Source organism: Scleropages formosus, chromosome 18 (assembly GCF_900964775.1).
Source record: "Scleropages formosus chromosome 18, fSclFor1.1, whole genome shotgun sequence".
Taxonomy (NCBI): domain Eukaryota; kingdom Metazoa; phylum Chordata; class Actinopteri; order Osteoglossiformes; family Osteoglossidae; genus Scleropages; species Scleropages formosus.
In genome coordinates this window covers 20102784-20228930 of record NC_041823.1, presented here as the reverse complement: position 1 = coordinate 20228930, position 126147 = coordinate 20102784, and the positions used below count along the sequence as shown (strand labels likewise).

The 126147-nt window shown below is 48.4% G+C and overlaps 4 protein-coding genes across 13 annotated transcripts; 1 reads left to right on the top strand and 3 right to left on the bottom strand.

Moving 5' to 3' along the window:
• Positions 1 to 12445: 12445 nt before the first annotated feature.
• Positions 12446 to 29147, bottom strand: gsk3ab (glycogen synthase kinase 3 alpha b). Of its 6 annotated transcripts, none has more exons than XM_018732031.2 (11): positions 29075 to 29147; positions 27865 to 28081; positions 24171 to 24358; positions 23904 to 23987; positions 23130 to 23240; positions 20565 to 20695; positions 19910 to 20114; positions 17217 to 17312; positions 16820 to 17006; positions 16290 to 16367; positions 12446 to 15716 (listed from the first exon to the last, which is right to left on the bottom strand). In XM_018732031.2, exons 2-11 carry the CDS (start codon positions 28037 to 28039, stop codon positions 15646 to 15648), a joined length of 1326 nt encoding a protein of 441 aa, XP_018587547.1. In that variant the 5' UTR covers positions 28040 to 28081; positions 29075 to 29147; the 3' UTR covers positions 12446 to 15645. The 6 variants fall into 6 exon arrangements, with proteins under 6 accessions (XP_018587547.1, XP_018587548.1, XP_018587552.1 ...); XM_018732032.2 differs by lacking the exon at positions 29075 to 29147 and adding an exon at positions 28761 to 28842; XM_018732036.2 differs by lacking the exon at positions 29075 to 29147 and adding an exon at positions 15913 to 15954 and having other exon boundaries at positions 12446 to 15713; positions 27865 to 28289.
• A 97-nt stretch (positions 29148 to 29244) lies between these two features.
• On the top strand, positions 29245 to 36545 carry znf526 (zinc finger protein 526). Of its 3 annotated transcripts, none has more exons than XM_029260142.1 (8): positions 29245 to 29318; positions 31101 to 31725; positions 32268 to 32440; positions 32615 to 32716; positions 32871 to 33709; positions 33914 to 34040; positions 34136 to 35821; positions 35980 to 36545. In XM_029260142.1, the coding sequence occupies exons 2-8, from the start codon at positions 31404 to 31406 to the stop codon at positions 36151 to 36153; spliced, it is 3423 nt and encodes a 1140-aa protein (XP_029115975.1). In that variant the 5' UTR covers positions 29245 to 29318; positions 31101 to 31403; the 3' UTR covers positions 36154 to 36545. The 3 variants fall into 3 exon arrangements, with proteins under 3 accessions (XP_029115975.1, XP_029115976.1, XP_029115974.1); XM_029260143.1 differs by having other exon boundaries at positions 29301 to 29374; positions 34139 to 35821; XM_029260141.1 differs by having other exon boundaries at positions 29301 to 29374.
• Positions 36546 to 39631: 3086 nt separating this feature from the next.
• Positions 39632 to 75994, bottom strand: cicb (capicua transcriptional repressor b). 3 transcript variants are annotated; one of them, XM_029260135.1, is made up of 21 exons: positions 75601 to 75994; positions 65505 to 69465; positions 51060 to 51209; positions 50626 to 50827; positions 50257 to 50368; positions 49893 to 50075; positions 49481 to 49613; positions 49148 to 49341; positions 48909 to 49047; positions 48699 to 48796; positions 47568 to 48588; positions 46976 to 47115; positions 46621 to 46781; positions 46329 to 46516; positions 45751 to 46230; positions 45295 to 45620; positions 44654 to 44811; positions 42795 to 42946; positions 40890 to 41024; positions 40554 to 40685; positions 39632 to 40339 (listed from the first exon to the last, which is right to left on the bottom strand). In XM_029260135.1, the coding sequence occupies exons 2-21, from the start codon at positions 69298 to 69300 to the stop codon at positions 40044 to 40046; spliced, it is 8196 nt and encodes a 2731-aa protein (XP_029115968.1). In that variant the 5' UTR covers positions 69301 to 69465; positions 75601 to 75994; the 3' UTR covers positions 39632 to 40043. The 3 variants fall into 3 exon arrangements, with proteins under 3 accessions (XP_029115968.1, XP_018587538.2, XP_029115969.1); XM_018732022.2 differs by having other exon boundaries at positions 45295 to 45617; XM_029260136.1 differs by having other exon boundaries at positions 49148 to 49338.
• An 11573-nt stretch (positions 75995 to 87567) lies between these two features.
• erfl3 (Ets2 repressor factor like 3) lies at positions 87568 to 118624 on the bottom strand. Its single transcript, XM_029260167.1, has 5 exons — positions 117941 to 118624; positions 94614 to 94848; positions 90512 to 90627; positions 89397 to 90436; positions 87568 to 89183 (listed from the first exon to the last, which is right to left on the bottom strand). Exons 1-5 carry the CDS (start codon positions 117960 to 117962, stop codon positions 88611 to 88613), a joined length of 1986 nt encoding a protein of 661 aa, XP_029116000.1. The 5' UTR covers positions 117963 to 118624; the 3' UTR covers positions 87568 to 88610.
• Positions 118625 to 126147: the final 7523 nt, after the last annotated feature.

Sequence of the window (126147 nt, the reverse complement as noted above, 5' to 3'; positions counted from 1 at the left end):
TTCTAGTGAGGAACATTGTACTTGTATTTCAGTCCACAACACCATAAAATAAATACTAGATTTTTGAAGAAATATACAAATATTGCAATAAAAGAAAGTTGAGATGATACATTCATTCTAAAATTGTTGGTTGGCCTACATTTAATTTTGTTCGTAGCGCCCAGTTGAAAAAGAATGTTTGTATTTCTGCTACATGATATGTACAAGTACACACACACCCTCTGAAACTGCTTGTCCCATATGGGGTCGCGGGGAGCCAGAGCCTAACCGGGCAACACGGGGTTAAAGGCTGGAGGGGGAGGGGACGCACCCAGGATGGGACGCCAGTCCATCACAAAGCACTCCAAGCAGGACTTGAACCCCAGACCCACCAGAGAGCGGGCCCCAGCCAACCCCACCACGCCTCTCTGATCTATATAAATATTGGCACTTAAATAGATTTCTATACAATATCCAGACAAGCTTTCCATGTTACCGTATGTAGTTTAGTAAAAGTGCTTGTCCAGATGGCTTCCACGGTTCTTAGTACGACGGGCATCTGTCAGCTGTAGCTATCTAACTGTACATAAACATGCTGAATATAGAGAGCAGGATTTATTCACCATCCAGTTTCAAATTTATGTGTACAGTATTTTGATTGCTTTCAACCATCTCAAAACATATGCAGTATTTTGTTTTCAGCTAATAAAGATCCACTTTCATTAGCCACTCTCATAGTTCAGGGTTGTGTTGGTTCGAAGCCTATTGTGCTGAGGACAGAGCGTGAGGCACAGTGCACTCTGGATGGGGCGCCAGCCCATCACAGGGCAATGACACACACAAAGGAAACCCATGCAAACATGGGAAGAACATGAACACGCCACACAGAGTCTGATTCGAATCTAATTTCGAACTTGCGTTCGCTCCTACGGCCCAGGAGGTGTGAGGTGCAACCATGCCACCTGTTTGTAAAGATGATTGTATGAAATATAAAATTGTGCATAATAACTTGAGAGTTACACTAAAAGCTGGATGCACGCACACTGACCGAAACCACTTGGTCCAAGTGGGGTTGCGGCAAACTGGAGCCTAACCCGGAAACGCGGGGCTCAAGGCTGGAAGGGGAGGGGACACACCCAGGACGGGACACCAGTCCATCACAAGGCAACCCAGGCAAGACTGGAACCCCAGACCCCCTGGAGAGCAGGATCCGGCCAAACCCGCTGCGCTAAAATCTGGCTCTAAAAATATTTTTCTGTTTCTATGTCATTAGAAAAGGCCAAGGTTGCTGGTCACATCTTAAACTGTTTTGTACAAGAGTATTTCTCAGTAGCAGTAACTCTTTCAAGACTGATCATTAGTGGAATGTTTGAAGCCTTGGCTACTAAGCAGAATCCTAACCAGAACATTTCCCATCATAGCCATTAACTGGAACATTTATCATAATAGCCTTCTTCAGCAAAAATGTATTAACCATCAAAGCCACATGAGAACTTGTGGCAGCCAGCCACAAGGTTTGTTCTCCCTATGTTCAGACAATTCTGTCTTCAAGCAAAATGCAATAAATAAGTTTTTTTATCTTCATACAATAGTTTTGTAGGATGTCTGTCAAATTATCTTTTTATTAAATTGCATATTGTTTGATCTAAGAATGCATTGTTTCATTTAATATAATTGTTTTATTTGTGCACATAGTAATGGTATGAAAAATAAAGGCTTTTGAGAAGTTAATGCTTTTAAAAATAGAGTATCAATTTTTTATTTCTATCAGTGCATGTCTATCCTGTCTGTGTGTTAGAAAATAAAAGAACATAACCTTTAAAACTTTTTTAATAGCTACCACAAGGCTTGACCTAATAAATCCAAATTACCATTAAATCACAGCCACACTTTTTTTCTTTGCAATAGAAAATGTTTCACTGACACCTTCAGCATACCTTCTTTTTAAAAAAAAAAAGGCCACAAACTTGAAAAAAATCCGCCTACCTTAACGTTTTCCTCAGTCGTTCACATCATTGTGGTCAAGAAAAGAAGTTAAACGGTTGATATGCGAATGATTTCATGGAAGACCAGCAGTGAGGTTGTAATAAGCACTGTGACAAAAAAAAATTCACAAGAGAAGACGTCCGAGTCTTCCTTAAAACACTGCTTTCGGCCGTTTTACCTGGTTACTATATTTCAAATGTCCTTTTAAAGTTTTGAGACAGTCAACCATATCACCGATCAATAAAGATGCTCGTTTGTAGGTTATCTATTTTCTCAGAATATACTGATGAAATATGTGTTATTGCTTTTCCTGGACCATTGCACAAGGGTCCTATGTGACCGTATCAAACCATTAGTATCAGACCATCCCTCCTTGAGATCAGGTTACGTGACTTCTGCTGAAACGACACAATCCGCGCAACCTCTGTTCAACCTTACGACGGCGTAATCTCCGTGGAATTGCCCCCACGAGCCAGCGCAGACCGAAACATCAACACCATTGATCCAACAGCTGTCAATAACTATGGATTTGAATGTAGTCCTTCGCAAGAACCGAGGAAATAACTGCAGAGGTGGAAGAGCGGTAATAAAAACATTAGGTGCGCCCAGTCGAACGTGAAAGGACGACAGCTGATGTTCTTGCGGTGCTCTTCTAAAGCGATGGTCTCACAGGGAATTCAAAGCTGAAGCTTAAAAAACTAGATTCACACTATCCTATCACGTCCAGACCTGTGTAGGACATTCAGTATTTTCTCAGTACACTTGGTAAACTGCGTTATTGTGTTACTTCCTTTCACTCGTGGGACCGTCCCTCACCCCCTTTACCCTCAACGCGTGTCCCGTTATCTTCCCATGTTCTCCATTGTCACCTGTCTGGCATGTGACAACGCCTTGTCTTGTCTCATCAGCATGGAACGCAGGTGAGAGGGAAAGCTCAGGAAGGCCTGCCAATCAGTCTGAGAGCGGAAGCACAAGCAGGACTTGAGGGCTTCCACGCATGATGGAGCAAGGGTAGGCTGTCTGGGAGTGATCAACTCCCCTGGGGGATGGGGACCAGAGAAGATACAAGCATACAAGATAGAGTCAGAGCCAAGTGGTGCAGGCATGAGGCTGTTCACGTGAGTGCGTTCAGTCAGTCTCAGCATCGCGGTGGTGCTTTGGCATCTCCGGTGTTCCTTCTCCTGTGGTGTAACTTATGGTGGGATTGTGGTAGTCATGACTATCAGTGTGGAGAGAGAGTGGAGGGTGGAAGAGTGAAGAGAGACAATAGGTCAGCAGGGAGATGAAATAGTGGATGGAAAAATGAGAGAAAGAAACACACAAACACACACACACACATATACACACACATTGTCTGAACCGCTTGTCCCATTCGGGGTCGCGGGGAGCCGGAGTCTAACCCGGCAACACAGGGCGCAAGGCCGGAGGGGGAGAGGACACACCCAGGACGGGACGCCAGTCCATCACAAGGCACCCCAAGCAGCATTCGCACCCCAGACCCATCACAGAATGGCAACCAGCGAAACCTGCAGCGCCACTACACCCCCCCATAATTATTTACCCATCTGAGTAATTTTACTGGAGCAGTTTAGAGTATTGACAGGTACTACAGCCAAAGATGACGATCTGGATCTGCGACCTTAGGGTCCAAAGGCAGCAGCTCTAATCACTACGCTATCAGCTGTCCCTATATCCCCTATAATATATGTCCCTATAATAAGACAAATTATCTATTGTGTTTTGATGAACATTGCCTCCAGTGAGCAGAGAGTGTTTTTGACTGTCACAAAATAAGATGGTAGAGTGTATATCGAACTGTAGTTGATAATACCAGCAGAGACAGGAGACGCTCAGAGATGCTCTAAGCGCAGCTACTATAAGACTCCCACATGACGAGACGAGATACTGTGCAAATGCATTAAGCGGAATTATCTAAAATACTTTAACCTATTTAATAATCAATTTTTTTATTTTTTGCTTTTGTCATGTTGATGATGGCAGTTGGCAGTGGAGACAGATTTTTTTTGGAGAAATATGTTTTGTACGTTTATTCCCGAAATGAACCATCTACACAATCACTTAAATATTTTGAAATGATTTTTTTTTTTTTAAATAAATTTCATTTTATGAAGGTGTTGCGAAACCTTATCTGTGCACACAATGCTTACAAGACATTTCTGGGGTTATTGAAGAAGGAGAGTACGCAGTGACATATAGAATGGTAGGGCATAACTAACATGATACATGTTTCATCTCTAAAAATTCTGTTTCTGGATTTTTCATATCATGGCTGTTTAAAATCAATGGAAAATCTGAATATGTACTAATACTACCCCTAAATGCCAGAGCTATCATTGCTTTTCCAAGTTTGTGGGTAAATTGCTTATATTTCTCACTATTTTACCATAATAAGAACAACATTCTGATTATACCCACCTTTAGATGACAGATGGACTAACAGTTTTTTCCAAAAGCTCCTCAACAGTGCAAAAATTAAAAGTTTTAATTACATTCCAGTATGAGCTTCTACTTCAATTCCGAAATTAAAGTTAGATATGAGAGCCAATGGCCAAAATAATTTTTTTTTTTTTTTTTTGCTTCTGAACAAGAAGTGGTAAAGTGCTCTAGACGCTATGCAAAGGCTTACAAAATAACCTTCTGGAAAATTAAATGATGTGAAAAACGAGCAAGTTATGGCCTATATATCGTACAGGATTTAATGTGTTTGGAAATGGTGTTACAAGCTCGTATATATCATGCGTGCTGAAGCTCCAGTTCCACATTGCTGTTCTCATCAGGAGCCTTTCATTATTTTCATAGCTGCCACAGATCAGACGGTGTGGTCAATGATGTGATCCATGGCCCTGAAGGAGCAGCGCTGCCTCCCGTGTTGTCCTTAAATGAGAAGAACCTGGTCAACGCTATCACGGCGCCTCTAGGGACTATGGGTGTGGTAGCGGTAAATGTTCAGCCAAGGTACGTGTCCATCGCGGAGATCCTGCTCCTGCCCAGTGATGCCACAACATGCGTACATGCGATGCTCTTTCTGCCCCAAGGTTGAGGGAGCGCATTAGTCGAGGCCGTAGACTAACAGAACGCAGATCGATGCTGTCCGCCCGGTCTATTGTACTTCGTATGATTAATTTGCCGCCTGTTTAATAAATCATTTTCATTGTCAATTTATTTTAGAATGCATTATGTGTTCTTGGAATAAATTTTAATCGCATGTTTAGCAGCTGCCCAGACCGAGATGAGGGCAAGTCTCAGGGTTACCCGACGCAAGATTTACCTTGACGGCGAATATAAAACAGGGAGCTCAGAAATGGGAAAAACAGAATAAAAAAAAGGAGACTGTGTTTACCTTTTACGCAGGTATTGCGGCTGAAACCGTTTAAAAATCGTAGCAATTTGGTTGGGATTATTTACTGTCAGTGGCTGGAGAGTTTTCAAACTGAAGCGCGGTTCTCAGACTGTGGCGGGACGGAGGCGATGTGGGTTCGATCCGCGCTCAGTCGGTGTGGAGTTTGCATGTTCTCCCCGTGTCTGCTCTGGTTTCCTCCCACAGTCCAAAGACAAGCTGTGCCGGTTCCCCCGTAGCGTGTGAGTGACAGAGAGAGTGTGTTCCAGTGATGTATGGATGAGTGATCCAGTGTAGGTAGTGTATCTAGCAGTGCAAGTCTTTGGGTGCTCTGGTTTCCTCCCACACTCCAAAGACATGCTGTTCAGGTTCACCCATAGTGTATGAGTGAAAGAGAGAGTGTGTTCCACTGATGTATGGATGAGTGACCCAGTGTAAGTAGTGTGTCTAGCAGTGTAAGGCACCTTGTTGAATATGGTGTGTGGGCTGATGACACTACATAGAGTTCATTGGAAGTCGCTTTGGAGAAAAGCGTCTGATAGATAAATAAATGTAACAGTTTCCACACACAAGGTGAGATCCACAGCATATTATGAGAGCGTGAAAAGGCCAGAACTTCAATGGACCGAACCCCTGAATCCAGCTTTGTGCGTTAGAGAGCAGAGTTTACATGTTCCATCCACGTTCGTGTTGGCTTCCATCCACAATCCAGAGACTGGTTTCTGGTGGACTGGGGACTCTATAGTGACCTTACAGTGTGACTGCACATCTGATACCCTGGTGTACTCCACCTTGTGCCTTATTCTTCCTGGGAGTGGCTCTGGGTCACGGCAACCCGGAAAAAGTGACGTCGCAAAACAAGCTGCAAAAAGAGAACTAATAAGTGGGAGTAATTACTGAGGGTGGTGTTTATTACTTTATAGAAATCCATGCTGTGTTGCCAAAAGTGAAGTCTTCTAATGATCTAATTATGCATATGTTTAGAGTGCCAGTCTGACAGTTACACGGAATTGCGTGACCTGCTCCACCACCCCCACGATTGTTCTGCATCCATCCACTTCATCAGCATCGCCTCCAGCCAATTCCTCACTGTTAGAAAGGGTGAGATTGGCTCTAATGCCACTGGGAGCGCCTGAGGATTCCTTTCAAGGCCACAGTTAATGCAAGCTGCTAGGGATCTGGCCCATCTCCAAAAGTGTTTTTATCATTTGCAAGGGCAATCCTTTTAGGATTTAAAATGTTAGACTGATGAAACACTTAAGACTTATAACAAACAACCATTTACTTTTCTCATTCAAGAAACAGAACATTTCGAGGGATTAATGGGAGGCAATTGTGAGCACATGGAATTCGTCTGTAAAACCCACATTCGGTAATCACCAGAGGCACATGCTGTATTTCTGTTTTTTTTAGAATAATTCCGGAGAATGTTATCATCAAATTAATAGCTTCATCACTTTTTATGGTCTCACAGCACTTCTTACGTTTATTCATTTAGCAGATGCTTTTCTCCAAAGCAGCTTCCAATGAGCTCTATGTGGTGTTATCAGCCCACACACCTTACTCACCAAGGTGACTTACACTGCTAGATACACTACTTACACTGGGCCACTCATGCATACATCAGTGGAACACACTCTCTATGTCACTCACACACTATGAGGAACCTGAACAGCATGTCTTTTGAGTGTGGGAGGAAACCAGAGCACCAGAGGAAACCCACGCAGACACAGGGAGAACATGCAAACTCCACACAGACTTAGCAGGGGTCGAACCCACATCCTCTTGCACCACCCAGGTATCGTAAAACAGCAGCGCTAGGCACTGTGCCACGGTGAACAAGGCTTCTGCGCTTTGGCTCCTGGTACTGATGCTGTTGTGCATGATGATTTCCTTCTGGGAAGGAAAGGGGAAACCTAGTTGCTTGTGGCCCCCAGGAGGTTTGTTTTCTCTAACATCAGCTCTCCGATCTTTCTCTGCTCTCCTCTGAAGTGGCCTAACCTTTTTAAACTGTTCCTCTTGAGCTTTGTATCAGCATCATGCTCTTTGTATAACCCTGCTGCTGATGTTAGATACTCTGAGACAACCAGCTTGGAAGGGTGCTGTACGAAAATACACCGGACTGAAATTAACCAACCGACTCAGTTGTGCACCTGTGTGGTCATGTTGTGGGGGGGGGGTCAGTGGTGAAGGCATCAGACCCACTGCTATTCTAGATGCAGGCTGGAACCTGCTGAAATGCCACCAGTGCTTCCAGGGACGGGACCAACACTGCAACATGTTGTGCGGCTGAGAAAGAGAGCAGACGGGGGGGGCTTTTGTTATGAGTCCAAGACCTTGGCTAAGCTTCCATAACACACCTCTGAAAAGGACTGCCAAACAAACTGGATAAACAGAAACAGAAGGTGGGGGGTTGGGGTAGAAGACCAGGACACAAAGGGACATGGAGAGTAGACTGAGATTAACAGCCGCATCCTTCTGCCTCCCTGCCTCCCTCTGTGTGCAACGGTTGCCGAAGCTGGAAACGGGCGACACACTGTGCCTTTCGTAGGAATTTATGTCTTATTATAAGCTCAACCTGGGGGTGCGGTGGCGCAGTGGGTTGGACCTCGTCCTGTTCTCCGGTGGGTCTGGGGTTCGAGTCCTGCTTGGGGTGCTTTGCAATGGACTAGTGTCCCATCCTGGGTGCGTCCCCTCCCCCTCCAGCCTTTAACCCCGTGTTGCCCGGTTAGGCTCCGGCTCCCCGCGACCCTGTATGGGACAAGCGGTTCAGATGATGTGTGTATAAGTCCAATCTTTCACAGTAAGCGTGCAAACAGTCGCGTCAACGAGGCGATGAAGACTGCGGAATAAGAGAGGGACAGAAGGCGAGGGACCGACGATGATGGAGGAGAAAAAGGCGGCTGAAAGCGAACAGCCTCGTTCTTTGTCTCTTATTCTACAGCCTCCCTACAAGAACGACCACCGTCTACCGCCCTCGACAGCCTGATCCACGCAGCATCGGATCCTCCGGAGCCCTGTCCAGAGATGACCGCTTACACCTGAAGCAGAAAGAAGAGCGCGGTTTTCAGCGGGATGAAGTTCAGCGATGCAGAAAGAACAGCGGGAGACAGCGGGCCCACGGTCGAAGCGATGACAAAGCTGCGATTCTTCTTAATCACTGTCTGAACATATCACGAGTCAAGGCTACCTGCATGCTAAACCCCCCCGTCGTCTTTAGGAACGGCGCACAAATTCAGGAAATCTGAATGTGCACGATCATACGAGAAGCCAATTAATGACCCAAACTCCAGCAGAAAGCAGAATTCTTATTAAACTTTAGAACTGCATTTTAATTTATTCGAGAAGGCAAAACCGTTTAAATATATCATTCGCAAGCCGGCTGTCCCGAAAACATATGCACGGCTTTCGGAAGTACGATAAGGTCTTATCTAGCAATAGCAATATTTGCTGGATATTTTTTAACACTCGGACCTCTCAAGCATTTAAAATATCACTACATGTAAATGCGGGCAGGCTGGTGATGGGGGAACTAAGCAACCGAACGTGACAGTTCAAGGTTAAGGCTGCACGGGATGCTGTTTATTTAACCTGACACGCGAGTGTGCTTCGTGAGCCCGGCGGGCACGAAGTCAATTAACGGATACAAACGTGACCGTCTCGGATCTGCAGCCAAGCGGCCCGACAAGTGCTCTTAAATTCAGCAAAACTACCCACAGTGTTAAAGCACCTTATTTAGAATAGTCACCCCAAGTCTCCCTTAACTTTTGATGGCGGCGGGGGAAAAAAAATGAACAAGAAAGATTTTTCTAGATCCCATAAACTGCAGCGATAAATGATAGATGCACTCTGGATTCCAAGTGGCCCTGTGACATTTTTTAGCATCACTTACAAGTCATTGAAGTTGGTTTTTTTTTTTTTTTTTTTTTAAAGAATGAGTTTGGATGAATTTTTCGATTTTTTTTCCCCCCTCCTAGGATTACAGCACCTGTAGGAAAACAGACCTGAAGTTATTTCCCTCTCTTCACATCCCACATCTCTTAAATTCAATTAAAGTAGCTTTCAGAATTTCAATCAGGCGTGACGAGAACTAATACGTGTGACATTTGCGTGCACGCGGTTCCTTTAACAACCGTATTCAATATCCTCCTTTCACTCCGAACCATTTGTGAGACATGTTGACCTTGTACAGAGGGATAGCGTTTGAGCAAGAAACAGTCCCTTCGAATCACACGGATCGTAATACATCTTCCACCACCTTTACATATTTTCAATATGATCGGCAAAGTGCAGCAGATGAAAAATTCAATGGAGATGTGGCACAAAGCGGCATCGGGAATGAGGCTTTAAAGAGTCTCGGAGACAACGGGTGACTGATCCATCGGGAGGTCAACAAGCGATCTGTGAGGACAGGGGTGACTGACCAAAGTCTCAGAAGCCGTTCTGGAACCCCTGCGTTGACCGGCAACTCAAGACGGTCAAGGTTTTCTAGGAGGACAGCCGGCGTCAATGGATCGTTGGTGAAGTCAACCTACAGGCCGAAACAAAAGTCATTCTGTTGATGTAATGCGCTCATTTTATTTTATGGAGATATACATCACTTTGGAGAGCATTTGCTACACGAATAAATACACACACACACACACACACACACACACACACACTGCCCGAAACCGCCTGTCCTAAGTAGGGTCGCGGTGAGCCGGAGCCTAACCCGGCAACACAGGACGCAAGACTGGAGGGGGAGGGGACGCACCCAGGAGGGGACGCCAGTCCATTGCAAGGCACCCCAAGCGGGACTCGAACCCCAGACCCGCCGGAGAGCAGGACCCAGCCAAACCCGTTGCACCACCCAATAAATATAATAATGTAAATGTAAGCCCATATGCATGCGCACACGTGCTACACGAGCTCCCGAGCTTCATAGAAAAGACACTTCTCTGCCAGCACTACTCTATAATTCAGCACCAGAGAAGATATTCAATCAGCTGTTCCACCTAATGATTCAGAAGCCCTCGGGACTTTAGAATTATTACACAGTCCTCTGGGAAATTTGCTTTGAATTTTCTAAAATCATACTCCTATTCACATTAACAACCATCCAGTTCTCCGGGATGGACTATAAACGGTGACGGAGAAACCGAAGGCATGGATTCCTATAAAAATTTCTGCTCTTAGTCTCCTACCAACGTCCGACACACTGTCTGTCGCACGCTGTATTAACGCAGGTTTCAAATTAACAACATATCGTATTTATGAGAAAAAAATTGCAGTCTTTTGAATTTTACAAAAAGTCAAGGATGTAGTTTTTTTTTTTTTTTTTTTTGCCAAAATATAAAACATCTTACATTTATTGGTGGTTGTTATGTAGTATACTGACATTCTATATGTCTTTGCGCTGTAGATAATGGAGACGCATTTATATTGTTTTATACAAAATTTAACAGCCACGTAAGTCCAATATGAACGCATAGCAAATTTCTGCGTGAAATTGATATAAAACCAGCTGTCACCTTTGTGTTAATTGAAGGCATACTTATTATATTAATGGTAAATCAGCATAACAATTAAAGTGGACAACCTTTTAAATAAAATGTTACATGTTCAGGAAACCATATAAGGGCAGAAAACACAAATCAAGCACGCAATGACAAGGAAAGAATAAAACATGTAACATTTCCCCGTGGATTGAGCGTTCTTTAAGATATCCAGTACAATCTATGACAAATATACTGTATACATTTGCTGCTTAGCTTTCAAACACAACTGGTCCTGGAGGTCCATTCTTAATTCACATAAAGTCATTTTGATCCCAAAGTCACGATAAGTAATAATACAGGCATCCCTCAAATCATTTACATGTTATGTGCTATGGAAACCTTAGATAAAGCTGTGATATTTTGTAATACTATAAGTATTTTATTATCCTACAGCTATTTCATTCATTTTTGCTAACCACTTCTGGAGAAGGTCACAGAAGTCCAGAGTCTATCCTGGAATCACTGAGTAAGGTTAGGTGGGTACACCCAGGATGGGACGCCAGCCCATCAAAGTGCAGCACGTCCATATACACAGTCACTCACCCATTGACACATTAAGCACAATTTTAGTCACCACTTCACCTTAACTGCTTGTCTTTGGACTGCGGGAGGAAACCAGAGCACCCAGTAGAAACCCACAGAAACACGAGGAGAACGTGAACTACACGCAGACTAAGCTGGGGTCACACCTTTTCCCAAACTGCCAGTTTTTCACTGGTTCAGTTCTTCTTGTTACAGACCACAAAAACTCACAAAAACTATGGAAGAAAGCTGAAATAAAGTGGTCTCAGTTTGTTCTGGTATATTTTACCCACAAAAATTAATGGGATGTGTAAAAACAGGTTGTATTGTGCAAACTGAAATTTTAGAAGAGAGATACGAGGCACAATTACTAAAAAAAAAAATTTAGAAAAGAAAAAAGAATTTAGGTTCGAAAACATCTAACAGCCTTTCAGAACATACCTTTCAGTAACAATTTGGTTATATTAACTTTTTTAGTATAACTGCTTTTGTTGCAAGTGCTTTTTTTAAGAGGAAATCCAGCTTCCTACGGCAGAAACGCGTACACATGTAGCTTGGAGGAAATTTACTTATTTCCTGACACTTATTTCCTGACAAATGAATAGTTTTCATGGAATTAACCCACTTATTGTGAAATCAGACTATTTGTATTACCTGAAGAAACCATGGAGGACATGTGCATTTAAAATTCCTGAAACCACGGTTCCATTTCAGGTGGTGTGTTGTGAGCAAAGCTCCATTTAAAGGGTCAAATTACATTATAAAGTCACACCTGTCTTGGTCAAAAAGTGTACAGCACTTGGATAAAGTCATCTTGCAATCAAAATGCTGCATTTCACAAAAGAGCAAAACATCTAATTGAATTAAGAGAAATCATTCATACTGAATACGCATAAACTGTGAGAGCAAAACTATATTTTTCCCAGGACTAAAGTGTAAACAGTCATGAAGTGTTGATTTATTTGAAGTAAACACTACCACAAAGTCCAAATACAAAGATTGTAATGGTGCATATGCCCCCAGACTTGTTTAACTGTCAATTACAACACTCACAATGGCATAGGCCTATAGCAGCTTCATCACTTTATTAATGATTTTATTTTATACCAACAAACAAAAACACAGTTTCTCTCCCTCCCTCCCCTTCACCCCTACCCACAATAATACCGCTCACCAGCACCATTGTCCATCTTGGGCAGGGCCAAAAAAAAAAAAAAAAGAAAAAAAGTGAAAAAATGAAAAACAACCCATGGCACAAATGCAAAAAGAAAAGTTTTAATTTGAGGGAGGCTACGATCCTGTCAATCACTGACCAAGAACGAAACCTACTCCCAGATTCGAAGGCCAGTGACATGAACTCGTCTGGTCAAACTCCCCTTTTAATCACACCTGTGCACAGAAGAAAGCAGTAGATACAGGCTTGTACAGCTGCAGACATAGACTTGGAGAACAGTTGAAAGGAAAGGGAGACTTGAGAGCACACAAGTGGGGTGGGCTACAATATTATCCATGGCTTAACTGCTACCATTCCCTCTAGTGACATCAACACTTGGATACACTTATTCTGCCACTGTGCCCACAAAGAACCTGCCAAGGTCGAACACATGCACCATCAGCGTATGCTCTTAAAAGTCTTGTCAAATTCCCTTCACATTTTACCTATGTATGGCTCCATTCAGTGACTATGGTGGATGTACCTATAAGATCCAGATCTTTATCACCCATAATCTGGAATTTTGGAACAAGTACTGTACCTTGGAACTTTTTCAATAGCTGCCAGGCAAGTACTTTAATTCCCTAACTAGAAATCTCCCCTCCCAAAACTAGAACCCACACAGATAGTTACACAATAAATAAAAGCAACAAAATAACATTTAAGGGAAGAAAATGACACAACCAGAAAGATGAAGGGAGAGAGAGAAAAAAAACAAACAAAAAAAACAGTACAATTTGTTTTGTTTCCCCCCAAATAAGGGCTTGAAATAAAACTATTTACAGACTGTGAGACAATGAGAGATTGAGTCTGGCCAGTTAAGCCAGCTCTACTCTTCTAGAGAAAAGGAAAATACAAGAACAACAATATAATAACAATAACAAAAAATAAAGGTAGTTTATATTTACAGGTTAGCAGTAAGAGAAAAGCAGAGGGGAGGGTGGGAACAAGGAGTGGCTCCAGAAGTCAGGTCTACGTTTTCATTGTGTTTGCAGTCTGATCCAGCTGTGGCTCTTGTGAAGCAGCATATCTGGGTAGGAATTGGAGGGCAGGGAGGTGTTCTGGCTAAGGTTAAGGAGGAGGTCTGTGGAATCCTTGCTCATAGTAACTGCAACAAGCACTATGGGTATAATTAGTTAGCCGAAATACGGTTAAGAGCTATTAAAAATGTGTTGGTGTACCAGCGGATGCACTCAACTCCGAATACGAGACAAAAGTCTGTACCACTGGAGGTATGCCAGCCATCACACTCCATGTATACAGCCATCTGCCCCGCATACACCTGACACATCAAGGTACGCAGTATAATATCAGGATATTCTTAAGGAAAAGTATGAGCTGGGCTACAACTGGCCATTTTGGTGGCTTGGGAAAGGCAGTTCTCTTCCCTTTACCTCAACAATGTATGCTGTGCCTAAATGGTCCCAGTGAGCATCTCAATGGCCTAGGCTGATGCTGCATGTTGTGGTACTCCATCTGCTGTGCTTGGAGCTCATATGCTCCTGCTACTCATATCATCGTAGATATGGTAGATTATGAGCTCCCAGTCACAAGTAAACACAGCCAGTATAATAAAACTGCATCCCAGGCTGCCATCAGCAGCAGGATGACATCAATAAAGCCCTAACACTGCAGGACAGCTAAGAAGTGACAAAAAAAAATCTCTGCGCTAACATGTCTACAGGCGACCATATAAACCACGTAGCCCTTACTCTTGTTATTGTGTCAGACAAGTTCTCCCCGCTCCCCTTGCCACCATCAAATATAGATAGAGGTGCATGCACTCCAGGAACATTTTTCACTTTGAAGGAAAACAACAGTTGTAGGGGTATGTATTTACTCTCATTAAAAGGTCCCTTCCAAAATCAAGAATGGTAAGACTTGCACAAAACATTATTAAACTGGAGTTTTACAGAACAGGCAACAACCACAACTCCCCACTTGGGACACCGAGTGCCACTGCTGCTATACAATTGAAATCCCTGTTTTTCATACCTATTGTAAAATCTCTAAAAATCCAACCACATCCTGTCAAATATAAAAATAAATAGGTAAGTAAATGAAGTTTGTCAGTTTTATATAATTCCATAAAAAGTATAAAACCACACTTATTTCCCCCATTCTGAAGCATAACTAAACACACATTGCCTGATTATTTAATGCAACCCAAAGATAGATTCTTGATGGATATTCAAACTGAAACAACATCTAGCGCTTTGACGACAGTCTGCACCAAAGCGACAGAACCCCACCTTCTCCGGTGGAGGGTGTCAGACTGAAAGAGAGCTTCATGACCCCTCAAAACAGACACGGGTACAAAACCGAAGGAATCGATAGTCTAGATCTGTCAGCGCAGACTGGAGATTGATTGATGCCAAGGATGACCACTGGATGTCAGTGTTGGCCCAGAACAAAGTCTTCCAAAGAACGCAAGTCTTGGGATACCACACAATGGGATTGTCATTTGTCGAAACACATGACCAACTGCCAAACTAATGTTTTATCATACTCATAAAAACTAAGTTTGAAGTTCAAATAAATAAAATTTATTTAAAAAAATAACATAAAAATTTTTAAACAACCTCCCCTTTATAACCCCAGCTATGCATTCAATGACAACTGCCATGACAAGAAGGACTTGTCAGTGAGATGCAGTCACTGAACAGGTCTGGCTCCAACAGGACATGAGACACATGCTGCACAAAAAAACAAGAGACTTCCTGGGGGGTCAAGCCTGGAGGTAGCTTATACTGACCTGACCTAACCAATTCTCTAGCCTACTGCACAACTAGCATGAACCTATATGTTAGAACTGTCTTCTTTTTTTTTTTTTGTTTTTTTTTACTTAAAGGGTAGGGGTTGTAGGGGACATACAGAAGGACTCAGTTTGCACATGGGTGCCCGTTTGTGTGAGAGATGTAGCATGTGTGGCGGGTGTGTGTGCAATATCAGCTTACAAGTTTGGAGCCATTAAGATGGGGTAGGTAGGAGAAAGTGGGGAAGGTGGGAATGGGAGGTGAGCTGACAGACAAACAGAAGGAGTGTGTTCAGGTGCTGTTGCTGAGAGGTCCAGGTGCTGGGCTGGACTGGACTGGACTGTCAGACACACTGCCCTCTGCTGGAGAGATGGAGGATGAGAAGAAAAAGCAACTGGCATCAGAATCTCCAATTCCATATTACACCATTAAAGTAAAGAATCTGTACAAGTTTAACACCCTGTGATGCTGTCCACAACAAAGCCCCATATTGCTCATGATCATTATTCAGTGTTTTACTTTGAGTTTCCCTTACATTAAGAATAACATCAGTTTCACCTTTGTGTTTTCATCCCATGGAACTGTTTGCAAGATTCACATCTAAAAAGCATACAAGAGTAAAGAAATTTTGGTATTTTGTTTCATGTGTAAAAAGTACTGGGCAATATAAAGTCTCAGCTGCACATAATGAAATTTAACAAAACCACAGAAAAATAAGCATGGCATTTTTACAAATGACCATATAAAAATTCATGTACACAGAGGCATTTTTTAATTGTGTAGTTAAAATATTGAAAAAGATCTATTTTTGCTGACACTACAGACTGGGGTGCAATAGCAGTGCCACTGCTTGCAAGGTTTGATCATTGACAAAGAAAAACCAATCATGAATGGTGCTAATGTGAAAGCAGCGCATTGCAGTCCATTGAGCATACCGTGAGAAGCGGGCGCTGTTTGTGCGCGGGCGTGAGGAGGAATAAGCGTGGAGTTCAGCTGCGGCTGGATCGACAGTTCTGCGCAGCAGTGGGGAGAGATAGGCTTGTTAACATCCACACTGACAGCAGCCTGCAGAGCGTTTGTACTGACCACAGCAGAATGGAGAATTGGGAAAATGGGAATTACTCCCACTTCAGGCCTCACTTTTAAAAACTAAACTACTTTTTAAAGCTTGTTAGAAAAGGGAAAAAAAAACCTTCAAAGGTCAAGGATCAAGATGCACTGTTAGCTCTTGTCAGTTACAGTTCCAGTTCTCTCTGATTAAACATGCTGAAACTTCTCATGCTAATGCATGTTGCTGTCCATTTCCAACATGCTGTAGTAGAGAGTTACCGCATTGAAGTTAAGGGCAAAGAGTGGGAAGATGCCTTATAAAAGGGCACTGACGTCAGCTTCCACAACAGATATGTTGCCACATAGAGGACTACACTGGCATCAATAGCAAGCTGGAGGTGGCTGCGGAACTGACCCACAGGGCTGAAGTTAAAGAGCAGAGGCAGTTCTCGGCCACTGGGCAGGCGGGCATTGGGCTGGCGCAGCTCATCGAAGAAAGCGTGGGCACAGGCCTCCAGCGGAGATAGGCGTGTCACCGGCGTGTACTCCAACAGCCGAGAGCAGAGTGCAATGGCCTCTGGGGGGGTTCGTGGCTTGAACACCTGGCATCCAAAAGGGATATGGTGAGTACATATAGTACCTCTATTAACACCATAAATGTGGCCCACAGCTCGCATTGTGCATATGGACACTAAACACTAGGTGTATACACTGATTATCATTAACACCTTTCTGCTGTCATTACAGAGTTAGAAATGCATGAAAACTGGAAAGAGAACAGCAGAGATAGATTATCAAAGGAACAATTGTACCTTTGTCCAAGGGTGCGCTTTGATCTGTGGGAATTTGAATTCTGTATAATTGGGATTCATTTCTCGGATCTGTTCCCTTGTGGGGGTCCCCAAAACCTGAAGTAAAAAAATATTCACAGAAACCATTACCATACAACAGACTGTAGCACGAAAAAAGTACTATACCATGACTGACAAGCAAGTTACCACTTTTTTTCCCCCAAAGTGAAATCATAAAATCTTTTTGTGAGTTATTGGAAATGTGACAATGCAGTTATTCTGCTAAAGGCAGCATAACCAGAGGCGAGTAGTCAAAATGGTACTCAAATACTGTTACCTTCCAAAAATACCCAAATAAAGTACTCAGCAAAAAAAATTTGTTTTGAACCACTAGGCATTTTAACAGCTTACAGTTTAACTCATGAAAAAAATTTTCTGCATGTTTTCAATAAATTTAATTTGTTGTTCCAACAAAATGAGATATTGTCAATTAGACTAATACAAAATAGACTACACTCTGCACTAGGAAGCACCAGTACGGCACAGGGCCAGCAGCTTATGAAAATAGCAAAACATGGTATTTATACTGGAGCAGCTCTGGGTAAATGCATTAACCACAGGTAAAACTGCAGTGGAAGGCACAGGATTTAAATCATGGGGCATGGAGATAGCTGGTAACACAGTAGTTAGAACTGCTGCCTTTGGACCCAAAAGGTTGCAGGTTCGAATCTCATCTTTGGCTTTAGTACCCATGAGAAAGGCACATACCCTAAATTGCTCCAGTAAAAATTACCCAGCTGTGAATAATTGTAGGTAGATTAACATCGCAAGTTACTTTGGAAAAAACCATCACCTTGATGAATAAATGTAAACGTAAATGAAGAACCATTCATTATCAATCATTATCCCTAATGCCTATCCACTATACAGATAACTGTCCCATAACAAAAAAACCCTGACAATAAGCTAACACCACCCAAGCATCCAGTCAGTTCAGATCCCTAAAAACTAAACTTAGGCAAACCCTCTAGGGTTTGTCCCATTCAAAGAACTTGCTTTACTTGTCAGTCTAGCTTATTTGATTGTTATCCATTTAGGCAAATGTTCATCTAGACCACCAAAATAGTTAGAAACAAACACCGGCCTGAAAACAAGTTACACACAGTCTACTGCAGCTGGCAAAAAGCTAACAAATAGCTCAGTAATATTCTACTGCTAATGTTGACATTCATTGTCTGGTTAGAAAACATGCAGCACTGGTTACCTAACTGAACAGTTGGCAAGCTAGCCACACAAGAGAACAATAAAAATGGATACAAAATTCTTACACACTTAGATTGACACCCTTTTGTGGGCAATGACAGCTACGCAAGGGTGAAGTGTCGGTGGATATCAAGTATAATTTTTAGGCTGGAAAACCCAGACACAGCTGTACTGCTGCCTCCAACGAGATGCAGGAGCGTCCCATAAGAAAGAAGACGAACAAAGTACGGAAGTGCCCTGTTTTACTATTAAACTAGGAAAATGTGCTCACCGTATTCAAACGTTACATAAAGGTAAATATACATTCAACATTAAATTACAGTAAATGAAAATTAAATTTTACTTAATGGAAACTGATAATTCATCAAAATTAACAGGCAAGAAATACATCTTTGTGCCAGCATTGCTCAGCACACTGCAGGTTACAAGACATGTGCATTTAGCATATTAACATATCGGTTGACAAATATTTCCCACCTTATTCCAAAATTAGCTATATGTTCAGTGGCAACACTCCACTTCAGTAAACTATGATACTTCCAACCAATAATACTTAGTGTACTGATATTTAACCTGCATAATTTTTACAGTTCTTTTCAAAAAATTTAACTTCGTATTAACAGGTCAAGAACATGCATGCAAAATGTAATTTGTTAAGACTATACGCTTAAAATAGGAGCTACTCAAACAGAATGGATACATTTCACTTTTACATAGTTGAATTCATAGTACAAAAAATTAATGCTTTACATATATTTAAACTCAGTTATCCCTCTCAGATCCTAGAATGTCAATAAACTAGGCCGTCAGACATTTACATTTGCTTGTCGAACCTAGACAAGGCATGACAAAACACTAAACTCTGACAGGTCTCAATGCTAGTAAAATAGTGAAATAGACAAAAATAATATGACAGCAAAGAGACATTTCGCATGGTTCTTCTTTAAAGTGACTGTGATTGATAGCTTAAAATGTCCAATGAAATCTGGAGAAAACGTTGCTGTAATTCTGACTTCATTTGTTTTAAAGAAAGTTAAAACGGAAGAGGGTGACAAAAGCAAAGTAAATGTAAGCCATTAATACCCACCTCTGGACATAACCACTTATATCCAAAGGAAACACTACTTCTTACACATGAGGTGTTCAGAGATCCAAACTAAGTAAATAAACATATCACAATTGTAGTATGTGATCATGTACGATTTCCTTACCTATTAAATTCAGGATATGAACACATTCAATGCAATAATGCAGAAATCAGGAAATACATATATTTTCACTTTACTGAAGCATATGATTTTCGCTCAGCCATAGGAAAGTAAGACTTAATCAGGGTTAACAACGAGTATAATGTTTTTGATCAGGGTAGAAGGTATTCAGTCACCTGCCGCAAGTATGCGAACACACTTTGGCACCACCTGGCCCTATGTACCAGAACATGCACCCTTCACCTTAATGATCTCCACCAGCTGGTCCACACCGCTATCCCCAGGGAAGATGGGCTGTCCCAGGAGGAGCTCTGCCAGCACACACCCCGCAGACCAGATGTCAATGTTGGAGGTATAGTCTGTGGCCCCAAAAATGAGCTCGGGTGCGCGGTAGTACCGAGAGCAGATGTAGGACACATTGGGCTCACCACGCACCAGCTGTTTTGCGCTGTGGGACAGACAACATTGGTGGAGAATAAACCGACAGCTTCAAAACTATACTGACCCAAAAAAATTCAGTCCACCATCCAAGTATTAAAACAAACTGAGCCAGAAACACAGAAATCAGAAGTGTTAACCATTGCAGTATTAAAAAGTCAATGTTTGCAGAGCCTTTTTGAAACATTACTGTTGAAAGAGTATAACTGCCACAAAATTCCACTGCAAATCATCACGAGCATCCAGTAACATGTCCAGCAGAGAGTCATAAGCTAAGTATACAGAAATGTGTAACATAAGAAAAGTGGACTGCAATAGCAGCATCAGGATCAAGGGGGAAAGACAGGCATGCTGGGTTGGGATAACACTGCAGTCCCTGTGATCCACAGCATTTCTCTATGCTTCAACTAACTTCCTGAAAGGAATAGAGTGAAGCCAAAGAAGCAGGAAGCAGACTTACCTCCCAAAATCACATAATTTGAGGATGGCAGTCTCAGGATCCACCAGCAAGTTCTGTGGTTTGATGTCCCTGTGACAGACGCCCTGGGAATGAATATAGGCCAGGCTGCGGAAGAGCTGGTACATGTACACCTGTTAAGACAGAACAGCCTCTTATGCATACAAATTGCATTTATGGCCACAAACAGCCTAACACCAATGAACTGGCAATAACAGGAAATAAACTCAGTGCACACCTTTGCACATCTCCTTGACCTATGGAGCAAAAAATACGCAATGAGGTATGCAGTGCAGTTTTGGTCCTGAAAATCTAGAAAAAAAATAATAAAATGTGGAAGCACGCATGCAGTTCCCTGTGTCTTGCGTTCAAATATAAATGAGGCACAGCATCTAAGTCGTTTTAAAAAAAAAAAACACAACCACAGAATCACTGTAATTCGGAAAAAAACACAAATTCACCTGATGCATTTTAGATTGATGCATTTTAGATTGTAGTGGGAAACTCACAGAAACATAAGATACAAACTCTGTACAGACTGAGCAAGATTCAAAGCCAGTTTCAAGCCTGAAGCCAAAGAGCTAAGGTTCAAGTGCTACAAGTGCTACCCCTTCAGCCAGTCCACTACTACTATTATGGTTATTAATTGTTTAGGTGATGCTTTTATCCAAAGCCAGCTGCAGTGTGACATTTATACAGCTGGGTATTTTACTGAAGCAATTCATCGTAAGTACCATGTTCAAGGCTACTACAGCGGTGGGGAGTGGAGTTTGAACCAGCAAACTTCAGGTTATCAGTCTACCTCCTTAACAACTGCAGTACCTGCTGTCCACTACTGTACCCATGAAGCTCACATTCACACACTATACGATTACAAGACAATATAAAAAAGCTTCAGTAATGATGGAAAAAAACCACAACTTAGAGCCACAAAAAAGACATTAGGCTAACAAAAGTAGTATGATGTACATTGTGGGATAAAGAAAGCTCATAGTTACAGAAACCTGTGCTGTCACAGCTAAGGCAAGTCATACAATTTCATAGAGGATCTAAATCTTCAGACTACCCAACTATAACTTCCACACAGAACTCAAAATTTCACATCTAAACCCTATTTCTAGTACTCAGAGGGAACCACGTTGAGTCTCTGAGACCAAATCATCTTCAAGAAATGTTTGTATGCACTATGATTTCTGGACTGGCAAGACAAGTACTTTGAATCCAAATTATTTTTGAATGTTATTTTACCATCTTAACCACTGTAGTGGAATTAATATGCTGAAATAGTAGAATGGGCTTATTCAAAATTATGAATATCTCTCTCTGAACAAGCTTCAGTAAACAGCTCACTTTTCAACACTGTGGCAACATAGCCTCAAAGCATACCTGAATCAATAGTGTTATTTCAAATGGACAAAAGAGGAAAAAAAAAAAAAAAAGCACCATGATTTTCACTTAGGTTTCTCAGAATTCTTTATGATTTATAACTGCAAAGGTGAGAAGTCTATCCAGCTACTTCCCTAGGGAGATACAGGAAGCAGGCTAAGTACAGGATAACAGACATTTTTCCTAGCTAATTACACCTTTCCCATCCACAAAAAATAATGTGTCAGTGTGATGTCTGGCATAAGATGCTTGACAATGATGAAGTCTCATGCTGCAGACAAGTAAGCCCTAGACAGGATTGCTTTTTCAGATGCTGGGCAATTTTTGGAGCTACATATTCTCATTGTCATAAAATCAGTTACACTTAAGAGAAAGCTCACTGTACAGCACAGTGGCAAATCAAGATAAAAAATATCTTACACATTATTTAGGGATAACTTTTTAAAAAAAAGAAATTCAGCAGAGAAATCAAAAAACAGGACATTTTTGTAAAGAAGTCAATTTTTTTATTACTCTCAAGCTCATTTTCTGTTTGATTTTGCTCATTCTGAGCTGACTTCAAGTTCCTTAAACTCTGAAAAGATACTAATGAATAATGTGTTTAATGAATTAGTTAACAAGACAAATAACTAAATTTCACAGTGTTCATTTTTCCTTCAGAGCTATTCTGGTCATAGTATACAAGCTGAGAGGAAACAAAACTACCATATTAAGGGCAGAAGGAACACTATAAAGACTAAGAAAAATGTACTAAGAAGCAAAAAAACGACCATATGAACTGCGAGCTAACAGGAACCAGGACAAGGACTCGGGGCCGCACTTGATGGACACCCTCCAAGACATTGTCAATACCAGTTTTCCCTGACTAAAGACAAGCCCCTTCTAACTGAACAATTAAGATATGTGAGGCAGGGTTTGAGGCTTTAAAAAAAAAAAAGGCTGAGCACAAAGAGGGAGAATATTGCTCCCAATTCACTTTGGGTTTTCTGTGCGACCTGCTTTGTTTTCTAGAGTTCAGGTGTTGGTTTTCAAAGTGTATTTGAACCAATCTGGGTTCAAATTTAATAAAAGCATATTACTGTTAAGTCCCTGCTGTCCAGCACCTCAGTTATGCCTTTATGACTACCTGTCACACAGACATTGGGGCAAGCAACATTCCAGAAATTTAAAGTGTCAACTTACCTTAACGTACATGATGGGGATGGTGGTTTTGGCCTTGTTAAAGTGTCGAGCAACCCTGTACACCGTCTCAGGGACAAAGTCCAGCACCAGATTTAGGTAGACCTCATCCTTCTGTAGAAGACAATAGTAGTAATCCCTGAAGAAAACCTCTACACAGCAAATTACATTTACATGACATTTATTTATTTAGCAGATGCTTTTCTCTAAAGCGACTTCCAATGAACTCTATGTAGTGTTATCAGCCCACACACCTTATTCACCAAGGTGACTTACACTGGTAGATACACTACTTACAATGGGTCACTCATTCATACATCAGTGGAACACTCTCTGTCACTCACACATTATCGGAGAACCTGAACAGCATGCCTTTGGAGTGTGGGAGGAAACCAGAGCACCGGAAGGAAACCCACACAGACACGGGGGGAACATGCAAACTCCACACAGACTGAGCGGGGATCGAACCCACGTTCTCTCGCACCACCCAGGCGCTGTGCGACAGCAGTGCTACTCGCTGTGCCACCGTGCTGTCATATTATCTACTGTATGATTTGGCCTTCTCACAGGTTCCGTCAGTGCTTTAAGAAAAATATTCAATTCATTGGTGACTTCATATTACATAGTCAACAGTCACGCCAACGGTAGTTAACTGAAATAACTGATTTTAGTTAGAGGTTCATTTTCAGAAGGAAAAATTGTTAAATTTCAATCTTAGAAAAGTGGCATAATTCTAAAGCTGAACATCTGTTCATACAAGGAAGAGTAGCAACATACCTTCTCACCACTGGAGTAGAAGAAGTAACGTAATCGCACAATGTTGCAGTGGTCCAGCTTGCGCATGATCTGCAGCTCACGATTCTGGGTTATATGGACACAACAAGTTCATATGGTTTAAACCAACTGTGCTCAACAATATAATGGGTGATGGTGTATAATATTGGGGACAGTCACAGTACACAGAGTATTTCCACTAATGGAATAGGCAGAAGATAACTGTAGAAGCTGTATGTGTTTTACTGGTAAAAGCATAACATCTGTTACCTTGAACCTCTTGTCCTGCAGTACTTTCTTGATGGCCACCATCTCCTGGCTGTCGACAAGGCGAGCTTGGTATACTACACCAAATGAGCCATTTCCTATCACTTTGATGTCCGTATAAGACACCTCCTGTGGGCGGTCTGGCCCTTGGCCTGGTGTGGCCACCACTGTCGTCACCTTGCCACTGTCCCCTGAGGAAAAAGCACACAATGAGGGTTGTTAAGTATGTTCTTACTGACCAAGGCTCAACAGCAATTCCTTGACATTTCTGCAAGCAGTTTCTGTCCTCTGGAGAATATAAACCAGGACAGAATATGCCTGGGTTCAAGTAGCAGCTTATGAAAGTGTGAAAACACCAAGATTACCAAACAAACTAATATTGCACATAAACTTGGTGTGACCTTCCTCAGTCTCAGTGCCAAAGCCTTGGAGTCCCCATGTGTGCACCTGATCCAGGCAGGAAAGACTCCTAGGTGCCCTTCCTCCCATTCAGTTCAGTCTTCCTGCATCTGAAACCCTAGGCACTGCTAAGGAAAAGCTAGCTAATTACAAGTTAGAATGACTGCTACACAGAAGTTCAGACCTGGAATCGGTATTTTTAACGATGCAACTGACAGAGGACAAATGAAAAGAAACTAGTACATAAAGGAATATCATAAACATTGTAATACAGTGCAAACAGCAAGTACTTGGATTTCCATCCTCAACTGCTTAATTTCCTCTGCGTTTGTCAATGACTTTTGGAGTATCTTGATCAAAGACCAAGACATTTTAAATACAAATATCTGCTGCTGAGATGCAGGGTGTTTTGTCATTTCTGACAGAAGATCATTTTCCAACTTGCTGTGTTGGTGTGTCAGGAGGAGGGGAAATATTTAAACGTGTATTTCTATAGGAATCCAACTAATTAAACTTTTTTTTTAGCATTTGCAAATGGCATCAAAATTACCACAGTATTCAAAATAACAAATGCAATGAGAAGTTAATCATGCAGTCCCTAATATTGCAAAGTCACGTCTTATTTTCCCCACATTTAAAAGCATTAAGTGAAATTTTTAACAAACACATTTCTTTACTAAAAGCTGAGCAAAAAACAGAGCTATCTACACTTTTAATAAGTTACATCCTTTCTTTTTTTTTTTTTTTTTTTTAAAAAAGAGGCATAAATAAAAGGAGAAATATTTGACCACCAAATCTCCCACAGGGGTATTTCTGAACTTGTTCCACTGTTCCCAGTTCATGGCAAAAAGTCCATTCATGCCTTCCTACAATTAACTTCAATACAGTATGAATGGAAAAGAATCTTAAAACATTCTACATAAGCATCTGGTAACCAAATAATATAATACTGGATTCCTGGTGAACTACATTGTGCCAAGCAAGGGAAATCAATACAGCTTGCCTATGGGGGCAGCTATGGCTATACAATCTAGGTGCGATACCACAAGGCAATGTTGCCTAGAACTATGTGGACCACCCAGTCTGCTGTAAATATTGTAAACTTACACATATCACATATTCCAGCATATTCATATATACATAACATCAGATAAGACTAACTGGTGGTAAAACTTCATATAGTACAACAATGTTTGAAACCAGTTTGAATCCCTACTTCTGCAGTAGTGCTGTTGATCCAGGTACTAACCCTAAGTTGACACAGTAAGAATGCCCTGCAATGAACACTGTAAATTTAATTAAAGTTAAGTTGCCTTAAATAAAGCAAGCAGCTAATCATACTATTCAAAGGGACACGTAATATTAAAAGTGCTGGGCATACTGTAGCAAACAGGGTAATTGAGAACTTGAACACCTGAACTCACAATGGTAACAGTGAAAACTTACAAAATAAGTCACATTTGTTCTTCTCATTAGCTCAACTGGATTACAAATTCTTACACTTTCAAATTAAAGCAAGTGACATTTTTATTGTAACCCCAGCAGTAAATGCAAAGAGCAAAATGCGTGATAGATTTATCTTTCACCCATCCAAATGTTGTAGGGTACAAGTTTCCCACAAGACACAGCTCACCTTGAACTAACCAGGTCACCCAGCAGGCTAAAGCATTTCCAGTAAAATCTATACCCTTATGCCACAAGTCCATCAGCACATAAGATGATGGCTTCACCCCAGAGCTGCACAATTCTATAATATTTTTGCAGCATTGATTAATAGTGAGTGTTATCGATTTTACACTATGCAATTATTTTAAGCTATGATCAAGTAGCTATTCATTCCATGTTTCCCTGCAGTATTTCCTGGGGAGCAGCAGGTAGGGTGAAATTAAGGGCTGTTGTATTGTAATCTGAAGCTCACCAGTTTGAATCCCTACTTCTGCAGTATTGCTGTTGATCCAGGTACTAACCCCAAGTTGATACAGTAAGAATACCCTGCAATGAACACTGTAAATTTAAAGTTGCCTTAAATAAAGCAAGCAGCTAATCATAATATTCAAAGGGACACGTAATAACAAAAGGACAGAATCCGATAAATATAACCTAAACGTTCGTTATCAAGAAAATGAGCCACATAACCAAAAAAAAAAAAAAAAAAGATAAATCATAAAGAAACTCAGATCATTTTTTTTCAGTCCTTGGAAAAATACCATACCTTGAAAATATATGAAATCTATTGGATGCTTATAAGGGGCGCGGTGGCGGGTTTAGCCGAGTCCTGCTCTCTGGCAGGTCTGGGGTTCGAGTCCCGCTTTGGGTGCCGATGGACTGGCGTCCCGTCCAGGACATGTCCCCTCCCCCCTCCAGCCTTGTGCCCTGTGTTGCCGGGTTAGGCTCTGGCTCGCCGCGACCCCACTTGGGAAAAGCAGCTTCGGACTGTGTGTGTGTGTGTGTGTGTACACTGGATGCTTGTTAAACTAAAAATCAAGTGTTAATATATGCAGTTTCCTCTCTGCTGAGTTCATACAAGCATTCCCCATTTATCCACGTTCCTCATTCATTGTGATGAACACTTCATTAATTTAATGCTTCCTCACCAAACATGTATTAAAACAGGGTCTAATATAAAGATCCTTCACACAAAACGTGTGTTAAGAAGACCGATCCGACTTCAGTGTAACCCTACATGTTCGCCATCTGCCCTCTGGTGCCAAAAAAGGGAGGGGGGCGGCGGGGAGGGGGGGGGTCTAATCACTGTGTGTCTTGATATCACGAGTCTTTTATATTGTTCTCAGCATCTCGAGCAGCCAGCTAAGCGACTGATGAGAGTATTTCTATTTAAAATTAATTGTTCAGCGACGCGGGACATTAACCCCAATCGCGGATCCAACACTTCAGACTGCTAACGTACAGGTACCAGTCACCGAGACAGCGCTGAGGTACAGGAAACCCGGGCAGCTCCTCACTCACTCACTGCCGGCCCGAGTGTCAAAACGGTACTAAACAACCCCGAACACTCGTTACCCCATTCTGCTCCACCTTCCGTGCGCTCCATTGTCCTCCGTTTTCCCCCATTTCCCCTGAGGCCAGTTTTCCCTGGACGTGTCTCAGTCTTTTTCCTAAGAGAGCTCGTCTGAGACGTTGTTCGGGACCACAGCCCCTGCAGACACACTGCACTGTGACTCGAGTGTGTGGCACACTGACTGACACTCCGGGACACAATCTCCCTTTCTTACGGCATCTTACTTCACTAAACGAGCCCGTTTCCTCTCACACCTTTGGCTATTAAGTAAATACTTACTGCTCATCTTCAAGTTACCAAACCCGGATGAGCTGCTCCCAGAGGCCTGTGAAGCCCCGGACTTTCCTGCGGCGCTTCCACCAGCAACTGTCGATCCGGCGGCGGCTGCAGCACCTCCGGGAGCGCCTGGTGGCTCGGCAAACGAGCTGGTCCTGGGCCGCCCGCTGCCGCTCATATCTTTGTGCGAGGGTCTCGGGGCAGGGGGGCTGAGGGGTCGCTGGAGAGGGCCAGACAAGTGCCGGTTATGCCTGTTTGGACTTTTCCGAAATCGTTGAAAACACACTACAGCAACTATGTATCGCCGAATATGCTCGTCTAGTCCCCTCTCTCCTCTGTCTGCCTGAGCAGCAGACCTGACGCAGAGACACGCACGGGCTGCGCGCACTGCCTCTTGGGCAATGTAGTTCTGTTTGTCGAGGCCTTGGAAAGTCGCGAATGACAGATTAAGAGAATTACAAAAGAACGGCAGTACATTTCTATTTGTATTATGTACGATAAATGTTGCTGCAATACAGTCCGAGCAAATTAAAACACGCACAATAACTTTAAAAAAAAATCTTCGACTTAAAGCTCTCTGAGCCAAAAAGGATGGTGAGAATTAAATTATCTCAGAGCTCATCATGCCATGATGGGAAGTGTGTCATTTCGTCTTGTTCAGAAATTATTTGAAACTGCCATTATCGACCTAACTATCATAAAAGAGCTCAATAAAAAGCACGTATTTAGTGGACAATTTCTTGAACTGACTTCTTAGTTCTAAGTTACTCTCTTCTCATGATTTGTAGCATCATGATTTTTTTTTTCATCGTCCGTAAGCAGTTAGCAATTCAACTGAATCAAACGGACGTAACCTACAGTCCTACAAACAGTTAGGCACAACCAACTGGAAAGTGTACCAGTTTCCCATGTACTTCCAAACAGCACTGTAATTACTAAGCACGACTTTCTTTCCTACTACCACTTTGTTTCTGCTTGCTGTAATGGCGCGCGGAAATCTTTCGCCGCCCCAAATTACGTCAGCTGCAAAACCCCAATCGTCCGCGCACGGCGAGGGGCTAAGAGCGGCAGCTGATTTATCCAATCACCGATGCCTCCACAATCACGTGGCCAGGTGGAGAGGCGGGACGGCGCCGAGACGGAGGCGGCTCGGCTAGCCAAACGATACTTTTTCGGGTGGTTGGATGTGTTTATGGCGCCCCATTAAATTTACCTTGAACCGCCGTGTTAAAACGGCGCTAAATGTTGACAGAAGCACAAGGAGGAAGGCGGTATTGCACCCGCGGCGCGCAGTGACGAGTCACCCACACGGGGGACTGTCCCACAACTGTAGCAGAGGTGAGACGAAGAACGGGAAGGAAGGGAGGCCCAGCCTTTCTGCGGAGACCTGCGGAGAAAAGTGGAGAGCGCCGCCTGACGACCGCCTGGCGCCGGGGAGCTGCGGGCACGAGAGAGCGGTGCGTGACAGAAAGGCGGGCGATTCTGTTAGAGCGCCGCCAGCCGGGCGCCACAGGTCAGTGTAGAGAACGGCGCCGAGACACGAAGGGAGATGAAGACACCACGCCGGCTATGGTCCGCGCGCGGCCTTCACCGAAAAATTCAATTTAATTTAGTTTAATTTTACTAAAGAGTGTAAAGCAGCTCTCCGCCCAGTCACGTGTATCTGCACATAAAACTCACATGTCACTTGGAGCTGTGCTGTAGCTAACGTGCTGCCAGTCTTTATTTATCATCATGATTTTGCAGTTCAACATGAAATTTTTAGACGGATCCTGCGCGCACTGACTGGAACTTCTGGTGTGTGGGGGGGGACAGCTGCTAGTGGTGTAGTGTAGTGTTACTCTGTACCTTAAGTAAGTACCTCACTTACTCAAGAGTACTGCAGAGGGAGGTGGGATTCAAACCCGCTACACTGCAGAGGGAGGTGGGATTCAAACCCGCTACACTGCAGATGGAGGTGGGATTCAAACCCGCTACACTGCAGAGGGAGGTGGGATTCAAACCCGCTACACTGCAGAGGGAGGTGGGATTCAAACCCGCTACACTGCAGATGGAGGTGGGATTCAAACCCACTACACTGCCTAAGTGTAGTGGGTTTGAATCCCACCTCTAGTGGGTTTGAATCCCCCCTCTATCTGCAGTACTCTTAAGTAAGGTACTTAACCCTGAATTGCTCCAGCAAACTTGCTGAGCTGTAAAGGGGTAAATAATTGTGGGTACCTTACCTTAGCAGTGTCTGGCACTTTGGAGAAGAGTGAGAGCTCAATACACGGATGTCATGTGGAGGTGTGTATCTGTGTGTAGTCCTGTGGACCTGCTGAGGAAATAGTGGCCCCCGCTCCAGATACGGGAAAATACCGCGATCACCTTGGCCTTTTCCTCCATATTAATTTAACCCACAAAAAATAATCAGGAACTGGTAATGTGGGTGGCATGGTGGCACAGCAAGTAGCGTTACTGTCTCACAGCGCCTGGGTGGTGGGGGAGGACGTGGGTTTGATCCCCGCTCAGTCTGTGTGGTGTTTGCGTGTTCTCCCTATGTCTGCGTGGGTTTCTTCCGGGTGCTCTGGTTTCCTCCCACAATCCAAAGACATGCTGTTCAGGTTCCCCATAGTGTGTGAGTGACAGAGAGAGTGTGTTCCACTGATGTATGGGTGAGTGACCCATTGTAAGTATCTAGCAGTGTAAGTCACCACAGTGAATAAGGTGTGTGGGCTCATAGCACTACACAGAGTTCATTGGAAGTTGTTCTGGAGAAAAATTAATTCACATTTATTCATTTAGCTAACAGAAGGGAGCACAGTAGCACAGCAGGTCTGGCTGGGTCCTGCTCAGGGTGCCATGTGATGGACTGGCATCCATCCTGTCCATGTCCCCCTCCAGCCTTATGCCCTCTGTTATGTGCCAGCTCACTGCAGTCCCACTTAGGGCAAGTGGCTTCAGCTGATGTTTTTCTCCAAAGCAGCTTATATTGTTAAGGTTACAATTACATCAGTTACAAACTTACAATTATTTACCCATTTATACAGCTGGGTAATTCTACTGGAGCAATTTAGTAAGTCTTGCTCAAGGGTAGTACAGCCAGAGGGGGGATCAAACCTGCAACCTTTGGGTCCAAAGGCAGCAGCATTAACCACTACACTACCAGCTGTCCCTACCCCCTAATAAATGTAAATGCGACATGAACTCACTGGAGACTTTGATGGCAGGCTGTAATTGTCACTTTTGTTCCTGTCTAGGTTCCCTCTTACCAAGCCCAGGTCCATAGGATTGTCTGAACTGGGAAAAATGGACTGAGACCTGTATCTTTGCCAATATGGAGAATCTGCATCTTTGATAAAAACCAAGATCTGAGTTTAAAAAAAAAAAAAAAAAAAAAATTGCTGTCCATCTTGAGGTGAACACTGTAAACACACAATAATACTACTTGACTGCCTATACTCCATAGAAGACCTATTTATTACTAAGTTCTGCCCAGCTGCAAATCTGCACACATTAGAGGCCACAGCAAGCTCCCAGCATTCCCCTGGCCTGCAGGGACCATGGGTGACCAGCAGGAGGAGACAGAGGGCCTGTACGTGCACCACCAGTACATGTGTAGTGAATGCCACCAGCTTTTCAACACCCTGGAGGAGGTGCTGGTGCACCAGCAGAGTCACATTGGCCCCGAGGGGGAGGATGGGGAAGCCGACGTGGGCCTGGCAGATGGCAGCGACCCCCAGCAGGGCCCCCCAGAGCAGGGCGAGAGCCAATACCAGTGCCTGGAGTGTGGTACGCTGCTGAGGAGTCCCGAGGAGCTGCTTCTGCACCAGGAGCTGCACATGAGAGAGGGGGCTGTGGAGATGGGCCAGGGTGAGCTCGCAGGTACGAGGAGGGGACGGGGAGCTCGTAAATGAGTGAAGAGAAAAAGCAAAGTGGGTGTTGCGGATGTTGTGTGTGGGCAGGTGTGGATGTTCAAGATTAGCTGGGCTAGAATGGGGCTTAGATCCAATTCCTGCCATTTTTTTGCTGTTTTTTTTTTTTTCGAATTTTTTTATTTTTACTCTGCTCTCCATTACTTGGCACCATCACCTTGTGCTTCTTCAAGGTTCTTTTAATGACAGATTAACAGCAGTTTTGATGACTGCTCAGTACATTTCATTTATGTGATGTGTGTTGTAGAAAATTATGGTGCAGATCAAGTTTTTAATATTAAACTGAACATGTTAAGCTGAGGGAACCAGCAGGCACTGAGCTCACAGTAGGGTGTGTTTTAACCCCGTGGACTAAAGAGAGAAGAGCATCAAAGGGCAAACGGGGAAGAAAGGAAGTTCGTCAAGGCAGAGCAAAGGAGTGTAGCTCCAGGTTCAGTGGAACTCGCGGAGGCCGAGGATGAAAAAAGCTCTTATGTGTTATCTTTCTTCCAGAATTATGCGAGGTGGTGGACACAAGTCAGCCCGTTGCAGATGCGTCTCTGGTGTCTGGGCAGATACGGTACCAATGTCTGGAGTGCCTGGCTCTGTTCGACACCCCGGAAGTGTGGCTCGCACACAGGCAGACGCACAACAAGAGCGGGACACACAACGCCCTCTCGGACACCGTGAGTAGCGCAGCCCCAGCTTCTGCTCCACGCCTGTATTTCTCTCTTCTCCCCCCGCAGCGCTCGGGTTTTGTGAAAAACGGTCTTACGGCGTGTTTTGTACGAAGTAGGAATGCGGAGGTATCGGGTTCCCACCAGGCGCTAAACGCTTGTCTCCATCCTCCTCTTTCTCAGGAGTTTGTGTTGCAGGAAGATGGCTCTGTTACCCCTCTGGTCAACGTGCAGAACCTGGTACTAAGTGAGCAGCAGACTGGGGAAATCCTCACGTTGGCTCAGGTACCGGTCCGCCGCGTGGTCAGCCGTTGCCACCGTTACTCCTTGTCTCATGCGTGATTTTTGTTGTATTATAGAGTCGTCTTGCATGTTGTAGAAAGTGCTTTGAATTCTCCCATCATTCAGTTACTTTTCACTCTCCATCTTTCCCTGTCAGGTTCTGGCAGCCCAGCAGCAGCAGGTTTCCCCGTTGCCGCAGGCTCCCCCACGAGCCACTTTCCTCCCCGCGCTCTCCCCCCTTCCAGCATCCGCCACTCTTCGACTGCAGATCTGCACGGCCCAGGCCCTGGCCGACGGGTCCGCGGGGCCCACGGTGCGCAGGGGCAAGCTGCTGCCTCCGCTCCTGCCCAGCTGTTCCCCGCTGGACGCCAGCAGTGTGGGGAAAATTCATGCTGTGGAAGTGGGGCTGTCAGAGAGTGTGGAGTCCCAGCCGGGGAAGGAGAGCGAGGAGGGCCAGGTGGTCATTATTCACCCTTACGAGTGCTCCGAATGTGCCCTGCTGTTCCAGACCCCTGAGGACTTCCTGCAGCACCAGGGGGAGCACTTCCTCGGCCAGGACAAGGAGAGCGGGGAGGAGGGGGTGATGGAGGGGGAGGGGGACGGAGAGGATGCGGAGGAATTGGACGATGGCTTTCAGCCCATGGCGCCAGAGGAGAACGGAAGGGTGGTGGAGGACAGACTCAAGGTGTCCGTTGTCTCCCAGCACCGAGTGCAGGGTTCTTCCCTCATGGGCAGACCGCGCTCAGGTGCTGCCGTGACTCCGCCCATCTCGCTACAGTGCGGCGAGTGCCAGCGCACCTTCACCTCCGCCAACCGGCTGGCGGCCCACCGGCGCGTTCACGAGCACGGCACCCACGAGTGCCCCGAATGCGACAAAGTGTTCAAGAAGCCTGCATCACTGCAGACACACATGCGCACGCACTCGGGGGAGGCCAGGTACCTGTGTGTGGACTGTGGCCATGGATTCACCACAGAGATGACCCTCATCATTCACAGGTACAAGAGGAGCCGCCGGAGGGGTCATTGCACCTGTAACGGAATCGGTAGACCGCTTTGCGTGGATTGTTCTGCGCAAAGTATGTGCTCATTGAGGAAAGAGTTGTAGGGGAGACAGATACAGGTGGGCTTTGTGGGGCTGTGAACAGAACATGCTCTTAATTTGTCCTCATCGTCTCCTCTCCGCGCTGCCTCCCCCTGTAGAAAGTCGCACACAGCGGAGCCCCTTCACCGCTGTCAGTTCTGTGCCAAGACCTTCACCAACATGACCAAGTTCCTATACCATCGCCGCACCCATACTGCGCGCACACCCCCCGCCCCTATCACCATGGTAATGCCCAACCTGCGCGTCGCTCTCAGTGCTTGTGTGTGTGCACTCGTGTTTGTAGATGGGCTCCTGTCGCATGGCGTGTTCTCTGTGTTTAGCAGATGCCGACGACCCCGAGGCGCCTGCCGCTCTCCCACCTCAGCATTCTTCAGAAGGCGAGGGAGCAAGAGGAGGCTGCAGCCGTGTTCACTCCTCTGGCCAAGATGAAAGCAGAAGCACACGCTACCTTCTGCGAGACCAACACCAGTATTGGCACCGCGGCCGTGGCGGCAGCTGAAGAGAACGGACTGGACTTGGAGCGCAACACGAAGCAGGTGCAGGCGAGAGAAGAAGGCGAGACCTCTCATTCCACCAACGGCTGCATTGCTGGCTCCTCTGCACCTCCAGACCTCATAGTCACAACTGAGAAAATGGAGCTCAGCGTCCATCCTGCACTTGCTACCTCCGAACAGTTAGCAATGCCGTATAAGCCCCCTTCGGGCTCGGAGTTCCCCTGCCCGTCCTGCAGCAAGACATTTCCCTCGCAGCTGCGCCTGGTGCGACACAGGCGCACCGTCCACGTGGCAGAGCGACGCTTCAAGTGCGGCGTGTGCGGCAAGTCGTTCAAGAAGCAGATCCACGTGCGCAACCACCTGCGCACGCACACCGGCGAGCGTCCCTTCCAGTGCAGCGACTGCGGCAAGACCTTCTCGTCGCTGGCCAACCTGTCGCGACACGGCCTCACTCATTCTGGCCTGCGGCCGTACCGCTGCGACGTCTGTCTCAAGGCCTTCACCCAATCCTCGAACCTGCGGCAGCATCGCCTTCTGCACATCAACCCGGCCCCTTGCCCCTGCCCAGACTGCCCCGCCACCTTCCTCCGGCCTGCCAAGCTGGCTGCGCACCGTTATACTCAACACCCGGGCTCTCCTGCCCCCTACCCCTGCCCGCACTGCCCTTTGGGCTTTCTTCGTAAGAGGCAGCGGGACCGCCACTGCCTAGAGGTGCATCCCCAGTTGGGCCACGCTGACGCCAGCACCGAACCGTTCGCCTTAGCTCCCGGCCGGATCCTGGACGACACGGAAGCTGTGAAGCCGAGCTCCGAGGTGACGGTGTCAGCCGAAGAAGACCAGACTTGTGCTCAGGATGCCCTCTCGAGGCCGCTGGACAGCGCTGCCTTGGTGACACGCGGAGGCCTTGACTGCTCCCAGTGCGGGAAGCGTCTCAACTCGGCGGCCAACCTCCGGCTGCACCAGTTAAGCCACGCCCCCACGGCTGCCGGACGACGCCGTGCCACCCCGTGCGCCGCCCGAGGGAAGGGCCACCAGTGCCCCGTGTGCGGGAAACTCTTTGTGTCGTCCAGCGGCGTGGCTCTGCACCAGCGGGTCCACACGGGCGAACGGCCCTTCCCCTGCACACAGTGCGGCAAGCGATTCCGCCAGAATACCCACCTGCGCGAGCATTTGCGCACGCACTCCGGCGAGCGGCCTTTCCGCTGCGAGCTCTGCGACAAGAGCTTTGTGCAGAGCATGCACCTGGCGGAGCACCGGCGTACCCACACCGGAGAGCGGCCGCATGTCTGCCTCATCTGCGGCAAGGCCTTCAGGACTTTCTCCAACTTGCGGAACCACCGCAAGACCCACGCCCGCTCTGTGCCGGAGGGCGAGGCACAGCCAGCGGCCCCAGACGTTGAGACGGTGGCGGTGGTGGACGCTTCCGCCGTGGATCTTGCGACTGCAGTACCTGCTGTCTGCCAACAGCGGGAGCCTCAGGTGATCCAGATCCAGACTCAAGAGTTACCACAGGTACGCGTGGAAAATCGTGCTGTGCATCTACCACAATTACTCACGCACACACACACACTCTCCCGAAGTGTACTCACTGTGGCTGTAAGATTTAATACCCGGACTTTCCGGTGCCCTACGTCTTTCCAGTTACTGTGATTTCTTTTTCTTTTCTCCAGTCGCAAAGCAACCCCACCATCATGTGCAACGAGTTTGGGGAAACGATCGCCATCATCGAGAGCAGCGAAGGGGGGGCAGTTCCCCTGGCAGAGGCCATTGAGATCTACCACACTGCTCTGGAAAACACCCTTGGCATGGACTCCATTGCAGTGGACAGCTTGCAGCTGCTCTGAAGAACCGACAGCGAGAGGGCTTATCATGTGCTGTGTGAGTGTGGTTACACTCGCATGAGATGTGGACAGAGTGAAAGTAGTGCAGCAAAAGAAGACTGGTACAGGAAGAAGACACCAACCATCTAGCCAACCGTAACGAATGACTGCGCATCATCGTAGAGCATCACCGGAACAACACATCCGACACTGGTACTTACTGAGCCTTCACACTCACGCCGTAGGGAGAGATGAAGCAGAGGTGACGGACAGGCCGACCCACAGTTCCCATGACAACAGCCTTCCCCGTTTAGCTTTACGTTGAGATTGTTCTTTATAGATGTTTTTGTAAATGTGATTTTTACATTCTTTCATTTGCTAACAGATGAAGTCTCACTGTAAATAAACATGACCGAGCCATTTGATAGCACTGCGTTCTGCTCTTTTCTTCCTGGTGAGAACAAGTGACAGCTCTGCAGGTTACAGGATTACTGATCAGGTTTCCTTTCCTGTAACTATATATCTGGTGATGTATCAGTCCCACCATATTGAAAGCTGTTCTTTATTTGTGACTAGGGGGTGCAGTGGCGCAGTGGGTTGGGCCGCAGTCCTGCTGTCCGGTGGGTCTGGGGTTCGAGTCCCGCTTGGGGTACCTTGCGACGGACTGGCGTCCCGTCCTGGGTGTGTCCCCTCCCCCTCCGGCCTTACGCCCTGTGTTGCCGGGTAGGCTCCGGTTCCCCGTGACCCCGTATGGGATGAGCGGTTCTGAAAATGTGTGTGTGTGTGTGTGTGTGTGTGTATTTGTGACTACCTACATAGTTATAATTCTGGTCAAGTGCTTATTTTCTATAGAGTGCTATGTGGGTAGGTTTAATTGTAATTGGTCAAAATCAGAAATATGCAGCTCCCATTTAAAAAAAAAAAAACCTCCAGTTCTGCCTAGAGTATTTACACCGTCCTCCATTAGTTTTGACTATGCTTTCATATATTACAGATTCTGCTTGAAAAGTAAGGGTCATTGTAGGGTATAAATAGACCCATGGCCTATGCACATGAGCACAGCCCCCCCAAGCTCCCAAAGTACGTCAAGGTGTCGAAGGCCGCATTGCTCCGGTCGCACAAGCAGGTACCTGCATGCGAACCGTGGCCATGGATTCACCACGGCGATGACCCTCATTCTCCGGTACAACAAGAGCTAATGCACAGGTCATTGCCATTGCAGGACAATTAATGGATCACTACGTAGATCCAATAATCCCATGGTTGAAAATAAAGTTTAGAAATTGCCTTATACTAAATACATTTTAAGCTGCTACTGGGCTGTGTAAAACAAGCCAACTGTACGAACGCCACCAGTTTGTTCACGGCTCTAGGCTAATTCACAGCAGAGGCTGTTTGTGTGATTCTGTGCTGCACATTTTGGAATGTGCTCCTGTTCTATGTTAAAAATACTGAATTCACATGGTCCGTTTTTAAAATGGCTCCTAATACAGGGTAGTATGCAAACCACAAGTCCTCTTTCGAAACAAAGTCCTCTACAGGTAATTCCATGGAAGAAATGGCAGGCGCAGATTTCGAAGACGTGGCTTTCATACGTTCTCCGTTCTCTCGTCGCTATGTTTTTGTGCAATATCCACATCTTACTTGGAGGTACAAATCGATAATGCTTCAAGATGATCCATGGCAGGAATCCCAACGGAAACCGCCATTAAGCAACATATTGTCTCCATTTCCTTATTTTAGACACTTCAGAAAAACTGCAAGGAGACAGGTGCTGTGTTAACTTTTTATTGTTAATATGTTGCTTTCTACGTAAGAAATATTGCACATGATCAACATGCCGCTTTAGAAAGGAACGCCCCCTTTGTCATCCTAGTCATTGATAAATTCTTTCACCACAGATAAAACAAATATGTACGCAGTGGGTACACGTGCCATTGCGTGCGTGGTAGACAATGAAACTGCAAAATCGGATTTTTCAATCCAAAGTTCCCCAGAGCACATACAGCCCATCTCCTCCGCCGGCCTTTAAATAGGAGTCTTTCGCACCTCTTCGCAGCAGCTCTTACACAAAGGCTTGAGCAAAATTCAGACTGTGCAGTTTGTCAATAAGAAGCGTAGGGATGTAAATATATATATAATATATATATATTTCTACAACTATTTTTGAATACTGAAAGAAAGCATACAAAGTAAAAGTTAGACTTTTTATACTTTCGGTAAAACAAGGAGTAACACAAACCATTAATATTCATATTCATTTATTTTTTATTTTACAGCTTAATTTTTGTAATGTTTTAATATTCAATTATGCATTTTTAATCATTATAATGAGTCTTGTGACTCTACAGTAAATATGTACAGCAGAACCCAGTCTTGCGCAAGAGAAAGTATTACCCCATCTCTCTGAACCCCCCGCCCAGTCCCCCTTTTCCCTAGCCGTGTGCATCCACACGCAAGTGCAGGAGTGGACAATAAAGTGACAGAAATAGCGGGGAGAAGGAAAGAGGGTGGAACATAAGTGGTGGTGGTGGGGGGGGGTATGGGGTTTGGAGGAACTAAAGTCAGTCATTCATATTTTTTTAAATTTTTTTTTTTTTTTTTTTAAATGAGTATATTTCTCCCCTGGAAATACCATGTGAGATGTGAGAAGGGAAAGGTTTAAAGGGGAAGACAAAGTAAACATTAAGAGGGGAGAGTGGCTTGTCCTTCACATATGCCCTCCGAACTCAAAGAATGAAAAATAGCCAACAGCAGTGAAGGAGAAACGAGGGTAAAAACGGATCCACGGTAACAGTAAAAAGAACAGTAATATAGCAATAATTGTATAATAATGAACTTCAGAATCACGATTCGATTTAAAAATCAAGTTTGTATTCTTTAAAAAGTTAAAACTGCTCGCCTTCAGGGAAAATAAGCACTTCCTCTTTGTTTTAGTCTAGTTTTGCGTCTGAAGATCGGTGCTGCAGGATTAATGACCAAAGCCGACAGCGGCGTTTTGCCCGCTCTTAGCCGAAATGTGCCCATACCGCCTTCCCCGCCTGCTTCCTTCATGGCCGACATGTAGCGCCGCACAACCCCAGCCTTCCCAACGAGCTGCTGGAGCGGTCTCAGCCAGTCACGGGAAGTCTACACGTCACACTGACAACACGCCTCACCGGCGTACACCGGCACGAGCGGCGTTGGCATTTCGGGTCAGCCGCAAGTGCCCCGGCGCCCTGACCTGCTCCTGAGCGCCTGGTACGGAGAGAGAAGGCAGAGCAAAAGTAAAAGGACGCACGTCTTCTGGAAGCGTGCTCTCCATTCATCAGTGTCACCTCCAGCCAGCAGGGGCTCAGCCTCTCCAAGTCCATCAGTGCTAAATGAGCCAGTGACAGGTGGAAATGATAAGACTCCGCCCCCTTCTCTAGCCAGTAACTGCTACTCTCCAGTCCTCTTTTATATAGATATCATATATATATATATATTTATTATAGGTGCCTGTTTATATATTTATTTAAAAAAATAAAAAAAGCCCACACTGGCAAGTTCAGCTTGTGCCAAAGACTACTCTAGAGTAGTTACACAGATCGGGCCATATTGCAATGTCCAAATGGTGGACAGCACTGTCCAGTAGCCTGTCCTCATCAGTGGAAGAATTGCAACTACGCTAGAAGATATGCTAATTCAAGTTCTCTGTGCCTCCTTGCATTTCAGTCAGCAGTGAGTGACAGTGTTGTTATATACACACAAACACACGTACCCTACCCATTTCTGTTTTTATCTTTCCTTCCAAGGCAAGCCTTTCCCCTTGCTTTTAGAATTGGTCTCTGACCAGTGAGAGCAATCCCGACGGAGACTAAGACTGGGGCGTAAATGGAAGGGGGCGGGGCATTTTGGACATCCATCAGTTTTTCTCGTCTCTGGCACGGCTCTCATCTGGAGGAGTCCTGCGAATCGTTGCTGCTACGTTGCTCCGCGGGGCTGTGCTGTCGTTCCGCCTCCTTCTCGGCCACCTCCGTCGCAGCCCCTCCTTCTCCAGGTTGGGAACCGGAAGGTCCCGCAAGGGAGGCGGAGTCCGCGACACCAGGACCAGCCACAGATCCCCCAGATTCAGAAGGTGCGGCGGTCTGCATGATCTTCTGTCGCACCTCACGGATCTTGAGTTGCAGACACACCTTGGTGGGGAAGATATCCGAGTAGCGCGTCTGGAACGCGGCAGTGGCCTGGGCTGCAGGGTAAGGAGGCAAAGGAACACATTAACAGCCAGACAGGCACGTGACTTTCACACAAAGTTACGGACTACTGCCATTTTCGCACTTACAGCACGAATGGCTCAAGACTGGAAAACAACGTCGGCCAGAACAGCCACACTGCAGTCTTGCCAGAAGAGAGAGACAGAGACAAAGGATTGTGCTTGAAATAGGACCCATTATAGCACCCACCTGAGGGGAAGAAACCATGCTCTTGAAAGAGCTGCATGACAAGAGCACGCCGCTGGTCCAAGGTTCGACGCAAGGAGGAGTATGGCACCTTGTCAAACTCAAGTTCGCCCAAGATGTCCTCTCCCTCAGTACCTAGGTAAGAAGAGGCTGGATCAGAGGAAGCAAATCTCAGGTCTACACCCAAAAAAAAGGACTGGGCCACAGGGTAAACGGAGCTCTCCAATCTATTATTACTTAGCTGATTACTTCTTACAAGGTGATTTACAACACTAGACCTGTACATCAGAGAAAGTGCTTAAAAGCACTAAGTAGAGTCCAGGAGGCTGAAACACTTACCTGGTCGGTCAAAGGTAAAAATATCACCCTCGCATTTGGCTGCACTCTTGGGAGTGTTGGGCTCAGAGCTGCAGCTGGAGCGGCGCCGGCTCTTCCTCTTTGGGGAGACAGGATCCTCAGTGGACGAGTCCAAATCTGGGGACACGCGATGAAGAAAAGTTGAGAGTAAGGACTAAAACACACACAAAAAAAGGCAGGAAATAGCTGCTACCTTCACATAATGACCATGTCTCCAAAAATCAGTTGTAAGGTCAATTCTGATAAAAATCACTTCAGCAGGGAAAAGGTGCTCCTGAGCCACAAAAGTTTAATGCATTTTAACACGAAAAAATTCCTGCCTTTTCCTCTGAAAAGCAGAAAAAAAATCTAACTGAAAACCAAGTCCAGAATATCAGAACTGCTCTGGACACCTTTAAATCCAGCCTTAAGACCCGCATGTTCAAATCACTTATAACGCATTCGTGCGCTCACTTCTCTCTACCTCATTTCCCTCCCTTTGTTTATCGGATCCTGTTCTTCCATTGTTCTAGGAGGACACTGTGGCACAGCCAGTAGCACTGTATCTCATAGCTCTGTAGTTGTGGGTTCAAATCCTACTGAGGCTATGCAGTTTGCATGGTGGGTTCAAATCCTACTGAGGCTATGCAGTTTGCATGTTCTCCCCATGTCTGCATGGGTTTCTTCAGAGTGCTCTGGTTTTCTCCCACAGTACAAATGTGTTTCAGGTGAACCGATGACCAAGTTACACGTAGCACGTGAACGTGTTTCCCTGTCCTGTGACTATGTTACCAGAATAGGCGTTGGACCCCTGCAGTACCGCACTAGAAAAGCATTTAATAATGAATGGATTCTGTTCTTTTATGGAGCCAATTTTCAAATAATATTCACAGAAAATTTCATTTCTTTAAAACTGTCACATTATTTACAGTAGATCTGCTGGTGAAGTGCTATATATAAAAAAAATTCTACACTACATAATGATTCAATTTCACAACTACTGCCATCACTTGTAACATCCATAACCCCTTTCTGCTACGGTGGCATTTCTGATACAGCACAGAAGTCGATCACAATGATACTGTCTTATAAGAGAATTATGTGAATTTTGTCACTGTCTTGAGCCCTAAAGCAAAAAGTTATTATTATGGCAGAGTGCTTTTGCTCTACGCAGTGGGTTTGACCACAGTCCTGCTGTCCGGTGGGTCTGGGGTTCAAGTCCTGCTTGGGGTGCCTTGCGGCGGACTGGCGTCCCGTCCTGGGTGTGTCCCCTTCCCCCTCCGGCCTTACGCCGTGTTGCCGGGTAGGCTCCGGTTCCCCGCGACCCCGTATGGGACAAGCGGTTCTGAGAATGTGTGTGTGTGTGTGTGTGTGTGTGTGTGTGTGCGCGCGCGTGCTTTTGCTCTATGGTAGAAAGTCCTGCAATATCAGATGTTTTCAAAGGGCACATGGCTACCAAACAGTTCCACTGCTGAACCTACAACACACATGGGGGGAGGCAACTCACCCTGTGTGGTGCACCACATCGTCAAGGCTTGTACTCTGATTTTAAATTCCTTCTCTCATAAGACATTTCTGTTTATTGTAAGGCCTGTGATTTCTGAGACACGGACAACACGTGCTTTTAATTGCAAGTTGTCATACTGACTATTCTTTATGTAGGGAAAGAGCAGACATTGTGGTTTCTTATACACACATACATTTGATTGATACCCCCAGAAAGTCCATAACAAAATCGACAACATGGCTTTTGTTCACACTTACTAATGCTCAGTCATCAATGGCCATGTGTGTTATTTCCATGGTGTTTTTCCTCAAATTTGTCCTAATGATAGAACTGTTGCTCTTTACAGTTCCTGGCTCATGTTCCCTCCTCCCTGTATCTACCAGACCCCTTCCCCCACTTACCTGTGGAGTTCTTCCTCTTCCTGCGGTAACTTCCCAGGATAGCTCGAGGAGACGTGGCCAGGCTTTGCAGCGTCGGAGAGGGAAGCACCTCCTCGGGGCGAAATTCGGGCAGCTCCGCAAAGCGCTCCTCAAAGTAAACTTCTGAGAGAACTCTGAGGGTGCAGCACAGAGCAGTCAGCGTACAGTGTGCCATCCATCCAATTTCAACAACAACCTGTTCTCAGCAGGGTCGCGGCGAACCGGAGCCTATCCTGGAAGCACTGGACACGAGGCTGAGGAGGGGTACACCCTGGATGGAAACACCAATCTGAAGCCATGTTCTCTCGCACCACCCAGGCGCTGTGAAGCAGCAGCAATACTCGAGTAGGACAACATGTGTACACCACCTATATGACTTAAACAGCTGTGAATTATATTAGAGAGAAATCAGAGAGGTATCAGCTATGGTGTGGGAAGAGGACTGCTCTAACCGCTGTAACTGTGCTCTCGATAAAGTTAACGATCCGTGAAATTACTGAGTAAACAAGACAAACCTAAATACATCAAATTCATGCTTGCTTTCTAACAGGACAGGAAGATCAAGGAGCTGGTGCTACTGAGGTCCAACCAGAAGCCACAACTTGGTCAAGTGAACCTCCCTGCACTAAAACAACGTCTTCTTTGTTACGCTGCTTCCAATAAATACATACAAAATGCTTTGCAGACAAACTGGAAAAATGTGCAAGTTCAAGTCCAAATCTCTTGAAAAACCATTTTGTAAGTTTCTACTGATGCTTTATTGTTTGCGTTTTACTTTGACCCCGCAGTGTTTACATAGGAAAGGTAAAGCACAAGGCCTGGTTTACGCTCAAATTGAGGGCCTCCTCCTTTGCTCACTCACATCTCCTCAGTTTGTTTCTCACTTTGGGAATTACCAACCTCCAGTCTGACATTATGAAACCAGGTTCTTGAGCATCCAGTTCACATTTACATCTCAGTTATTCATTCAGCAGATGTTCTCCAAAGTGACGTACAACTTAACTGAGGTTGACTCATCTGTCAGTCTTAAATATTTGCTACTCATGTTCTGCACGTCACATACGCAATTGGGTGGCAGGAAATGTCATGGTTAGACCTGCTTCTTTTGGACCCAAAGGTCACACGTTCGAATTCCACCTCCAGCTGTCGCACCCCTAAGCAAACCACACACCCTAAACTGCTCCAGTAAAAATTACCCAGCTCTGGTTTCCTCCCACAGTCCAAAGACATGCTGTTCAGGTTCCCCCATAGTGTGGGAGTGATGCAGAGAGAGTGTGTGTTCCACTGATGTATGGATGAGTGACCAAGTGTAAGTAGTGTATCTAGAAGTGTTTGTCTTTGGGTGCTCTGGTTTCTTCCCACAGTCCAAAGACATGCTGTTTAGGTTTCCCCATAGTGTGTGTGTGTGTGTGTGTGTGTGTGTGTGTGTGTGTGTGTGTGTGAGAGAGAGAGTGTTGCACTGATGTATGGATGAGTGACCCAGTGTAAGTAGTGTATCTAGCAGTATAAGTCACCGCGGTGAATAATGTGTGTGGGCTGATAACACTACATAGAGTTCGTTGGAAGTCGCTCTGGATAAAAGCGTCTGCTAAATAAATGCAAATCGCAAGTGCATCAGCACCATTAGTTGCTGTGGAGAACTGCATTTGCCATATAAATGAATAATGTAGATGTGTGTCAAGATGATATATTTACACATTTTTTGCAAGACAGGATATAACCACTGGGCCCAAATTCAGCAAGGACTTCCAGTTTAATTGTTTTACTGCAGGAACTCAGCCAAGCGAGACAACTACGCCAAATATTTCACGTTCCAACTGTTTCACTCCATGATCACTTACTTGTCCACAGAGTCGAAGGTTCTCTTTAAAGGTGGTGGGCGGGCCTTAACTTTCTTGAGGGGAGGGGCATCCTTGTCACTCTGCGGAGGCGGCAGCGCAGGGTCTGACCCCGAGGAAGGTGGCAAGGGAGAAGAGGGGAGGGAATCCCGCCATCCCGTCTGAAAAGTGAGAGGAGGGGGAGAAAAAAAAAAAGAAAAAGCAATGGAGAAAGAAATGTGAGGGAGTGAGTGGGTGACAAGGACCTTGGGTCCACAGTAATAGCAACACTTAATATCACTTCACATAACAGACTTGGTTAAATTAGTTTAATTGTGATGATATAACATCTCGCAATGCGCAGTACAGAACCACATTCGCACTCGAGTTGGAAAGGATTTTTAAACACGTAGGTATTTTATTCCCTTACTGCGAGCATGAGTACTGGACACTTATGCAAAAAAAGAGAATGCAGAAAGGGGAAGGCCAATATTTCGTAAAACACAACAGCCCACGGTTATTCAAGCAGAAATACTGAAGTTGTACTTAATTTTAACTCATGAAACGCTGGGACTAAACACTATCGTACACTGTCACGAATATAACTTTGCTCCACAAATGGAAAGCCTTTGCCTGCTTTACGAAGGTGGCGATGACTGCTTTACCTCCTTCTGGCCTCCTTCCTTGCTACGCCCCGAGGAGCTGTCGCCGGTGCTGTGGCCGTCCGAAGGCCCATCAGAAGGTCCCTCGTCAGCAACGTGGGGCATGGGAGAGCTGCTGTCCCCAGTGCGCTCCGTCTCTAAGGAAAAACGGCTGCTGGGGCCACCACTAGTGCTTTCCTTCTCACGCTCCCTCTCTCTCTCCTTCTCCCTCTCCTTCCCTCGCCCTCCTCCTTCATAGCTTCCCACAGGGATACTGGCAACCGCAGCCTTCACTTTCTGAGTCCTCGCCTGTCCAGGGGGTAACTTGGGGGTTCCTGGAGCACTGCCTGCTAGAAGAGAAAAACAAAACAAAAAAAAAAAAAAAAAAAAAAAATGGAAATGAAAAGCAGGTAAAAAAGTAAGCAAAGGATACAAGCTAAAAATACTCAGAGTGTCATCGACACACAAACAAATTCTTACCAGTATGCGAGGACGTGGAAGGGCTGCTAGCCCGGAGGGATGTGCCTGGTCCGGTCGAGGTCGTAATTAAGCTGCTACTTGGCTTACTAGAGGGCTGAGAGTGGGACTGTCTCTCTGCCTGTCTGTCCGTCTGCGAGAACGTCTGCACCTCGGCATGCCGGTCGGTCTGCGCGTGTGCCTGGGAAAGGGACTGCCTGTCTGCATGGTGCTGGGTGTGCGTCTGCCTCTCCGGCTGGCCCGGCAGCTGCATCTGCGTTTGTGTTTGCGGAGCCAGCGTGTGTTTTGGCAGGATGTGTGAGGAAAGGGTAGAGGGGCTGGAAACTGTATACATCACATTGGGGGGCACTGCAGCTACAGTGACACTAGGGGGAGGGTAAATGGCAGTAACGATTTGCCCTCCACCTCCAGTAGCAGGGGCAGATAAAGATGGCAGTGGGGGACAGCTAGGTGACTGAGCAGGAGTCAGCAATGGAGGTTGACCTGAGGCGAGACAGAAAAGTGAGGGTAAGGAATGACAAATGCAGCACTTTAACAAGTTCTAAATTAGTTTAATAACAGTCTTGTGAATTTATGCTGACCTGCAATAAGGGGCTGTACCAAAGTTTGCCCAGGGGGTGCGATGGCAGTGAACCCCAGAGTTGCCAGGGGTGGAGGTACGTAGGTGGAGCCAGCAGGGGGAGGGGCTTGCTGTGGGGAGGATCCAGTAGTTGTAGGTACCAAAGGCAACGGGGCTGGGACCCCTGGAGTGGACTGAACATAGGTGATCCTGAGGAAGAAAAGGAACATTGTTGTAACATCAGTTGGAGTGAAGTGTGCATAAAACAATTGTACTACAGTGTAGGAGTGAGGGGGCGGCAGCAATGCCTGTACCTTGTAGGAGGGGGTGGCAGCAGTACAGTCTGTGAGGGGGCGGAGCCTGGAGCCATCACAGTGGCCGTCCCCATGGAAACAGGAAAAGGGCTAGCAGGATGAACTGCCCCTCCAGATGGGAGTTGGGACTGAACAACAGGCATGGGGGCAATCTGAATAATCTGTCCAAAAGACAAGAAAAGAATGTACCAGAAGGGTCACAGGGCTGCTCTTAGATGTTGTCTTATACATTATGAAAAATCCGACACATAGCACCATAACATGCTTGACAGAGCCATATTTTTCTACTCAGCCACTTCTCTACAATCCCGAAACACGGAAGGGCTCATACCAGACGTGACTGGTAACATCTCACCTTGCTTCCCGGTTGAGCACCGTTTTGTACAGGAAGTGTGGGAGCCACCAGAGGAAACTGTTGAGATGAGGCTTGGGCTGTTCTCACGGTTGCCATTGGAACCAACATCTTGCCCTGCAAGCCTGGTGACTGGGTTTGCACTGAGCGGGCCAAAAAAAAAAAAAAAAAAAGCAAGACATTTTATGGGAACATTGTTTATGCATCTTCTCAACTTTACATCACATCATTTTCCACCGTTTCGCCAACTGCCCACACCTTACCTTCCAAAACACTAAGCATGACATGAACATGCCAGTCTTTTACAGGCAAAGATTTTCCTCCCTCTCTCTGCCCGCGAGTTTAAGTTTACATCTAAAACGTCTGCATCCTTGTTATCCGGCTCTATAAATCCTGGCACAATGCAATTTTTCATGGATTCTTTTATTAACTAAGTGTAACAGTACCGGCAAAATGACTCACCACCTAAACTGGGATAACGACATGCATTTAGCAAAGCTGTGGTGGAAGAGTAACAGTGCCGCCAAAACCAAGAGCTAACGTGGGGACCCCTCTGTAGCAGGTCTGAACATACATCCCCGTACTATTCCCTCACCTCTGGCTCCAGGGCTGACCACTCCCACTGCTGGGCTTGAAGCATATCCTGCCACCGGCCCCGTCCCTGACTGCTTTCCATTGGCCAAGGAGACATTTGCAGGTGGGGCTGAGGGCAGGGTGAAGACACTGGTTTGCTGATTTGGCTGCTGAGGGGAAGGGCTCTTGGGATTGGTGCTGGCAGGCAGGGTGGGCAGAATGTACTGCACTTGCGTGATGGCTTTGCCCCCACATGAGGGTACCAGCGGAGAAGCAGGGAGAAACTGGGGCTGAAGCAAGGAGAGGGGCAAGGGGCCGTTATTATGGCCGTGAGCAGGGGCAGGCAGTGGGTGAGGTGAGGGCTGTGGTGGGGTGATGAGCTGGGCAGGGAAAGTGCCTCCCAATACTAAACTGGTCACCAGTCCTCCTTGCCCGCCCCCCGATGTCCCAGTGACTACGGGGTTAGGGGAGGATGAGGAATAGTACCCACCCCCTGTTGCTGCCCCGCCTCCTCCTCCTGCTGCTGCTCCTATCAGCAGTTGGGCCTGCTGTGGCTGTGGTGGGGCGGGCTTCCTGTCTGAGGGCAGAGGGCTGGAGGCAGCTCCACCCTCCCGGGGCTTGCTGGCGATGGGGACGGGCGTGCTGACCACTGGCCGCACAACATTGGTCACCACGGTCGACGCCATCCTTACTGTTCCCATGCCCAGCAGTGGAGACAGGCCCAGGGAAGCTGTAGAGGAAGGGGGCGGGGCACTGCTGACTGAGCTGGCTATGACCGACTGGCCAGAGGACGACGAGGACAGCGAGTGGGCCATGCCTCCTTCTCCAGCTCCTATCCCCTCCTTCGGCCCTCCGCTGCCCCCAGCGGCACCTCCCCCTCCACCGTCCATCCCTCGCTTCCTCTTGCGCTCTGAATTACTGCCACTGGCCTCACTGTAGCGCTTTGCGGGGTAGGAGGAAAGGGATGCACTCCTTCCCAGCGTGGAGGAAGACAACGAGGATGATGGCGAGGATGAAGAGCAAATCACAGGAGCAAAGACACGCTGTGGGGTAGACAGAGAAAACCTGTTCAACGGAGCATCTGGGGGGGGGGACTCTTCCAGTGGAAAGAAGAGATGTATAAATTGAATTAAAAGCACGCAGCGAGGGGCACCTTGCGGTCACCCTCGTCCCCGGAGCCGTTCTCACTGTCGCTGTCCGTCACTCGTTCTTTACACTTCAGATCGATGGAGCTGCTAGTAAATGAGTCCTCTGCAGAGAGAGAGAGAGAGAGAGAGAGAGAGAGAGAGAGGGAGCAACTTAGATAAAGGGATAAAACAAACACCAAATTAATAACATGACGACAACATCATACTAAACTCACCAATGACATCATCATCACCTTCCTCCTCACAAATCACCATGCGCTCTTCGTCACTGGTCATGTCCTCACTTACCCCGCGCTGAGACCGAGAGAGGGGTGGAGGGCGCCCTGAAAACTGTCCACCTCCATCCCCACACATCTGCAACGTGGACAGGAAATAAAGACAGCAGTGAAACACTCTTGCAGATGCAGACCGGCGTCTGCTGCTGAAGACGGATAAAGACGGGGCCCCCACATACCTGTGCCAGCTCAGCCAGTGCCTGGGTGTTCCCCCTCTCACTTCTTTCCAGGCTGTGCACAGCACTCTGGGAGAAAGCTCGCGGACGAGTGAGCTGTCCCACAGGGCCCTCCCCCACATTCCGCTCAGCCACACCTGACAAACTAGGCCCGACCCCCTTCAGGTCCACCCCCAGGGAGACTGATGGAGGTTCTGCTAGGAGGGAGAGAGGTCCAGGAAAGCGCATTATGAAGACATGTGGGAGGCGGGGAGGAGAAGTAACAATATCGCATGTGGACATATTACGAAAGCAACAGAATTGTTGAGCCACATTTTTTCCTCAGTGTTATCTCACCAGTGGTCTCAGACATGCTTCGTTCTCGCACATCTTTGCCTCCAGGAACTCCTCGACCTTCAGAGCTGGACTTCTTCCGATCTTTATTACACCACTTCCAGTCCGGGTGCGCCTTAAAGTGCGCCTCCTTCACCTTGGGTGTGCAAAGGTAGGTTGACGAAGAAAGACGGGTGGAGGTCAAAGAACAAAAAAAAGGGGGGAGAACGACAAGTTGGACACAACAGTCGTAGAAAACAGAACGAAGAGCCAGAAACAACATGACGCGGAGGTCAAGCAACCTTACATTCACAACAGGCGTTTGTGCACAAATAAAGCCATAAAGAACCGTGCTTGCAAGTGTGCAAGTACATCTTGACTAAACCACAGCAACCACCAAGTCCTGTCCTGCCAGTAAAGTAATGAATCTAGTTACCTGAAAGGCAAGGTCGTGGTACTTCTGCTTCTCTTTTTGGCCCAACGCATACCACCACTCCCCCAAGATCTTGCTGACCGTGCGGTTGTCCTGGTTGGGGTGCCTCTGGTGTACCAACGCCCGATGTCGCTTGCTGAAAATCATGAAGGCGTTCATCGGTCGTCGAATGTGGTCCTTCTCCCTCTGAGAGACAGCCACGTGGAAAATTTTATTAGAATGAGCACAAGTGAATTTCAAAAATGAACAGCACAGGACACAAGACAACATTGCTAAAGCAAAGTTAGGCTATCAAACACTTCAGTGGAGAGAGAAAACACATCAAGATCCACAGGAAGGGCCCCTCAAAGGGGCCAGTCCTACAAACCTTGCCAGGGCTGTTTTTATCACTGTCTTTAGGGAGGGCACTGAGGGATTGAGTCCGCCTTTTCACCGGGGACACAGACAAAGGTGGTTCTTGAAGGACACCTGGAAGGAACCTGCAAAACAAGTGAGACGATGCCATTTCTCACACTTTCAATCCAGACACCGTCTTAGGTATTGCAAACTTAGAAGCATGCTCATATGATTGTATTAAAGCACTTCCCAAAACGAAGAAAAAAAGCCATCGGGAATACAGAACCTTCTTTTTTCATGTTCATTAGGCAATTACATTTAAACCCACATCTTAAAATCAAAATTCCTAGTTAAAAATATACGCAGTAGCAAACAAAAATTCCAATACAAAAACACATACGGGTCATCCACATCACTCTCTGTCTCGCTGTCACCCCTCTCTCGATCAGGTTCCCTGTCTCTCTCTCTTTCCCTCTCCTTTTCCCTCTCCCTGTCTGAGGGTGGATCATCTGCAGACTGTGTCGGTCGAGACGGAGGACCTCTCTCATGGGCAGGAGGTGCCACATTCACATCATTCTCCAACACTGTGTTGCACTGTGATTCTGTCATGGAAGGAGAGTACATTTAATTATACAAAAAAAAAAAAAGAAAAAAAGTGGAACAGTGGGTATAAAAAGGAACAAACTAGAAAAATGCCATGAGTACTTGCTTTCAGGTGGTACAAGCTAACTGGCATGGCATAATCACCATTACAGTTACACAGAGCTGAACATTATAGTATTTTAAATTCAACAGCAATTTACGCCTCAAGAAACTAGTTATACTAAATCTTACCTTTGTTCTGATTGGCTGCTTGGGGATGGCTGACAGGTTGCTGGCCCTCAGCAGGCTGGGCTGATGAATCCGATTGGCTGGGAGCCAGGAAAGGGACCAATGAATGCCAAGGAAAAACTGGCACTGACCTGGGCTCCACATTGGTCCACACTGCAGAAAGAGCCATTATTCCAATTACAAATATATAAACACTATGAACATTACAGTCAATCACTGCAATACAAATCACATAAAAAGAGATGCATAAGCAACTGCACATAAACCATCCTTAATTATAAACCATACAAATTCTAAGAATACAAGCTAATAACATTTGCTATGCTCATAGACATTTACATCAATAATTGCGAAGTCAGTGTGCAGACAGAGTATACCATATAACTCTGCTCATAGTGTATAGCATAGTCCCATGCTTTCTGTTGTCTTAGAAATCAATGGTGAAGAAAAAAAACACAGTACTTCAGTTGCTTTTTAATGATGATCACATCTTTGATATTGTAAAGGAGATGTCAGAGCTGCCAGACTAGTCAAAGGTGTAGACTGACACTTGAAACTGCACTTACTAAACAATACCGTTATTCCTCTTTTCACTATAGCCTTCTAGCACAGCATCTATCGGTCTCAGAAGGACTGCTTGGGGTCTTCTGGCACAGCTATTAAATGTTTTCAGTAATGTACTACTGAATTCATTACCATATTACACATATCTCTATTTATTCATTCAGCAGATGCCTTTTTCTATATGTACAATGATTTTTTTCTTAATTTTTCTGACATCTTTTTCCAAGCATCCTGAAATGCTAGAAATACTACATTACATACAAAAATTCACCTATTTATAAGGCAGTATGTGACACACCCATTCACTCACACACATACCATGGGCAATTTAGATTCCCCCATTTCCACTGAAACATTTTTTTTTTTTTTTTAAACTTTAGGAGAAAACCCACACAAACATGGGGGGTGGGTGGGCAAACCCCACGCATACGGAGTCGGATTCAAACCCACGTCCGAACGCGCAGCCCAGGCACCGCAGGGCTCCAGTGCCACCCGCTGAGTCACTTGTTGTCCGGTGTGTTCGATAATTTACAGTTTTTTGTAACGGCATGCATTACCAGAGCAACAAGGACCTCGTTGAGAGGGTAAAGGATCAGGCCCTCTGCCGAGACTCGACCCCAACATCTGCGGGTCCCACCTTAACCGACTTACACCTTACACCTCCTACTCGCTTCCTTTTCACACGCTTTTAAAAGCACATCCTGGCGCACTCCAGTCAGGATCAACTTTTTGACACTTGCAGATCCTAAGCACCAAGTGAGGCCTCTGAACTGTCACTTTATGAAGGGGAAGTATTTGATTTCTTTCTGATGAATGAATGAATGAAGGAAGGAAGGAAGGAACGAAGAACAGACACGTGGGGCGGAGCGGCGATACTAACCGAACATACTCAGTCCTGGCCGCAGGTACTGAGGGCTGTCCGAGGAGAACATGCTGCAAGGAGTCCTTTTTCAAGCAATTACGCACATATATGTTCGCAGTACAAAAACGACGCAGTTAACGTGTACAAAAGGGCTTTAATAGAATTCCTCTGCTGTCCCTTTCGATGAGCGCACGTCTGAAGTCCAGACAGTGGAACATGAGCGGTCCGCTCCGAGTCACACACACACACATCCCGGGGAGCAAACAGCCTTGCGATTATAATAAGGGCTCCGGCGGTGCGAGTGCATGGCTTTCCCTTATATTTTAATTCTTTTCGCAAAGTATGGGCGTTTAATGCGTCCGCACAAGGAAGGAGCGCAGCGGCAAGCAGCGCGCACTTTCTCTCACACCATGTGGCTCGTGCCAGCGCGTGTCGGGGCTCCGTCGTCACTGCTCTTCGGCGGCTCGTGGCTAGCGAGTCATTAGCAACGGCGGGGAAACGTGCTAGTCCGAGCAGAGCTGGAGCTCGGGGCTCAACCAGTTCCGCACTAAGCTAGTCGCCTCGGCGACATCCTCGGTTCGACCTTAATAGCCTTAAATCTGTTAATCTGACCTGTTTGCGACAACTTGGACACTTTCTGTTCCTTTCGCCCGTTTGTTTACTCGAACATTGCCGCCTCGCTGGAAGCCCTCACTAGGCCTCTCTCTCATCCCCGGGTTTGCGTAGCGCCGCAAGTCGAGCTAAGGCGTACCGCGCCGTCCACATTTGTTCCGCCCTAAAAAAAGAATAAAGGTTATGTAAAGGTTTTACAGAATATTGAAAGTGTTGGTTTTTAAATGGATATTGCATATGAATTCAGCGTCTTTGGTTGTTGTTGTTGCTCAACTGCCAGGAAGCCGGCGGTTTTGGCGATGTAGATTCCCCAGTCAGTGTCTCGCGACCGGCCATGAGCCTGATGTGGATGATCAGGCCCGTTTCATAAGCGCTGAAAAAGGCACGCGGGGCTTCTCCTCCTCTGTCACAACTTACAATCGCAATGAGATGAAATGCGTACTGACCGAGGCCATTCAGAGCGTCGACAGAAATAAGAACTACTTCAGTATTAAAAACAGCATTTACAAGTATCCCACTGGTAGATTAGCAAGGCATTCAGCTGAACTTTACATTTTATGATTCCTTGAATGAGCTTCGCGGTTCGAATCACGTGTGATGTTACTATTTCGGTTCTCACTTTGATTCGATTCAACCGGTTGTGTGGGGATCGGACAGCTCTGTCATCAAGTAACCCGTGTTAACTACAGCAGCGTGCGGCAGACACTGGTGTCGATGACAGACACAACAGTATGGAAGTCAGCAAAGGCCGTCGCTGCACGAGCGTCCTGACAGTTACGTTTTAATAGGCAATAACGGGGATCCCTCACTAGCAGCGCCGCGAACTGGCCCGTCCTCTCGGGAACGCCCCTGGCCGCGCACCCGCACACGCTCCCGCAGCTCCAGAGACAAGCAGCGAGACTTCTCTTCTCATGTCCGACGCGGGTTGCCTTAACCCAGGCAGCCAAAGCCTCATTCAGATTCCGATTACTGATCAATAATGCACATGATCTGTACGACTACATGGCCAGCGAGCACTATAAATCATGATAATGATCCGACCACCACAAGACGACTTTCGCTCGTGCAACTAGTATTAAATCAGCAGCCACGTTAAAACGTCAAACTGAACGTAAATAAAGTGAATGACACTCAGTTTGCTCCTCCACCTGCCCTGCTCGGAATCGCTTGAAATCAAAGTGATTCAGCGGACACACTTGTGAAGATCGCCCGCTTTAGGGACACTTGTACACCGTGCTCACTCGAGATGTTTTAACCGACCGACCGCAGCACGGTGAAACCATCCTAAAGACAACTACGAGCTATTTGTTAAAACCATAACGCCTTCGTCCGTTTAGTGCACAAACACCCAAGTTTTGATGCGACTCGGCTGTTCCACCCGAATGCTGTAGATGTAACAATCCGTTGTTACATCACACAGAATCTTTCATTTTTCTAACTAGCTGCTGAGCTAACTGCTCTATGCTGACTTCTCTTTTTTAAATACCACCTTCGCTTCGTTCCCCCTCCTCCGTCTCTCTCTCTCTCTCTCTCTCTCTCTCTCCCCCCCTGTCTCTCTCTCGCTCACACACACACACCCTAACCTCTACCTCCTCCGAGGGAAAAACACCAAAATACCGCTGTGAAAAAGCGCACGGACGATATCAGCAGCGACGGTACGGGTGGCAAATCTCAATCCGAGTGACAGGGAACGAAGGCGCACAGTCGAGTCGCGGGTCGCTCTTAGTATGGAAAACGACGTGATTTCTCAAAAAGAGAAAGAAGAGAGGCGAAAGGCCGGAGAGAGATGCTCTGATACAGAGCCGCGCGAACGGTCGCTTCCTATGATATAATAATAATAAGAGCCGTCAAGTCCGACGATATTCGCCGCAGCAGGTCCGTCCAGGCTCAGTGTGCTCGCAGCCACGCACTCCCCTCCGTAAGCCCAGCGAGTCTTCGTAGTAAAAGTCGTTGTATCACAACATCATTCACTTGAACTCGACTCTTCCCCTCGATTCCTCCTCTCTCGCTCGCTCGCTCGCTCGTCCTTTCTTTCTTTCTTTCCCTCCCTCCCTCTTTTTCCTGTTGTAAACTAGGCTGCCCCCTCTCGCTCTCAACCTCGCCCAACCCAGCTCCGCCCCGACCACTTCATTTCTGTCCTCTCATTGGCCAATGCAATATCTCGTCATCGCATCGCTTTCCCCTGCAATTGGTCTATAGATGCACTGGAATGTCAGTCATATGCAAATTACATTCTGTCTGGTTCTCAAGCTCTTACTGGTTGCTGACTTGAAAGAGCGCTTCTAAATATTAATAATAAAATAAAAAAATTGGGCCAAGGTTGCACATTGGTTGATGAGTTCTACGGTCTCATTGTGACGTTCCCGTTGGCGCTGACTTATTGGATCGTGAAAACAACCTGACTCCTACTGTTGAAGCTATTTAACATAACCACTCCCAAATATCGATTTCATTGGAGCGGCATGAAAAGCTTGGTCAGGATCGACAACAGAGCGCACCAATCAAATGCGAATGCACGGATGTAGGCCAACAAATCGCTTCACACAAGTACCAGGAGAAGATCCCTCCCAAAGAGGCTGTGTCCTAAACTATAATCGCAATACTTGCTATGACCATCAGAGAAGCGAGGGCGCTGTAAACACGATATAAGGTCGGCCTTAATAATAATAATAATACACACACATTTTCAGAACCGAATAAAAATAATAATAATCTGAAAATTCAGAGGACTACTAAAAAAAACAGTAATTTTATTTCCTCTTTCTACACAAGAATTCAGTTTTTACCATACCACAACCTAAATATGAATTCATTAAAATACAGACAAGCATAATCCTAAATAGTGCAAAACAGTAATTATGGTGGTATTCAATACTACAGAGTGATGTTTGACCGTTTTATTTATAACTCTTTTTCAGGCTACAATTGAACAAATAATGCTGCCAGCACTGGAAAGGGCACTGAAAATGTAGGGGGTGACAGTGAAAAGTGTTCCTCTGAGAATTAAAATAAGAACATTCATAATAACAACTGTATCAAACTACTTAACACTATAGCAATATCATTTTAACATACCTCATTTTCAAGAGTGACTAACACAGAGAACAATGTTGGAAAAAGCCATAACAATGATACTTCGTAAACTGCATGAAAGACATCGAATATGAGGTTATAAAAATATCAGTCACAAAAGATAAAGTCTTATGGTCTACAGCAAGTATCTCCTCTGTTGGTTTTGTATTGGTAAATCCATCCTTCTAGGAGTTTCTCTCAACAAGAACTCTAGTACGGGGACTAAAAACGTAGTAACAAGCGTGTGAGATGTGTCCTATAATGTGGCTGTTTCAGACCTATTTTAAAGAACAGAAAGACAGTTTTTATGTGCGGATTTTAACAAAAAACTTAAGAGTGTCTGGTGGTCACTGCTGACACAGACAGGCAAAGGTGATAGTAGCTGAGCAAAAATATGACGATTGTGTCAGTTAACTAAACATCACAGAGGACTTTTGCTTTTGCAGGACAACCAAAAGTAAGGCAGAGCGCGTTAGATTATTTTACCAAAATGTTTAAGCGGCACTTGAGTTGTGCGAAACCCATAGTATTCTATAAATAGCCAATATTAAATGGCCTACTTACAAATCCAGACACAGAACCCACAGACTTCTGTTTTATTGCACACACAAAATATATGTACACTTAGTACACTAATTTTTTTGGCATGTATATATGCATATTGGAGCAATGGTAGTTAAATAATCGAGCTGTTTACAGAGTGCATCTCACACTCGGTTCCACCCTGTGCCATTACTCAGAGAGGGGTGTTTGGAAGCGGGGGGGGGGGGGGGGGGGCATCCTAAGACTGATGTCATTTTCCACAATAACAAGCCCATTCAGTCCCTCATATTAATGTTCTCTAAATACTGAAAGAAAGCACACAAAGATCAGGCAGATGTCCCCCCCCCCCAACACACACAAGCACCCACACATATCAGTGGTGCACATTCTCAGGAATATACATGTTGATGAAAGAAGCAGGAACACATCTGCATTACGCACTTTCGCACATGGCAAACTAACGTGTGAATCACAGGGAAACCTACACGTACGCATACGCACGGGGGCTGACAAATGGAGTGGGAGAGGGCTGGAAAGCAAAGGAAAAATGGGTGGGAAGGGAAAAGAGAGGGAGCCGGGAGAGTAAAAATAGACCAAGAGTCATTCTGTGGGGGGGTAAGAGGAGGAGGAGGAGCAGCAGCAAGGAGGGAGTGCAAGTGGCAAAAACAGAACTTCTCTAATGGGAGGAAGGGTGCAGAACACTGAGAAGTCAGACATGTTTGAAAACAGTAACCGAAGGGCAAACGAAACATTTAACGCGACATATTTAAACACGAGGCTCCACGTATACGTTTAATCTAAGGGCGTTTGAAACGTACACTAAGATTTACGAAGCAGAACACTGCCCTAAGGATGACGGAATTAATATCCATCTGGACAGCCTCAGCTCCGACCGCCTGGCAAATTAAGTGTCAGAAAGTGGGACTGCTGGGAGCAGCTGCCAATCGGAGACACACACAATGGTGGGAGGGGCCAATCGCATCGTAGCAGGGAGCCAGCAGCCAATCGGCACGCAGGGAGCGCCACCGTCTCACAGGAGAGCGACGCACTCGCTGGTAGTAAACAAGTCGCTAACCCTTACGAGTCCAGAAGGCGCCGGATTAGAGGACACCCTCTGTACCACAACTCACGACAATTACCTGTCTTAGTCGACCAATCATAAACAATTCAACAAAAATAGAGATTTCCAGATGGTCATTTCTGTCCGAGAATGCAGCCGGACACCATACGGACAAGTCTGCACTTGACCTTTTCTAAAAGTGTCGGTAACCTAAAGGCAAAAATGTTCAAGGATCTGAACTTGTACCTTTGACCTAAGTGCTAAACTATATGCATCTAGAGAAACATATCATGAATAATGGTAAATGCGCGCAGTATACACCTCTGTTTCCTCCATCCAAATAAATGCTTTCTGGTGTACGCACATGAATGTGGTAAACAGAATAAAGGCCTCTTAAAGTGAGGTCACCTTTTACTGCGCTCTCCACTCGGGGGCCACACTGAGTAAGAGGATTTCATACAGGAGAAATTCTCTAATCCAATCTAGCAATTCATCTGTGGTTTAAATCTGCTACCGCTACTACAACGGTCGCAGCAACTGCTACCACAAGTCCGACTACTAATAAGCCTACAGATGTACTGCTGCTGTTCCCGATATATCAAGTATCCTACTGTATTTACTACTACTGCTAATGAAAAACAAAGCAAACAACCGCAACGGTCGGCAGCCCCAGGAGAGGGTTCCTACAGCAGCTCCTGTAGAGAGGATTGTGAACGGCTGGACAAGAGAAGTAACTCCAAGCTACAGAGTGTGCGTTTGTGTAATCCTCCCACTTCTCGCCACGTCTCTCTTCTCCGTTCTCATTACCCTGAAAAGCAGAGCGCAGCGTTTGTGGGGGATACCAAGTCCTTCCTACCCATCACTCGCTCTGCCCAATTAATACGCTATCAGAGCCGGTTCCCTGTTGCCATGGCAGCAGCTATGCGAGTACCAGTCTTCAAGCCACTTTTGTGACCTGGAGACACTGCACCCCCGCCCCAACCCCAGCAACCGCTTTAGAGATGGTGCAGAGCAGTGTTATGTGGATGCTGGAATCCATACGGTAGGCCAAGCACCCATGATGTCATTACTATCCATGACAGAGGCAGTGATTACACGCTGCTATTAACACACTTCTCTGATAAAACACCAACAGAAGGGTGGTGGGTTTCGACATGACGGTTTCATCAATGGAGCCGGGATTCCCTCAGCCTTGAGGATTGAACACACACACTCTCTGACCGCAGATGTCGGTGCGCCATGGCTCAGAGTCGCTTTCAGTAGGCAGCACACCTCTGCGTGCCTTGTCAAGTCAGACAGATTAAGGCTCTGTCCACCTGGGGGCAGTCTTGTTCTACAATAAACCAGACAGCTGACGAGCATGGAGCGGGGAAGAGATCTGAAGAGGACAAGTACAGAATCAGAGGCAGAAAAGCACAAAAAAAAAAAAAAAAACAGATGACAGGAACGGTCACACTGGCACCTAACCAAAACATAAGTGAAACTGTCAGTTACGATTCCAAAAATCATGAGCACATTACAAGGCAGTATGATTAATAAGCATCGGCATTGCCATTGTTGCGTCAAGGCTGTGTTGCTGTGCTTCTGCTCTGGAAATGATGCCAGTTCTAAGAAACAGCCCCGAAAAGTACTGAAGCAGCAGGACACATCACCATGGAAAGTGGGGAAACGGCAAGCGTGTCAGTGCATCGGTGCACCGTGACGCCAACTTGCGAACACTTCTTCAGCTGAAGTGCACAGCGTACACACACGCAGACCAGGAAGTGGAGCACAAAGTGACTTTGTCAGCACGCTGACGGGAAGAGCCGACACGTCACATGCTGCGGCCGCAGCACTAAGAGGGATGGCTCTCCTCGACCCTGAGCCTGTAGTAAAGGCCCGAGATTGCGGATGTGGCATCTTTCCGAAAGTGATCCCCAACCCACACACACACACACACACACACACACACACACACACACACACACACACACGCGTGCGTGCGCAAAGTAAGGACTTCAAATGCAGTCACTCCAAAGTTGGTTCTCATTATTTAAAAACAGTGCCTTCCTGTTAAAACCTTGGCATCCGCCATCTTCACGTTTTGATTCACCAGCGACCTGAACCTGAAGTCAGTCATATGACTAAGATCAATTATATGGGCTTACTTAAGAATGCAAAGTCTGTGTGAGCATGTAGGATGAGTGCTGTGTATGGGAGTGTTTGCGCTGTTGTCATAGAAACAGATTCAAAACTTACACATCACTTCCGGTGGTCAATGACTGGTGCGTGCGCTCAAGCACACACACACACACACACACGCACGCACGCACGCACGCACACACGGCTCTTTCGGTTGTTCAGTTTGTGCTGGTATCTTCTTTCTCTCCCTCCCACACTGCCCTTTTCAGTTTAGAACATGAAACCCTTTCACCCCACATCGCTGCACGTCCCCCTGCTCTCCTCGCCACATCGCGACACCGACTCCTCTGAGCTCACGCAGCAGAGCAATCTGGGCCTACGGGACCTGCACACTGTCCGCTACACCGTGTGGAGTCCCATGGAACGGCGTGCCTCCAGGGTCTTATAGTGTGTGCGTGCGTGCGTGCGTAAGAGTTTGTAGACGTGTTAATCCGTACGCATTTCTGAGTTTGTACAAGAGCGAATGCGAGCTTGGGTGCGAGTGCGAGTAAATAAATGTGTACTGCGTGTGTCGCAAGTGTGTGTGTGTGAGACTAAGTGAGCGAGGGAGCGAGCGAGCACGGGTATGTGAGTCACACAGTGTTTATGTCTAAGATGGGTATGAGGACTGGAGATAAAGAACGCACAAGTCTGTGGGCCAGGACTGCCTGGAAAGGTCAAGGGGGAAAAGGGGTTGGGGCGGGGGGGGGAGAGCAGGGTGGAGAGAAAGGGCACAAAGAATTTCACGCTTTGGGCCCTGTGTTCAGACATCCTGCTAAATTTTCCTCCTTGAGCTTGTAATTCCTCTGAATTTGGTCCCAGAATGCTGCTTGTCTTTAAATAATCACAGTACAGCCTAATTTGATTCATACTTAAAGGGGAAGCACGTTTATATCACTCAGTACTTACCATTTCTCCCTCTCTCTACTTGTCCGGGCAAGTCCGAGTCACTTTGTTCATGTTTCGATTCGGTTTTGCTGAGCTGGAAGTTGACCCCCCCCCCTCCTTCCCTCCCTCCCGGCGCAGCTAAACGTTCAGTAACTACAGCGATCCACACGTGCACCGCCGTCACACGGCAACACTTCATGCGGAGACGCGTTACGGACGCGTCCTCCGCGGTCTCTCGCCGTTCGCGCAGCCTCGGCCTCACGGTGCCATTCACAAACTGGGCTGTTTCCAACCTTTCGGGGGTGGGGTGACGAGGCCCTTTACAATTTACCTCTTCAATTCGGCGCGAGCATCAATCACGGTACGTGCCCACACAGGAACAGGAGCATGCAGAATTCTTTACACACCCACTCTCCCTCCAGTGTCACGCATGCGTTTAGAATAAACATAAAGAAACTTGACACCGAAAAAGACTCCCACGTCTTTTTTCCCACTTCTCACAACACATCATTAACTGGTGCCATGAATTAGTGATTGGTCCTACCGCACAGATATGCCCCCCCCCCCAAAGCCACTGCGCCGGTGACGCCGACGACACGGCATGCGAGCGACTCCGACCGACTCCTGTCGCTAATTTCACCGATGCTGAAATTACGTGCAAACAGCAGCGGCGACGGTTCCCGCCTGGTGAACACACTGCGCCGCCCAAGGTACGAAACAGACCCGCAAGTATCCCAAATGGGATCGACGATCGCCCAGAACGAGGAGCTACGTGCAACCACGAGCGGGATATCCCCATTCCCCACAGGAGGTCACCTCGCCATTCTTCAACCGCAACCCCACCACCCAGCTGCCTCTGTTCGCCAGCCCCACCCCGTCTCCACCTTTCCTCCCCACGTTCCGCAACAATGACACGGAGCACGGAGACGCCGCCCTGCTGCCTGCAAGCTTCCCTGGTCACCTTGTGACTAAACAGAGCCTCTGAAACATTCATCGGCGCCTTAATGCGCCATCTGGTCGCATCCCTGCGACATGCCGAAGACAGACAGCGGCGCAAGGGAGCGAGAGGAGCGGGACGAAGGCCCGCGGCGCAGAGGCTGCGAACGGCTCCGCTTGCGGAAAGTCGTCAAAACGCGAGCGGCTCGGAAGCTCGGGCCCCGAGCGGACGAAGGCAGAGGGCTGGCGAGGCCTACTGATCAAAAGGCCAGGGGCCAGATTTGCACGTAACGCGACATGCAGGTCGCCGCCTGGTTAGGCGAGCAGCGTTAAAACCCGAAAGGCGCTGGTTCGAGGGCCGAGACAGGAACCGCTGCAGGGCCCTCGACTATTTGTTGAGCTCTACGCACAGCTAAGCGGCACAAAGTTAAGGAGAAAGCCCTGCAACGGCGGTGCAACCCCACGGCATTCCGCAAATGACATCGTCAAGTGACCTTCCCTTCAACACCTTTTTCCCTCTTTTTCGGCAGCTAATTGTCACGAGGCAGAAATGAAACACCAGCTATCTGTGAAAGCAGCTCCGCTGTGCCACTGCTGTCTTATTTTTGCACTATGATTGCAGCAGCACCTGGGGTGTGATGCCGAGTTTCAGAAACATTCTGACTGGCATCAGCGAGGAGCGAGGCCCTACACACACACACAGAGCAAAAGCAGTCATCGCATTTCATTTAGCTGTGGGGACAGGGGTAAAGTGGCCGTAACCGGGAGACCGTGTACTGATGCGTCTGTCCACAATGATGCCTAATAACCTGGCTCCTCACCTTAAGAACACAGCTGGGCCCAGAAGTGTGTGTGGGACTCCATCTGTTGTTAGTAAGTCACTTTTACCACTAAGTCACTAAAAATAATTTGTTAAAAATAGACATCCCTCCATTTATATGCTGATTAGGTTCTCCGAAAACCTCACGTAATGCTATAGTAAATTTAAAAATTGCTCTAAGATTTTTATTTCATTACATGTATTAACTTCAAATACCATTCAAACGAATTAAATTTAAGTTTTTGTAAATCAAAAAAAAATCTGGTATCTCCAAAAGCTCCTGTTCGAGTCCTTATTGCTTCCCAATTTATCCCGTAAATCTCACAAGGTTCTGCATCTTCTGGCCATGCTTAACTTCATTACATACACAAACAAAAGCTTAATAATGCAGATGTCCCTCAATATATGTACGGGTTGGGCCCGAATACAGCAATAAAAGGCTTTTTATAGGTTTTATTAACTTTCGAGCTACGTTAATTTAAGATGACTGGAAATAAAAATGCATTGTCTCCACAAACTGCTACTCGGCAGCAGTTGTCGATTGATCCCATTAACACAAACAGCGTCCCTCATCTCGGTATTGATCACCGACACTTGGAAACACCAGGCACAAGCTGTAAACAACGTGGAAGTCGGTTGAATTAAGACATTCTCACCCTCCTGTTCTGTGCGACATCGTTTCACCATCAACTTTCTGCTGGCCACAAATACAGGTTGCTTTGCGAAAACCAGAAATCTTTGCCATGAAAATGCAATTAAAAATAACTAAAACAACAAAAATGTCTGTTTCTTGAAAAACCTGCAACTGGAATATTATTAACACGAGGAGTCACCGTACCGCAACAAGTTCTTTATGTACCAGGGACTCGTTGAAGCGTATCCACTCTGAAAGTTGCTCATGTTGCTATAACAAGCACTGATTGTTAATAAAAATGAAACGGGTCTTTCTTACAGGTACAGCATTGCACAAATTCCCTCGAAGACCAGAATTAGAGCCACATTAAGCGCTAACATCTGGCTGATGAGACGGCCTTTGTCAGCAGCAGCTTAGCACAAAAGCATAATTTCAGACGGCTAATTTGGACATCTTTACGTAAAAGTGACATAAAAACGAGAAATGGCACTAAGAAATGCCACTATTCGTCTTGATCATCACAGTATTAAAGAAAAATAAAATTGCAACACATAAGGCAGGTGACGCAAACAGGGCAGGCCAAGAGCCGGCTCTACCTTTGTGAACATTTTGGAGAACCTTATCACGGTCATACTGAGAGCGGCCCCAAAGGTTTCACCTGCCGCGGATATGCGTTGGGAGACAACGAGGCCCAATAAGAGAACTAAAATTAATGAGAACGAACATATGGGACCGCAGGCTTCAAAGAGATGTGAAATCAATACTGCAGATGAAAATCTGTTCCCGAATCAGAGGAACATTTTGGATAATGTTATTTTCGCCAATTTCGATATCTTAACGCACACTAACAAGTGCAAGCGGTGCCTAAGTGTAAGCGATGCACGCAACCCATAAATTGCCGCAAAATGTCGTTTACAAACTGCACATGACAGTGGGCCACCTGGGCGAGACATCACGCAGTAAAACTCCGAAGCGCTGGCTATAAGCAGAAGAGCCACGGAACCACAAGTCCCCTTGTGCATTTAGCTGAACAGCTGGCGACGATCTAAATACGTTCAATTTGAATCGCTTCTCCGATGGCCGTTGCTCAGCTCAAACGCATCTTCCATTTGCAGTGCAGATGCCGTTCGTCCAGAGGGTACCTCGCCAGGTGAAAGTACTGATCAGATAAACTCTGAAAGTGCACACACCTGCTCCTTTACACAAATCTCACCTTGACCGAGAACCAACCCCATTCAAAAAAGTATCCAAAATTAAACATCCACATTGCCCCACGGGTAATCCCATCTTTATTTACGTACATTCGGCCCTGTAACGGCGTCCCTTACGTCGAAAAACCATTACAACGGCTTATGAAAGTACGCACCCTGTTTTTACGAAACGGCTTATTATTCGATACTATGGCATTTTTACCTGGTTACGCGCTGATATTACTTCCAAAACAGGGATTTCAATCACTGCCTACTAAGTCGATCACTCTGCAAAGCACATGTACACCATACCTCTTGCATTATAAAACTGCTGTATATATTCCCTAATTCACATCACATGGAGCATCTCAACCACTCACAACAATCCACCGGGGTAAGTATAATATCACAAGTGATGGAGCAGAATAATATCAAGTATATAGCAGATACTACCGTTAATATTAATTCATTCAGCGGACGCTTTTCTCCAATACAACTTACAACATTGAGCTATCTTCAATGATTTACCTATTAATACAGCGGAGTAATTTTTACTTAAGCAGTTCATGGTAACTAGCTTGATGCCTGAAGTACCTTGATCAACGGTAACAGTACATAGCACCTCTAACCTGAATTGGACAAGTGGTTATTGATAATAAATTAATGAAGGCGGAAATAGTTTTTGTTAGAAATATTGCAAAATGTCGGTGTTATCATTGTCATCCCTAAAAATACCTTTTATTCTGGAATTTCAATTATATTCAGCTGACATTGTTTTGTCCAGAAACCACCCCCCCCCCCCAACCCCCCACCATCAGACATAATAGTAATTTGACTCCTTCGTGACGGGAATTCACCTAACGGGGTAATTTCACATAAACAAAGAAACAGTTGTGTGCACTTTCAGAATTTATTTGGATGGTACATCATCCTGGTGTTTTTATTTTCAGTATACACTGTTGCACTCTAGTCAAAGTATGCAAATTACATGCAATATTTCTCGTAATTTCTGGGATATCGTTCAAACGCAACTTCAGCTCCACGTGTTATGTTCCACCTTTGTGTTTGACCTCCCACACAGCCATATAACTTCATGGAGTTTTTTACCTGTCCCAGGCCTGCCCATGATGATGTCCTTGCGGGGCGCAGGGTGCAGGGACTCCGCTGGCAGGATGAGGGGCAGCAGAGCAGTAGGAGAAGGATGGCAGGGCACTGGCTGCTGCAGCTGCCCTCCAAACGTGCCACCATGTCCCCCTCTTTCTCTGCCCCCCGAGCCAGAGTTGGTGAGAGAGGGTCCAGCGTTGGGACTTGCCACTGAGATACATGCCAGAGCGGGGCTGGCCTGAGCGGGAAGGCCCGTGGACATGGGGGGCAACGACGGGGCAGAGGACACCAGCACCAGAGCAGAGGTGGAGTTGCGAAGGAGGACGGTTCCATTAGTGGCAGCGGCCGCATTGATGGGCACGGGCACCTGGAGCCCGGAGACCGCCTGGGGGGTCTGGTGGTGCTCCTTGGATCGGGCCGCAGCCCCAGTCCCGTGGCCCAGGGGTCGCTCTGTAAACTTTGTGAGCGGCACCTCCGGGTTGCGTACAATAACTGGCGAATCACGCAGCGGCTGCTGGGGCACAGGCACCACACGGCGAAGGCTGGAGTCCGGGGGCAAGGGCGAGGGGGGTGTAGGAGAGACCAGCATTGGAGGTGGAGAGGTGGTGGTGGAAGAAGGGGGGCGGCTAGAGGGGGTAGTCAGGACCCGGGGTCGAGAGAAGGCAGGGTTGTGAGATTGCGTCTGTGGCGAAAGCACACGGAAGGCCGCAGGGTTGAGACCCAGGCCAGGATCACCCTGCTCCAGGTCGGGTTTGGCATAGTCCTGGGTCGGAGGAGGCGGTGGCAAGGGGGCGTCCGGCTTCCGCTTGCTGGGGCTCATGGGAACAGTAAAGGTGAGGTTGGTGTGGAAGGAGGGTGGAATGCTTGAAGGGTGTCTCTCGCGCTCACGCTCAGATCCCGGCGTACCCAACTTGGGTGTGTTACCCCCCGTGCCGCTCTGGTGACGGGGTCTGCGGGGCGGCAGCACCGGAGAGGCGGTGATCGGGCTGAAGCTGGCGGGCCGGAACACGAAGTGGGGGGAAGGCGAGGGCGAGGGGGCAGGGGAGAAAGGCGACTGGATGGAAACGGGGGAGAAGGAGGGCGTACCAGAGCGGGAGCTGCTCAGGGACACAAGCATGTTGGCCGCCTCACATTCGTCGAAGTCAAAGCGCGACAGGTCCTGTGGCAGCAGCGAGGGCAACACCAGGCGTGGCCGAGAGTCTCCTCGGCTGCTGGCCTCGCTGCTGTCCCGCGAAGTGTCGTCCCAGTCAAACTCACTGCTGGCCCGGCCACCGCCCAGGCGGAGGTCAGAGGGCGTCACGGTGCCTGAGCTGCTACCCCCTCGCTCTCTATCAGCCCCGCCTCCGCCCTCCATCTCCTTGGTTCTCATGGACAGGTGACGAGAGCAGTAGCCGCGTCGCTGCGACTCCTTCATGCATCCTTCGCGGGAGCACAGGCGCCGCCACTGCTTGCCGTTGAACTTCTTGCGAATGCCGTTAGGCGTGCAAACCACGTCCCCCTTCTTATACTTCTGCTGGGCAGCAGTGAGGGGGGTGCGGGACCGTGAGGAAGATGCGGATGAGGAGGTGGACCCCGAGCCGCCCCCTGGTGTGTTGGCGTTTGGGGTTGGGGTCTGCGTAGGAGTCTTGTCCAGAGGAACCAATGAGCTGCGGGTGCTTGCGGAAGATGGCAGAGGGGGCAGGTGCGGAGGTCCGATCCCAACTTCAGGGCCCAGCAGTGCAGGCGAAGGAGGTGGCTGGGGGCTCGCCATGGTGTTAAGGGCAAGATGAGGCCCAACTGCGGTGCAAAGAGGGGTGCTGATGCCACGAACTATAGATAACTGGGCACTAGGAAAGCCAGGCGGTTTTGAGAGAATGTGTCTGGGATGCTGCACCACTCCCCCAGCCTTGCTCCCTGCCTCAGCAGCCACCCCATCTTCCTGTAACCGGGCCATGCTGAACCCAGACACTTCAATGTCCTCCTCCAAATTCTGAGTCTGCTTCTGCATCTGTCTGTCTCTGTCCCTGTCTCTGTCCCTCTCCCTTTCCCGGTCCACCGCCAAGCTCAGCACAGTGCTCGACGCGATGGCTACGCTCGGAGCAGAGGAGGAAGGAGGCACAACACCCTGGTGCCGGCCCGTCACGGCACCGGACGGGAATCCGCAGCTGAGCCGGGACCCCGTGACCGCGCCCAGCGCCATCCCGCTGCTCAGCTGGCTCACCTCCCGCTCCAGCTCCATCTCCACCCACCGCTCCCTTTCCTCCAGCTCACGCTCTCGCTCCCTCTCGTGGGTACCCTCAAGCTGGGGCAGCTCCCACGGGTTGATGAGCAGACGTAGGTTCTGCCGGGACACCCACATGGCCTGAGCTTTGGCCCTGTGCCTCTCCTCCTCCTCAGCTTCCCTGTCATCTAGCACCGCTGTGTCTTCGCACAGCAGCACACAATAGGGCATAGTAGGGTGCGGGTCCACCTGGGACACCACGCCCTCCCTGTACAGCTGCCGTGCCCCTTCCTGACTTTCACTGCTGCCCCCGAAAGGCACCACTACGCGAGTCCCAACAGCCACAGGAGCAGAACCAGGTGGCGATGCATCCAGTATCAGGTCCACAACTCCACCCTGAGAGGTCCCGCCTCGGAACGGGTAGTGCCGCAGGAAGTCCTCCCCGTTAAGCTGGACTCCAATGTTGCGCTGCTCCCCGCTCACCCTCCGCACTACACCCGCTCTGAACATTGGGGAGCGGGGCCCCAACTCCTGGGCCTCCGTCCTGCCATCCTCCTGGCCCTTACCCTCCCCCTCTCTCCGTGGACATCGGGCCAGCACTCGCTGGTTCTTCAGGCCTTTGGCAAGGGCGTCCTCCAGCCCTCCTGGCAGGCCTCCATCCCTGTGCACAAGGCTACGGCTAGGGCTGGGGCTGCGGCTGGGATTGGGTTTTGGAGGTAAAGCAGAAGGGCTTCTGCGAGGGCTGTGGTAAGATCTCGGAGGGCTGGCCTGGGGACGGGGGTCGGCGGGCGCTTCCAAGACCTCCAGATCGGCAGAGTGCTCACTGGCCGTGTCTGTGGAGGAGGAGCGGACCGAGTTCGGGGCACCATCGCCTTCTCCTTCCCCATCCGCCACCCTCTCTTTCTCCTTTGGAGCCAAGGCCCCAGTGCAGGGGTTACTTTGGCCCCGGCTGGCCTCTCCTCTGTCATTGGGAACTCCGGTGACACATTCCTCACTCTGGCCACTGCTGTGGCTGTGGGCATCCGTGTCCGTACTGTCCTCGCTCGCAGCAGCACTGGGGGCTGCCGACTGGCTACCAGTGCTGTTGTTGCTGCTGCCACTGTTGTTATAGTTACTGTTATGCGTGGGGGTCGGGGTGTTGCCTGTGCAGTGCTCATAGGTGTACTTCTTCTTAGGCACCCGGGCTTTGAAAGTGGCCGTTTTGCGGCTCGAGGGAGGGTTGGGGCTGTTGCCGGAGCTGGTCGTGCTGCTGCTGCTGCTGCTGCTGTTGCTGCTTCGGTGTGGCCCTCCTGTCCTGGAACCACCCCTGCCGTCCTCTGCCTCCTCGCAGTCCTCAAGTCGCCCTGGCTCTCTCAGCACGTCCCCATCCGGAGCCCCGCCAGACCTAACCGGCTCATCCTGAGATATGTCTGTTCTGGGCGGAGTTTGTCTCCTGGATGAAGGGAGCTCTGAAGCAGGTTGTGGTAGCCCCTCAACGTTCTCCCGCTGTCTGTCTCTCCTTTCCCCCTCCGACATCATTTCTGCTGCACCCCGCCTCTTCACTCCCTTCGCCCGAGTCAAAGGAGGGGAGCGTCCTCCTTGCTTTTTTAATGACTTCATCCTTTCCCGTTCAGTATGAGTTAGGTCTACTTTATTTTCAAATGGGATTTTCAGCGCTCTGCGACGCTCTCTCTGATCGTCTCTCGTGCCCAGTTTCTCCTTCCTCACTTTCGCTGCCGCCTTCTTTCTTTCCTTCCTGTTCACTCTCCTTTCCACTTCCCAACTCTGAAACAGAAAAAAAAGGCACTTCATTCTCTTGTTATCAATATATGATGCGAGACACTGTCATCTCACTGAGCCGTGTCAGTAATAGGAAGTACTAGTTTAAATGTAAGATATTCTGCACACTGGGGAAATACGACAAATATAGACAGAGGCTCTCATTGCCACCTTAGTCAGCCATATTAAACACAGCAGGACTCTAGTGCAAACTCCAGAGAGCAAAGTGCAGCTGCAAACTCAAGTTTCACTCACGTATTATGTATTTGCTTGTATTAATACAGTGGACAATTTTCTGAAGTTTAACTGCACGCCATATACTCCAAATGTACGTTCTGCTTAGAGACGTCGAGAAGACTCTAGTACAGAGCAGCGGTATTGCTCGTCTTTCGAATTCCAACAAGTTATTCATTAGTAGAACATCACCAAAAGCATATCAAGCATCTGACAGCACTGAAGGCATTCAATTTATCCACCGCAAAGGGAAAACTGCACGAAGTCTTTCAGGACTCAAACTAGTAACCTTCAGGTCACTAACAAAGATTCTCAACAGCTCCTATATACTGCTGACCTTATCCAGCATTTGCCTCTGCTACATTTACATCGATACGATAAACAACGCATCTGGCAAGGAGAATTTCCTAAGTTAAGCACGAAAGCACTGTATCTGCTTGGGTGTTGTGGGAACAATGCGGTACTGCAGTTCCAGCAGGAGTGAGACAGTAACAACAGACCTGGACCTTCCGACTTCAGCGAGAACCGAGGTTCTGTCCCACTTATCGTTGCAAATAAGCTTGTATGTAACACAGTCGAGGGGATTTTCCACACTCTTTGTCATTCACACCAACTCTCTCGCTCTCTCTCTCTTTCACTCACACACACAGTTTAGTGGCAAATAGGGACAGTTTTAGCTTAATCTGGCAAGCCATGGTGTAATAATAATATATGAAACTTGGGAAAAATGAAGCCCAGACTCACAGACTGACATCCAAAGACACACAGGACAGTGACACAGCCACACTCACACACACTGATTTCCTGGCTGAGAGGTGGGGGAATTCTTCATCCCCGTCATTTTAAGAGGTTTTTTCCCCCCCCTCGCTTCTTCTATGGTGACCATGTTTTAACTGTTTGTTTGCTACGACAATCTGCGCTCAGCTCAACCCACACTTCCTGCCAGGGAGCCTAACATCACTTCCTCTCGTTCATTAGTCTGTCGCGTTCTCATCTTTTCAGTTTACCTCCCACCCAACAACCTTGGTCTCAACCTCAAGGCCGCCAGCACGCTTTGGCATTGATGTCAGTTTTAAAGAATGCACCCCTTTTCTGGTCGTCACATCAGAATATCAGCATGGTGTAGGCCTATTTAAAAAGTTACATGCAAAAATATACTGTTAACGCACCAACACGTTCCACCCCTTCTGTGAACACTCAACTTTTTTGGTTGCGGTTGCGGCACAGCTGTGTTACCTGCAATACTGTATTGATGAAATGAAAAATGTGTAGGTGCACGAACGTCATGGTGGGGCAATGTGCTGCAACCTATGGACTTTCAATTACTTGCACATACAGAACACAGGGTTAATGCAGGTTCTGCAACTGTAGTAAAATGCAGGTATGCGGCGTGGTGGCACAGCAGGTGACACCGGTGCCTCACAGCTCCATATCGGCAAGTCTGAATTGGAGTTTGCAAGTTCTCCCTGTTTTTCACTTGGGTTTTGTAAAGGTGCTCCGGTTTCTTCCCACAGTCCAAAACAGGGGGGCTTCAGGTGAAATGGTGAGTCTAAATCGCCTATCATGTGTGTCACCTTGGGCGAGTACCCTGGGAAGACCTGGCACCCCATGCAGGATGTACCTTGCATAGCGCCCTTGCAAGTGCAAGAACTATTAGTGTAATACAATAAGTAGGAGTAAGGTTAGTGTAGTGTGATCCTGCTACAGAGAAACACTTAGGATTAATGTTAGTGCAGGTACTAGTACTAGAGAAAAAATCTTTCATCCACAGCTTCCCAAAAAAATTAAATATCAATAAAGCACGTCACACACTAGGATGCTCACATTTAGAAAGCAATAATACCCTTGGCTATACGCAACACCTAGAGCCCAACAACTCCGCTAACACAATTCAGGTCCTGTGCATCTCACAACACCTCCAAGGACTGATTCCGAACTATGAATCCCCGACATTGTGAAGACCTGGAGTAGGGTTTGCATATCCCTTCTACTCCAGGCCGCTGGCTTTGACTCACCAGCACCCTTGACTCACACCTCAGGGCTAGAAGAGCACCTCCAAGAGCTTCCACTTCCCAAAGAGACGATGCATACTGCACGAGAGCCTCCCTCAGAAGAACCTTCTTGTTGCCTGCACATTTATTTCTTCCAGTCATGTTCCTGTTGCAGCCATCACTGCACACTGCTACAATTCCACGGTAAAGGTCACGACACTAAATAATATGTGATTGATTTTTATTTCTTGCGGTTTTTTAATCCCCCAATTAAAGAAAAACATTAGAAACTGCCGTGCAAGTCTCCGGACAACTCCGCAATGCCTGTGATCCACTGTTCCAGTTCCCTTTTTAAATGCAGGAATCACGGAAGGTTTCGCCATGATTTGCTCGATATTAGCTGAGAAAACAACTGAGACGCATTCATTGTGTAAAATGCATAATTACTGTGGTTACAGCGCTATCTATACGGCAGCCTTCGGAACATCCAAATCAGGCCTTTACACTTAGGAACTGCAGTAGCACAAATGTTTGGCTGTGGCACATCCCTAGACATACAGCAGTACGCAGCACACACATATACAGCAAGCAGGCTGAGCCTATCGCTACGGCTGATTTCATCGCAGGGGTGGAAGACCCCACGAAGACGCTTGAGGAGGGAAGGGATATTAATTCAATAATTGACAAACATGAATATGCTAATGAGACTATGATCGAAAGACTCCCCCTCAATTTTATTTCTTACATAATGGCAAATGCTATAATACAATTCAGTACTGTGACATAAGGTGAGGATATATAGCCGAACGATATACTATGCTGAACAGATCTCTACTGAAAGTCCACCACCGATAAATGGGGGAAAAACAGCGAGACCCTGTTTCCTGCTTGTTGACCTTGGTGGTTCCCTGCAAATGTTGTGCAGTACCCTGCTATTTACCTCAATGTGTATAAACTGCGGTGGATACGGCAGGCCACAGGACATTCTGTGGATTACTGCTCAGAGAAGGAAGTGCGCTGTGCTGGAATGTGGGTGTAGAGTGCTGTAGTTTCCCATGCCATACCGTAAGGCTAGTCCTGGCTTAACTGGGTCACCGGGGAACACGCAAACATGAAACAACAGGAACGTAAGACCTCTTACACATATACCTGCTTTAGCAGAGCATGATCTGTTCAAGATTTTATCATTTTGAGTTTGCAGCAGCTCTCAGGCAGTCACTGGGGGTAATCCTACGAGCCGCAGAATATTTAAAAGGCCAGCGGTGACGTAGCGGCAACAACGGCAGCAGCTAACTACAAACAAAAGCAGCAATTAAGAGTAGTGGGATAATCACGACAGAACGGCTTATAATTACTGACAGCAAATGCTTATATTCTAAGCGGTAACCTCCATGTACCGAGTGTCAAAACTAGTGCGAACAGCAATCCACAAGCACTGCTGTCAAAGGCAAATCAATTATCTCTACAGCGATGCATGTGGTATGTACACATGGATCAGGTACACTAAATACAATTCAAGAAGTCTGAGCAAAACACTGAAATTGGTTAACAGCAAGCAAGAAATGACTTCTTAAATACAAAAGCTTAGCACTGGAACAACAGAACATAAGGATGGTAAAAGTACAATACTAAAACCACAAATTCCAATATACTGACATTTTAAAAAAAACTTACAGCGTAATGGCACTGACAGTATTACACACCCCGAGAGGGGGGGGAACAAAACACAGTTCAGCTAAGCAGGGCAACTGGTCTCACTGGGAACACAGGTCATCACTGACTGTGGGAAGTTGAGGGACAGCTTGACATCCCTGGACTGCAGCTCGTGCTGGTGACAGATAGCAGAGTAACAGCAGTGGTGGTGGTGGTAGTAGTAGTAGTCATAGTAGCAGAAGCATTAGCAGCGGTGACAGCAATAGAATAAGTAATAATACTTGCAATAGCGATGCTATTAATAGCAGTAGTATTACCAGTAGTACTTAGCATAGGCATCTGTAGCAGTTGTATTTAGTAGAAGCAGTACCAGTGGATGGAGTACTAGCACTAATAGTAGCTACAGTAGCATTTGTTATAATACTCACATTAGCAGTACTACAATTAGTAACAACAGTACTGACAGTAGCTGTAGTATTAGCGTTGGTCATGGTAGTATTGGCGACAGTATTAGTCGTAGCAGTATAAGCAGGAACATTTTGCACCAGTAGTAATAGTACTGGGAGCAGTTGTAATAAAAGTAGCAGTAGTATTTAGTCGTAGTTGTAACAGTAGCCTTAGCAGATGTGGAAGTGGTGTCGTAGTAGCAGGGGTACTGGTAGTAGTATTGGCTTCGGTATTAACAGTGGTAGTAACAGTAGTATTGTCAGTGGAATTAGCAGGAGTACTAGCCGTATAAGTGATATTAAGTAGTAGCTGTAGTACTGGCAGTCGTATCAGTAGTGGTTTAGTAGCAGTACTATCAAGCATCAGTAACGGCAGCAGTGCTGTTAGTAAATTTGACAGTGATTTAGTAGATGTATTAGTATTAGCAGTAGTGCTGTCAGTAGTATTGGCAGTGGTTTAGTAGCAGTACATTACTGTTACTAGTACAAGCAGTAGAACTGTCATTTGCAGTGGTTTAGTAGCAGTATTAGTATTTTTAGTGCAAGCAGTAGTGCTTTCAGCAGTATTTGCAGTGGTTTAGTACCAATATTAGTATCAGTAGTACATTATTATTGTTACTAGTACAAGCAGAAGTGCTGTCAGTAGCATTTGCAGTGGTTTACTAGCAGTATTAGTATTAGTAGTACAAGCAGTGCTGTCAGAGTAGTATTGTTGGCAGTGGTTTACCGGTTTAGTAGCAATAGTAGTAGTACATATACTAGTACAAGCAGTACTAGTGGAGTCAGTAGTATTTCAGTGGCTTAGTTAGTAGCAGTATTAATACTATACAAGCAGTAGTGCTTTCACTACTACTAGTCTAGTGTCAGTAGTATTTGCAGTGGTTTAGTAGTGGTACTAGCACTGCACTAGTAGTGGCAGTGCTGCTACTCAACAGAGCACTACGACGAGCCGCTCACGGACCAACACACACACAATACACACATTCACATAGACGACACACACACACACACACACACACACACTCTCTCACACAGGCCTCTACTTGTAAGAGCACGGAGCTCGACAAAACACACAAATACAGCGCGAAACGGCGAGGTGCCGCGCGTCGCCGGACAGCCGCGGAAAGTGCGTGGAGCACGGAGCGAGCAGGAGACACTGCGAACTTCCATTTTTATTTTATAATTTATCGGTGCTCAGGCAGCCAACTACTACTACTACTAGCCGCGCAGCAGCTCCTAGTCTAGTAGTAGTAGTAGTACTACCGTCTCAGTAGCTACGCTAGAGTAGCTAGCCTAGTAGTAGCTAGCGGGCGGGCTGCGCGTACTTCAACACAGTGTGACAGCGGGCAGCCGGCAGGCGGCTTTAGTAGCAGTAGCTGCCGAGCACCGCGGCTCGCGGGCAACTGTGGCCCGGATATATAATAGCGAGAGCGCGAGCCGAGTGAGTGCCGCTGCAGAGCGCAGCTTGCCTTGCGTGCGCCGTAAAGTGCGCGCTGTCAGAGTCAGTCTCAGTGCACGAGAGGCGAACTGTCCGTCCTGCTTGTCACACATGATAGCTTCGCCGTTGTAACATTTGACAAAGTTTAGACTGTACACCCCCCACCCCTCCTCCTTCCCTCTTCCACCCCCCCCTCTCTCACACACTCACTGTGTGTTACATTCTTCACAACACTGACTTAATCTTTCTTTGCGTGCGGAGACAGACGGAGACAGCCATGAAAACAGCACCACAGACAGACGGCTAGCTATCGATAGCAAGTGCGAGCCGTCTAGCTAGAGAGTAAAGAATATAATAAACTCGCTTAGTTGAAACTCACCCAACAGACAGATTCAGTTGGCAACGGAAAGATTTACGGTGCTGTTTGCAGTTGAGATAGCTAGTACGAACAGGAATGTAGTCACACTGCCGTCCATGGCTGCTGTCTGTCCGGGCTTTCACTTTATTTTTCATCCGTAAAACATGTCTTTTTTTCACGGCAACTCAAAGGAGGGGGAAAAACTATCTGAGTCCCTTTTCCACTACAGTCACAAAATGGTGAATGAACCACTAACAGCTGGTCCCTTCAGCCAATCAGAAATCACTGACACGTACAGTAGCCTATAGTTCTGAGATTACAAAGTACAGGGCATGACCGACTGTCAAAGTACAGTTGATTGACAAACATCCTGGGCAAATAGCGACGGGGATAAAGATCGAGCCGCAGCTTCGGCAGAACGTTTACAGTGTCCAATCAAAGCTGAGGGAACCTTAGGAACAGGGAGTGGGCGGGCAAAGGGGCGGAGGGAGAATGCCGGTAGCCAATTAGAAACAGCTTTACGCCGCCTTTCGGTCGATAACGGGTTATGATGTCCACAACTGACAACGCGGGCACCGCCCCCGGTTTAACGGTGCACCCCGGGAATTGTCGTCTCTTTCCCCAGGAGATTCCGTACGCGGCGCTGTAGAACACCTGCTACAAAACTACATATTCATTATTAATTTCCACGACATGGCCCTCAGGGAAGTGGGACGAGTGACATGGCAACTGACACGGGGAGGGGGTGGAGTGTAACCATTCTTCTCCTAAGTTTTGTAATTTGGATCTTAAGGTACGGTGTGTAGCAAATATTAGCACGTTATAGTAAACTTGCGTCCGCATTACTCCTATATAACCCCGTTAATGTTTCACCTCTCTTTCCTGCTTCTTTAGCTTTTCTTACTCTTCCTCCCTTTTTGTTGCTCTCCCTTTTTCTCTCAGCAACAGACCCTCAGTTCGGCCCCCGTAGCCAATCATAGTGCTCACAGCGATTCTCCTCGACGTCGACAATCACTGTGGCCCGCCTACTCCATACAACTTCAGTTGCTTTATAAGTTGACGTCATTACGCAATCCTGCCATTGGCCAGGACTTTGAAAGCGTCTCAGCCAATGAACGAGAACATTGATGATGTCATCACGCATGTTGCCACCAGACGGACTAAAGAGGCGTGGTCTCGTGTAAACTCGCCTAACCCCGTGTTTACTTTAAAAAAGGTGGAAATGTAACTGTTAAGATAAATAAAGTATAGATGCTTTTATGACCATGTTTTATTTTTATGTGTGGAAAAGCTTTATTATCAACGTAAGATTAAATGTGTTTTGTTATATGTATTATTAAATGATGGTATAGTTAATTGGAAATTTGTTTTAAAATAGTCGGTTTACATGTATATGTGCATATAAACACAGTACACACATGGAAAACCTTGACAGATGGGGTAAAGCGTTTCTGTCTCACGCAACCACACACTTACAAAGTAACAGTTACATAATCACACTCGCGGACGTAGTCACGTATGGAGGCTCCATTTGCACGGAAGCGCGCCCCCTATCGTTGCTATACAGTACTGCTCTGTTCACTGACGCACAGCAAAGTTGCCAGCGCCAGTTGTTTCGTTATTCTTGAGTTGAAGATATAGTATATATCTGGAACAGAAACTTGTCCTGGTAGCTGACGGATACCACACTGGAGAGATACGGGATTTGAGAAAAAAAAAAATGTATATAATATATATAGTACATTATTACTGCAAAATAGCGACACCTACAGGCTGAATGTCAGTACTGCATGTTAGAGGGGGGTCCTCGTCTGTGTGGCTTGGTGTAGGTCTGCAGGATATATCCAGAATATTAAATACTTCATTAATAGAGCCTTTTATAAGGTGCCTTACCAATGAAAATAATACACTTAGGCAGTCTGTTAAATGGATAAGAGCTGAGGTTAACGGGAGACTAGGGATGAAAGGAGCAAGGTTATGGAGCGAAAACAAACGCAAAGTGTGACGCATAATACATTTAGCATTTCACATTACAGCCTACACTTAACCCACTGAAAGCAACAGACAACAGTGGATAGAAGTCGGTGGGAGGAAGCGGTGCGCACATCCTTAGGAAACGGTCTGAGGTTTCGACATCACCATGGTTAAAAGTCGGCGGATGAATTTCATATTACTTATTTCTAACCAAAACCATTGTCTGGGGGCTTCTCTCAATGGTAGGATATATGCAGCATAAAAAAGTACACCTTATTAGTATGCAGTAATAACACAGCTCAGATAAAGGCAGCTGCCGTTGTAGTGCTTAAGGATATAGACTTATAACTTGAAAGTTTCTAACTGAAGCCATAGGAAGGGCTCTAACACAGATCTTGAACCAGAATTGATCCAGAAAAATAATCCATCTGTACAAGTGGGTGAAACAGTCATTTGTTTTCAGTAGAAGGGTCTTTCACGCAATACCATAATGCAGTAAGAACACATTTTAAAAATAACATAGGAGCTAAAACAGGGGGGTGCGGTGGCACAGGGGGTTTTGCCGGGTCCTGCTCTCTGGTGGGTCTGGGGGTTCGAGTCCTGCTTGGGGTGCCTTGTGATGGAGTGGTGTCCTGTCCTGGCTGTGTCCCCTCCCCCTCCAGCCTTATGTACTGTGTTGCTGGGTTAGGCTCCAGTTCACTGTGATCCTGCTGGGGATAAGTGGTTTCTGACAGTGTGTGAGTTTATGAAAGGGTCAGTTTCAGTCCCTTCACTGTGTTGTAAGAAGGGGTCCCCAAAACAACAGCTGATAGTACAGTGGTTAAAGCTGTTGCCTTTAGACCCAAAGGTCATGGGTTTGAATCTCACCTGTGTGTGGGAGGAAAGTACTTACTATAAATTGCCCTGCTATATAAATGGGATAAATAATTGTATGTTGCTTACAAGTCTAAGTCACTTTGGTGAAAGGCACTATACAAATGTAAATATGCACCCTGATCACTGTGAATGAAGCTCTTGAGTGTTTAGCTCATAAATGATGTTGTGATGAGATGTACAAACAGAGCCATATATTAGCAACCAACTGCTATGGATGGAAGATGACAAAACATTTCATTAATGGAAGTGAATGCTAGAAATTGTGCATAGATTACTGTCTAGAGTTACTTGTCGAGCTTTCGTGTTACGAGATCAATCCAGTTTCTCGGGCGTTTTCCAGTCCGCGGTTCATTTCTTGAATTAAAAATTCCTTATAATGGCGCAAAAGGAGAAATGCGAATGTAAGCCCATCTCACAGTTAAACGCCACGTGTGATTAATTAGTGCAGGAGAAGGACCAAAATCCAAAGGCACGAGTTCTTTCCGCCGAGGCCTGCATCCGAAGTGGATCCTGTTTTTTTTTTTTCTTCTTTTTCCATCCCGGAGAGACTGGTTGGACCGTTTGAGCGCAGCAGTGGGGTGTATTTGGTGAGAACGTGCTCGAACCTCAGCAAGCGGAACAAAAACGCGTCCTCGGAGCAACGGTCCCCCACGGATGAAGATGACATTGTTGTGCGGTCCCCTCTCCCTCATTAGCATCGCTCGCACCTTCACTCTCTCCTCGAGGCTTTGACCCTTGACCCAATCCTTGCCCGGTTAAGGGCCGCTCTCAGCATGCGGCCCACTCACCTGTCAGTCAGCGATCGGGGGCGAGCCCCCCCGCGGAGCGACATGCTGTCTGATTGGCCTGCCTCTTCCAGAAAGCAGACAGCTATTGAGGGACAAATGAAGCGAGACAAAGAGAAGGAGCCGCTGCTGGACAGCAGGACAATGAGGCAGAGTGACGGACGTTGACAAGAAGCAAACGAGAGGACGATCGGGTGTTTGCTTTGGAAGGAGGTGCGGCTGAAACGTAGCGCACGACGGACAGCGAAGCGGCGGTGAGGTGCGCCCGGCGCCCGTAGCGGCGCTGCTTCTCGTCCAGCAGGCGCAGAGGAGCCACGTTTACACAAAGTCACGAAAGCCGTTGCAAAGTCCCGCCACTTTGCGACTATAACTCCCTTTTCGGGAAGCATCGCAAACACGTGCCGCTTGCGCGCGCCAGCGAGCGAGGAGCGCTCCGCGCCAGCCTACCGCCAGCGCGGCGGCCTGTAAAGCATCTCGTAAGAGTCGCGCATTTCGGTTCCAGAAACTGTAAAAATGTGGCGAGTTTGGTGTGGTTTTCCCCTTTGCGACTATTCTCACATGTCTGATTTGCCTCAGAAGACCGCAGTCGCACGGCGCCCTGGTTTGGGCACGGGACCCAGGCAGGGTGTGGATTCCCATCCTCGGTTTGGCATCGGGAGACACGTCTGCAGCTGTGCCCTGGAGCCGCTCGTGGCGCTTGTGGGCCTCGCGTCGCGTCCGCCTTCGCCGCACGGGTGACGCTGAGCGAATCGCAGCGCGGGTGGGATGCGAAACACCTGTCGGCTGACGGGGAAATAGGAGGATCCCCCGAAGGGTCTGGAGCCGAGCGCTCCGACCGCGCAGCGCCGCACGCCGCTCATCATAATTGCATCTCCCTTATTGTAAAACAGGGTGTAGTTTGGCATTTGAGACAAGTCCTGTCAGTCCCTCTTAGCGTGGATATAAATAGACCTCCAGAAACCGTGGCACACAGTCGCTCTGCGGTTATACTTACAGAAACAAGTCGCACATTCAGCTCTTACGAAAGCTGCGGACCTTCTTCCCATAGGCGAGCATGCGTACGCGCGCACAGAGTCTGAAACCGCTTGTCCCGCACGGGGCCGTGGCAAACCAGAGCCTAACCCGGAAACACAGGGCGCAAGGATGGAGGGGGAGGGGACACACCCAGGGCGGGACGCCACTCCATTGCAATAAGGCACCCCAAGCAGGGCTCGAACCTGAGACCCATCACAGAGTAGCCACAGGCCAAACCCGCTGCAGCACCACACCCCCCTAGGCAAGCATGAACTATCTTAAAAATCCAGAGTACCGTGTCAGTGTTCCACACACACATAATGGGTGTCATTTTCAGTGTCGCCTCTGACAGTGACATAGAAGTGTGCAAATATTTATTGATAAATGCAATGTCGGTTTCCGCAAAAGTGTATTGGAAGTAAACCTACTAGGCCCAACGCTGGAGGAGAGCTCTCTTGATTCTCTGTGTCTCTCTCTCTCTCACACACACACACACACACACACACACACATCCTGTGTACTCAGGAAAAACCCCAGAGAGGAAGGCTTCACACCTGTGCTGCAGCTCTCTGTCTCTCTCTCTCTCTCTCCCATCCCCACCCTGCTGTCGCTATTTTACAGGTGTGTATCTGTGTACCTGTGCGCCGGCGTCACAATGCGCAGGGCTGGAACACGTCACCGGCAGCGGGAGCCCCTGGTCGTGTCCACCGTCCACCGCACGGCATGGTTGTGGCAAGCACCTTCCCACCCCCATCTGCATCACACCACCCCTCCCTGCCAAGCAATGTGTAGAAAGCCTGGGGCTCTGGGAGAGGACTCCACCCATACCTGCCAAGACTGCTCTGCAGCACCGAGCCCAACAGCGAGTCCCCCCCCCAACCCCATCTCACCCCACCCCATGGGTGCAATCCTTCATAGCTACATGCAAAGCTCTCCAGTGGGATGGGAACCCTCGCTGTCAGGCAGCAGCAGTCTTGCACGCTTCCCATCTCCTAATAACTGACAGCAGTAGCAAGAAGTCATGGTGATACGGAATAATTAAAAATGAAAAATGCCACATATGAGTAATTGCAGGGCTGGGAAAAGAAAAAAACAAAGACAAGAGGACGTGGTGGTTCTTCCAGCTTCTGACCTTTGCTTGAAAGAAGAAAGTATTGTATACTCGGTTCTCTCGTTACGTTTTGAGTTACAAACTTCCAAAAATACAAACATTTTTCAGTCCCTTTAATTATCTGAGTTGTGCTTGATTGAATTTTTAATTGTGGGGTGAAACCAACTTCCGTTTACACATCCAGCCTTTAGCTGGCAGTAAAACACACGCAAAGCAGAGGAGGTGTGCGGGACCCGATTAGTTTAACTCGCTTCCACAGTGTTTACAGCTCGTGTTGGAGCGTTCTGATCGATGACGAGACGACGGATGCTCCATGTTTATGGGATAAATCATTCAGCAGCCTGTTTTGAATAGCAGTTTGTGGAGAGTTTCATTTTTAGTTTCAATTTTAATGTTAGCACAAGTTAATAAAAATGTGAAGCCTCACACTACATTTATTCATTATAGCTCTATACAAGACTTACAGAAGTGACTCGGTGAATAAATCAAAGTGTCTCTGTTTTTTCGCTCTTATTGATTGTACACACAGTAAAGAAAAACGAAAGTGGCCACATGCCGATGAATCAGTCGACAGCAGGCACTGAGTAGGAGCTCGTGGAAATTATGTATATTTGTTTATTTTCAGTCGTTTTAAAATAGGCTTAATGTTTCAATTTAATAAAAGAAAAGAAAATAGAACTCCTCCGAGGGACTGGCATCCCATCCGTGCCGTTCCCTGCCTCAAGCTTGATGTTTCCAGGAGAGGCTCCAGAACACTGCAACCCTGCACAGGACCAGCAGTTGGCGAAAAGAGAATAAATAAAGCTTTTACGTTGAGTTTTAAATGTATTACTGCTTTATCTGAGATATTTAAGGGACGTAATGCATGCAATAAACTGAGGGATGTCTGTAACCTTTTATTTCATTGTGTCTTAGCTGTTGAATTAACAAAAAAAAAAAAAAATTTTTTACAGGCTTTGGTCCAAACTGTTGAGGACTTGGCATAAATAACAAATATATTTGGATTTGAAATTGAACTTTGTAACTGCATTCGCAAGTGTTGCAGCGCTACTATACAGGGCTTGAACAATCAAGGCCATTAAGGGGCCACCGGAAGGTAATTTTGGAATTTTTCCTGTTAATTTCATCACACTCAACTGCACATGAGGTGGAATTCACCGAAAAGTCGCGAGAAAAGCGATCCGATCCGTAGAGATACACCAGCGGTGGCCACTGATGCAGGAGAGGTCAGGCGGACGCGGAAGGGGTCACCCCGTCGGCCGACATCTGCACACGTCCAGCCAAAGCCGCCGAAACATGTTTCCCGTAACGCGCGTACGTGTCGTTAGTCCGTTTCGGCGAGTAAATGCCACATGCGAATCACAGAAGAAACGGCGAATGGGTGTAACTTCGCACCGGTCAGTCAGCCCCCCTCTGCGAGGGCCGTAGGGGAGGCGCGTTGAGCCCGAGCGCCTAAAACCAGGCTTCTTTTTCGCAAATATGACAACTTGGGCAGCAAGTTCAAGAATGCATTTGTGACTGTGTTTTGACACATCCTTCGGTATGATTAATTTATCATAATCGGGTTTGTGGTTCTTCTAATTACTGCTCTGTTCTCTACTAATGGGTTTCCTGATAATGCAACTGAAGGTATTTACAGTTTTTTTTTTTTTTTCTTTTTGAGCAAATCGTTGGCGTTTGTTTTAAACGTTTCTGCACCTTGGGAAGGGTAAGTAACCGAGAGGGGAGGAGGGTACGACAAACCGAACCTTGGATGGGATTCTGCCTCAGCCCGATCAAATGTACACAATCTGTACCTTTGTACGGTAGTCAACACTCGGGCCTCACAAATGAACAAGGAGCCCCTTGTTCTGCGCTTTAACCAGCGCAGCCTTTCCACTAAGTAGCGGTGCTTGGTTTAGCGATACTATTTTCATATATTCCTGTTTGTACTTTGCCGTTACTTAAAGGCATAACCTTTCACTGGCTTCACCGTGTTTTTCGCCCCGATACGTATGAGGACTTTAGTCTCTGAAGCCTCATGAAAACCCTTGCTAATTTTAAGGCTCTTTTTATCCAACACAAACTAATATTACTCTGTGACTCATAAGAGATCCCACAACACATATTTCCAATAGTATGAAATGTTGGACATGCTGGGTGGAAAGTGAGCTGCAATTCCAAAGGGGAACCGTCGGCTGTTCCCGGGGCGGACGGAAGGGGGCGCTGTTCTCAAAGGAGAATAACCGGCAGCGGGGGCTCCAGCTTCTCGTCGCTGCAACGCTTCTCTTTGCTTTGACTCGTTTGTGTGCTCGGTTTCTGAAAGGAATCTTTCCATCTCCGAGACATCGCGTTGGAGCTCAGCGCGTTACGCATCCCACCAACTTCACCGTCTCCTTAAGTCGCCTTCTGGTGGCTGTTGGAAGAAAGCAAATTAAAAAATTAAAAAAAAAAAAAAACCTTCTAAACCTAAGGCTTAATGCTGATTTTTTTTTTTTTTTTTGCGTTTCGTTCCTGGTGTTGTTTTACGTGACTTTTTTTTTTTTCCATTGTATGTTTTTCTCTTTTACTTACACACGGCGCTGACAAGGGTCCAAGTTCACAGAGCGTAAAGAGCGTAAAGTTGAACGCACGCTGCGTAGGCCCGAGCGTCACCCGCGTGCCCTGCGCTCGGACCTTGAGCGATCTGCCAATGGGAATCCAGCGCGAGCGCTGTCCCCTCCAGCGCCAGCGAGTCCAAGAATGGCTGCTTTGTGCCTCGCAGGAGAGCGTGCGCGCGGCGTGTCGGTGACGCCGCGAAGCCGGGCCCTGCGTTATTTCCAGTCTCCCCGACTTGGCGGTATGCGTGCCTGTTGGTACGAGTGACACGCGGGCTGGAGGGGGGAGGGGTTGGCGGTGGCAGCGGCAGCGGCAGCGTTCGAGCGCGTGTGGGCTGCCCTGCCCTTTCCCAGTGGGCCCGGCCTCCGCGCGCAAGGCGCCGGGGCCAGCGACGCTTCACAGCGGATGTGGCAGGTGCAGGCGCAGGCGCAGGCGCGCTCGTCGCTGCGCGCGGGCTCCGGCCAGGGTTCCACGAAAGCACGTGCAGATACGAGGGGCGGGGGAAGTGGTGAGCTCGTAAAGGTGAGGTTAGTGCGGTCTACCTCCCTGCTGCTCTGCGCCGCGCGGCGCCGCTGCGCAGCACGGGTTGCGTTGATTCCGGCTGTAGAGGCCATGACATCAGGTAGGGTATCGATGATGCCCCCCAACCCAACCAGGGCAGCAGGAGACGGAGCCGCACAGCTCTTCCTCGGCTTCACAGGATGCATCGTCTCATCGTGTTCACGTTGACATCGCACGACCCGCCCGCCGCGTTCACAATTTCCCAGCTTCACAGAGTCTCGAAGCCATGTGATGTGCGGAGTCACGACGACACGAAAATGAACTGCCACGTTCATCGCTACCAAGTGAAGGTGCGACACTTCTTTGACCGCTCATTTCTTCTCATTATATTCTCCAGAATGTAACAGCTTTCTCAATTTTTTTTTTTTTTTTTTTTTTTTTATATTTCTAAGAATAAAGATTGCCAAAACGAGATGAACTGCTGCCAGAATTGGACACAACACGTTTGGCCCATGAGGAGATTAATATCTATTCATAGCACCGGGAGACTGGGAATGAAAGTTTTAATCTTTTGTTTACACGGATCTTCCCTGGCAGCAATCCGCGTCTTCGTAAGGAGGCATTATTTTCTGACACGGGAATCAATATTGACTGTCAAATGACGGAAGAGACACTTGGTGCGGTTTTCAACCAGTTTTAATTAACCCTGATTACAGTTTAATTACAAGTTGAAAGGGAAAAAAAAATACAAAAGAAAGAATCAAAGAAGAGGTTCAATGTTACATCATGGTATTAAATCTCATCCCTCTGTTTTGAGTGTTATATAACCGATGAGCAGGAGGGGGAGAGAGGGAGAGACACCATTACTGAGAAAAACAATACACAGCTTTTTTTTTCTTTTAAATGATATAATCCCCAAAATGAAAAAATATACAAGAGCAAAAAGAGGAAAAAGTAACATTATAAAATAAAAATTACAATACATGACAAGATAAAATCGTAAACTTCCTCCCGTCCCTCCTCCAGCGCATCACTCCACCACATCCCCTGAATAACCACTATCACTCTTCAATTACAGTCACTTTCCAAATCAATTACAATTACATTTATGTTATTTTACAATTTTAAAATGGTCACACTGTAAAAAGGCGGTGGTTGGTGGAAAGAAAGAACAGAGGAAGAAGCAGGTGACAGGAACCCAATGCTGAAAGGTGATGTATGCAAAGCTGAACAAGCCATCAGAAAGGGGGGAGCAGGAGGTAAATAATTGAACAACAGCAATAATAATAATAGTAATAATAATAATGAACAGCAATATTGACATCATATGGAAAAAGTACAAATGGGGAAAACGATTTACTAAAGAAGCATCATCTGTGTATATTTTCTGCACTGTGACCCTCTCGCCTATTCTCAGTCCTCTGTCCCGAGTGCTCTGCTGCAGGACAGGAAAGGTTTGACTGATCTTGTCCAAGGTGGGGGGGGGGGGGGGGGGGGGGGTGAAGGTTTGGGAGGGGCAAACAAAACAAACAACAAAAAAAAAAAATTTATTCCAGAAGTAACCAGTGCAGCCCCTCCACCCCAGGTACATTTACTCAGGTGGCAGTGTAGTGGACAAGCTCCCACCCCAGCCATGTAGACACAGTAAGGCACACAGCGCAGTAAAATCAGTGTGCGGCTGACGATATGAAGAAAAGTAAGGCAGCTGTCAGTTGAAATCCAGACAAGGCAGGAGGGGTAGGGAGCCCGGGGGCTCATCCATCCCAGAATGCCACGCTGTGTTCCGAGCTCCGGGACCGAGAGAACGGCCCTTCCTGGGCTCCCCGCACGACTCGACGAAGGAGCCCGGCCACACGACTCCCGGTCCGTGGCATCGCGCCTTACTCTCTCTCCCTGGAGCGGGGATCCCGATCCAATCCTCATGTGAACCCAGAGATGTTGCCCGGTGAGAATTAGTAAATGCTTTAACTGGCTTCAGCTCAGAAAAGAAAGAAAGGATTTCCAGTTACTTATAGCTCTGGATCTCCCCGTCCTCGCTTGCCCAACTTGCTAAAGAGTTCAGAGATGTGGATGCGGCGAGAGAGGCGGCGTGAGGACAGGACAGTCTCTTCCCTCAGCGCAGCCCCACAGCAGCTGTCCGCGTGGGAGAAACAGACGGGCCACGAGCGCGCGGACGCAGGCGCGCACACGCTCTGGACCGGCTCGCCGTGGCCAGGGGATGCTGCTGCCCGCTCCGCCTGCGTTTCAACGCTGGGTTTTCCTCCATGTCTCACGTCTTTTCTATTTCCATTTGTTTCCCTGTATAGTCTCACGTATTCATTAAAACACTTAGAAAATGTAAACCCCTACGAACCCTTACGCCCCCTCCCCCCGTCTGCCTAAATACACCCAACGAGTAAAAGATTTGTTTCTCACCCCCCCCCCTTTGTACAAAAAGATCCTGAATCGTACTTTAAACTTCATTTTAAAATCTCTCTCCATATCTATACATAATATATAATATATAAAGGTATAGTTTTTGTGTGTGTATATTCCAATATTTGAGTAGTTTTTTTTTTTTTTTTTTTACATGCTATAAAAACAAGGCAAAGAGGCAGTTGAGTTCTATGTTACACCCCCCCCCCCAAAAAAAAACTCTACCCCTCACTCCACTGCCCCCCATCCCTTAGTGCAGAGGAGCATACAGAGCATTAAAGGCAGTGTGGTGTATAAGTGTGTGTGCGCGCGGGTGTGCGCTGTGTGTGGGTGCTGGTTTTGTTAACACTATCATAGCGAGCAAACCGGGGAGACGGCGAACGAGCAGCACTGGTTAATATCTCCGATGAGACAGCAAGACCCCCGAAGAACTCTCGGGGTGGAAGGCCACCATGCTCCTCCCGTCCTTCCCGCACCGCCTCACTCTACCTCTCATACAGCCTATCGGGCCTGCTGTCCTCTTCAAATTCTTTCCGTCCCCGTCGTTGTGCTCTTACCTCCAATCCTCTAGAGGACAAACTCGGGCTGGACCCCCCCCCCCCCCATCTGTGCCTGTCCTCGTGTGCTTAGAGACGCAACTTTCTCCCCAATCCCTCCCCCTTGTCCCTTACAAAAGTCACCTGTAAAAATATGATGAGAAATCTGCTGGCATTTCCAAAGTCACACTGGAAAAAAAAAAACAATCGCCTTAAATGAGGGACATGTCTGAAGGTGTGTCTGCCACCTTGAGTCTGGAGCCAAAGGTTGCCAGCGATGGGCATGTGGAGCTGTGCTTGGGAATGCCCACACCCAGCGCCTCAAACTCCGCTCTGCAGCATCAGTGGGAGGAGAGTGGGAGGGGAACAGGAGAGGAGGTCTCCCTAGGGACCCGCCCACCCCCCCCCCCCGATGGGCCACTCCAGTCCTTTAGCACGAGTAGCGCGTGGAGATGACTGCCAGCAGCTGAGTGGCGCGGGCTCTCCATTGCTCGCTAGGCATCTGGTCAATGTCTGTGGGGCAGGGCGAGTGCTGGTCCCAAAAGAGCATTCTGGGTGCGGCAAATCGGCGAGTACCACACCTGCGTCCATGGCAGAGCTGCTCGGAAAAGGGAGACAGCAGTGTCCATGGAGGAGGAACCTCCCATCCGTGAGGAATCCGCATCGCAAGTCATACGAGAGCAGAGGCTGAAAGTCTTCGGGTGTCAGGAGCTGGAGGGAGGCAATCCATCCCCCTGGCTGTGCGCAGCCTCACCCCTCACCGCCTCACACTTCATTCGTGTGATATAACAGGCACTTACAAAATCCCAGTGAGTCTTTCCAAAAAAGAAAGGGGGGGTCAGTCTGACAGGACAGGGTGGGCAACGAACCTGAGGAAAGTTCTGGTCTGACACAGGTGTGGATCTCAGTCACAGTGGGGGCCCAGGTGCAAGAGCAAAGCCTTGTGGGAGAACAGTCTGTGGTGCAGAGCGGAGCTGCGGGGCTATCCCGGACAGCAGAGAAGAGGAGGTGCAGCGGGAACTGACTCACCCGCGAAGGGGGTGGGGAGCGGTGGGTGTGAGGTTTAGAGTGTGCCCAGGTTTACAGTTGGTGGGGGTGTCAGTGTTTGAGCGTATCCACGACTCTGAGTCAGTATTAGCCCACTGCTTGTGCCTGTCAGTGTTAGTGTCAGCATGTGTCAGTCTTACATGGATTAGCAGATGCCTGTACATCGTCCCGTTTGCGAGCGTACGCGTGCGAGGATCAGCAGTCGTTGTTCTCCAGGGACAGCTGGGCAGTGGCGCGGTGCAGCTCGGCGCTGACCCTGCGCTGGGCTAGAGGAGGGGGGCAGTCTGAGGCTGGCGGGGGGCTCTCGCCCTCTCCGTTCTCCTCCACGCCCCTGTGGGCCTCCTGCTCCTCGGCACGCACCTTCTTATCGTCGGACTCCTCGGCGCTGGCTTCCATACGCTGGTCCTCGCTCCAGCGGCGCTTGAAGCGCAGCTTGAGCGGGATGCACTTGGTGCCACCGGGGCTGGCAGGAAGAGGAGCGGCGGGTTCCCCCGGCTCGCTCTTTAGGACAGGAGGGCGGCGAACCTCGCCCGCAGGGCCCAGGTAGGGCGGCAGACCTGGCGGTGGGGGCGCGGGTGCTTTGAACACATCCTCGTCCAGGTCGTCGTCAGCCGGAGGGGCCGCAGCGCTCCCGTTGGGCTGCTGCTGTTCGCGTCTCTGCTGAGAGTAGAAGAGATCGAAGTCCTCCTCGCGCTCGTCGCCTTCCTCGTCGCTGATGTCCGTCACCTCCACTTCCTCCTCCGACTCAATGTCGGAGATGGGCTCCACCTGCATGGAGAGCACAATGTGAGCGAGCTCCTCTGCGGAGAAACGCAGGGCAGCTCCCCGGAACCGTCGCCGCTCCTTTGTACCTACTGCTGGTCTAATCGCGCACCACTGCCACCCCCAAGAGACACACTTGCACAACACGCAACAACTGCACCCACTGACTACAGGACCCCCTCCCAGGAGCATTTACCTGGTCCATGCTCTGGGGCTCACCTTGATCTTGGGCAGGCCGGCACTGCTGAGGGAGCCGGAAGAGGAGGAGCTAGAGACGAGGCCCGAGCCACTGGCTGAGCTCAGGTCGCTGCTGAAGGAGACAGAAGAGCCCAGGCCTGACGCGGAGGACAGCGAGCCAGAGCTGCTGGACCCAGGCCGGGCCTGGGCCTCCCGCTGCTTGCGGCCCAGCGGCGGTGGCTGCAGCTTGAACTTAAATGGGGAAAGGTGGGGCGGCTCCTCGCCCAGGTGTAGAGGGTGGTGCAGTGGGTGTGGGTGGGGGTGAGGGTGCGGCAGTGCTGAATGGTGACTGTTGAGGCCTGGTCTCTCAGCTCCCCGTTCGCCTGCGGCGGCATTGATCCCCTTGTCGGGGCGCTGGGGCTGGGGGATGACTATGTTGGGGTAGTGCAGGAAGGCACGGGGGCTAAGGTGGTAGTTGTACACGCTCTGGGTGTGAGCCTGCAAGTAACGCTTCATGTCCTCAGGGTTGAAGGAGAAGTGGGAACCCAGCATGGGCGAGAGGGTGGGGGAGGGGGTGTACGGCAGGTGCGAGGAGGGAGTCATGGAGAGCGCCGGTGAGAGAGGGGGAGCCAACAGCCCTGCACCCCCAGGACCAGGCAATGGGGAGACGGGGAAGGGGGACAGGGGGTCAGGGTGAACCCGGTGGGCTGGCGCTGGACGGGGAGGTGGGTGAGCAGGGTTGCCGGGCCCCCCGTACATACGGAAGAGGGATTCATGGGAGAGTCGGGGGTGCAAGATGCTGCGAAAGCCCCCGCCGCTCGGCCCGCCGGCACCTCCTCCGCCGCTGGCCCTCTCCTCACCCCCACCTCCACCGCCTTCCTCGATCTCAGAAGTGACCGAGGTTCCATCGCTGCAGTCGCTAACAGAGCCGCGAGCCATGCGGCGAGCCACCGTGCTGAACACACCCGGGCTGCGCAGCTCCTCGTTGGGGGACAGCACGTCCGACGGAGTCGAGGGCGGGAAGCGAAAGTGGGTACCGGCGCCCGTGGGTACCGGGGGTGCGCTCTGGGGGACTCCGCTGCCTGGAAGCGGAAAGAGAAGCACTAAATAAATCCGCGTTTACGAGTGACAATGTGTCAGAGCAGAGCAACACTGACCTGCAGATCCCATGTCAATGAAGGGGTAGTTGACGAGCACCAGCTTGTTGAAGTTGAACTTGTAAGTGAACCTCTTCCCTTTGGTCTTGTGTAAAATTCTCTTGTTGTAGTAATACCTGTGTACGACACACATGCCAAGGGGGAAGAGTTATGCCTCTTTAAAAACGTGGGCACAGGAACACAACCCGCTGGTCGACATGGAGCTACAGGGAGCAGTCATCTAACAGTAATGTGTGTGTGTGTGTGTCACTCTCATACAAAACACACACACTTGGGGGCACCACTGCCAAAGGCTTCCAGGGCAAAAACAAAATGCTGGAGGGTATGGATCCAGCGGACACCTTGCGCCACCGGTCCAAAGCTAGCAGAATGCAGGCCGAAGCCTCGTTTTGCACTTTATGCCATGTTGCCCCACCAATAACTGAGCGGTGCATCATCTGTTTACATAACGTCCACCCTCAACCTCTCTGCCTATAAGTCTCCATCTATGTTAACCTTTGTCCTCCTCGATCTGTTTATGTAACCACATCTTTCCCAATCTTCATCTCTACATCTTTTTATATAACTCCAATAACTAACTATACATCCGCCCTACTCTTCTCACACGCATCCCTTACTAGAAATCTGTGCCGAATTTAACTCCCGTGCTATAAATGACCTCCTCCCGATTCTTATGCACATCTCCACACATTTAACACGCCAGCAAGCCAGAGAAGAGCTACAGGCAGGGGCTCGCCGTGGGACTCCGTATGTGTGGAAGGGCAGCCGAATTGGGGTTCGAGCTGCAGCTGCCATTAAGACAACAGCTGTTACTCCAGGGGCCTCCTTTCCTCATCTCTTTAATGCAAGTAAGGCTCTTACGCTTACACACTGGCCGCTCCTTGCGCCGCCCCCTATCTCAGGTGCGTGGAGAGAGAGGCCGTCCCGCACGGACGAAGCTGCTACTCACACAGACAAAATAAACCTGTGAGGCATCTGGGAAGAGAAGTCAGGATGTCCAGAAGGCCTGCGAGAAAACAAGATGTCTGCGCAATGAGCGAGAGGTGCTTTGTTGAGGTGAAGTGGGTGGATTAGAGGAGGAGGGCAGGCGCGTGGACGCACATGAACGTAAGCCTCCGAGCTGTAAAAGGACGTGTGCCGAGCAGCCCTCGTACACGCGTGGTGCGCAAGCGGTCGTCCCGCTGCACTTTGAAGCGCATTTGAACTCACTTCAAACAAGGGAGAAAGGTTGTGCGAGCACCCGCGCTGCCTGCCAGCACATGCCACACATTGCCTGGGGGGGGGGGGGGGGGGGGGGGGTGTGTGTTCAAGGGGCTGCGAATCACTCACACACGCACACACCGACACCAGGACAACCGCCATGTGGGAATGGTTTCCTAATACCCCACAATAACCCCCCAGGGGAAACACCCACCCTCTTATCGCCAATATTAGACATTTCAAGTGCGGAGTTAAGAGGAGACGCAAGGCCAGAGGAAACTTCTAAGAAAGGATGAGATTTTCTGTGTGCTGAAGAACAGGCTGACACACAAAGATTAAGCATGCCTCTGGGCACAAGCATCCAACAGCAAATACATACAAAACTCTCATTACTTATCGAGTTGACACGTTTCTGCTTTAAGTGCAAGGAAGGCAACGCAGGAAAGGCACACAGAAGTCAGATCTCCTGCTATTTACATGGATGATCTCTACTGCTCTCCCCCTCCTTTCAAAAGGCCCTAGACAGGAAGTTGCTTATGAACGCAGGGTTAAAAATACATGCGTGTGTGGCCTTGGTCCGTAACGTAAAGGACACAACTAGGGTGCCAACGAACCATTAGCCATCAGCAGCTATAATTTCCTCACCCATTGTTATTACGTGAATGTCGCTATGTCTGGCCCTGGGACACCCATTGTTAGCAGCAGGGGAACAGCGTCAACACTCGGCTCCTGGCAAACACATGAGAAAGCGACAGAGAGCAGTCGTGTGGTGTGTATCTGTGTGTGCGTGCGGGGGGGGGGGCTGAGAGACCACTTGCCCCAGGCACGAGTGCATGCATGTGTGCGACACCCGCCTGCAGAAGTGAGGGCTTGGCCTGCACACCCAGTAAAAGGGCTCATTCTGTGGTGGACAATGAAATGCACACAACATGACTGTCACACTCACCCGCGTCCCCCTCCCCGACCCGCCTGCTTCCTGTACAAAGGGGGCCGTTGTGGACCGCTGTGGGGGCCTTCTGACCTACTGACTGCTACTCGCACACAAATGAGGCGGCGTACGACGGACCCTTCCCGATCAAACCCGAGCTCTGGGCACGGAGAAGAGGAGCGGAACGGAAGCCACACCTGGCACAAACCCAACTGAAGGGACCAGGAGGAGAGGTCCTTCAGAAAAGAAAGAGTCCTCCAAAGGACACTTCAACTGGGTCTACAAGGCAGAATGTGCCACTGACACGTTTCCATGGCTATTGTGTACGCGGAGCTTCCACCGACGCTCCCAGTGACCTGCGTGCGTCCTTCCCTGGGAGCACTGGGCCCCCACGGGGCACCGACGGCGCAGATGACATCACCGCGCTCGAGTGCTGGGAGGCCCAGGGAGACTCAAGATGCTGACAGTCAGATCAAGGGAATTTCCAAATATGCTTCACAGCAAAGAATTGAAGGCCTTTAAGCCTGAGGGGGGGTGAAGGAAGGAAAAAAAAAAAAGTCAGATTAAAATATATGTTTGTCTTTGAAGTCCCAACAATGGCTGCAATAATGTCCTCTGTTCCTTTTGTATAGCGCTCCCATCCACATTGACGCCACGTGGGGAGCAAAGTGCGCCTGGCTACCGTACGCTTCGTTGCCGCCGTCTGCAGAAACGAGAGGCCCCCGCGCTGCGCTCTCATCTTTAATGGGCCCCGAATGCAGCCGTCTTTGCTGGATGTGCTAATAAGGCACAAGGCAGGAGCCCATATGGACGCAGGAAGTGGAGCCCGAGCAGCCGCTCGCAAGACAGCCTGGGTGGCGCTTACTCTGGCTCGGCTTCGGATGGATGCGGCCTTGTTTGCCGAGCGCGGGGGTGCGTATGTACCTGCGCGCGCGGGTCAGTCGGTGCCAAGCCGTCCTTAGAGGAAACGCATCAAAAAGTTCGGACTAATCTGCAGCAGAAGCTATATCGCACTAAACTCCTTTAGTCCCTAACAGCCCATCAGCAACAGCCATGAAAACTAATGCTTTCTATATATAAAGCATCTCACGTAAGCTCAAAATCTGTTAAAACACCAGGACAGGAACAGAAATAGACGCTAAGGCAGAGTGCATGGACTCACTTGGCACTAAATCTTTGGCCCAGGCTGTCGCTGGACTTTCACAGTATGGAGGGTCCTCCTCTACTGCCTCAAGCTTTATTCCACTCGTCAGATAATGACTGAGTAAAATGTACAAAACTGACATTGAAAGGCCCAAAACGCACCTCCCTGCTTTAATTAAATCGTTATAGAATCCACCTCTGACAACAGTATTTCCCTCTGGATTTAGGTTCGACCACTAAGAATCATGGCAACCTGACGTCGCATTGGGAAGCAGGTAAGTGGATAAAGACACGGGTAACCTGAGGTACACGCGTCGGATTTCGGCACAGGCTCTGCTGTCCTACCCAAGACCAACACGCTCGAAGTGCTGTGATGATCCGTGCAAATAGCCAGTGACATAAGGAAAAGCAGATATGTCCAAATTAGAAACTTTGGCTGAGACGGCACTTCCCAAACACCTTCCTGAAGGCTTCTAGCACACGTTACATGCTCGTCTTCCAGCATGGGGAGAGACGCCATTTGGCCAACGAAGAAATTACCAGAAACAATTAAGCCCTTGGTTAACCGAACGAGTTGAGCTTCTGGTAGGAAGGAACAAAGGAAGCATTGGCTGCAGATCTCCAAGGTGATCCGCAGAAACCACGGGGTAAAGCCACTCAATGCCAGTAATAGCAACCACAATTCAGAATCGGGCCACGGTTTTCAGAGAAAACTTCAAACGTCTCCTAGTGGGATGGCAGGAAGACTAAGACGGAGAGACCGATGGCGACTTAAAAGCGGAAGGTCAGCATCCTGGGTCGCAGGACCTAGGCGCAGCAAACAGGTCGTACCTGAGCGCCCGACTCAGCTTGTCGTAGTTCATCTGAGGCTTGCACTTGCGTGCCCCCCACAGCCGCGCCACCTCGTCGGGGTCTTTGATGACGAACTCGCCATAGTCTCCCTGCCAGGCGATCACCCCCTGGTACTCCTCCTTGCGCAGCAGCTCCAGGATGAAGTGCCACAGCTGGATCTGCCGGGAGCCGGGGCTCGACTCTGGCTTGTAGGCCCAGTCGGGGAAGGCAAACCCTGCGGGGAGAGAAATGTGGGTTAATAAGGAATAAGCAGAGGTAGAGGGGGATAACCATCTTTCTCCCTCCGAGGCCAACCTGTAGGAAGGTACAGCACTGGCAGGTGTGGGACCCAGGGCTGTTCCGTAAGAGCAAAGAGGATTATTGCATTCGTGCGTGGGTTCTGACCGTTCCACCGCGCTAGTACGCGGTTACAATCCCCGGCACGACGCCTTCGACCGTTGCCTTGGCGTGGCCGGCTCCGAGTTCCACTAATCCTCTCCATGTGTCAGAGAACGGCACCAAGGCCACGTAGGTGCTACCATCAGGCCAGGTAACCCCTCTCGGGACACAGAGGAGCAACTTAAGTAGCGCTTCGACGCATGAAACAGGCCAGCGCACGTACGCTGTCCACATAAGAGCACCGTTAGGTACTTTGAAGCATTAAAAACCGCACGTCTCAATTTTATTCAGTCTGGCTGTAAAAGCTACAACCTTCCGGTGTCAGAAGACAATAACCACAGAGGATCCGAAGCGGATGAGCTGCGAGAGGTGTCGCAAACAAGAGGTAGTAAAGATGGGCGTTCATGTGTTACCACGAGTGAATGTGCACGCAACCTGTGGAACATCCCACTTTCTCCCCCATCGAGCGAAATCCCCCTTCCACTGTTCGTCAGCCATTGCTGGCAAAGCACCTACACTAACCCATGACGTAAAGGCAGCCACCCCTCCTCTCGCTCTCCCCCCTACAGACAGACACACACACACACACACACACACACACACACACACACACACACACACACACACACGGCAGTCAACCCGCAGCGAGCGTCGAGACGAGAAGAGGATGTGCTCTGCTCCATTCCGCTACAGGTGCGAATGGGACAGCAATCATTACCTGGAAACGGTGCGTATACAGTACTCTCGAAAGCCACATCCGCACTTTTAATGAAAACGCGGTTCGGCGTCACCCGAGCCAGGTGACAAACTAAAACCAGCCCACCGGAGGACTAGGGGAGGGGAGGCGTTCACAAACACGATACACTGCCCTTACCAACAGAACTGCTGTGACAGGGGTTCGCCGTCAACGACACGTTTATTCATTTAGCTCACTCTTCTCTCCAAAGCGACTTACAGCTATTTACCCATTCATACAGCTGTGTAATTTAGGCTAAGTACCTTGTTCAGGGGTATTAGAGCAGTAAGATTCGAACCTGAAACGTTGGGCCTCAAAGGCAGCAGCTCTACTCACTACGCTACCAGCTGTAACGTGCGCAGAAGACAACTGTCACATTGTTTCATAATTAAGTTACCGTCAACTTTCAATGAGAATTTTAACAGGCCGGACAAAAGGTTGCAGAGGTTCCCGAAAAGAGGACGGATGCTCACGCGACGCTGCGCGTAACATCGTAACAAAGATCAACAGGCAACAAATCAACCGTGGGCCGAAAACGATAAGCACGGCTCGAGCCCGAAGCAGAGGGTAACAATACGGGAGCTGCGCCGAAGCCAAAGGCTGCATATGCCGAGAAAATATGCATGTTTACAAAAAGCGCCCATGTGATTGGTCCCCATCAGGCGGCTTCCCTTTCATGTGGCTGGGAGCCTGTGGCAAAGTCTGCTTCTCTCCGATTTCAGGTCAAGGGGTCAAAGGGTTTCTCTAAACATCAGAAGGTTCAGCTGAAATCAATATGGCTGCCAGCCTACCTGGGTAAACGACGGGTCACACGAGGCGGGTCCCACCGTCGCCTACGATCTTACTGTAGCTACAGCTCGATCACCCAAATACGCACCTTTATCAGCTATTAAATACATTTGTCACAGGAGGACAAAAGTTTCAGTTCTTTGAAGGAAACATTAACCCATCATTTTGTACACACTGTACATCGGACCACACAGGGTCCAAATGTGCACGTCACCTGTTGAGACCGAATCCACAATCCACCATGGCCAGTAGCCAAGAGTAAGGTCCTTATGACCGATAACATCAAGGCACTTTTGAAACAACCGTGAACATGGTCGAGGACCTATTTGGTATCCGTCCCCTAAAAAAGGATGCGATGTGCCAACCGTGGTACTTCTGATGCTCAGCAAGTTCAAGCCAAAGGACGTACGCGGACGCTTTTTATTTCATGAATGGGGTACGAACTGAGGGAGATACTTAAGCTGCAAAAGAAGCGTATAAAAATGAACACATCCGAGTTATTAATCCTTTGTAACCGAAAATGTGCGGCGGCGCTACATGTGACGGGTGACATTGGGCGGCCTCTAGCTGTGCTCCGGTGCGAACAAGGCTTAATTCCAGCTCCCTTTATTCTGCCATTTCAAAAGGATCCGGAAAGAGCTGCATTCAGAGCCACAAGGAATAATTGGTGCTATTCATTTTCCCAACTTTTAACCACCCCACCCCCCCAACACACATCAAAAATACTCAATTTGGAGACATGTTTATTTAAAATGAGGCACTTTTTCTTTCTACGGCCACTACTTAGTTTTAGAAAGTTTAGGCATTGTGTATGAGCTACAGGCATGCTTCCCAGAAGGTGCTGCTGTGCCGACAAAGGGGCGGAGCATCCGAGGCGGTCTGCAAGCGACGGTACAAATGGTGCTGATGTGTCACACAGAAGGCCAAAGCCAGCACATGCCGAGGACCCTGCAGAGTGTGAGAGAATGTGGAAATGCATGCCAGAGTATTTGCAAGTGTTGGTGCATCCCACCCCTCCTCCCCCACTTAACCTTCATGACCTAAACGCCCACCCTCCCCCTCCCGTCTCTGAGACCCCCTTGGGTCGACACCAGATACCCATTAAAGCGCAGAGACGATGAGGCACACAGACACTGAGACTCAGCATCAATAATGCACTGCGCTGACTGGGGTGTAATCTCTGCTCTGGGACACACGGCCGGGGGGCAGGGTGGAGGGTGGCAAATAGGAGAGGGTAAGAGCTGCAGCGAGCCCTGGGACAAGGGGAGAAAAGACTGAGAAACTGTAGTCGGAAGGGAGGTAGGAGGCAGACAATGGGAGCAGGGTGGGCGTGGGGTTGGGGGAAGAAGGATGAGATCATAGCTCGTCTGGTAGTCTGTTGTCATCCAGGTCAGATTGCCTGCCGCTCCCTCTCCGTGGAGCACACTGTGGAGGCCTCCTTCCTCTCGCTTTGATTTAAACCCTTCTGGCAGCCAGGCGAGTGCCTTTAAATTAGAAGCATGTAAAATATTTGGAAGTGACCACATAGACATGGCTTAACAGTTTTTGTGTGTGTGTGTGTGTGTGTGTGTGAGAGAGAGAGAATGGGCACAGCACAGACAGTGAGTCCAGAGGAGAGGACCTTGGGTAAACCAACCATTTTCAAATCCAACCAGGGCTGTGCAGGGCATCTTGCGGATTGTGCGGCCGCTGCTGCCTGTCACAGCCTTCCCCGGACCCCTTATGCCTACAGTGAGTGACGTCACGCTCTCCTAGAGTGCAGCTGAAACCCCCATCGCCTCCCACACCACGGTTTGACTGTAACCCCTGCTCCACCTGTGGAGCCACGCAGGAAACGCGACAGAACGGGCTTTCATATGAATTATGGTACGCTCTCTGTGGACATGTCCCAGTACAAATGGGAACTGAGCACAAGCCAACAACGCATCTAAGAGACATTAATATATATATATATATATATATATATATATATATATATATATATATATATATATTTTTTTTTTTTAAAAAAGCCCAAAAACAGGATGAACCACCAGCACAAAACTTTGAGAGCAAGAAAGGACTCCAATATTGACTGGAGGCAGAAGCAGCACAGCGAGACCGTGAAGCAGGGACAGAAAGAACGGTCTCTCCAAGCACTGCCAAGGGAGACACAACCCTGCAATCTTGAAATGCAGATTCAGGACTTTGGGTTTGCCACTGGTGTGACGGAGAGGAGTTTGTTGTGACTGAGAGGCTGATTCAAGGCAGGACAGGCCTGTCTTTTCCACCAGGTCCCAACCCAGCCGAGGCCATCCTTCCAGCTGGAGTGCGAGAGTGACCCGGATTCTATGTCCGTGAGCATCGTGTGCCAGCGCAGGACCACTGGACACACACAGCCTTGAGTTCGCAGTCAAAACAAGCACTGATAAGGGCTGATGAACAAGACACACTCCGACGTGCAGATAAACTCACGTGGAACATTTACAGGAACTTCCTCCGTTATTGGCTGCCACATTTGGCCTGACGCAGCACAGACCCCTGGCCCCTGTTCCTGGAGTCTTCCCACAGAGCCATTAAACATTCTTCAGCTTGGTGTGCAGAGCAATGGGTGGAGAGGGAGAAGTGCTCCCAGAAGGTGAACCGCACTCCAGCAGCAAGGGGAGATGGGAGGTGCTGACAAGTAACAGCCCGAGAAAAGTGGGAAATGTATTCCCCGGCTGTGCAAAGCACCCGGAGAATCAGGCCTGTGCACATCTTGTTTGTCAAGAGTCAGCAGGTAGAGCAATTCCTCCATTGCCTGTACTACAGGAAGATGGAGCTAAGGGCTATGGCCCTGGCTGGACACCGATGCCATGACAGCATCCCAGGCTGAGAGACCTGGACTGCATCCTGCAAAGGGTTAAAGCTCACAGCAACACTGCTATTATTAGCCCTATTAAAAAAGAAGGAACAGAAGACCGTGTCTCTGACGACCCCTTTATTGTTCGCCCAGCGAGACATTACATCTCGGGGACGCAACAAAGTTGGTGAACAGGAGGGAGGAAAAGCACACTGGTGGCCTTCGGGGGCCAAAAATAGACAACGCACACTGGGGTTATTGTTTGACACTGTGAGGAGCGAGGGAAGGAGAGAGAGAAAGTCGAGAGGTACTGCGAGACAGGGGTTGGACGCGTGGGGGGCAGGAGAGAGGAGGAGGAGGAAGCAGTGACGACAGGAGCAGGAGTACGCACAGAAATGGAGTGTGTGAGATGGGGAAGAAAGGTAGCAAGAAGTGGAGGAGGAGGAGGAGGTGGTGGCCACGCTGGTCTCAGGCTTGCACTTTTCCCACAGAACCACTGCATATCTCAAACGGACATGCTGCAGGAAACCTGCACAGGTATGACAGTGGCGTTATTTCTGGAGAACCCACAGGTTTAAACAGGCTAAAGAACACACGTCGCGCAGGTCCGAGTAAACAACTGCACGTGGAATCGGCGTTGGTGCAGCAGTACACTTTATCGCATGAGTCGAGAGCTGTTGGTGGAAGTAAGCTGCCAATCAAACAGGAAACAATACCTTTCTCCTACAGCTAAAGCACCCCCACTATTCTGTCTCATCAACATGACTGGGGCCCCGCGTGCCTCGAACCTCCATCAAGGCACCGTTTCAAAAAAGCGCCTCCCTCTCACCCTTCCCATGTCTTCTTCCCAGGAGCGGCATGTATTTACCCTCACTGGAGTAACAGTTGTCTCTCCAGTCATTAGCTGCTCACAACCACCCTCCCGGAGGACTGCCGTATTTGTCCCAACCAACCCACCTCCACCTGTCCCCACACCCATTAATTCTCCACCTGAGCACAGGATTGAAGGAAGGGAGTGTGTAGCCTGTGGAAAAGCAGAGCCGGGCCTTATGACAGCGGTGGCACAGAACCACCCCAGTGGGAGCGAGGCAGTTAACTTGATCAAGGGGGGGTGCATTTCCTGGAATGTGGCACCAGAATGGGACAGGAAGTGAGCAACTGCTCCCTACCACAACAGCAGCTCTGCTTCCTCTGTGTGTGTGTGTGTGTGTGTGTGTGTGTGTATATGAAAGAGAGAGAAAGAAACACTGCAGGCAGACAGGATGAGGTGCTCGTTCTCACACCGGAGCAAGGCTGCCGCAGACTCCCATTGCTCTCTCAGGTGCACGTGCTTTGATATCTAGTGCAAAGCGTCGGTGTACGGAGGTAGAGAGAGTGGGCTCTCCCAGACCAAGGGACAGGGGCCGTTCCATGGGCAGGGTCGCGCAGGGCTCAGTCAGACCTAAAAAGGCCACCAAGGCTCAATAAACTCAAACCAGCAGCTACTGCAAAACACACACGCAACACCAGCCTGAAAAAGGACTGCACTGGCACATACATTCAATTGACACAAATACAGAAGTCAAACACGGACAATTTGCAGCCTCTGCCACACATATAAAAGCTGGTACACGAAAATGAGCATGCAAACAACTTTGAATGTTCAGTAAACAAGAACCACCTCTATTTTCCTTCTTAGAAACAGCGCTGCACCAGTGTGGTTTACAGTATGATGGGTCATGCCGGATTCATCTGTCCGCACTGGCAACGGTATTCATTTCCAGTTAGCTTTAAGCTCCGATGCAGTTTCAAAGCACCGCTGTTCCATGCAGACAAGAACTGCTTCGTATCTCACTGTTTTGTTAGTGTCAGCAAACGAATAGACGACAGTGTTTAACACCACAGTAGCTGCCACAAAATGTGGCAAGTAAAAGCAAAGCCTTAGGCTACTTCATAAAAAAAAAAAAACTGGTCACCGGGTCTGACACACCTGAGAAGTGGGGCATACACCTGCTACACACCCTGCTCTGGGTGAAAGCGCACTGTCAATCACAGCAGCACACTTCTGGGAATTCCGATCCTCGTATTAGCAGTTCTCATACACTAGTAGAATGGCCAGAGAGCCAAAGCAGAGGAACAAGAGCGCGCGCGCACACACTGATAATGACACAACCACAAGCGACAATCACAGTGACTCTGATGACAGCAGTACCTCCACATATGGGGCCAGTCTAGTGACACAGAACACACACACCACCCAAAACAAACGCACACAATAACATGAGCCGCGCAGGTTGTGTGTGCGTCAACGCTGACTCAGTGCGTGTGCGTGAGCGTGTTTGTCATTCAGCCTTCACAAACGCAAACACTTTTCTCCTCTGTTCCCTCGCTTTCTCTCTTTCTCTCCCTCGCTCCCTCTCTCTCCTGGACACAGTCTCCTAGCAACCAGACACTTCATGACTAAAAATACACCGAGAAACGTACAGAACAGAAAAATAAAACAAATGACAATGAATCCTTTCAAGCTGAGAGCAAAGACTCAAATAGAACAGGTAACAAGAGGGAGAGAGCAGGAAAGCAGGAGAGCAAGGCAGCAACAGGTAGTCGTGAGGCCTCCTCCTCCTCCTCCGCCGCGCGGGCCTCCTCGTGGTTCTCTCCTCCCACACCTACGCGATGAGGCGCTCCTCAGCCTGGGGGCTGCGTGGCACCGACGTGCTGAGAGGCATGCACAGGTGTGCCGCTACAGGTCTGGAAAAACTGGACTCGCTCATTCAACAGGGGACCATAGATACCAAATACACTGTAAGCAACACCTATCACATGTGCTGAACTGCATCCCCCTCCCCATCCCCCTTCCCTCTGTCAGTAGGTGTACATTACTCAAGGGCCACGAGGGCAAAAAAAAAAAAAAAACCCCCACAAAAAAAGAATAAATAGCAACGGAAACTAAACACTCCTGTCTTCCTTTGGCAGAAACCTGGGGATCCATGCTGGGTCAAACATGCACGCGGACGGTGGCCACAAGACCCAGATCGTGTTTGCAATGCAGGGAAGGCAAGAGGTGCAACTACAGGACAGGAGACAGAGGGTTGCTCGGGGGACTGTTTGGTGTGATGACAGAAGGGCGAACACGTATACCTATTTACCTACAGCCCTGAACAGCCCCAGGGACGAGCCCTGCTCCAAACCTGGGTATTCTGTACGTTTACCCTACGCTCTCATTTGAGGACAATGACAGGCTGACCTGGCGGAACGCACGTTGGCCGATTCCTCATCTGCACTGTAATTAGCACTATCCAGGCTACAGCTAGTTATTACAGAACCGCCGCCGGAGTCTCTGCCATCGGCACCAGCATCCACGCCACGGGAACACCCAATGTCTGCCGTGCGCCGCGGTGACGTGTGGCCCTCCAAAAATACACCATCCTCCATCAACGTGTTCCATCCTCCTTTCGGTTTCCCCCGGCGTCTGCCAATCCCCTCTTCCCGCCCTCCCTTCCTGCTATTCTTCCATTCGTCTATATTTAGCTGGAGGAAAAAGGGTCCGTCCACATCTGCAAACAATTCCAGTAAGAGATAGAGCGGGGAGGGGAGGCTGAGGTGGAGCTGTGTGCAGCTTTCCCAGGCCGCGGCCCACCATGGGGGACCTCCATACGACTAGAGCGGCCTTGTGTTTAAACACAAGGCCCATCAGCTCACCCTTGGGCCGAACGAGTGCTCCACGCAGAACTGCTTCACTTCAGGTGCCACTTATTTCAACAAGCTAGATGGCAGCAAACGGTGACTACCTAGTGGGGGGAACACTCATTTCAGGGCCCCCCAGCACTACACAGTGGGAGTGCCCTGCGGGGTGGGACAGCTATGCGGGGATGGGATGCTCCTGCTGGCCTGTGAGCACAAACACGCGTTGTGCCCCCGCCTGCCCGCCCGCCCGCTCGCTCGCTCTCCCTCAGCTCATTAAGTGTGTCTGCTAAAGCTGATTAAGCCATGTTGATCTCCCTTATATAACGCTCACCTCACTGACATCGCCAGAGGATGGGGGTGAACAGTGTGAGGGGAGGGAGTGGGGGGTAATGGCTGTGTGTGTAAGCGCCAGGCCGTGGCCATCGAACTCCCGAGTGGCAGTCAGAGGAGGCGGGGGGGGGGGGGGGAATCCCTCACTTGCTGGAACTGCAAAAGCCATCCTTTTATATGGAGGGCAAAGGAGCAAAACTACCACCCTATTGCAGCCAGTCAAATGGGACCCCCATAACTGAGGGGTTGATTGAATTAACAGGTGACTCCATGCACAGGTCCCTAGGTCCATCTCCCAGGGGAGATTAGAGTCCTCAGCTGGAGCAAATAAAGCCATCGCTTACGCAAGCGGGGTGATGTAACCGTACTGCATTCTACAAGCGTACCTCCCTGCTGGAGACCATCCCTCCAGCACCACGATGAGCACATGGACACCAACAGGACAAGGGAAAGACAAGGACCGAAAAGGTGTGCAAACGTGTGAACTTTGTCCCCTGGCCCCACACGCTGCGGAAGAGATGGTTTACGTAAGGGACGTGTTACTAACGGCACAAAGTATCGGCGGAGCAATGCACTCAGGGCCCTGGGGCCCTGCCATCACCAGAAGAAAAGCTTATGGGCATCGCAGTCTCCACCACCAAACAGAAACTGGCATGCACACAGGCAAAGCCTCTACATGAAGGTGTGTGCTGAACAGGAGGAAAGTTAAAGCAGGACAGGGATGTGATCCTGCTCAAGCAAAGTGGTGCACTACTGAGAACCATTTCAGCTGAGGCCCAGCAACTGCAAAGCCGACCACCTCAACCCCCCAGCCTCAAACACAAGGCTCAAAGAACCTGCAGAAGGACAGCAGTAGCACAGGCTGGGGGTGGGGTCACGAGGCAGGCCACACAGGAGCTGGAATCGGGCTCACAGCGGACCCTGGGTGGGCCCGTGTCTCCAGCAGGACCGGTTCCATGACGACACGCCACGAACCTCCCCTTCCCCTGTTGCTGCACATCAACGCCTGTGGGCCGGCAGACGCTTCCTTTCCACAACACAGCACTGCCGGCCGTGGAGCAAAACAAGGACCCATCCCACCCTGCAGGCCTTTACTCCACAAAGGGATGAGGTTCTGCTTTTAATTCTCCTTACAGTGCTATCTAGGCACTGGGACAGGTATATGAAGCTTCAGCAACCACACGATTCATCACCCACAGCAATCCTCTCCTTCGGGGCAAATCTATTACCTGGGTCGACAGCGGACGCCAAGGAGACCGCCCTGCGGAGCACCAACTGGCCTAGGGCACGCACAGCAGCGCAGAGAACACAGCCACGTTTTAATGGAACCCGCATTCTCTGGGCAAATTTCATCTCCAACTCCATCTCCGCCACTGAGTCACCGACCGCACTACCGCCACCGCCCGCCCTGGCAGCCTCCCACGCCACCCCCCACCCCCTCTGTTGCTCATTACATCTGTGGCCCCTGTACCACACAATGTGCCTGAGAAAACAAGCACTGAATCAGGCAGCAGACAGGCGCTGAGAGAGGGAGATCAGGGGCCCTTTTGTCAAGCAGACAGAGTTCCTCCACCTGGGACGCCCTCCACAGGGCACAAGCGGCACTCGGCAACCTGTCGGAGTGGCAGCCGTTGCGGTGAAGGACCCTCCCTGGGAGCCCAGGGGACCTCCCCTGAGACGAAAGCCCAGGAGCTAACCGTTCTAATGAACTGTTCTTGTCTAATGTGGCAGCAGGGAATCAACACATATAGAAAACGGAGACATGGGAAATAGATGTTTATTTGACGGGCTCTGGCAAAGACTGCCTCGCACTAGTTACAATACAATAGCCCCCAGCTCAGTGCCACTGCTCCTGTCTCCTCAATCCCAGTTTAAAAAAAGTAGCACTAAGGGACCAGACTTCATTTTGGAAAGGACAGTGGGGGCAACTAGCCACTGAAGGAGGACAGACTAACATTCTGCCATGTGCGGCTGTGGCCTACATGTGCGCACGCACATGAGCGTGCAAGTGCGTACACAAGTCTGTGTGATGAGAACATACAAATGTGTATACATTTGTGTGTCTGTGTGTGTGGGGAGCAGGCCAAGGCACGGGGGGGGGGGCACACAATGGCCCCAGTGTGTGGAGCAGAGCAACGGGTGGGCAGGTGCGTGCGGCCAACGGGCTGGCAGTCTGTGTGGAGGTGAGGGGATGAAGGCTTGGGCTGGACTGGGAGCGTGGTCCTCACTGGCTCACTGTTCTCTCCATCCCTAAGGCCTAATCCCCAAAAACAACAATCACACTGTGCTGGAACACTGTACTGGATTACAGCAGGTCTGGGCTGGGGGCGGGGACGTCTGCGTGCATTGCATAATCACCTAAACCACGTCTGGAGCTAAAAATGGTCCCTTTAAAACAATTATAGGCCAAAAGCTTTGGATGGGGATTGTACAGGCTGGTCCTTGCCCATGTCAGGTTTCTGACAAGAAACCGCAAAGGAGTAAGGAAAGACTTGAGGAAAGACAGTAATCAGGTCACAGAGCAAGGTGAGAAGATACAAATGCAGAGACAAGTGGTTAGAGCTGCTGCCACTGGACCCAAAGGTTACAGCTTCAAATCACACTTCCAGCAGTAGTACCCTTGAACAACATACTTACTCGAAATTGCTCCAGTAAAATTACCCAGCTGTATAAATGACTAAATAATTAAGTAACTTAACATTAAGTCACTTTGGAGAAAAGAATCAGATGCATGAATTAATGTAATTTCAGGACAAGGAGACCTATGGCTAAAAGGAGAAATGGATGAATGCGCTCGGATAGCACGACTTGTGACCCCCCCCCAGCATCCTCCTCTATCTCTCTAGGTGAGACAACACACATAGATGGCAAACATGCCATTAAAGTTTAAAGCAGGGCTCTGTCCTAAAAATATCTCTCCAATGATCTATGCATTATGCAGGCTTCTCGGGTGTTATGCAGAATGGAAGTTGGAACCCGATGGACATCAAGCAAAGCCAAGGCAAACCATAGCACTCCCCCAGCTCACTGCGTACTGGGGAGATGTGATGCAAGCAATCCTGCGAGACCCCGTGAGCAGCAGGGCTGCGTGTCCAATGTGCGATTCTTTGACTGCATACAAATGTCCCAGCACAGGCATACCTCACACAGCCTGGGCTCACAGGCCAATTAAGACCTCGTCTGTGTAAGCTTCAGCGTCTGGGGGAGAGAGAGATAGGCAAGAAAGATAATGGAAGGTAAGATGCCATTGGGGGTATTATATCACAGCTTGGGGACAGAAACAGCATGGGGGGAAGTTACAGGGAAAGGGGGAGTTAATCGATGTTAAAAAGGTTGGATCCCAGAAGGCTTTCACACTCCAGCACTCAGCTTGCTGCCCCCCCACCCCACCCACCACACACGGTTTTTGCTACAATTATAATGGGACCTTAAAATGTGCAGCAACAACTGTTCAAGAGTAGAAAGATTAAAATAAAGCGACAAAATGGCAAGCAGCAGCAGAACGGCCATAGTGGCATCAGTTTCCAGGGTGAAAGACAAAACGGAAACCGCACTTTGCACGTCTGGTCATATTTCCACATGTCGTATGTCCACATCGCAGTCGTGGAGCGTGATCGTCACTGGCACTCTGTTGTTGTCAATGACATAGCTACAAGGCATCAAGCGCTACAGTGAAGCATATCAATATCTGGGAAAAAAAATATGGTATTATAGCCAACAGATGGCTATGCCAAGCAGCCCTACAGTAAAGCCAAGCAGAACAGTTACGCCTGCCGCTGCCTTCACACCAATTCCATTTTTCTTCCATCATTTCACAGAAAGGTAACTTAGAGAAAGGTAAAACTTGTTTCAGTAAGAAAGTCTTTCAAAAACCGTATAAATGTATCGTGACACAGAAGGCATGTAGTACAACACAGTGCCCAGCTTTTCACTATCATTAGCGTGGTATTTTCCCACCAAGCTAACTGCCGACAAACAAGAAAGTAGTTCCTTTACGTTTAGTCTGCAGCTGTTCCCATTACGCTGATAACGCTCACTAGTCAAAATCGCTTTTAACCCTGAAAGTCTAATATGCTTGTTTCTCACTCAATGGCTAATATCTTACAGAGACATCCACGAAAGAACTCGTTATTTCTCAAGTGGAAACTGATCTTAATTTGAACAAACTTGGTGCAAATCAAGTTACAGGAGACAAAAACAAACAGCTGGGAACTGAATTTAAATTGGGACGGACAACTGGTCCATTAGAGGCTCTGCAAGCACTTTTCCAGTGTGAGAGGAGCTTTGAAGTCCACTCAGAGGTGGAAGGGGGTGGGGATCAGGTCGAGGTGGAGGGCGCAGTGAAGGGCTGGCCATAGCAGGACCATCCCTTTTCTCTGCGCACAGTGGGACGCAGGCCTCACTTACTGATCCAAGACAGACACCCTGCAAAGAAGAGCCTCACGTGAACCCCCCCCCCCCCCCCATCCACCACCAATTTCCAGGCTCCATACATAGGAACTCCACTTGCAACTTCACCCAGATCAAACAACCCATTCAACGTAAACGTCAAAGTCAAACCAAGAGGACGCTGAAAACATGCTGGTTACAAGGGCATATGCAGGACTCGTGTGAAGCCTTTTTGTGCCATCTTCCGCCTTTCTAAGCCGCATTTTGTGTTGGCGCTCGTAGAAATGCCTGTCCGCACAATGTCCACAGTGTCTGCGAACACGCATGTGACGCACACGGCCTCTGCACAGCATGTCCTGCTTCACTGTGTATCCTACTAGCTCTCTCCTCCACACACACACACACACACACACACACACACACACACGTTTCAAAATTCTCCAGGCTGCCCCTGCCACTTTGGAATCACAGGAAAACTATCTGCAACAAATTGGTTCAAAGTTCAAAATTAACACTGACATGCTAAGAGGACAGGTCTAAACAGAGGGAGTGCAAGGGAGAGAGGGGGGAACTCTTCAAACGTGATCTCACATTCCTAACTTGGGTGGGGGGGGGGGGGGGGGAACCAGAGGAATGGGGGAGGGGTAAGGGGGGAAAACAGGGAGAGGGTGAGAAAGTTTAAGGTGGCACCATGCAGAACTTGAATTTAAGAGTCGACCACACACACACACACACACACACAAAACATCAGGGCCACACACTCCCACGGTCTGGAAGATGCACATGAGAGGCTGTACAGAAATCTTGTGGTAGCTTCCCATCCCTTCATATTAGACTTCTGACTTTATATCCCCCGTGCCACCCTGGTAAAGTGGCAAATCGGCAGATATAAATAGACCGAAAATATTCCAACACTCCGACTTTCGGAAGCAGTCCCAGTTTGCTGCAGAACTTCCACGCTGTTAACGTGGACTTCCCAGCATGACAGCATCTCACAGGTCATACAGTTTCACATTCAAATGTTTGTTATAGAGTGGCATATTGGGGTCTCGCACACAAAGTATGAGTTCACGGAAAGGTGGAAAACTAGCACTGATATTACTGCACCGGACAGAAGGAAATCAACCATGTGCTATTCACAAAAGAAAAGCAGCTGGCTGTGCTAGAGCTTCTTACAATATCGCTGTCCTCCGCACAAGGTACTGGGGCCTAGGAAATGAGAAGCAAATACACCGCAGACACAGCCAGTGGTCCAGTGGAAAATACAAGCGTTCAAGATGCCCACCTGATGCTTCAAATCAATCTGCTTGGTCAGAAAATAGCATTTTTTGTTCAAGTCAAAATGAGCGTGTGGCTCAGACTGGGACTTAATCATACCTAGGACTGGCCTGGAGGGAGTCGCCGGATAGTCCCCCGACCACTGTGACAAGACAACCCAACGTCACACTGAAGTGAGCCAGAAGCCACCGGCCTTAGATTCAGCGTCGCCCCGAGCCATCGTTACATTGCTCGTCATACAAACACGGGCTGCACACTAACACGTCCCTCTGCACGCCGGCTCTATGGAGGAGATCAACCTACCAATCTACACCCACCAGAGTACACATCCTGACAAAAGGCTCCAGGACCCATGTAGCCATATCGCGAATCAGACTGCACAGGGTCGCACCGAACTGAACGTCCTCATTTCCTGGCACGGGCTGACAAAAGGCACCGAGACAGCAAGACAGAAGCCATAGCTTGGGGTTAACTCCTGAAACATGAGCAATGCTCAGCTGAATGAAATCCATCACCGGCGCAACTAGTGCGGGTTTACAGAACCACTGGCCGCTATCATTTATACGCAAATAATAACCAATAAATGCCTCAACAGTGCAAAGTAAGTTGCTTGTATCCCCCACACAGGGGCAGTGGGTGTGCATATGGGAAGAGGGAACATTCCCATTAGCGCAGGAAAACCTACAAATCTATTATCAGCACAAAATCCAAACTTGCCATGTGTTGCAGAAAGCCCTCTTTAACCCCATTTTTAATACCAACGTGCTTCATCTCACAACCAACCCCCACCTCCTCTCACAACTCTGAGTCCACCTTAAGAAAATATCTCCAAAAAAGTTCCTCTCCGCTTTGGGACGGTCAGGGGGGAGGAGGGGGTGAAGTTGTGAAGAAAGGAGAGAAAATGAGGGAAAAGGAGCGGTTAACCGTACCGGGGGAGGGGGAGAAACCAGGAAGCGGAAGGAGGAAAATCTTCACAGAAACCAGACTATGTCCGTCACAGCAGTGCATAGTCCCTTCCTAGCTTTGCCCCACCTCATGTCCCTCCCTCCGCCTTCCATCATGAACAGAACACAAATACGGACGCACGCAAAACTCCTGCCGCAGATACTGGACTTGACACTTCCACACAAGCTGACAATTTCAGACTTCGCAAAGGTTACCGGAAAGTGGACCGCAGCATCCCCCCCCGTTTCCTGTACAGCCCTGCTGGTTACAACTCCGAAACATAAAAGTTTTTTGTTTTCCTCCATTGAGCCAACAAGCAGTAAAAAAAGATTAACTTTAATAAACAAGGGAAAAAACTAGTTCATTAGGTCTTGGATTTCACTCCAGGTCTTGGAGGGCCACAGTGTCTGTAGGTTTTCATTATAGCCGAGCGCTTTACTTGATTGATTCAATTACAGAAATAATGTGTTCAATTTAGCCCTCTCAATGCTGACGTCATTAGCCGTTTAGAGAGGGCTGGAAAACCTGCATATTCTGTAGCCCTCCACGACCAGGAGTGAAAACAGAGGTTCAAAGGCTTGTCTTTGGTAAATACAAGCTCTTAAAAGAAATATTAACATAATCAGTACAATTATTTACCTGCAAATGTCACAACTGGGTTCAGAAACATGTTCTAATTCTCATTTACTAAAATGCCAGCCACAGCTATTTCAGATACGTGAGAGGTGTTCGTTTAGCTGTGCAGTCCAAATGGACGTTTAGTTTATGACTGTAAATTCAAGAGCGTAACAGTTAGCTGCTCTGAGAATTTCCCCCGAGGCCCTGAAGCGTGACCAGCGGCTGCCGAGTCCAACAGCAGAGACGGGACAAGGGGAGGGGGCGACCTGGCAGCACAACTGAGCAAACACCCCCACCGCAGTCAGGTCCCGCCACACAAGCCCGCCGCCCATCGAGAACGTGGCCAGCGAAGGCACCGTGGCAAAAGCGTAGTATGGAAAACCACTCACAGAGAAACAAGTCTGCCGTTCCAGGAGGACGCGGCCCGGTCTGGTGGTGGGCTTCGCTAGCCTGGCAGCGTGCCGGGGCTCGAGCGCAGCACGGCAACACACTGGAGAAGCACGCGCCACCAAGGCCGGCCGGCCAGCCAGCCCAAGAGCAGTCTGCAGCACGCGTGGAGAGGGGGTGAGACAGTGTGGTTGCTTCTCCATTGCCCTGTGTTGTGGTTTTGCCTCCAGACTTTCTGTCTTTACTTTCGTCCTCCACAAGGCGCACGCATGCCAGACACACAGAGCTCCAGTTGTGGGGGGACAAGCACTCTGGCAGCGGCACCGTGCCATCGGCCCGCCCCTCGAAGAAAAGAGGAGCGGCACTTCCAGTCTTACACTACGCAGACACGCAAGTCTGACACCGTCCTTGCCTGGTAACATCAACTCAAGTGTGTGGTATGCATGTGTGTGGGGTCCAAAACTTTTACCACCACCTGCGAAAGTGAAAAATCCCATGTTACATTGTGAGAAGCGAGTTCACATCCCGTCAAAGCTTCCGAATGCTCCGAGACAAGGTGTACTTGCCATGTGCCATCCAGACACATTCTTATCCTGTCACAGAGCTGACATTCCTGGATGGACTGCCCTACACTTTTCTGGGTGGCCCCCCACAGTCGGCGCGTGGGCCCGGGGCTGGCTGACTGCAGGACCCCCTTCCAGAACTAATGGTGACGTAACCACTGTTGTGAAAGACCCACCGCCATCCATCAAGGCTTTTGGCATGAAATGCTCTTTAATAGAACTGCAGAGGGGGAGTTTACTGAGGCAGGCGCTGCAATTATTGGGCATATTACCGCTGATGCTGGAAATGCTTTCTTTCAAAGCCCCTGGAATCAAGCACGGCTGCTGCCAGATACACAGCAGATGGGACTTCAGGAGATCAAGAACGAGAGGAACCCAGTCGGTTCTGTGACACTGCTCATAGCACTTCTCTCTAAACAAAGCTTTATACATCTTTGATGTCACCACGCAGATTTGGGAGAAAAAAACCTAAATGCTTATCTGGTTTATTCAATAGGTACCCACACAACCCTGTTGCTATATTCATTAAGTAATACAGGTACTGTACCATGCTCAGGACCAGAATGAGCAGAACCACACTGCTGCTGGCCATACCAGTAACATTTGACTGCCAAGTCAATTTTCAAGGCTGGGGTTCAACCACAAGCCATTACTGGTGGAACAATTTCCCATGCTGTTAAAAAAAAAAAAAAGAAAGGGGGGGGAGATGAAGGGTCTGAGATTTTAACTCAGTTTTGTCTCAACTTCATTCTCAGAGGGTGGTTAAAAAAAAATTAAAAACACACAGACGACTGGGTGTCCCAGAGACAGTAACCAAGTGTACTTAAAAAGAAAGGGTGTGCATAATATCCCAGTGTTGTAATGCAGAACGTATTGCAGCTATTAAAGTGCGGTGCTGGAATTTGGGAGGTCGGAGGCTTCCAATAAAACCCAACGGAGTCTGCATGTTCTGTAAAGTTACAGCTCAACTGCTGTTCGCCATCAGTACATGTGCCTTATGCAGCAACACTCCAACTCGGGGACTTTTTTAATGCTTTGTCAACATTCCAAAACTTCAGTATCCTGGGTGTAAAAACTGGATGAGTGTAAACTATTAATCAACAGATATCGCCTCAATAAAACACTTAAAAAGGCATTTATCCCGCCCAAAGTAGCACGTATAGCGACAGTGAGCCTGAAAGTTAATTGTACCTATGGCTATATTCACTCAAATTTGTCTAAAAACAACACTAACAGCCTGGTTTTTTGTATTTTGTCAGGAACAGGACAGCATTCAAACATTATGGTTTTACCAAGAGGACAAATCTGCCTGTTACATTGCATTAAAATTCTTCCATGTGGAGTTGTGGTTTCCCCAAACAATGGAACAATGATACAACCACATCAAACCAAAATGGTACAAACAGAGGAGTCCTGCCAACGACACGCCTGTATATTCCTTGGTGATCAAGGAATGGGAACAAGGCATCCATGCCCTGCAGTGAGGCTCAGCCTATGACAGACAAACATGCTTCAGGTGTACAGCTGACACATTAGCAATGCAATGTGAAGTCAACTGCTCTACAGGTAAACACAGCAAGCATTCCCCTAAACAGACTTAGAGCAATGTAAAATATGCACATCGGCTCTTATCGGTGAAGGAAACTACTGAATATGCAATAACTCTCGCGTACTACCGTGCATTACAGAAGCCAATCAAATGTCTATGCAAAATGCATGCATTTTCACTAGTCTTACAAGTCAGGCAGACTGTCAGGGAAACTCCAAGACAGAAGCATTCTGGCTGGTATTTAGTTTTTGACTAGTTGACAGTAACTGGAGGGGGGAGAGCGGGGGGAGAAAAAAAAAAATCAATATCGAAAAAACTATAGCCTTTAAGATAAAATAATTGCAGAGTAGGAAGAAATAAGTTTGTTGAAGTATGTACCGCAGTAAAGTTCGGAAGATAAGGTATCTTATCAACATGGAGGCAGACTTTGCCGATTGAGGAAAGAACCAAGCCTTTTCATTTTCTTTCTGTCATCATTCCCCTTTACTCCCTTTCGGCTCTATAACTCGCCAAAAAAGATCGTAATTAGAGAACTGGGCCAACATGGGGGTCATCAGATGCACCTTCTTTTGCTGTCATAAACCTAAAATTGCACTCAAAGTAAGCTTTCTAGAGTAAAACAGCAGTAAAGGGCTATTTAACTGCCTAAAGTCATGTGGAGCAACAAAGCACAATAGTACAGGTAGAAAAGAAGTTGTGTAACTGTGTCAACGTGCCATAGAAACCGGATCTGCTCCAGCCACACATCCACTGCAGGTCACACACCCACAACCTCAACAGCTCACCCACCAAACCTCAAGTCTGCTGGATCCAACCATTATCAAACACAACAAAGGTCTCGAACCCCAATGCAATTAGTCGTATCAACTGGCAAGCCTCACCCTATCAATCCAACACAATCGAATAATAGCCACTTGAAGAGGGAGGACCCCAAGCACCGTTTTCTACCACTGATCCTATCAAGTAGAAGCATCAGCAACACCCCCCTCCAAGCCTTTTTGTTTCCCCTCACCCAGCCACCCCATCAAGTTATATACATACAATCAAACCAACAGGCTGATAACATGTTTTGATTTTGGTTATCAACAAACTCAAAGTCTGCCTTCACAACTAGCCTGAATGGCTGTTACCAACCACACTGACCACAACATAACCGTATGTACCAGCTGTACTTAACCTTCATCTATTACTCTTCACATTTCTGCACCCAATGAGTCAATTATGTAAACTACAATTATTGCCACATTTTCCAAGCCTCAATTCAGCAAATAAATCCAGAGGAAAAAACTAAATTAATAGCAAATTACACAGCAATGCAGAAAATAATGGCATCAGCAGTAAAATCTCCATGGTACATTTACATATAAGGATTCAAAACATTTATTGTTCACATCCCTGACATCAACACCTCCCTATACACAAGGAAGCCATTGCATACACATGAACACAGAATCACAGGCTGTCATACAATGACCTGTTCTTTGAAGGATTTCTCCTGGAGCACGGAAGGGCAACACAGAGCAAGGGTCAAGACTTTTGGGGTGTGGCCACATGGGTCACCAGGTCATGCAATAGACAGGACAGTATGCTCCTGCTACTCTGCTGGGCAGAACACACACCCTCATTGTGCTGAGGCATATAAACATGACATTTATTGAAAAAACACCATTGATGAGAACCAGAATACGGCTGCTCAGGAATGACCGGGACACCTGAAACCCCAAAGTGGCAAAAAATTATCCATTATTAATGTGGAGCAGCTTGTCTGTAACAACTCACACTAGCATTCTGTACTACACGCAGACAAACCCTTAATGCTCAATTTAATCTATGAAATAGCTTCAGGGAAAAGTATGACATGGCCATTTTAATTAAGTTCTAAGAAAATATGTGGAAAGTTATGTACAACAATATGTGAACAGAGGTGAACCGAAAAGTCACAGCACAAATATTTTAAGTTACCGCATAGATACAACACACAAGTACATATGGTTTGAGAAGACACTGAAGCAGAGACTACCAACACAGCAGAGCAGCAAAGGCAACAATTTGGAAGAATTATTGCTCCCATCAAACATAATGCAGAGCTCAACTGCCAAAATCATTTAATCACAGAGAACTGCAACTAGTTCAATCCATAATAAGTTCACGTTCATCAGCAGCCATGTGCCTGAGCCATTGGACTCACTTTGCAGGACTGAATGCCACCTTCTTTTCTAGTACATTTGAGCAAAGCATTTGCTCTGAATTGCCTCAGTAAAAAAATAAATAAATACCCAGCTGTATAAATAGGTAAATAATTGTAGGTATCTTAGTGTTAAAAACTACATCTGGAGAAAAGCATCAGCTTGAATAACGTGATTAACGTAAATAAATGTGGGTGTGTCGAGTAATTTAGTGCGCTCGACTAGAGAGGTATTGTCAAAAATGTTCAGGGACATTAAGACCAACAGTTACAATGTAAAAGTAAAAACTCCATACTCAGAAAATTTAAATACATAAACTGACATCCCACTTTAAGCAGATCTAAAGCTACAGCTGCATAGATGCAAACAGTTGCCCGAGCCAAACCTCAAAAGCAGCTCCTGGCTCTTTAGGTAAGTAATAACACGCCACCCCATGGAAGAGGACACACGAAGTCCCAAAACGCCAAAAATATATATTTCGAACACAGGTCACATAAAACTATTTCCTTCTAGTGTATTCTCTGGAACAGCCACTGCTCATAACAGTACACTGAGTCGAGCCTTAAGACTTGTGGGATAAACTATACCTCACACAATACTTGCAGTTTTACTCATACGGCTACAGGTAGCATCCTGGTTAGACAATAACTGTGTAGTACGCAAGTTTCTGGTCTGAACCCCTAATCCCACCGCTTTACTGTAGATCAAGGCACTTTACATTGAATTCTTATAGTGATTCTCTTGAGGGACGAATCGGTAAACCGATGTAAGGTTCATCATCTAACCGCAAGGCACCCAAGACATGAACTAAAAAGGTGAAGAGCGGTTTTGGACACACGTAAAATTCCGGTGTTTCGGAAGGGTCCGTAAACCCGGCCACAAGAGATCTGACAGCGCGTCAGTGGCTCAACTGTGATTCTGTCAGTGCGGGTGGGTGCATTGCCATGCAAATACTGTGTGCGTGTGTGAGTGAATGAGTTGTGTTGTTCTGCCCGTGCGACCGTGTGATGGAGTTATTGTGCTGACCAGGCCACCGCTGCTGTTCCCATGTAGACCTTAGTTAAATAACCTTTTAAAAAAGTTCAGATCGGCACCTTATTTGTTGCTGTGCACAAATATCTGAATTTGCAGCAGAACCTGCGAACATGTTTAAACAAAGAGCTTTTTCCTCCTGAAAGGTAGAGGGGAAGGTGAATGACAGGAGAGCTGAGAGGAGAGTGGACGCTGGGGACCCGGGCGAAGGCGGACAGGGGGAGTGGACACGGAGCCCACTGCAGCGCCGGGAAACTTTCCCCACCGGGAACACGAGTGGGGGATGGGTCCGCGTGGGGGGGATGGAGCAAGGGGGAAATGAAACTAAAGCATTACGGCTTCTTGCTAATAAAAGGGCAAAGAAAATCAGAGTACGCACGCCGAATCGACGGGGCCACGGAGCACTCGGGTGAAAGTTATGAAGGCTAATAGTTAAACTGCGGGGGGGGTTGGAGGGGGAGCGGGGGGGGTACTGGCCCACTTGTTAAACAAGCTGAAGCTTCGCGAGCCCCGATCGCCAAAGACAGCGAGACGCACTGAAAAGCCGACAAAAGTTTTTGCGAAGTTACCGATCCAACATTTCCTCGAGAACCATAAAGAAGCGAATGTACAAGAAATCATCCCTAAGCAGTGTGAAAGTGGGGAGCTAAGTTCGCTAATAAAGCGAAATTAAACATGGTTTCCGGGGGAAGGGCACGAGCGCTTCCATTTTGTACCCTGAGCGCTGGCGCGCGGCCGCCTGGAGACGGGAAGGCGAAGGGCCACAGACACAGACACACACACTCCGTCTCTGGGGTCCAGTGGAGAACAGATCGCCCAGAGGACGGACACATACACACAGAGAGCCAGGTACAGTGGTGGAAAAGAGACACGGACGGGCGCGCGCGCGCACGTACACACACACACACACACACGCGCGCACTGTCTGTGTGGCCAATTCAACAGGTCGGCCGCGGACGGTCTAGTTCGGGTCACCGTACAGTTCAGTCAGCCAGCCAGCAACTAGCGTATTTACAAACAAGCCTACTTTATAAACTGTTTCAACATCAAGGAAAAGTTACAGCGCGAAAAAAAAAGTCGTGCTAACGAGTTTAACGGCAAAACTCGGGCCTTTCCCTTCCGAGTATCCTGCCCAAAATTGTTCGCTCACAATCACACATACATAGGTGACACAAACAAACACTCAATATTTCGCCGTCTCAAACCTCCACGATCATTTTACATACTAGTTCATCTGTTGGGCATTTTTTTTGTAGAACAAAATGGATCCAATGTTGTGTATGAGCTAAACTACTACCGCTCTCAACTTTCCCTACGCTGCAAAGTTGTTTCCACGTCTACAGCCGAAATCCAGCGCAGCGATCTTGGGAAACACGTTCAAATCCGAACTAGAACGCAGCTGGCTCCCGCGCCAGTTACCACACAGCTCAGCTGTGTGTGTTAGAAACTAGCCCTCAAAAGTTGCCACTAACTCAACTGTGTGCGACTCAAGTCGGTAGGTAGTAAAGTCACCGGACCGCGAACCCTCGACTACTAGTTTAGCTGCAGCTCACTAACCCAGGTAGTTCAGCAGGTACGAGGCGCCTGGCTCGGCGCGTGCTCAACAACGGTCGGCGCTCGCGGACGAGTTCGCCCAACTCACCCGATTCTCCCGGGGGCTTCATGGCGCACGCGGCGGTCGGACTCGAGCTACCGGGCAGCTCGGGTCGAGCGGAGTGGAGTTAGGGAGCGGCTTTGGCCTCCCTCTCGGTCCCTTTTCTCCTCAGTCTCCCTCCGAGTGCGAACCGCACACCGCACAACTACAAACTTTTCTTGGTGTCGCTGGTGAGCCCGCTGGCTGCGCTTCACTCGGCGTTTTGGTGCCCCCTCCGCGCGCGCGCGCGCTCTCTCTCTCTCACTCACTCTAGCGCGCGCGCTCGCTCGCTCTTTCACAGGCCCCCCTCCTCTTTTTCTCCTCCTCCTCGGAGTTTGTCTCGCGCTCGTGCACTTTCCCAGACCGCGGGGACCAAGTGGCCCGGGGGCAGCGTCACTCCGTCCGCGCGCACTGCTGAGAAATGTGGGCGCGAGCCAGGAGTCCCGACGCGACGGCCGATTGAGGGCGGTCTTTTCGCTTGTTTGCTTGTTTTTACCAGTTTAGTCCTTTCACTTGTTGTCTACTCCTTCTCCTTTTCCGTCCTGTTCTCCCGGTAGTTCGACATCGTTTCCCCGAAAAGTCACCGACGGAGAAGAATGTGGTTCTCGCTCTTTTTACCGACTTTCTTCTTCTTCCTCCACTCACTCCGCAGCTACTCTCTCCTCCCCCCTCCCCGTCCCTCTCTCGGGGTGTCGTGTTTCGCTCTCTCTCTGCTGCACGGGGCCGCCCACACGGACGACGGAGGGGGGGGGGGGTCACGCCCACTCGCCACGAGCCAGGCTGGCGTCACTGCAGCACGCGGCGTCGCCTAGGAGACCGCCATCGCCACTGCCATGATGACGTAACATCCGCGTCCTACACGCGCTGCCAACGTTCAGAAGCGAGAAAGCTCTTCTTACGTCATTCACACGGTTTTTGGAAATGTAATTGTGAAAAGAGTAATAATTTCTAACAATAAAATGTTTCTCTATGTAACATTGCAAACCTTCATGTTTGTAAACACTGAACAGAGACAAATTAGCTTGTAGCAAACATTGTTGCTTCTGAACCAACTGCAATATTTTAAATATTAATTACATTCATGTGGCATCAGACTTGTCACTCTTGAGTCATTGTACAGTGATGCATTTGAACAGAGCTGACTCGGTGTTACACTGAAGAGGGCTGTTTTCTGCCTTTCCCACTCAATGTACCCCCTCACATGATTAACCAGTACACCCTCTGCGTGTGTGTGCGCGCGCGCGCGCGCGCGTGTGTGCATGCACCCACTCTCCTAGACAGTATTCGAACCTGGTGCAAGCAGGCTGGACAAGAGTGTGTGTGAGCTGGACAAACATATAACAACTCCTCATTCTTAACATTCCGTGGAGTTTATCTGCAGTTCTCCACACACAGCCTGTGCTGCAGTGATGCTGATTTAAAGTTGAGGCTCTTGGTCAGTCCACTTTAATCGGTTAATAGCAGTGAAGGGTGCCTGTTAACACAAAAGTTTTGTTTCCAAACTGCTAAGGGCCCAGAAGCCGAAAGAGTACATCCAATTTTTGGCCAGACAGGTATGGCCGCTCACTCTAAATCCACACGGTCAAAATAAGTTTGTGTGCTTCTGTTACTGTTCTGTGTCTTCACCTATGTCGAGGTGTTTAACTAATAATAATACTGACATATCTGCCTGAGTCGTTTTTCAGTAGATGTGGCATCACGAAGTTGCAGGTGAGTGATGTAAAACGTGTCAAGTCATTGGGTGTGAGCTGTCAGAAATAAAACACAACTTAATCTCCCAGGACAAACTGGCACAAGAAGGTTTCAGATAATTTAGCAAAGCATGCTTCATACATGTATAGTCCATAATATAGCTATTTATCTTTTCATCATGATTTATTTTAACTTTCCAGTATTTTACTGGAAAATTGCCAGTACCGCCAAAAATGACAATTCAGCCTTTGTTGCAAAGATCAGTTCTTAGACCGTGGATTCTTCTCGCTCTGCTCCGCCAAGTTCCTCTTGAGTGCAGGGTGGGTTCATGCTGTTGGTACGCGTTCGTAAATGTGGAGGTGCGCTTGAGCGGTGAAGTGCGTTTCCTCCTGCGCCCTCACACTTCCAGGTGGGTGTGTGGCACAAAGATTCACGAGCCAGTCAGAAGCAGCGCAGGTGACAGCTGACGATGGGCCGGTTCTCACCCCAGACAAGCGGCGTAGTCGAAAACGACGCTGCGGTTCTCCACGCTGCTGTCAGTAGCACTGGTGTACAAACAGATTTTCCACGTTCTCCGTGGCAGGATTGGCTCAGCGAGTACGCGCCAGTGACCAGGAAAACCCAAAGTGCAGACCTCAGGAAGCAGACAGCTCTCCGGATAACAATCAGAGCTCTTTCAGGAGGACCCATCCGGGACGTCGAGCACCGATATCCAGGAACCAGAACACAGCATCCTGTGCTGTCTTTCTCGGCCCAGGAAAGGCTGTCAAACTACCGTGTTGTGTTTTTCACCCCACACCCGCCAGGGGAACATCCTGCTGGAACACTGGACATTGCTAGTGTCTTCCTGCCCATTCTTCTAGAAGATGTCACTGCCAGTATTAGAGACCGACACCGAAAAGTGAATAAGGTATTGTTGTAATGTTCCCCTCAAGACCAAATGGCTTTTACAAAAACAGTCAGGTGGCCTGTTCTACATGTATTTTGTACTATTTTCCAGTACCCCGCCTTTGTTATTTGCCCCTTCCTGGGCCTCCTCTTTTCTGTTCTCTCTCTCTCCCTCTCTCAGGTGAAGAGCTCTTCAGAGCTTCCCGGCTTTTCAGAGAGGAAGTATGTTTGGAGAGATGAGAGAGAAAGCGAGGGAGCGCGAGAGGGAACGAGAGAGACCGGGAGCGAAGGAAGAGAGAAGAGAGTAGGATGAGAGACAGGAAGGGAGCGTGGAGAGGAGCAAGGGGAGGCTAAGTGGCGTTCCCAGTCTACCTCTCCGTGGCTCTTTTTTTTCCCTCTCTCTACGTCAGTCCCTCCAGCTCCCTTTCACCCGCCCCCCTTTTCTCTCGGTTCTTTTCAAAAGGTGCTCTATGGTAACACAAGTGCGGTAGATGACATTTCAGACACATCCATGGCACAGCACATTCTGAACACTGATTAACACGGTGCCTCCTCATCGCCCTCTACGTCTCTCCCTCTCCGCTGCCGTCCTTCCCGTCTTCATCTCCATCACCCTTTCCTTCCTGTCCTCGCTACCCTCATCCCTCACCGTTTACACTTTTCCAGCGCGACGCTTCTTTTGCCTTCCTCCTTTACTTTCCTCTGTCACACACAGCTTTACTGAGGATGTTAAACGCAAAGTTTAGTTTCCTGTGTGAAATAACCAAAACTGTTCTCACATTTTTGTGTTTTTCCCCCCCCCCTTCTGCGAGAATCCTTGCTTGGAAGCTTAATTTTGATCTTCAGCGCTATTTACATAAAAATTTACCTTCATATTTTCTTTTCTTCAAAGACGTGACAAACAGGTAGTATCTGTACAGCAATTACTCAGTAAGAACTCGGTTTTCAGCTTACTCAGCAGGAAATGCAATTATTTGTCATAATAACAGAAATTGTTTCCCACATGAGAAATTGCTGGAAAACATCAATAACACTGGTCTCCACTGACATTTTTCTTCCCTTTCTTTGCTTTTACACACTTTCTTCTCACCACTGATCCCAGAAAAAAACAAGATGGGCTCATAGATCATATAAAGGCCTTGGTGCAGCAGCAGTCATCAGGCCAGAACACAATGTTTGTAAAGTAGCAGTAGCAGTAGCAGGCCGGTGTAGTCGTCGCACAGCGAGAATGGAAAACCCCCCAAACCTCCTTGATCTCCAAGGTCCGGGGCTGAGAACCTCGGCACGCATGGGCTCGGGTTCCCCGACCCCTCCCAACCCGCTTTTGTGGGACAATCCCCATCCCTAATCAGAGTGACAGACAGACGCTCGGGGACAGAAAGAGGGAGAAAGAAAGAAGACTCATTTTTGGTAGAGAAAACGCTGCAGCTCTCACCGATTGCCCCCAATATGACAGAGTACCACTCCCTGTCTGTGCACCGGGGACAAAGGAGCTCCTCTTTAATTGAAAACAGGCTTTATCTGTGTGACAGGGGACAGCGAACTGATGCCAGAGTGCTAAAGTGTGCTAAACGCACACCAACACCAGGACTAAGAGGGGAAGACACCGCCATCATCACCACCCCCACACCCCCTACTGCTACTTGAAGAAATACTCGCGTAGAAACATTATTATTCAACAGGGCTGGAGTGGAAAAAGAAATGTAGGAGGGTAAGGTGGAGACCATTTTTGCGAATGGATGACTTAACTGAAGAGAAGACTGAGAGAGAAGGACGGTGTGTGGCGGGCGACCCGTCCACCGAGGCCGAGGAGTGCGGCGGCCGTGAGCAAACAGGGGCCCTTCCAGCCGTGCCAATTATTGCACCGTGTGGGCAGGGACCTCTCTTCTGCAGGACACGGACTCCAAGGGCCTTGGAGGGAAGCCCTGTCCAGGTCAGGGTCTCTGGTCATCCCACCCCCACGTCTTTGTGAACTGTGGGAATTATTCAAATGACAGAGAACAGAATGAGTTTGGATTTTCACAAAGAAACTCCTGTTCAGGGTCCACCTATGATACGGGGGAAGCACGTCTTACTCGGCACGTCCTTCTTGCCGAGACACGGCGATCACAAACGCATAAAGACGTGGAAGGCGCGCCTGAGCGCTGACCTCAAAGCTGAGAGCGACTGGGATGTGGAGGGAACCAGGACATGACTGCGGTGCGTGGTACGAGACAAATGAGGGAAACCGAGTGCCAGTTCACGATCATGTTTCTCACCGTTGACGTATCAGTAACTTTTTTGGAATAGTGTGTAGGTTCCTGAAATTAAAGTTTTGTCGAGAAAGCTCTTTTTTTTAAAAAAAACTCATTTGAATTTGAGGGCGAGAAGGGGAAAGAGTGATGAGGCTGCTTCGCGCACACAAGAGACCAGGGGGAGTGAGAGGCTGTGCGAGAGACACCAGAGATGGAGAACATGGGGGAGAGAGGAAAATGTGGCACATGTGGAGAGATGGAGGAGACAGAACGAGAGTGATGGGTGGACTCGGCGTGAGAGAGCGAGAGAGAGAGAGAGAGAGAGAGAGAGAGAGAGAGAGAGAGCGTGTGTGTTTGTGTGCGTGTCTGAGCGAGGGAGAGGGAGGGAGAGAGAGTCAATGGGTTCTTTGTCATCAAAGAACTTGTTTATTTTCAAGCTTGGCGCTTAAACCGTCAGGAATGACACTATTTCTTTCTCTCGCGTCATTTCTCAGACGAGTTCCCTCTGCCCACTGCGCGCAGGTTTGCGTCCAGGAGCGCCGTTGGCCCAGCGAAACGAGGACTCCGTCCGTAGCCCGTGTCGCTGCGAATATGCACTTCTTTTTTGCCCTTCCTTCTGCGCTCCCCGTTCCCCCCTCCCCGTCCCTCTCCCAGCTGGTATTCGCACATGAGTAATGGGATTACCACACTCCTGTGCAGAGGAAGGAAAGAGAGAGGGGTAAGAGGGCGGCAGTGACAGGGGAGCAGAGCTGCCGGAGAGTGCAGACGGGAGGGGGTTAAACGCAGGAAGTAAGTAGAGGGGACAGACGCCCGGAAAAGGAGGGAAACGAGAGAAAGGAGACCAACTGCTCTGAGTGTCATAAAAACAGTACGAAAGTAACCAATAAAAGTAAGCCGCAAAGCCAACGGGACCGAAGAGTACGTGGAAAGCGAGGATATTAATTACTGTGAATTCAATAAAATATTAAGACTGCGGCAAATATTTGTGCAGAGCGCAGCTAATTTAGTTTCGTTCGCACTTGATGCGTTTGTTAAGTTCACCGACAAAAAGCGCGCCACGTTCATTAATGCACGGTTCGATAAGTCGTGCAGCCCCTCTCTGACCGACGCGCAAAACCAGCTGCGATTAAATACTTGGTCACCTTGGTAAATACACACCATCGATGTGGTTAACGGGGCTTATGAAAGTTGGCAGAGAGGTAGGAGCACAAGATGGTATATAAGAGTTACCAGGATGGAGAGACACAGGGAATGTGTGTGTGAGAGAGAAAGAGAGAGTTATATTAAGCAGGTGCTAGGCGCCAAATTAAGTCTGTAATACAGATGGAGAGAGGGGAAGGCCCAATAGTTTGGTGAAGGAGGGAGAGGGAAAGAGAATGACTGACAGGGTGCCTGAGAGTGAGGGAGACCTGTAAATTTAGTCAAGTGCTATGGTAGAGAGGGAGGGAAGGATAGAGGGAAACGGGGAGAGGGAGAGAGAGGGAGGGGTATGAGAGGGAGGCAGAGAGAGGTATGCCTGGCATGGTGTCAGGTTCTATATTGAGAGCGGCGTGTGCTGAAAGTGTCTCCTGTATCTCAGTGAGGAACACACTCTTCCTATTGGCACTGTCACTTGCTTCCCCCCTCTCTCTTTCACAGGCTGACCAAAGCTCAGCCCTTTTTTTTTTCCTCCACAAGCCAAAGCAGGGCTTTCACGCAGCTGCTCGTCACGGAGTACAAACCCAGGGACCAAACCAGACCGAACTTTTCCCTGACCTCTAACTGCAATTTTCAAGCCACGATTAAACGGTGCTTGAGCTCTTTGTGGGGGTGGAAGCAGGGGATGATGGGCCCGTGCAGAAAAACACGGGACGACACTTCCCGTGTGGCGGGTCTGCGGCGCACATGCCTTGCGGCGTCTGCGTTGCTGCATTCTGGTGACAGTCCTGGGAGCGATGTGGCTGCTGTGATGAAGGGGGGTGGTGCTCAGGGGTGTGCGCTCCAGAGCCAGTGTGCCACAGGCCATGATACGCGCGGTGCGTCGTGTCGGCGGGAGCAACACGCGCCAAAATTTCACAAGCAACACTGCCTACCCGACCTTCCTCTTCCTCCCCTTTCTCCTCTGTTTGGCTCCGTTTCTCCTTCCATCCTTCACACACAGCCTCCCGCCTACTTCTGTACAGTTCGGGCCTGTGATCGATACCCTCCGACAACGGCAGTTCCAGCAGCACAAAGGAGACGACAGACAGAAATGCACAAGCAATTAAAACACTGTGACTCCGGAGCACTGGAGTCACCCACAGCGACAAATGAAGAGCATTTGGAATGACACACTGGGAAAACTGGTATGTCCTTAACTGTGGCAGGCAATGACTCACATTTACATTTATTCATTTAGCTGACACATTCCTCCAATGCTAAGCTATCTACAATTATTTACCCATTTATACTGCCAGGTCATTTTTTATTGGAGTAATTTAGGGTAAGTATTTTGTTCAAAGTAAGGGGGGGGGGCGCGGTGGCGCAGTGGCGCAGTGGGTTGGGCCACAGTCCTGCTCTCCGGTGGGTCTGGGGTTCGAGTCCCGTTTGGGGTGCCTTGCGATGGACTGGCGTCCCGTCCTGGGTGTGTCCCCTCCCCCTCCGGCCTTACGCCCTGTGTTACTGGGTTAGGCTCCGGTTCCCCGCGACCCCGTATGGGACAAGCGGTTCTGAAAATGTGAAATGAAAATTTTGTTCAAAGTTAGTACAGCTGGAAGTGGGATTCAAACCTGCAGTCTTTTGGTCCAACACCAGCAGCTCTAACCGCTACGCTACCTCTGCCATCATCCTTTCGTACCAGTGATGCTCATGGGACGCGCCAAAGATGAAAGCTATTGGGCTAAAACCGTGTCCTCGTGGGCTTTCCCACAAACGCTCTACGAGAGACTTCATTCATGTTGACGGGATGCAAGCAGGGGAAGAAGATGCGACCCACGTCGGGCGTCAGAGATGTCCATCTGTGTGTCAGGAGCACTGGGTTTGAGACCAGGCACGGACTTGCGTGATGAGCCCCGAGATGCTGCGATAGAAGCAGAAGAGATCAAAGGACAGCAGCACAGAGAAAGGAAGACAGAAGTGCAGGACTGAGATGCCTTATCGCCTGAGAAGAAAGGGAGAGTACGGAGAAAAAGAGAGCGCAGCGAATACCAAACCCGCAGCCATGCCGGTAACGTGAAGTGACCACGGTCCTGCTGCTGCTGCTGAGCACAAAACCCAAGTCGGCTCCCGCCCACGACAGTCGTGGCCCAGCTGCCACCCGGCTCCGGCGCACAGTTCACGGGGCACACAGGCTCCCCGCGTTACAGGGAAAGCGAAAGCACACGGCGACACGGGAGGCTACGCAGAGGCTGTCACACACACCCACCAACCGGCTTTCAAACAGCC

Coding starts and splice junctions, on each gene's coding strand:
- gsk3ab (XM_018732031.2), bottom strand. CDS start 28,039: ATGAGCGGCAGCGGGCGGCCCAGGACCAGCTCGTTTGCCGAGCCACCA. Junction 20,115..20,564: donor AAATTATGTGATTTTGGGAG/GTAAGTCTGCTT, acceptor TCTGTCCCACAG/CGCAAAACAGCTGGTGCGTG. Junction 17,313..19,909: donor AGCTGGTGGAGATCATTAAG/GTGAAGGGTGCA, acceptor TTTTTACTTCAG/GTTTTGGGGACCCCCACAAG.
- znf526 (XM_029260142.1), top strand. CDS start 31,404: ATGGGTGACCAGCAGGAGGAGACAGAGGGCCTGTACGTGCACCACCAG. Junction 31,726..32,267: donor GGGCCAGGGTGAGCTCGCAG/GTACGAGGAGGG, acceptor TCTTTCTTCCAG/AATTATGCGAGGTGGTGGAC. Junction 32,717..32,870: donor AAATCCTCACGTTGGCTCAG/GTACCGGTCCGC, acceptor TTTCCCTGTCAG/GTTCTGGCAGCCCAGCAGCA.
- cicb (XM_029260135.1), bottom strand. CDS start 69,300: ATGAAGTCATTAAAAAAGCAAGGAGGACGCTCCCCTCCTTTGACTCGG. Junction 47,116..47,567: donor GGTCAGCCCTGGAGCCAGAG/GTGAGGGAATAG, acceptor TGGCCCGCTCAG/TGCAAACCCAGTCACCAGGC. Junction 44,812..45,294: donor AGGAAGGAGGCCAGAAGGAG/GTAAAGCAGTCA, acceptor CTCACTTTTCAG/ACGGGATGGCGGGATTCCCT.
- erfl3 (XM_029260167.1), bottom strand. CDS start 117,962: ATGAAGCCCCCGGGAGAATCGG. Junction 94,849..117,940: donor GAAGCCCCCGGGAGAATCGG/GTGAGTTGGGCG, acceptor CTCTCCCCGCAG/GGTTTGCCTTCCCCGACTGG. Junction 90,628..94,613: donor AAGCTGAGTCGGGCGCTCAG/GTACGACCTGTT, acceptor TGTCGTACACAG/GTATTACTACAACAAGAGAA.